The following is a 144,179-nucleotide window of genomic DNA, read 5'->3' as shown; positions in this document are numbered from 1 at the left end:
GGGCTACAAAGATCCATCCAGTAGATATTTTTTTTTCTGTATGGTTTGTTACTCTTACTGACAACTGGAGGTCAGTAAAATTTCACAGTGTTCCTTTTTTTGTTTCAATTAAGAAATTAAAAAAAAAAAAAAACGTATTTAAATGCTAACAGTATCTTTTGTTGGTTGTCATACTATAAAAGGACTTAAAACTTGTTAAGTGAACAATGCAGAAGATAAAGCCCCCCCCAAAAAAATTGTATGTTAAATCGCAATCGCAATATTGGTCGAAAAAAATCGCATTTAGATTATTTTCCAAAATTGTTCAGCCCTAATTAGCATAGTGGATTGAAATTAGCATGGGAAAAATGCGTCACAATTTACTACAAAAAATTTACTTTCTTACCTAAAATCAGTTTTTCTGTATAGAATCTGCATGCACCTGTTTCCAGCCCTGACAGTCACCATGTGTAATCAGTGTTGAAGTGGGTAAATATTGAAATGATCATATGACTCCTGTCTTTTCCCTGGTTGGTGGAATTGGTGTTGTTACAATTCCCCCCATGTTACAGCCATACCTGGTCTCTCCTAATGGATCTGATATGATTTGTGGTATGTGTAGAATATGAATCAATCAGTAATAATGAGATATAAAGGTCATTTAAGCTGCATCAAGATCTGACAGGGTATGTCACAAATTTGTGACAAAAGGCATCAAGGGGTTAACTTTGTCGTCAAGACGATAAAACAAACTAGCTCTATCTAACTAAGCCAGAGGAGTTAGTGGATCTGTAGGGCCCATACAGTGTTAAATCCCCACAGCTGTGCTACAGTGCCTCTGTCTCTCTCCATGTGCAGAAGTTTTTTTGTAAATAGTTGCCAAAGGATGCTAAATCAACATCAGATTGTTGCTGGAAGTTTTAGAAGTTGCTGTTCCACTGGTAATGTGTCTTAGAGCAGTTGGCATCCATTGGAGACACACATATTTCAGTTCAACTAAGGATGCAAAAAGTATTCCTTTGACAGAGACACAATGAGTAGCAAAGCATCAGCTAAAACAAACATAAAAGCCTCTTGCCAAACACCAACTGTTATGAAAGGCAGCGGATAGCGAGCACACTGGCATCCGCGGCAATTAGAGGAGAAGGGTTAGCAAGGACTCCGCCTCCCCCAGTCCTGCACGCCCGCTCCCACACCTGTTTTCTGCTGCTGGTCCAAAGCAGAGAGGGAGAGAGGCTGGTTACTTTGTCACAGTGCCACCTTAGCCCGGCATCCTCTAATGAGATTAGATGGTTCACTAATGAGCTCTACAGTGAGGAGAGTCAACTGTGAAGTGAAGGTCAGAAATTCCATCACCCAAATGTGCTGTTGGATTTCAGGAGTCATTAAGTAATAACAAACAAATGATTTGAAGGAATGGTATTTTTGTTGGCCTCTTGAGACTTTCTTTCCTCTCTCCCCGTTTTAATGAGCTTCTAAAGTACGAAAGTAAAAGAAAAACACTGCTCCACTGAGTTGCTACACTTCATGAATGGAACTGAATTTAGACTTGCTAAACAGTTTACTCCAGGAAAAATTGTATGAAAGAATTTGGGTGAAATCTGTAAGTAGCATGTATGAAATCTTCATATGAAAATTACTCCATAAACTACAGACACTTAGTGTTCTCTTAAACAGCACACTGACAAATCTCTGGTACACAAGGTTGCCATTGTGAAATGACAGGGCTGAAAATAAATTAGGTAAAGAAGATTTAAAAAAATGTGGGTCAAGTTTGGTAGTTCAGAAAAACAATTAACAGATGGCGTTAGCAAAAAATGTACTTCAGCAGCAGAATGGTGCTTTGTTCCATTTATCTAAATTGGTTAGCAAGCTTTCAGCCATGAATAATTGTTAGCTGCCTCAAAATGTCAATATAATATTCCAATGGTTGACCTAAAGAAGAGGTATTGTGCTTTCCAATATTTTAAACCTGGATATGAAATAACTATGCTGGTGCAAATATTCACACTGCTGCATATTCATACATTCATGTTCTCCTAAATCTGTGGGTTTGCTGCTCAAAACGGTCCATTCTGAAAGTTGCAATTGCTGAAATGATGAGGTCATTGCAAAAGGATCTCTTTAATGGATAAAGATATTCACTATATCTTTATCCACTATAGTTTGCCCACAGCTCTGCCCTGAAAGCCCTCGAGAAGGCTGGCCAATCAGAGGGAAGGGGGTTTTGTGGCATGAGGAGCCTTAAAGAGACAGCAGCTACAAGAAAGTGTTTTGGAAAAATGCTGAAATATGGTTTTCTTAAACACCAGTGTGGGAAAACTTTAGATTTTTTAGCGCTATAAACTGTGTAAAGCTACTACAGGGGTACCAGAGGGACAGTGTAAAGCAAGGATGCACTATATATCAGTATCAATGTCAGTATCGGATGATGTCGGTTGTTTTTTTAACATATAGGTATTGGCCAATATGTAAAAGTGTGCCAATATTTACTCATTAGCTGCCAGCCATTTTCAGAGCATCTTGAACCCAAATAATATTGCTTGCTTTGACTATGTTAACACAAAAAACTACCTAAGAAGAGTGGACCCTCTTCTTTCAAATCTTTCTTCCTGTTTTTGATCCAAAAAACAGACAAATCATACTTTTTTAATGGCGTTCATCTCTGGCGCTCCGTCCTTTGATCCTTTGTTTTTCTCACAATCACACCACTCTTTCTCTCCAAACTACCTTGACACATCATCTATGTCGAGATCTATGTTGAGATTGTTTTATATATATATATATAAATATACATATATATATATATATATATATATATATATATATATATATATATATATATATATATATATATATATATATATATATATATATATATTTATTTATTTATTTATATTGGTGAATATCAGTTATTGGCCATAACAGCAATATTAATATTGGATTTCAGTATCGGCCAAAATTTTATCATCGGCGCATCCCTGGTGTAAAGTCTTAACCAAAAATGCACAATACCTCTTCTTTTCTCTAAAAAGTTATTTATTGGGCTTTTCATGCCTTTAATGATAAAGGAGAGGACAGTGGACAGAGTAGGAAAGGGAGAAAGAGTGGAGAGCAACATGTGAGAAACAAGCCACGGGCTAGACTCGAACCCAGGCCACCCGCTCGAGGGTGAACCTCATGGGGCGCAACAGACCATCTGCGCCCCACAGTATGTTGTCTTTACATTCTGGATGACCATGACTGTCTGCAGTAACCAATTGAATATGTGGACACCTTATATAAATCCAACCAATACTTACATTAACAGTTGATATTTGAACCCGGATACCTGTTCCTGCCACTAGAGGTCCCTGCTAACTATAGACATTGATAAAAAGCTGCTTCCGCAAACAACTTTTACATAACTTTAAGAATTGTGTAAGTTGTGAACTCTGCATGGAGATGTTTGAATGACTTTGTCAACTAACAAAGCACAATTTGTGTAATATTTTCAGCAGATTTAGATCTAATCACACAGGTAAGCACCTTGAAGTAATAAAAGCCCTTTGAGGGGATTGCTTCACAAAACTGCTGAGAAGGGCTGCTAGGTTTTTTCAATAACTTGTTCTTTTTCAAACTGAAACCTTTTCTAGACGGCCCAGTGGTGAGGTAAGCATCAGGGCAAGCAGGCACCTTTAATAATGTGCTGACATCAAGTCATACATGTTTAACCAGGTAATAGAAGGCGGTAAAATAATGATCCATATCGGCTTTTAAGACAAGGTATTAATCTCCAGCATCCTTTTTGCCCCTTTTTTTCTGCCTCTTCATTCAGCGAGGGGTTAAAACAGATTGACCTCCCTTCAAATAAAATTAATTGTGTTGGCTATTCATTTTATTTGCAAAGAAAAGCTGCAAAGCTTGTGAAATGTTTACTCATATGTCAGCATTTCCTGTTATTGGCACACAACTAAATGTTTGCTTTTTTTTTTTTTTAATCCGGAAGGATTTCTTATTACGTGTAAATCCCCTGTTAACCAATGATAAATAAATTTCATTTCTGCAATATCGGGAAGATGTAATCAACATGCAATTTGCTTAAGTGCACAAAACTATCATTTTTGTGAGCTCTGCATATTTGCACAAGAAATACTGCATGCCAAAGTGTATTAAGACGAGGAGCACACCATGCATCTTCACATCAGACCTGAGAGATCCTTGTCACCACTATCTCCTGTAATCTGTTTAATACTGTTTATGTCCATCCAAATTGAACCTGTGGTACAGAATGACTAATGTCACACTCATAATTTAGTCATAACACTCTCTGTGTTCCCTATAGAGGCCATCTATGGATGCTCAGTCCATGAGTGCACTGCATGAATAGTGATCTGCTCACCCCTCACCTTTAAAAGCCCTTATGGCGAGGCCCATTCAGCTGCTCGCGCTCTATCAAGACCAAACCATCCTTCAGATAAAACAATAAAGCCCCAATGTGGACATGCGTGCGTGCGTGTGTATGTGTGTGTGTGTGTTCAGTGCAAGTTCCCATGTGAGGATGATCTCACTGACCCACGTGCTGAAGGAGAAAGAAAAAGAGAGCGCTCGAGGTGATGACTTCTCCACTCACTTAGAGAACTTTGACTTATGAGGTGCACTGCATTTAGCCAAGCTAATGCAAGCGAGGGCTGTGCCATTAACCTCGGGAAGAGAGGCAGGCCCAGGCAGTATGATGCATTCAGATTGGCAGAGGACAATATTTCACCATGACAGGCATTACCAATGAATAATTAAGTGTTTAATATAATGATCTTGAGAGAGAGTTCGAGAGAGAAAGGAGAGGAAGACAGAGACAGAGAGAGGAGAAAATGGTAATTCCACAATTCATTGCCCTTAAAACCTATCTGGCATTATTACCCAGCAGCATTGCATGGTGGGGAGGGGGGGCTTTTGTTGAAACAAATAGGTTTTTGATGGCTCCGCCAGAGTAGTAACGGTTATTAGGTTTGAGAACTCTTTCATGATGGAAGTGGTATCCTGCCGAGCGGAGATCATGAAATTTTAAATGGGGAATTTACAGCAGAAAGAACTGTGGGACAGTGAGGCCGTCTGGGCCAAGCCTGGGGACACATGTGTTTTGGTGAAGCACAATCCGCTCTAATGTCACAGCAAATAAATAGTTAACAAGCTGGAGATAGCTGTGCTTGTTGGAACTGCAGCTTGGTTCACTAAAGTATCTCCCTTCCTTTATTTACTGGAAGAATTCAGGTTTGGATAGAAGTGACAAGTCCTTTGGGAGAGATAAAACACATTCACAACAGGGCCAAATCTCTCCTTAACAAAATCATGTCCAGTAGCAGAGCCTGCGAGAAAGCTTTTTCATCAAACCTCAAAAATAAAACTTATAAAAGATGCTGATCCGAAGCAAAAATACTCAGACTTCTCCAGTGTGACTGACATCATGTCAATAAAGAGCAGATATCCTACGCTGCACATTCGTTTAAAGGACAAGCTGCAAAAGTTTTATAGTTTTATATCAATAAAGCATCTAAGAGTGGCTCAGATCAGAAATAATGAACTTTCAATCATTGCTTTTATAACTTATTATATAACTTTATAATGGAGCCTGATTGAAGCAGTGTTTTGAGGTGGTTATTATTATAGAAAAATAAAAATACCCTTATTTGAAAAATAAAAATTCAGCTAAGTTATAGAGTAGCACATGGCTTGGCATGGCTGTCTCGAGGTAACTTGAAAAAAGCCCATGAAGCATATGCTGAAAAAGTTTGTCATGCATAGTTCAGTCCAGGGAGCAGATGCACTGAAGTCACTCCCTGGATTAAACCACAAATTTATTGCTCAGAAATTTATAGTATGTCTTTTAAGCCATGTGCACACTTAGCATGTTTAGCTGTCTAAATGCTAATCAAAACCTATGGAGTTCAGCTTTGTCAGCTTTGGTTTTTCAATACCTCCAAAATTAGTGCAAAAGTATGTTAGCTATTCTCCCTTGGGGTTTAAAGAGTATATTTTCTAGATCCACGGCAGCTGCTAAAGCCAAGATACAATTCCTTTCCATTACAGTCTTTTTTTTTAATAGAAGAAAATATCAAGCTGTGCTGCACAGTGGAGTTTGCATGTTCTACCAATGGGTTCTCTCCAGGTATTCCAGCTTCCTCCCACAGTCCAAAAACATGCTCATCAGGTTAACTATTGATTCTAAAGTCACTGTAGGTATAATTATGGGCACAGCAAGAGGTTGTCTGTCTCTGTGTGTCAGCCCTGTGGCTAGTGACCAGTCCAGGGTGTTCCCTACCTCTCACCTGAAGAAAGCTGGGATAGGCTCCAACCACCTACGACCCTGAACGGGATCAACGGTAGAAGATAAATGAATGAATGGAAATATCAAATATGAAGAGAAATTCAAAACAGACTTAACAGAGACTGTGAGGAGGATCTGTTTTTAACTGGACCGCAGCGCTACCTTTTGGTCTCATGCACACTGCTATGAAGACGAGCTCTTAACAAGGCGCGTTTGTTGATTCAATGGAGATCAGATCTTCTTTTGAGACTGATTTTCTTTGTTCAAGACTACTTTTTACTGAATAAAACGCAATGAGTAAGGTGTTCATCAGTACAGTTACAAAGCACTGTCGTTGGAAATGTGACGACAAGCAAATGGTGTAGCCCAGTGGCAGCCTAGTGCGCCAACGTAACCATGGGCAAACGTGTCAACAAGCAAACTTTGTGAGTTTGTACTTTGTTCTAGTTTACTAGCCATTTAGCTGTGCAGCTGGCAGCCCGGTGCTCTAAGACATGGCTGTAATGTGTAACGTCAGTAAATCCTGGTTGTGTCCTGCCAGTCATCTACCAAGCAGAGCTAACATAACCTCACTCTTCATTTCATTGATAGACTCTCAAGTTTGAACAGACCACTGCAGAATAACTGCTGACTGTGGGTTGGAATGGACATTAGCACAAACAGATTAGCTGGTGTTTAAGCCTTTAGCAGGGGCTGTATCACTTTTGTTTAGTTTTCTTCTGCTCTTCTGTCCTTTTTCTGTCTAATAGTTGGGCTCTTTTGTCTATCATTACTAAAAAATCAATCCAAGAAGCTGTTTTCAAGCAGAAAACAACAGATCTTTCTTTTCACTTCTAAATTTCATAAGTCAGTTGTGTTGTATGGAGACTCAGACGTGCCTTAAATAAATGCAGTCTTGCTTGACCCAATCAGGAAGCTAAGAAGTAGCATTATAAATAAACTATGTTAGCGCTGACAATCTCATTTTAAAGTGTGGATTATTATCAGGCATACATCTCCTCACAGTCTCTTTAATAGTCTCTACTGAAAGATGCCAATTTCAGTGTTGAAAATGAGACCACTGCTGTCATGAAGAAAAACTGCAGTTCCTCGAGTGTTCACTTGAGGCTGGTCCCAAAAGTCATGGAAGACCAGTTAGAGCCCATTTCAAAAAATGATTTTTTGTCAAAACCTTGTTTGTTTTGAAGAATTTATGGCTAAGATTTTCACACAGTAATGCTTATTTAGGTTGAGTTGACTGACAGGCCTAAATTAGCTGCATTTTTTTGTCAGCTTTTCCGATAAGGTGACCGCTATCGAGTAGCTTTTAACCTAGCTGCAGAAATCAGAGGGTGATATCATTGAGACTACTTTAATGTTCAAAACAGTCTAATGCTAGTGGACAACTTTGATAATCCAGTGAAAAAGATCCCCAGTAAGAGCCCCAGACCATATGCCCTTAATTTTATCCAGTCTAAGGGCTGTAAGTGCTATGATGCAGTAATTTCCAGAGTTTTGGGTTGTCTTTTATTGTTTTAACTTTAGTTTAAGAGTTATTCTGAGAAAAAGTTACCCTACCATTTGAGTTTACATGACCAACATTTAACACGTTGCCATTGAGAAAGCCCAGCACTCATCCAGGGTGCTAGTTTCACAGTTAAAAAATAGACTTTCATCATTAAATGGTCAGGTGATTTATCAAAATAGACCCATATGTAAAAAGAACGTTAATCTTTTCCAACTGTAATGGAAAAACAAATTGAAATATGTAACAACTAGATAATACTTCAGCATATACCTCCTCACGCACTTTAATTCTACCTCAGAGGGATATATTACAACAATTCTAACAGCAGATTTGTATGTGGTTCCAGTTTTTATTCTGATTCAAGTCTCTGTTTAAATGTGACAAGTATTTTACAAAGAGAGCTACTTTGTCTCTAAGAAAAGCAAGTAAGATTGAATAAACCTTTGTGCCAAGAAGGCAAACAATGTAAACACACATTGGTGGAGTGATGTATTACCAGTACAACCTTCGCCATTCCCACCAACTGGCTTCAACACTTTCCCTTTACTTCTTGCAAAAACAAATACAACCAAGTGGCCAAACTTCTCAATCAATGTTGTCCTCTAAAAGTGAGCTAAGGACTACATTCACACATTGGCATGATTCGCAGTCCACCCACGCTCTCCAAACAGTCTTACATGTCTCCAAATGCCCAACCGAGAGCTAATTTCGCTACTCACACTGGTGACCTTTGGCATCATATATATGTAGTGCTTGCTGCCTGTATGACAGATTCACATGCATATTCATACCTACATATGGCCCACCAGAATGAAGCCTGTCTACTTGCTGCAAAGCGCAGAGGCAGTTCATTACTGAATGTTCTCAAACAGGTCCAGTTGAACCCTGAGGATTCGCCTGTATGTTTCTGTGAGGGGCTAATGGTGGGATGATTTTTGGTTGTATATGCGTGTGTATGTGGGAGGGAGTCGTGTATATGTGTGTTTGGATGGGGGTTGTGAGGGAGAGTGGGATTGTGTTGAAGAAGAGGAGGGGTGTGGGGTAAGTGTGTTTGTGTGTCTGTGTGTGGTGGAAGTGATGGCTGCAGCGGGAAGCGTGCGTGTAAATGGTGGGGGTGGTACATGTCTGCGTCTGTGCATGCGCCTGTGTCTTTGAGCGCTGTGTGGGAGTGTGTTTGTGTGCGCTGTGGCACACGCTCACAGGCTTCTCTTGTTTGTGAGGTGAGAAGAGAGAAAAGTGGAGTCCCTCAGCATGCCTCCACCTCCTCTTGCTCCATCTGCCCATTTTGCTCAGTTCTCCATAAATTAAAAACGCTCTACATCTGCTTTGGGGTACATTGTTAGTTGTGTGCATTCGGTGGTTCCACTGTTTATGAAAAATTAAACACTTTTTCTTGCATTCGATTATTGCCCAACTCCCAAAAGCCCCTCTGCAGCAAACATGACAAAGGCCTCATGCTTCACCCCAACATGCTGAGGAGATGACTGAGGTCTCCATTATTGGAGTGGGAAACACGTCAAGGAAAGTGAAAAAAATAAATATATAAAAATAAAAGAATTAACATCTGTTCGTGGAAATAATAAACTTGTGTGAAGCCTGAAAACGCTGGCTTGATAATCTGCCTAAACAGCAGTATTTCATCACAGAAAAGGGAACTGCATTTTGAGAAGAAGAAGAAGATAACAAAATGATAAAGCATGCTACATGTGCTGGGGATTTGATTTTATCAGTGGTTTCACTTGTATTTAAAAAAAAAAAAAAACTAAAGAGCAAAATAATGTTTGAATTAAGTCGTTCAGATCAATTAGAAGTCTGTAAAACAACAACTGCAGAATGAAAGAACTTCTGCTGCTTTGTCACTTCAACTGTCAACTTTACGGCTCCTTTGTGGCACAAAACTCCCCAGTGAGCACTTGTTTCCTTCCCTAAATGGATTCAGTGACAAAGGGACTGCCGTGATGAAAGATGCTTTCCTTTAATTCAGAGCATCTGTATGCATGAGGATGTGTAGCGGCAGATGAATAGACATTTTAAGGGACAATGCAGTTAATTGGGACAAAAGGGACCACAGGATGCCCCCTCACAGCAGCCAGCCTGGGGTGGAATAATGAGTGTAATCAGAGGTTGTGGTCACAATGTCGCCCTATACAGAACACCCTGGCCACTGGGGAGGACCTGTGTTTGTCTTTGACATCAACACGCAGGCTGCAGGGCACTCATATTTGGCCATGGTTTGGTAACTGTGAGCCTTGCAGCAGAACAGGTGTAGCAGGCCGACGAGGCCATCAATCTCTCACCGGCCTGTCTCTGTAGGATTCAGGGTTAATTATCGTCAAATAAGCCATTAAGGAGAAAGATGGAGGCATAGAGGATGAGGGGATGCTAACCTTGGCAAGAGAGGGACAGCTGGGTGGAGGAGTTGAGTATACTTGGCTTTGATTGTGTTGCTTGGTTACGGTTCATGTTTGAGATGAATAGAGGAAGTGCAAGAGAGAAATCATGGCAAAAGTTACCACAGCTTGAACAAGACAGAAGATTGACTCTTATTATCACCAGTGTTGCGTTGTATCTGCACATTTATCACACAAGCTGCTTTACGGTCATTTTCCACCACCTCAACCTCTCATATCTCCAAAACTCTACTATCTAGAAAGTAAGACAAACATTCTGCTTTTAACATAACTCATGATTGCATGAGATATTTGTACATCCATGTTGTGTTTTGTTTTTTTGCATGTGAAGTCTATGTGAACTATGGTCATTTTGAGGTAGCAATTTAATTGGGTGATGCAACAAAAATTAAGGAAACATTTTAGTTGTAAAAAAATACATGGTTTATATTAAAAAAAAAACAATTTAAAAAAAAAACATGTTTATTGCAGCCAAATGGTCAAGTACTTAAAAGGAATATTACTTTAAAATTTTCTAGGCTGTGCAGTGAACTGTTAAAGTCATCTATCAGCATCAAATCTGTTTTTTACACAAACATGAATTTTATTTTTGTGTTTTGAGTTGGTTTTGGGAAATCTGTGATTGTGCTAAATCAATTTATTTTTAAAAGGGGGTGTTGTGCTTTCTCATATTTTAAACATAGTTGTAAAGCAATGCTGGATGTCCATATTCAATATGTGCCAGTTTTCAAACCCCCAAATACCCATTTAGTCTGGAAATTCCCAAAATGGTCTGTTGTTAAAAAAATGGCACAAGATTTTCTCGAGATCTTCATCTCCAAAATGATGAGGTCATCACATGAGGAGCTTCTCACTGTTTCATGACACATTGGAGAGATGGGCCTCAAACACCAAGGTCTGCCCAAAGCTCTGCTCTGATTGGCCTCCAAGGGGCTGGCCAATCAGAGAGGAAGGGATTTTTGGATTGAAACAGCAGGTTTTGGACAGAGGCTTAAATAAGGGTTTTCTAAAATACAAGTGCAAAAAACTTGAGACTTTTTTTTTCTTTTTTTTTTTTTTTTGGTATAAATCACAAAAAGCTACTACACAGCACCAGGGGGCAAAACCTTAAGGAAAACACAATATCCCCCTTTTCAGAAGTATGCTGAAGATTCAAAGTTTGTGTAGTAGGATTTTTTTTAAACCAAAGGTTATTATTACATGCTCACATTTAAAAACAAAGCAAAAAAAAAAAGACAAAAAAAAACAACCAAACATGTGTTTCAACCCAGTGTAGCTAGTTGAACATACAAAATGTCATTCTCTATTTTAAAAAGGTCAAATTTTGACTAACACTGGTTTGACTAGGTATTCTAGCCAGCCACTAAATGGTTAACCTTGACAGTTACTGATTGTAAATATTAATCTAACACATATCTCATAAATACTAATGTAAACAATACATTTTATGGTGTAGCTGATCGTGTTACGCTTAAAGTATAAAAGGTGTGACTTATAAGGCCATGTTTTAACTCACAGAAAGCTGCTGATGCCAGCTCCTGGTGAGCCTGCAGTATAAAAAAGGCTTTGATCACTTTGGTCCAGAAGTATTATGATAGACTGTGAAATAATTTGACCATTCTGCTCTGGTTATCAAGAGGGAACACGTTCTCAGGTAAAAAGTAATGAGTAGAAGCTTCAAAGGTTTGAGTCTATGTTAGAATTATATAGATTCATACCTATATAAAACACCCTAATAAAGCGCTCCTTTTTATTACAGTGCCCCCTCTAGTCTTAAAGGTATCCATCTCATCCTGGAATACTTCCTAATGCATAAATGGAAAATGCCATTAGGGTTTCTTTTCATGCTCTTAACATATTAATTGGCATTGCAGGGAATGTCAGACCCTACAGTAAATTGTATCCGGTGAAGTCAGCGACACCTGACCTATTGAAAATTTTACAGTGTGCTTATACCTTCATTTATCTACTCTATGTGCCCATGAATATTTAAGGTTGACAATTAAACCCCAGCTGACCTACAGGATGGAGCCAGACCAGTGCTGTCAAAGTGAGACAGCATAGATGCACCCACGCAATCACGCTCATCCCAAACCCCAAAACGCAGCCCCTGATGTGCTCCCCCATCACATTGATACACAAAAAAATTACGCGTGGGCACACATGCTCTGTCACAATGTCACACGGTCACAGTGACACGGCCTGTGTGTGACAGGCACATCACATATGTGTCATGTTTATGGGGGCATCCACAGCCCTGGTTTGTGTTTGGTGTATGTAAATGTTTGGGCAGGGTCAGAGTTAATGCATGTCAGTATCCTGCTTCACCTTGGTTTGGTGATTCAGAGATGAATGGTGGGGATGGTATGCTGAAAGTGAAAACTGTGATAGCGTGTTGCCTGGAAACAGCACCATATTATGAGTTAAATATTTATTTGCAAAAAACTCCATATATTAAAATGATTTAGTAAAACTTATGTTTTAAAAAAGCAAAAGCTAATGTGGGCAAACAGTCTTTAATGTGACACATGAACGGATAATTTTCTCCATACTATGAAGTTTGCCTTTGCTTCAAGTAGCATTAGAACATTTTTTACTACCTTGATTTTGTTTTGTGTTTTTTTTACACTTGCATCTTTACTGAATGGTTATGTCTTTCAGGTTCCTGTGAATCATTGGTGTGGATCACTTATTGAAAAAAACCTGTTTGACCCAATTATAATGACTTGCTTGGATTAGGATTGCAATATGTGGCAATGCTTATTTTAGACCTCAACTTCAACATTTATTTCTATAAGTATTATGATTAAGCTGTTACTTACAATATTAGATCTGTTTTTAAACATAAATGTGTATTGCATTTTATTGTTTCTATTGTTTGCCTCTATCCACATCTGCCTCTTGCCTCCTCTTGCACTATCCCACTTTCTCAGCCAACTAAGTTTGGACAAATTAATGAGTGGTTTTGTTTGAAGTTTCTGCTGGTTAAAAGGACATTCTTTTGTTTCCTTTGGGTCCCTCTGTGAGGCCCATTCCAAGTTTGAGTATAAGTTTTTGGTTGAGTCTTAACGCTCTTAGCAGGCATCTACGCCAGTATGTTTGTTTTATTTGTTCATTTATTACTCCTCATGAGCTCCAGGTAAATTGCACACTACAGGAAAATTTGTAGGAAGGTCAAAGAAACAAGCTTTAAAACTTAACGTATGTAACATACATAGATCCAAACAACAGACACATTAGTAGGGATGGGTACCTTTCACATTTGAAACAATATGGTACCGATGCCCAGTACCTGGTAATTGGTACCGGTACTGCACAGTACCAATTTCAGTACTTTTTTGTGTTATGTGGTAAAAAAATATAATATTTTTTAAATTATAAAATATACAAATTTTTCAATTTAACAAATTTATTCTTCAATATTTAACCTTGCAATGTTGTGTTCATGTCCAACACGGAAAATCACCTACTCTACCACTCCTTCATAGTCACAAGGATGGTACCTAAACATGGTACCTTTTGATTTTTTCGTAAATTTGTACTTTTGACAGAATTCGGTCTGTACCAATAAAAGTACCTAATTTGGTACCCATCCCTACACATTAGATATGTTATTATATGGGTATTTCCTTCCGGGGTGGGGGAGACCAAAAATGAGCTCAGAGAGAGCTGCATACCAGAGTAAGGCCATGTCCACACAAAGCCAGGTATCTGGGAAACAGCATATATTTTTACACTTTTAGACCTGTCATCCACACTTTACTGCAGTTTATACATCACTAATAACAATGTTTTCTGAAAAATCTGGCCAAAGTGAAGATTTTGGAAACTCTGGTTTCATTTCATGTATGCGCCAGGAAACAGCTTTTGGTTCTCAAACTTCACAGCTGAATCACAGTTCATGCTGATTGGCTGGCACGGGTTTTACGTCTGAAAAACACTGCCACATATGGGTTGGGCATGCTTGCCTGTTACATGTGGACAAAAGAATTCTTAAAAATGGATGGGGGGGGGTATTCTTTTACCAAAATACTCTGCTACATGTGTACAAGGCCTAAAATGTGTCAAAACAAACTAGTTTCTACATGAAGTTTAGGCTTTTCTGCTGCCCAAAAGTGATAAAATAACTACCTTATTGACTGTTGATAATTAAAGTTTTGAATTCTTTAATGTTATAATGAATGTTTGAAGAACATATCAATGTATTAAAATGTAATGGAAAGTGGTGTTTGCAAAACATCAAATTATCAACCCGACTGGTATGCAGTGGAAATTGAAAGTGACACATCCCTACAGTAATAATGTATGGAGTTCAACCAATTCCTTCCTGATGTCAAACTCTCGAGCTATATCTGATGTGATCTCTCACTTACAGCATGCCATATTCCCTGACAGATATCCATATGTACAGCCTAAATGTAATAGCCATCACATTATGCTAGACTGATCAGGCTGATTTAAAGCGCCTCTTCGCAGAGTGCCCGTGCTGTCACCCTATTTTCATCTCCAGCCTTGTATTAGTGCATCTGTCCTCTGAATATGGGTTATACAGTGGTGCTGGTTTCTAATGATGTAAATAATGCAGCATTTCCATTGAAATTAAGCAGTGCTGTACAGATGTCCTTTTCCCTTCTTTCATATCCAGTGTGAGCCGCAGTGTCTATAGGTCAGATTACTTTTTCAAATGATATGAAATATAAATGAACTAAACCTTTTTCTACCCCCCTAATCACTTCTTTATATTTTTATCACAGTGGCCGTGAGGAAAGAGAAGGAATGACTTCCCATTCTAATCATATCGTCATACCCCGAGGTTAGACCTTCCATTTTGCATACCACAAGAAATGGCATTGAAAGAGCGCCTTGATATACCGTTAGTGTTAAATATATGTAAAAATTATTCCATTTATCATGCTTCAGCAGTGCATTATGTCAAACATAAACCCATCAATCAAAAAATAATTCCGGACAAGCCAGATATAAAAAGTTGCTCAAAGTTTTTTCTAGTCCATCAACAAGACGATTTTCAAACTTCCATGGATTGACTGATTCTACCCAGACGTGAACTCTATTACCTCCGAGCATCCCAAGCATCCATGATGCAGCAATTTTGTACAAAAACATTTTTCTCCAAATTGTCTCACACTTTGACATACCCATTCCTGATTCTTTTCAAACCCAAGTTTCCATTTATGAGAAATGTCTGGTTAGGGATCTATCATTATGGCAATCACTCGCTCACTGTTGTATCATTTTGTCTCAAACACGCGTCTCATCTGGAGGCCTGTGGACTGTACCACGACCAGTATTTCCAGATACACTATTATTTTGCACAAACTGTGATCTCCACAGGCAATCTGCATCTAGCTGTGGCATGTGTTTGCTGTGGGAATTGAAATCAGACACCTGTCGGGGTGCGGAGGTTTTTTTCTCCCCCTCTTCAATACAAAAACCAGCGAGGCATTTCAAAGCAGCCGAGTGAAAATGTCTCCTTGTGGAGTAAGAGAAAGTTAGGTTGTAAAATTGGAGAGATGTTGTGGTTGTCAGGCTGTGGGGACTAATATAACACTACTCCTTGTTGCCTCCATCATCACTGACATCTGGGACAGTAATCATAGCTTAAATGGAATTACCAGGATGATGACAGCTTTGTGGGTTTAGCATTTCTCTAAATGCCTTTACAATACATTAAAGAAAAAGTACAAACATGTTTTAAAAAGGCATTGGACTTTTTCTGTGACTCTAGGGTTTTGGTAATACATAGATGTTATTTTAGTCTCTTTTAGAGTCATTATTTTGGCACGCATTTTGTGGCAGGAAATAAAAGAAAGGACAGAAACTGGAAAGAGTGACAGCTGATTGACTCTGTACTTCCTTCTTTCTCTCAATTTATCTTCTCTTTCCCCTTTAAAGTCTGTTAAATGCAGCAGTGTGACATCAAGGGTTGAGTTACCAGCAGTTTGGACCGCTCTGTTGTCTAAATGTGTCCCTGGAGGATGGTTTCAATGTGTGATTCCAAGTCCTGGGGGAAATAACAGCAGTTGTGAATGCTATATTGACGGCTTCTTTGCCCCAGTGTTTTTACTGTGAGCTTTGAATCCACTGTACAGAGCAATATAAAAAAAATTATGTCAAAAGGTCAGGGAATTTAATTCAAGGGAACCCGAAAAACTGGATCTTCTGAAGACAAAGGGGGACAAGCAGCTTTCTGCACTTAACAGCAGGGAACTCAAAACAAAAATAGATATATAAATAAAAACATATTTTCTTCTCTGATGTTAAATTGTTACAGAGACTCTGAAATCCAACAAGGGGCTCCTTTTTAGCCTGTGGTCCCAAGATGTTAGTCCCACGGAAAAGTTCTCATCTTGTGCACACATTTTATCTAGTGCAAAAAGTTCTTTTCTAGCATAAAAAGTGTCTTATCTTTTGCACAAAAACAACATTTATTATCTTATGGGAACAACTATCTTGCCCACAAGTTGGTTATCTTGCATGCATGAGTGAATTATCTTGTGCACACAAAATAGTTCTTGTGCATACAAGTTAAAATCTAACAGCAACAGCTCATCATCTAATACACCCAAGTAAAATGTATTGTGTGCAAGAGTAAATCATCTTGTGCACACGCCATGATCTCATTGGAACACTTTTCATATTGTTTATACAAGTGAAATGTCTTGCGGGAAAGAGTGAATTATCTTGTGCACAAAAACTTTGTAGATAGCTCTCTCACCCATACCAGTCCTTATCATGTCGCAACAGTTTACCATCCTGTGCACAAAAGTGAAATACTTTGTCTGCATAGGATAATCTTGTGTACCATGAGTTCCTATCTTGTGGAGACAATCAATTATCTTGTTCTTGTAAGTGAAATACTATATGTCAAGGGATGATGATCTTGTGTCTTAAACTGAGTTATCTTTAGTGTACAAGCTAAAATGGCAATTTTCTAGTGAGCATATGTTTTTTATCTCATGCACTCAAGATAGAAGTTGTACCCTTTGACATACAAAGGAGCAACTATTTGTATTATGCCCTTCCCTAAAAAATGTTGCCTCTTTTTGCATTATTGACCACAATCATTTTTCTACTTGGCAGACCATTGTTCCTGCAGTAATGCTTGCATTTCCAGATGTTGTTTTTGGAGAGTACTTTATTTTTCCTAGTGGTCTAACATCATGGCTCTTTCTGTCAGCTCCATGTCACTGTGTAGCCATACAGCATGCTATAATTATTTAACCATGCAACAGTTTTTTTGGCACCAAGAAAGATTTAATAGATTTAGCGCACATAATCCTTCCTTTGACAAAAATCTGCTTTTACCCAGAAAGATGTCACATTACTGAAGACAAAGGGGACAACTATCAGTGATGTGGAAAGTCAGTGAAGTGCATTACACTGTGTACAGCCAACAGATAAGACCTTCATTTATTCCACAGCATTTACACAGCCTATATTACATATGATACTACTAATTCTGGTTGAGTGTCTCATGCAAATTCATCCGCTCTTATCTCCAGGACTTCATTAATCTGCAGTTGTGTCCACGCCAGCCTCCTTCTTGATCAGCCTGTAGCTTCATTAGCTCAACCTTTTTCCAGGAAATATTCAATCTCAACCTGAGCCAGGTCAAGCAGGACCACGCGGCCAGGGATTGTGATTCTAATCATGTTGAGGAGGACAACATACACCCATACTTGTTTAATTGGCTCATATAGCCATGTTGAGCAGGTGCTGATAACATCCCACATGTACTGTTTTTCATAAGTGCATGGCTCCTCCACCATCGCCCTCCCTGAGCTCAAGAGAAGCAAAGGGCTCACATAAATGGAGTCAGCTTGAGATATCCTTTGAGTAATTTCATCCTCTACATTTGGGGCTTCGTTTGGAGACCCTCCCTCTCCCCTTCTCCACTCAACAGATACACTATTATATAAAAACATTATTAATATTCACCAGAAATTACTAAGAAGAGCAGTAGAGCATCGCCATATCCAGATGGATGCCCCTTAAATCTGTCTCCAATTAGGCTCCACTAACTTACATCTTCCAGCTGAATTCTGATTAGCTGATCTGGCAATTTACAGAGCCCATCTGGAGAGCACTTGGTCCCCCTTCTGAGTGCAACCTAGCTGCCTTTGAGTATTGTGAACCTTTGATCAGTGCCCCCTTATTACCTGTAAAAGCCAATACCATTAAATTTTGCATCGCCTCATCTCCTTGTACATAATGCTCCCCTCTCTTCTATATCAAAGATCATAGGCTTGTGCGACAGGAAAAAAATACTAAGTGTTATATAAAAGTAAAGCAGATGATAATACCTTTTAGTTAATATCACTCACATCTCCTCAGTGTGATTATGAGCCTGTGGCCGTGTTCTGTCTCAGTAGCTAGCTACTTCCCTCTTGTGGCCAACCAGGACACAGAGAAGCCCAAGATGCTTACTGAGGTCAACATGTTTACTTTCCTCCTTCCTGCATATTTTAAAGCAAGAGGAAAGAAGATTAGAAATGTGTATAACACAAGAAGAGTCTTCTGACATTCATCTTCTGGGCTCTCCCACCCCCCACCCCCTATCATCCCTGCAGGAAGTGGATCACCAGGGGAGCTAAACCCTGGCCATTAACATATAGAGTCTTTATTTAAATCCCATTCACTTTGCCATCCATTTAGAAGAGTAATGCCACCAGGTTACAGCGATGGCATTGCACGAGGCCCTGATTGAGCTCCAATTTGATCATTTTATCTGATTGCGAGGTAAACAGCATCATGATTGATAAGATCTCATTACAATAGGAAAGTGAGAGTTTAATTTCCTGTACATGTTCCATCTTTATTAATGTCAGAGGCAGCGGGTCGTCAATTGCATTACAGGCTGTGGTTCTCTGGCTATAGGCATCCTGTTTGACATAAACAAGGCCAGCGAGCCAGCTTAAAGGGATTACATCTGGCACACGCCTCCAGCCAATTTCGATTTGGTTTTGGCATTAATAGTGAATCTCACAGTGTAAATTCTTTACAACTTTGAGTATAAATCAAGACCGAAATCATTTACTCTTTCCCACTTTGATTAATCTAAGTTATTGTTGTCTGAATGAGTCTCCCCCTGATGTCTTAGAACGGCTGCCAGTGTGGCAAGACACCAGCTGGTTGTAGAAACAGCAGACTTGCTGTCTGTCAAGAAGAAAAACTACAGAAGACACTCTGACACTTCCCGTCCACTGAAGGAACAAGTGAGGAGAAAAAAAAAAAAACTTCAATAATAAACCTGTCAACACTCCAATCTGAATACCCAGGAGCCACAACTGTCTCAACTCTCCTCCCCTGGCGATAGTCATCATCATGGACACTCTCCTGAGAGACAGCATCTCATCTATCAATCAGTCTCTCACACACACATTCACATACATTCCCCTCATCACATCATCTCTATTTGTCCCATTATATCCTTAACACGCTCCAAAATACCTCTGCTTCTTCAGGAAGGCGACTGTGCTGGGTTGTGCTGGGTGTTGTGTGTGCATAAGTGTGTGCCGTCAGTGGCTTCATTACCAGTGCCAGCTATTGCCTGTGTCTGTCGCTAAGACTCTGAGACAGCCTTGTTTGTTTGTTTCCCTGCGCTGTAATCCTCAGCTGAGGTTTGACGTGCAGCATCGAGCCCTCACTGTGTTACCCATGGGCCTCTGGGAGCTGGGGCGACGTGGCATGTACCAGGAAAAAAGAAAGAGAGAGGCACGGGAGACACACACCCTCTGCACCTGATCATTACCATGCTAAATTTATATTGATTGCTGTAGCTTAAGAGCTAAATGTGAGTTATTCCCCCGACACAGGCTTCTGTGTAAGATCCGTAGTGGTGGGCTGCTGGGTAATCCAGAGAAACCACAACATGTGCTCTGTGTTTGGCCATACATATGACAGTAAACACTGAATAGTGCAAGGGAGCAATTATATGAAACTGACCACTTGTTCTGGCAGTGACTTCTGAAGGTGGATTAAGAACAGTGATGCAGAAAAACTTACACAGTTTCAACGCGATCATTTCGTTCACAATGTTGGCCCCTTCAGATATCAAATGTACAACCTCATTTCTTGGTTCATTGGATAAGATTCCTCTTATGGAAAGAAACTACCATTTTTTTTTACATCTGAGGAGTAACTGTTTATGCGTTTCTAGTAAGTCTCAGTTTCACTGTGAATTCCAATTCACACAAAGGCTGCACTCAGATTTTGTAAATGAACGTAAAGTTTAAAAAGGAAAACAGATTTTCTTTTGATTTAATCAAAAGTTGTGAAAATAGCTTTGCACTGCAGACTGAAAGAAATCATAATATATATTTTGATGAGTTTGTGTTGGGGTGGGAGAAAAGATCAAAAAAAAAAAAAACGATATATCAGGATTTTTTTTGTTTGACAATATCAAAATCTGGATTCTTTGTCCATAAATCTTTTTTTTTTTTTTCAAATTCAAAATCTCCCTTTCAATCTTTGTTTATAAACTTGACTGGAAAAAAGATACCATTTCTCTCCAGCAGAGGGTGAAATGTTTTTCTCTGACTCATGCGATGTGCGTTTTAAGGAAAAATATGGTTCCTGAAATAGTCTGTAGACATCATCATCATCATTCAACTTTTTACATGATCTGGTCATAAAAAAGCAAAGAAAAAATCTCAAAAATCGTAAATAACAAAGAATTGCAATTTAAATTGAATTGGCACCCCAAAAATTGTAAAAGAATCAAATCATAAGAATTGCATATCGTCCCAGCCCTAGTTTGTGTGCACAGTTGTCATCACTGTTGCCTCATACCAAAAAGGTTACCAAAGTTTGGAGCTTGCATGCACTCCCTATGCTTGCGTGGGTCTTCTCCAGGTACCCCAGTTTCCTAACCCAGTAGAGCAGCTGGACCTGCCTGATACAGTTTCTGAAATCTTGAGGATCCATCTTGCCAAGCTCCATTGACCAATGAATTCACTTGGTTAAATTCTTACCGGCCCAATAAGGGAAGAGAGGCGGGAGCAGCAGAAGTGACGTCAGCAGACTTCGTACTTGTCAGCGTTCCTTCGGTTCTTAAGTTAACTTTACAAAAAACAGCAGCAGTCGTCTAACACCATTATCACGGCTGTTTCTCGTGTTCCTGTTGTTGTTTGTCTACTGTTTCTCAGCAGGGGCGCACACAAGCTAGGTCATACCGTGGCTTGATGTAGATTGGTCTATGGTGAGTGTGTCAATAGAATGATCGTCCAATCACCACTGCTGATTTTTTTGAAAGTCCCGCCTCTGAAAACAAATCTAAAGAGCTGCTACCCAGATGGACTAGTGGAATATTTCCATGCCGGAAATATGAAACTGTCCGTCCGGTGTGTCAGGTTACCAGTTTTCTCCCACAATCCAAAAACACGCCTATGAAGTTAATTGGTGGTTCCCCCATATGTGTGAGTGTGCGTGTAAGAGGTCGTCTGTATCTGTGTGTCAGCCCTGTGATTGGCTGGCGACCAGTCCAGGGTGCACGCATCTTGCCTAAAGACAGATGGGATTGGCTCTAGCCACCCATAACCCTGGAATGGAAGCTGGAATGAAAACTTCTCAGCTTGCGTGTAAATTGCACCAACTTCATGTGCTTGCCTCTCAACATGTGTGCTTCTCGTCCTTAATTTGTGCACCCAAAATACTAACTCACACTTAACTTCCAATTCATCCCCACTTGTTCAATTTGCTTTTGGTTTCAACACGTTTTTAAGATGAGCTCTTGGATTGCTCCCTGTAAGCAGAGCAGAAAAAGCTCTGGTGTAGCAGCAGCTGGGTAGTTAGTTCTTTAAGATGCTCTCATCCTCTGGTGACTAAAGTTGTGTATTTGCGCTGTCTCTCTGCTCCTGCAGGGCAGCTTTCATCACTCATATGCATATGTGCTTGCCCTTGACATTATCATCAGCAGATTTGTGCGAGGGGCCCCGAGGTAAGGTTGAAATACTGCTGAGGCTTCTGAGAGAGTGGCCTGCTTTGGAGAGAGTGTCCAAGGGCTAAATACGCACCCAGAGACTGAGGCAGGGGAAGGGAAAAAGCTCAGTAACTGAACCTAACAGAGCAGCCCTCAGGGGACAGCAGTAATTAAACAGTGATTAAATTAAGGGGCAATGCGGGCAAAACGCAGACTGATTGACACTCTGCTGGCTCCTCTCTCTCTCTTCATCTCTTTCTCTCTCATTCTCTCTGCGGGTTCAGCTCTGTCGTGGAGCATTGCATTTCATTGACCTCCAATTACTCACCCACTCTGAATTCTTCAAGGTCCAATTTTCGAAAACTATTTTCTTAACTGTGTTAAGAGCATGGATCACTGCACATTTGTTTCTGAGACGGCTGAGCTGCAGGACTGGAACCATAGAAGTCGAGTTAAGTTAAAAAAAAAAAACCCACACACTTAAAACGTATAGCGCCTTTGTGTTTCCAATACGACCAATGTTTACTTCAGATAAATTCACAAACTACAACTGCTCCTGCATTGCACCCAGAGTGTTATCAGTCTTTACTACAGATAGACTCACAAAAGTACAATCACAAGAAGCAGCTAGTGATTTAGGAACCATGCCCTTTTTTTCAAGCCCGTGGCCAGGCGGCTTTAGAAGTGCCTTATCAAATACTCTCCTAGGGGGGAAATACAATAAATTACCTTTGGCGACTCCTTAAACCCAGAGCAAATAGACAGACAGAAGAGCTGAGCAACAGCAATAAAACCAGCTTTAACAAAACAATCAGAAAAACTGAGAAGCTGAAATTGCCTTCCTTGAAATCTATGATTCCCTGCACGTCCCTGGCTTACCCTGCTTGCCACAGTGCACCAGGTCCTCAGGCCCCTTGTATAGATTTTTATAAAGCGGGTCTTGTGCTTATGAAAATACGTACTGAGGGTCCTTAAACAATCTGTTAAGTCTTCTGATAGTGGAGAAGGTCCTCTTAGTGTGTAATACAAATTCAAATAGCTCTATGGAGATGGATTACAGGGCAGACAAAGAACAGAGGCCCACTTTAGAGGATGAGTTCAAGATGACAGGTATTGATTAAGTGCTCAATGAGAGCACGCCTATGAAAAAGCCAGCCACCACACAGCTCATGAAAGAATCATACAGCTCATACACAAGGCGCTCGGCAAACATACAGGCGTGGAGTGGAGGCGGGAGCACATTCAAGCTTGTCATATCGCAGGCCAAACAGTTGACAACCTGCTCGCTTTTCTGCGCTTAAAAGTCATTAAAAAATGATAGCAAACTTTTCTTATGTATTTATAAATGCTATAAGTACCTCCATATGAAAAACTATCCAAGGAAACAGACATCAGCAGCAGGAAGATAAGTGTGCTTATGTGGCTTTGCCCAGAAAGACAGAAATGATTCCTTATGCCAGAATCCATTACTCTTTGGTTTGAGCAGAGCAGTTTGACACCGCACATTGCTTTACTCCTGACACCACTATTGGAGGGGAAAAAAAGAGGAAGGATGTTTTCAAAGATAACATGTGAATTTAATTTCTCGGTGAAACAGCGGAAACTGAAAGACTTAGCCTCCCCGAGCATAAATTGCGCAGGTTGTCAGGAGTTTGTGATGATGCCGCGCGGAGACAGCCATAATCGCAACCACGCTGCCAGCCTGACCCACCTCATCATCCTTGACATTTAGCACAGTGCCGCTTCTTTTCGTTTCTCTTCTTCACAGTAAACAAATATGTTTTCACCCTGATTTGTATCAGTGGAAGCAGAGGACATGTAGTGACACAAAGTGGAGAGAACTTCCAAGAGAGGTCTGGAGGAAGAAGGGGAGAGATATGCAGTGGAGGGGTGGGGGTAGAGTTAATAGTGAGTGTGGGAAAAGATAGAGAGGAGAACCTTATAGGTATCAGGGGGACTAATCTCCAAGGAAAGCTGTCAGGTCTCTGCAGACCATGTTCTGATGGAAACTAAGCAATAAATGCTTCTTTAAGCCATCATAAATATGCAGCTTCCTGCCTCACAGACTTGGGTCCGAGCTCATTATCTTCCGTCTGTACTGGCAGGTTTGCATGCCAAGTTACAGGCAGGATCACTAAAAGCCCCTTAACGCTGGCCTCAGTGGGATATGTGGCTCACTTGTGGGACTAGAAAGCAGCTTCATCAAATCAGGGAGTAGTTTTTTTTTCCTCCTTTTTCTTCAAAAACACAAGATGAGTTGAGAAAAATCCATACTTGACTTCTGAGGTTTGCTTAAATTTCCGAATGCACTCGAACAAGCTGTAATTGTTCAATGAGCTGAAGGACTTTCAGAGTGAAAACCCAAACATTAAGAATGTATGGTTTCTATTTTTTTCCATTATGTATGGAGCTATATGTGGTTTAAAGGTGGATCATATGAATAATCAAACAGAATGGAAACATCTCCATTTAAATCAAACACGTCAGAAAGAAGCACTCCACAAACCCATCACCCAAATATTTTCAATCTACAATTTGAGATCCATGAATAGCATTGACAAAAGGCACATTTGACTTGATTACCTCTTGACATTTCCCTCTGTGAGTGAAGGCAGCAGTAGATAAGGCAATCACAGCGCTGACACAGTGTAAATATATAAATATGCTCATTTATCCCAGTCTGCAGATAAAGACATAAGGGCACATGAACGCATGAATGGACGTCTCTGAACAGCCTCCCTGCTTTCCCTGCCTGTCTGTCTGTACAGGCTGACAGTACAGCAGCGTGCCCTTCATTATCACTGGGTAATGCTCATCACAACGGCCGTGGCTTTTCTCCATAAAAACCCCCAAGTCTCGCTCACAATGAGAAATAGGGGAGATAAGGTGCGGGAGACCATTTCTCTTGACATTCACGACGGCAAACTCATCAGTCATGCTGTCAAAGGCACTGGTCCTGGCTAGTTTGGGATTTATGAGAAATAATGATGGGTCGAAAATAGCCAGTGAGGGCTTTCGCTTTTACCTTTGGTTTGGGAGTGTTGTGTATTGAGGCACGCTCTGCATAAAACCCAATTTCTTTTGTCAGTGACCCTTGCTCTGATTTCACATCCAATCTCTGCATGTTTGGGAGGTTTGGCTCAGCCTTGTTTGAGTTGGCGCTGACATTTCCGCCTCACATGATAAAGGAGAACAGCAGTATTAAGTTTTATTTGAAAGAGAGCACATCACCGTGAGCATTAAGGATGGGAACTGCTGCCTCTCAAGTATTATTCAAGGTAGGGTCAAGCCTCTGTGCCATTAATCGCACTTTAATTCATCTCAAGGAAACCGCACAGCCCTGGCTTTAAAAGAACTCCAGCATGAACCCGTCTTCTCTAAAAAGCATTTCAGAAAATAGGACGACGACAAAACAGTAATAGCATGTGTCAAACACTCACATTCTGCCTTCAAACAAGTGACAGGTAAGGCTGTGATGGATACTCCCAGTGCGGGTCTCTTTGTAAACATTCTGGGCTCACCACCATCATGTCTGAGCAGTTGTTGTGAAATACAACAAGGTCTATAAACTTCGATTACTCATCCCAAAGTCATTTGAAGGTAGATTTTGATATTGCAAGGACAGTTTGGTTGAATCATAAAGCACAACTTTTCAACTATAGATTATAGTTGGAAGGACTTTTAATGGGATCCCTATGGGACCATACTGCAGGGATGTCCTCAAGCACCAAATTATTAGTCAATTTCAGATTATTACGTTTATTAATTACTATCCTTAATATATCTTATTAATGGTGCCAGCAGAGATAGCCTAACTACCTAAAAGCTGCAAATGAAATGCTCAACATACATCTACTTCGAATATATTATTAAAGAACTTGATTGGCTTGGTGTGAAGCTCACCTTCCACTTGAAAGTTCATGAACCAAAAATGAAGGCGCACCTGCCCAAATTGCTCAAAGTGCAACATTGCATATCATCAAAGTGTTGTAAAATTACTGGACAAGAGAGTTTGGGGCAATTTTGATTCAAGTGTGTGAATGAGACCTCTTAAAGCTCGAGGGTGCTTGGATCTGCGTGGAAATTAAGCCATGAGATTGTCGCTGGGGGGATGGGGGATTGACAGTGACATTAGCCCCTCAGCACCTCTGCTATATCACAGCGTGGCTCTGTATAAAAAGATGGACAGGAATAGCAAATTAAATCTTCTTAATAGTAGCAAGGGATGTACAGTCAGGCTGGTTTGAACTGCAGGAGTGCACAAGAGCAGGGCATGAGGGGTGGTGTTTTTAGTGGAATTAAATGAAGTGGCTATGAAGTGTTTTGGCTAATAGGCCTACTCCAACCAACTTCATACTGAAGGCACTGCCACATTTATATCAATTTGAAATGCTGCCCTGTTCTCGAAACAAGTTCAGAGGTCAGGTTCCATTCTCTGACGTTAATCGGGATAGATTTATTTAATTCATTACATGACTACCATGAAGAGACATCAAAGAGTTACTCAGTAGCAAAACAGTGAGAAAACACTCCAAGCTCTTGTACTGAGAGTCAGCTTTTGTTGTGGCTTTGTTGATGGTTTTCTCTCTTGCTGTTTTTTTCCTTTCGAGGTTCAGTGACACCACGGAGTCACAGAGACTAACCTTAATGTAGACAAAGCCAAGTCGGCAAATCTTTGCACAAGCAAGATGCATGAACGCACACACTTTTAACAGTAGGGGGTACAGAGAGGGAGCAAGGCGTTTTTCAATGCATTTAGATGAGACCTTTAACAAAGGTCCCTAATGCAGATATCAATGAACCAAGGGACTGGGCTATCGGTGCGAAATTGGCTGACGGAGGGATGTCACCTCTGTGCATGAAAAATGATGGATCCCATTTGTAAACTTCTTTTCTACCCTCATGCCTCTCCTCTACTGCTCTCCCCTCAGCAAATGGACACACACTTTGCTCCCCTTCACCACCTCCTCCACCATTGGTTATTAAACAAGGAAGCTAACCTATGAGTGTGCTGGCAAATAACAAGTGGTCTGGTAAAATTGGCACTTTACAGACCATTTCATCTGACTGTCAGAGAGCCCACAGAGGACCTGTGAGATTCCAGTGATGACAGGATAGATTAACATCACAGACTTTGTTTTTCATCTTCCTTTCATTTTCCATACTATTCTCCCAGGACATCAGCAAAATGAAACCAATATCCATGGACCTGAAAACACACAAGTAGAGCTTTCACAATATTAGGCTGTGTTTTGTGTTTTGGATTGGACAGATATTCTTTGTGAAAAAATGCAGAAGCAGCTTACTAAAACCAAAATTTAAATTGATGGTAAAGTGACAGCCTTGAGTGGCTGTACGATTTACACCAGGTGGAAAAGAGAAACTCTGGTCATTTCTTTCTTTCTTTTTTTTACGTAATTTACGATTGCAGATAGGGTTGAATGATTGTATCACTCACAAAAATTTCACCCAGTAGTTTTCTGTTTGGGTCCTGTAAAGCTAAAGAAAAATCTGCACTTGACTTTTTAATCTGCAGCTTGACCTTGCATAACTTGACAATGAACAACCTAATATACCCTCTCTTACTGAAGTGTAACTTAATGTTGCATGAACTTAAATAAATGACTTTACAAAGGCTGAGTGACGGCAAGAAATAATACAGGGAGAATGGACTTTGTTTGACTTAACCACACATTACTAAAAGCCGATTTCATGTAGAATGACTTCAGAAAAACAAAAAAATCCTGCACACTGGCCAACTTCAAGAGAGAAAAAACTTTAGAAGGAACTTTTTTTCTCTCTGGAAGTTGGCCAGTGTGTGAGATTTTTTGTTTTCTTCTGTTAAATTTGGACTCTTTCGTCTTCATCAAACACACCTGCCCGAGAAGTAGATGTGAGAAGATCTGAGCTGTTTTTGTAGAAGATCTTTGCATTGTGAAGTTAGACATGACATAGCCTTAATTGGCGTAGAACAATTCAAAGTGGGGAAATTAAACTTAATGAAATTCAATGTGTTATAATTGAATTCAGCATGAATCAGCATGAATCATCATGGAGTGATTAAACATGGCGGAATTTAAAGAAGCATCATTTAAAGTGGCACATCTCAACACAGCGTAACTCAGCAAAGCATAATTAATCATACTGCAATTCATCGTAGCGTTATTCAATGTAGCACAAGTCATTAAAGTGTAATTCACTGTATGCACTTCAGCATAACTCATTTTATTTTGTAGCACAATTTGTTGCAGCAAAATTTGTTGTGTAACTCACCTTAGCACTATTTAATGTAGTGTTATTTAGCCTAACATATTTCAACGGAGCATGGTTCAATCGTCGCAGTATATTTGAACTTAGTGTAATTCGACATAGCATTCAGCATAACTTGACAAAATTTAGCAGAAGTCATACAGCCTTAATTACGTAGCATGATTAAACACAGCGTAATTTCATATAGGGATTTTAAGCTTAACATGTGCTTGTGATTTTAGATAGGATTTGTGCTAAATGCAGTGTGATTTAACACAGCATGTTTCAAAATAACATGATTCAGTGTGGTGTAAATCAAAGTAGCCTTATTCAAAACATATTTCAGCAGAGTGGATGCAATGTGACTCAATGTAGTGTTTCTTGACATTAAATGTGTCATTAATCTAAACAAATAACTCAAGGCTAAATTCTTCAAAATCGTTCATCTGCTTTGCTTGGAAGTCTAAAGTGGTTACACGAGTGGTTATGATGTTATCAAGGGAAGGCAGAATAGTTTTCTGTTTAGTTTTGAAAATGTGTTGTGTCCTTGACACTACCTTAAATGATTTGTCTAACCTGAGAGGCAAAAATGATAAGAGCTGCAATTTTTATACGTTGAAATTAAAAAGATTTATGTTTCATATGTAAACTTTCTGCTCCCTGGAATTGAGGGTCAGAGGTCTGAATGCAAACAACGAGTTAAATGATATAACACAGGTCATACATAATAGATGAGAATGTAAGTATACAGAGCTTGCAGAAATCAAGCATATACAGCATGATAAGCAATATAATATGCATACAGAGCATTTCTATGGAAACAATGATATATTACTAATCATCCCGGAATGAATTACTCCATTTTCATAAGCAGTGTGTTAAGTCAAAGGTGTAGAGGTTAATCCAGGCAAACAGGCATCTCAGTAGGAAAATGAAAACTTCCCCATGGAATGTGATGGTCCGCCTAAATGCTGACATTGTGGTTTCAGTGATGGAGTGACTTTGGGAAGGCTTGTGGTCTGCCACTGTTCAAACCTGTGCCTTGAGGGTAAGGGGTAAATTTGCTAAGTTAATCACATAATGAGGCCAATTAAACATGGGAGAACCCAGGTGAAATGGGAGCTGCCACAGAGCCCTCAACAAATGAGGCTCACTGGACAGAGGCCGGGCAACCCAGATTCAGCGCCAGTAATCCTCCACTAAGTGTTCTCTTTAACATTTATACAGTATATCTTATTAATGTATGTACAGTATATGGGATAACACGTATTTATCGGGTGAATTAATTTAGCAGGAATGTGTACATTAACATCCAGGGGAGTATGGGTAAGGGTCAAAACTAATGATTATTTTCATTATCCGTTAATGTGTAGATTATTTTGCAGGCAACTGAGCAGATGTTTACTCTGGAAAAATGACAGAAAATAGTAAAATGCCAACAGAAATTTTCTACTGCAATATATAGGGTGATTTTTTCAAATTTGTTTGACTTAATTTTTTGTTCTTTTGTGGTACTATTTTTTAATACATTTCTAACCATTTTAAAGTGGTTTTTAACTTTTTATTTTGAAGTGGTCAGTAAACTGTGTTAAGATGTTACATATGTTTCTGTATACCCATCTGGAAATGGCAACTTTTAAACAAGACTTTTTTTTTTTTTTTTAACTAAATTAAACTGAACAAGTTTCATTGAGTCAGCTTTAAAGTTCATAATTAAAATGCATTTTATTGGAGAGTTTAACTCCTGATGCACTCCTGAAAAAGGAATTTAAAGTGATATTCATAATAGCATGATAGTAATGTAGTACTTTTCCTTCTCTAGTCCATATTTAGATTAAAGGGGGTGTTGTATTTCTTTAAGCTAAATAACATCCCTCTGGTACCCCAACAGTAGCTCTACATAATTTACAGCTCAAAAAAATCCCCCCTTTTCTTTCATTCTGGTGGTTTAGAAAACCAGTGTTTCACCTTTGTCTAAAACTCTTCGTTTCACTTCAGTCTCTTTAAGGCTTCCCTCCCCACAACCCCCCTTCCCTCTCATTGGCCACCCCTCTGGAGACCCGTCAGGAGTCAAACTATAAGCAGACCTTGGTGTTTGAGGCCTGCCCTCCAACATGCCATGTACCAGTTAAGAGGTCCTTATAATATGGCTGCATGATTTCATCAAGTCTGGTGAAGACGTCATGCAAACAGATCATTCTGATTAGTTTACAGACAAATTGAAGAATTACAACACTATTTGAAAGTATGTGACATTTCAATCAATCAATCAATCTTTATTTGTATAGCGCCAAATCATAACAAATGTTATTTCAAGACACTTTACAAAAACATTTACAGGTCTAGACCCGTAAATGTTAATAAAATTTTATTAGCAGAAACCCAACATCAAGACAAGATAAGGAGTCTTATCTTATCTTAATCCACCATGAGTACAGGACTTTGCAGCATTTAACAAGTTACAATGGCAAGGAAAAACTCCCCTTTAACGGGCAGAAACCTCGGACAGAACCAGACTCATGTTAGACAGACATCTGTCTCGACATTCAACAGAACCATCCAGCATTGTTATTTTATATCCATCAAAATAGTGCAATAATTAGCACCCCATCTTTAATTCTTTTTGAAACATAAATTTTGGCTTCATTGACTCTAAGCTGAGGTCTGTGGATGAGGGTTATTGTCAAGGTGAGCAGGCCAGGGGGAAGTCTTGACTCTGGGTCCCTTTAAATGTTAATCTACATGGACACAACAGAACGTAATAAGGAACTGCAGCACATTAAAAAAAGAACACACAAGGAGATATTAGGACAGTAATGGAAGAATATTTCATTGCCATCAAGGGTTTATAAAAGGCCCACCACTCTGCCCACCATAATCCGCTAATCTGGATGTAGAGGATTTACACAGAGTAAGATGGACAAGCAAAATTAAGGCAGGCACATTTATACCGGATCATATTGCCATGATTTGTTAATAAAATGCAAAGCGACAGGCTAGATGTGAGACAGCGACTACAGCATGGACGTGATTTAGACTTAATCCGTCATTATCCCGCCTTTGAAGTGACCTCGCTGTGCGTGTTCCCACTGTGACCCAGAAGCACACTCACAGCTTCTTCATTAGCCGGGATGAAATAGAGCCACGGCTAACTCAACTTTGATGTCCCGTCCAAACACACACAAACACACACACGGACACCCACATGTATACACATTCACGCATATCCTTATCACTGACTACACTGAGGCATGAAAAAACATTATGCTTTTTAATCAATTACAGCTCCCACCTTTGGGGCAGCACATTCATTACATATGATAGGAGCAGCTAAGAGACAATATTCCAATTGCATGCTGAGATTGAAATGAAAGAAATTGTATGGTTAGAGGGTAGACAAAGACTGCAATTTCACTGAACATCCCTTGCTGGATTTACATTGGTTCACACAAAAGGCCTATACAGTATGTGATTTCACTGAGAATATTTATGTGTAGCCAGTGATTTATCATCCTTAGACCACTGAGAAGAAATCAGGCACAGATCTCCTAAAGAGGTCCACACATGCAGCCAGTAAATGATAGCTGTTGTAAAAGTTTATCATGGCAATGAAATGGAACGAATCAATCAAAAAGGCACAGGTCGCCGTCGTGTAAAACGGTGCCAAATCAGTATCAGCAGAATGTAAAAAGAAGAGATTGAACACATGCAGAACATGCATGCAGCACCACTGGTCTTTGTTAAAAGCAACTGACTGGTCTTTCAGAAACATTAAACAGGAAGTTTCGTTTGGTAAAACCAAATGTTCAGAAAACATGTCAGATGTGTTGATAATTATAATGTTCTAGCGTTTAAAGATGACATGAAACATCTGTCCAGTGAGCGGCAGACTAAACAAAAGCAAACTAAGTTCATGTTTGAGTACTTCACTAAATCCACATGTGAAGCTTCACAGAAACTTCACAGACACACAGAATCAAGTACGTTTTGGAGATCGGGACACCATTTCCTAGCTTAATGTAGGGTCTGCAAGATTTTTCGTTACTTGTTAGTTAAGAGAAACTCAAACTGGGCTCGTTCTCTTTGGCTCAGTGCCAGCGGCAGCACACACCCACTACCCCTGACTGTGACTAGTGAACACATTCACTTGCCCAGCAACCACCTGCAGCATCACATTTCTGCATGGGAGAGACTTGAGAGCCATGCACCTGACTTGTTAGGTGACGTGACTTGTTAGCACAAGCTAATCACAGTTATTTGACACATACCTGTTCAGTAGAAACCCAACTCCTGTCGCTCTTAGTTCTGAGCAGCTCCACAAGTGCCTGAAAGTGAGTGAAAGTCAAGCAAAGCCTCACCCTCGTTTTGAAAAAAGCTTTATCTGTTTGGCATTTTGTTGTTGTAGTTGTTTTTCTTTCTCTGTGCTACATCCACTATTGTAGCCACTAGGGAGAGCTTCTTCCATTCACTATCATCACTAGCGCACTGTGAGATTGGCTGAGGTAACCACGCTTACTCTCCTCCCAGAAACACAACCAAAACATCAGCATACAGGCTGAGGAGAGGGTTCAAGGCAGACACAGGTACTGAGACACTCGTAAAGTGACGGTTGAGCAGGATTATTCCTGTAAAAATTGACATTTAATTTTTTAGGAAAATTCTGCAGATTGTACCTTTAAATATATTTACTTCCGAGGATTCTTCAGAGAACACATCTCCAAGCATCGATTTCATCCATCCATTACCACCCATTCATCACAGATACAAAAGCATCTTCTACATTTCTTCCTAATGCTCACCCCTCATTATTGCTTCATTTGCTTGGCTTTGTGTGGTGTGGTTTTGGGGGGTTTGCAAATCAGGATCAACTGTTCCACACAGCCGTGTGGGTAGTAAGAGAGCCAGGTGATATCAAATGTAATATCAAATGTTTTAAAACTGTTGCTGTGGAACAGCTGAAAAATATATTGCTGTTTATATGTAATGTAATTTTCCCTGTCTACAGGTAAAGGCACCTGACATGTAATTTCTCAGACTCCACAACAAAAGCTTTGTTTACCCCTAAGTAAAGACCCCAGGGAACTGAAAACCTGGTAAGAATGACCAGCTGAGATTCTGACAGACTGAGCCTTACAAAATATTGAAAGAAATACTTCATTAAGTAGGGGGATTAAGAATAATGACTTATTGCACTTTTGAATCTTAGAATACAATGAAAACTGAATTCATTTGGCTTCAACATGACTAATGAAATTGGACAAAAAACTTCTCTGAGCACATTTTTAAACAATACATAATCTAAATTAGACTGTTTCTCCTGAAATTCCTCTGTTTTATAAAAGATTAGGTATCACTGATGTAGACACTAAAGCAAATCAGGCTTAAAATACGGCGCTTACTCCTTTAAATCTCAGAGGAGCAAATTAAAGTTTTGCGGCTTTGGAAGCAAAGGTATTAGAAGCCTTGCTGTGTATCAGGAAGAGCATACAATATCTCAGTATGCAAATTAATGTATATGTAATGTGCATTAAAGCTCTAATTTATAAGAAAAACTGTGATACTCAAATAAAGAACCCATCTGTGTATTTGGCACACAGTATGCTAGTCTTCTCCCGTACAAAAAAAGGTGTGAGCACCCATGCGGTTAGCTTCACAACACAGCACAGTGTAGCAGTGGAGTCCTTTCCCCAGGCAATGGCCCGTCAGGCCAGACAAGGAGGCCGGGTGTTAAAGTGTGAGCCGGGTACACAGAGTAACAACAGGGCCATCTGCCCTGGGAATGCACACATCCATCTTACTAAGGACAGCCAGTCTGGGAGCAGATAAAGGAGAACAAGAGGGGGTGAAAGAGGGAGAAAGGACAGGAGTGAGGGGGGGAAAGACAGGGAAGCAGGAAAAGAGTGAGTGAAAAACAAATATGTGCACGCACATGCGTGTAGAGTGAGGGCAAGGTGAGAGGAGAGTGACGGGAGCAGTTGGTGGAGCAGTAATCTAGACTGGTGGCACCATCTGCAGATAGCGAAGCCTCGACAAATTACACAAGCACAATATGCAAATTTCCCTTTTTTTCATACAGCTGTGAACATTTCCAGGTACAAAACAAGTCCAAAGTGGACATTAACACCAACAAAAACGGAAATTTCGCTACAAATTCACAACTTTTCCAACAAGGCATTTGTGTGAACCATATGGGGATATGGTAGTTTTATTCAGCCATCACACTTACATAAAGCAATGTATGTTTACAAAACAAACATCCATGTGCCTTTATTTTATCGAGCATGACATCAGGAAGGTCAGTGAAGAGGACAGCAGTAAGCCTCGGCTCCCACAGTCAGCCCTGCTCCATAACCATCTGGATGTGACTCCAAACACTGCCGTCAGCAATCTGGGCGCAGTGATATCATCTCCCTTTCTCCATTTGTTTTTATTTTTAGACCATTTCCTCATCACTGTATAATCAGTATATATGGTCCCACTGATACAGCTCTCTTTCCTCTTCTCTCCCACCCTCTCCCTCTTTCTCTCTGTTACCTTATCACACTGAGAGCTTTTAGTCCTGCTTCCAGCCATTAGCTTCAGACAGCGGGCAGAAAGAGAGGGAGAGAGGGAGGAAAAGTGGCCTCCTGGTGGCTCGGGATGATGTCAGTGGTGGAAAAGGTCTTTTTATAACACCACCTGTCCATCTCGTGTGCAAGGAGGCTCAATATGGGTCTCAAGGCATGTGGAGCCTCTGTATAAAATGACCTTCAGCAATTTTCATTTCACTTACACAACATATGAAAGTTCATCGGCACTCTCTTCAAGTGGAGTGTCCTTTAAAACTTTCAGGCTGCCATGACTTATCTTTGAGGTATTAAACCTAAAATGGGGCAACGAACAAAAGATGCAAATGAGCCTGTAGTATGAGATTGTTGTTTGTAGGATGAATGGATGTAGAAATGCCTATACATAGATTCCTGCACTGCAATTGTATGGCATTACTGTGATCCTTGGTTCAGATGAAAAATCATACTGTCTCTTTCTAAATTTGCCTTTTTTTTTTTGTATTCCCGACTACATATATTTCTCATTAGACAGCTTCCAAACAAGCTGTCTTGTGGCCCTCTGTGCCTCTTGCACCAGTGCTGTGTAAAAACTGATTTATGCTTGACCCGTCTGCGGGGTCCACGCGGCTTCGTGCAGACGAGTGACATCATTTTCGCACCTACGCCCCTTTACGGGGTCAGAGACGCACAGGCAAGATGGTGGCAGTGGTCGAAGTGCAGAAATACAGGCATCTGTACGACTTCACACAGAGATCACTGATAACCAACAGGTAAATAACTCGTAGGGTGAAATTGCGGCCACTCTCAGCAAAGAAGAGGAATTGGTTAAAACACCCTGGAAAAATCTATTTGAAAGATATGGAAATGTGTCGTAAACAAATGCAAACTTCTTCGACTCTCGTTTAGTACTATGATAGACGTACATTTGTACTACACCGCCCCCCGCAGCTTGGGAAGGGACACCAATGGACACTGGGTGGGATGTTGAAAAGCATAAAAGCCTCACGCATTCTCTCATGGGGATCTAACTTGTCTCATTTCCATGCGTCACATTGCTTAAGCAGAACACATTCTTTAATTGTGTATGAGGTTAGGGTGTGAAGTCCCCACTTAAGAATATGTTGGAACTTGTTTGTTTCTAACTTATATATTGAGTATTATGCTTTCCCAACCTTTACAAATGGACAAAAGGTAACAACGCTGGAGCACCAAACTAATGTGTGCAAACTACTACATAATCATATGTTGTTGAAATCCCTGAATTTAGCTGCAAACCATTCTAAGTAGTCCGTACGAAAACAGCAAGGGATCTTTATAAGACTTGCACATAAGAGAGCACAGACCTCCACCAAGCATATTGTGATTGTCACCAACACTTTAGTCCTACTTTAATGTTATACTTCCTTTCAGCATACTGCCTGCCTCAATTTGGTGTTAGTTGCAGGTTTGTATGGTAATTTGTTTCCTGATAGTGTTGAAAATTATGATGACCCAGTACATATTTCATATTCTGGATTTTAGTATCCAGAATATTGGCAGGATCTGGATCGTACTTTTACATCTGTCAGAAATTATGGTGACCTTGTCTTGTGTTGGATTGTAAAGCAATCCAACCATTTATCGTGGAGTTATTTACGCATACAGTGAAAACAGCCCTATCTCACAATAATAAAGAATCCTTTAAAAAAGTCCTGGATCCAGACGGTGATCCAGATCACTTCCAAAATTTAATCACTTCTTCCTTATCTCATTTTGAACATTTCCTGAACATTTCATCAACATCTGTTTGTTACCTTTAGTTTTGTTGTTCACAGACAAAAGAACTCTCCCAAAAACATAACATCCTCTGCAGAGCTAAAAAATCGGTTCATGACAAGAGGAGCAAAGGGGATTTGAGAAACAAGGAGCTTTACAGAGACAGCAGCTAGTACCTACAATAGTATGATACACATATATAGACGCACAATATAAAACAATTGTCTAAATAACAACAGTGAAATCAAAAACTGAAACAAACTGTAACCAGTTAAATGGCACTTTGTATAGTGAAAATGTACAATCAGTCTGTATTTTGAGGGCCTATCTATGTCTAGTGGGCCTATCTGCATACCACATACTCAACATGATACTGTGCTATATATAAACAGAACTTTATTTTTTCCTCTAGAGAGGTTTTTTCAGTTTATTCACCTGGGTACAGGTTAAAAGGGCAACATCTTCTATGGATACACTTTTCATCAACTATTAATTCAAGTGCTGCACTCAACAATATAATCCATCATTTATAATCACTGCAATTGTATCCCAGCATGAGGGCAAAATTATTTTATGACTACGTTTCCAAGACAACTCAATTTAACTGTGACTGAAACCAGTCTGAAACACTTTTGATTGAACATCACATGGAGAACAATTGTTCAGCTGCTTACTGAGGCGTTTGAGCTGGTCAGAGTGCCGGCCGTGTGAGACCCGTGACATGTAATTGACAGATGGCCAGGCTCCTGCCGTCCACGGGAGACTTCTTTACCAAAGAACTACTGGATACATCAAGATGATCCTCGCATCAATAGCAATCAATTATTCACATATTTGTGATGGCTCGGGAAAAGCAGCTTGAGTGCGTTTTCACGAGTGCCAGACCATCATGCATTTTGTAGAAGGCAGCCTGGCTATTACCCTGTGCTTGATCCTGCAGTTGTTGTGAACTTAGCTTCACAGTGACACAGCGCGACATAGAGCTGCAATTAAGTGGGTCAGTGATTCTTATTGTCTGTATTACAGCCATTAGCTTTTATGGAGAACTACATCATGTGAGTCAGTTCTATATTCCAAACAACACGCAGGGAACCCTGTTTTATTCATTTTCAAATTTCTTTTGACTCAAAAGCGAGGTCAAGCCTTAAACTTTTCCTGCATAGTAAGTGCACTCGAACTGAATACATTACTAGAGAAGAATGTTTTTGTGTGGGTGCCTCAGTTACAGTACATGCTGGAGAGGAAGAGGAGCTGTAGCAGCAGAACCAGAGTTTTACAAGCAGTTGTGTCTAGTGGCTTTGGCAGTACTTGAGGGAGATCTAGTTTAATATTCCTTGTTTAGTCAGCCTCTCTAGACTTGTTCCTTGAAGTGCTTCATATGAAGTATAAAGCAAAGCCATTCTACGCTGTGTTTAATACAAGGTGCTGTACGTTACTCATTCTGCCTCCCTCATGTTACCCAGAAATATTAGAGCTGTGCCCCGAGGTCAACAGCAACAGCCCTCATCGTCCCCATCACTGCGCCCTTGTGTTCTTCACAGCCACCACAATGAGAGGCGATGATTCATTCTTTTGATCCACTCCAATATCATTAAGTTATTAGTTGATTTCAGTGGATTTAATCAGCATAGTAATTCCCCTCCATGGGAAGATAAGTCTCCCTCAAGAGCAGTTACGCCGTCCACTACGCCTGCTGATTAGACACAAGCCCCCAAAATAATTCATCAGAAAACTGCAAAAAATAATTTATCAAAAGTGCTTCTCACAAAACCCGCTCAGGACCTTTGCTTCTTAATAATTAAACTCTGCAATTAGGCATTTTACCATGCACTCAGTGTGGGGATCCATGCAATATTCATAACCATACATAATTATGCAATATATTCACTGAAATAAGAGGCCATATATTCACGGTGGGGCTGTCAAGAGGCAAGACATTTTTATTTGCTTTATAACACTGTTTCATCTTATACATGAGCAGCTGGCTGATGGAGGGAGAGGATGTCTGGTCCTCTGCAGCCCGACTCTACAGCTCTGAATCCAGGAGGGACGAGAAAGGAGGATGGGTGAGAAAGAGAGAGATAAGTACTGATGGTTGATGCTGTCATTAAGGGAAACACGACTCTAAAGTCTTTCTGCTGAACACACACAAACACACACCTTCAGTGGATCATATGACCACATGATCACACGTTGGAAAAGAGGGAGAAAGAAGAGACATTAAATTAAAATGGAGAGGAGCCGGGTTGCTGTCTCAAATTGTATTGTATGATAAATTATACATAATGCTCGCCCCAGCGTGGTACAGAACTATAGAAGGAAAATAGTCCCGAAGCCCTTGATGGTGCCTGAAGCAAATAAGCAACAGCAGTGGTCTGCAGTGGACACACTGTAGACAAGGTTGGCTTTCATCTTGAGATGCGGTTCAAAGCTACAGGCTGCACACAGAGCAAACTGGCAATCAAAGCTAATGTGTAACTGGGCAGTGGCGCACTTCACAGAGGCTGTCGTCTCGAGTGCAGTGGAGATCACAGGCAGACGCCTCTCTCACATCACAATGGCTGATTTTCAACACACCAGTCTTTGGAACTTATTATTTTTTACCATGTTAGTACAGAAAAAAAAGACGCTGCTGGGAGCTGCTGCCTTTTGAAGGCCTCTCATGACGTGTATAAGATGAATGAGAAGAAAAATATACATTCTCAAGTAACTTTGCTTTAGTTAACAGAAGGCTCTCATTCTCCCTAAGAGGAGCCATCCCCAAGGATAGCATTCACTCTTTGTCTACGTAAGAAATACACACTGCGTCCTCAGACGTGATGTAGAGGTCTAACATCCATGGAGTATGTGATTACTTTGGTGTTGTAAACATCTTGAAGCTCTTTGTGGGGGGATCTCATAAGCATTTAATATCCACACACAGCATGTGTAGTGCTCACGACTTGTTATAATATAGTACAATAACATGGAACAAGCAGTATCCCCATATGGATGAATACTGCTGGGTTCTGTTTGCAGCTTTACCACACTCTGCGTTATGTTTTATGTATTTAAACTTATGTCAGATCAATGGGATATTTAATGATACTATTTTGGACGTACCTTTTTTTAACGACTGAGGCTGCAACAGAAGACAGGAAAAATGATTATTGTTTTATTATATTCACGTTCAAATATCAAGATTCCTCCTGGGTAATACGAACTCTGAGTGATAAACAAAGCAGCATGTTTTTCTGTCCCTGTCACATGCTGCTCAGCAAAACAATGACCTTTTACGATATGACACAGTTTTACTGTCGGTATAATACAGATATGATTAACATAAATAAGACTTAAAGTCAAATAGGCGTAAAGGTCGTCACTCAGGACTAGTCTCGGGTCTGGGAGGTGATTTACAACAACTTAATTTGACTGTGCGGAGTAATTTATCTTTGACAGAGCACGCAGTGAGACTCTGTGCATGTCCTGCGCACATACAGGCGACAATATGCCATGACTGCACACACCTCATATCTACCCAATCAGTCAAGATGCTTTACAACTTCTGTCAGAGGCCTTAACAGTTCTCATAAATTACAAGGCCATTGTACACGGTGCCAATAACTTTTGAAGGAGAATCCCAGCCGAATTGAATCAAGAAGTATCTCTTCTTTTTATCCAGGGAAGACGAGATGGAATACCTCTGGCGGGGAACAAAGAGGAAGCAGCGCAACAAGAAAAAGGCCTCCAATTGTTTTCAAGCTCACAAACTCCTTCCAGGGTTGAAACTGGCACAGATATCGATACTCGGATGCAAAGCAGAATGCAGACTCCTGTTAGTGATCACTTGCTTTTCCATTCACATCCCACTTTCCTCTACCGCAGATCTGAGTCTCCTGTTAAGCACTGCATCTGTGTCACCCGCAGATGCACTGTGACAGCTCAGGAATATGAAGCATGAATGATGCAGAGCCATTCATAAACAGCGACAACAATATAACATGATAACAACAGAAAAATGAAGATGTGATTCTGGAGTGTGGAAGCAATAATGTGCTGTAATATATAGCAAATGCCCCCTGTAGTGTCCATTGGTATTCTACAGGGAAATCAGAGTCAGGACGAGGGTCTACATCTCCACCTTTGGTGCTATCAATGTGAGAGTAATTGAAAGAGAATGCATGTATATGCTTCAAAATCAAGTGAGAAACATTTACTGTCAGTTAGATAACTGTGCTCATATGTTGCGTGCACATGCATGAGTCTTTGTGTGCTGTAGGATCGTATAGGTGCCCCATGTGCGAGGCAGGGAGCCTGCTGTGAGCTCAGGATGCAGTGATTTTCCCGGTGTCCCACTGACAAGGTGAGGCTCAGATTGAAGGGCAGACAGTGATAACCACAAGCAGAGATTCACATCCTGTTCCATTTAGTCACCTTAGGAATTTTCACAGGGAGCAATTGGAGATGCTGGGAAAGCATTGAATGGGCCTCACAGTGGAAGACTGTGTTTTGTGAGCAATTAGAATGAAATTGCCTGAACCAGCTGAAAGGCACATTCAGCCAACAAAAGAGAATGTCAAGTTTACATCATTGCTTTGGTTTGTGTTCAACACTATATTATCTTCTTCCCCACCATAATCAAATGTATACAGCTTTTGTTTTCTATTTTTTCAACTGTGTACTTCTCTAGATCAATCGAATAAAAGTCAGGCCATGCAGCTCAATTTAGAGTACGATTTCCATAGTAACAAGGGACATATTTCTTTCATTCTGTCTGAGTGCTTCCAAATTACAAACGAGCAGTGAATAATCTCCAGCCCGAGCATGGCACACCTTGATGTGCAGGTGCCTTTAATACAAGAATAAGTCATCTGAGATTGGGGAGGCAAAAAAACCCACTCAACCAGATGGTCTCCATAAAGCACGGCGTAAAGCTCTCCCAGATGTTGAGAGGTGGTTGCGGATCTGGTGACATGCAATGTGAGGGAGGAACTGGTAATGCACAGTGTATTAGCGGTCTCTTTATGGGTGCATTAGGTGCTGTGGAGGGGAACGTAGGGGCCGCCACTGCTGCTGCCAGTGAGCTACTACCGGGCTTTATGCTTTGATGAACCTACCCTTGAAAATGCGGAATATCCATGACCGTGGTGTGCGAAGAATGGGACACAGCTCCTTCTCTTAGCCTCCTGGAAAACATAAATCAGTTTCTCATATCATCATCTAGTCATACTCGATGCATATGCAGCTCTAATCGGTAAATCTGTCAGCTTTCTCCCTTTTTAGTGATATATCAGATTCGTAACACTCTCCCACATATGCAGTAAATCTCTGACAAAGCCTATCTCTTAAAATTCAAAGACAAGGCTGCATGAAGCAGAGAACTTCACTTGAAAACAGAGATGGAGACAGTTCAGTTTGGGACGTCTTTGTACCAAAAGCTTTGGCGCATCCCAAAGTGTCATCCCCCTCTTTACTACTAAACAGCAGCCCAGGCAGGAAGTCAGAATACATTTCTACAGCTCTCTGTCCCTACTGAGAACCAGCAGAACATCTCCGTCTGATTAATAGCTGCACACTGTCTAATGAACAGTAATTGAATGGTATAATGCAGTAGGTCCTTAAAAGCCCAGAGGAGTCGTCTTCTTCTGCCGGCCTCTGTGGAAATGCAAGGCGGTGACATTGTCTCAGGTTGATTATAGTTGACCTTGCATGGGGAGAGGAAGGCCTTTGAAATGGCTAACCTATGCTTGGGGGAATAGACGCAGGGAAAAACAACTGAAAGACAAATGAAATGGACTCGCATTGGAAAAGGAAAGGAATGGGTCGATGTGGCGGTCAATAACGATTTGATTTTTTATCACAAAATTCTTAAGAAGAGGAAGACAATTGATCAAACATCCCTGAACGTATTGGCATTTCTAACAATATTAATTAAGAAAAAATGCTTAGCTGACTGGTTGATAAATCAGCCAATATTGTTAAATCAAAACAAATGATAGTTGTAAACACAATACCACAGCAGAGAGAACAAATCTACCCTTGTCCACATTTCCTCAAAGTGTATGACATCTACAGCACAGACTGTGTCCCCCTCCCTGTACATGAAATCAATCAGCTCCTTAACGGAGAGCACTCTAAAGGAAACGCCAACCTTCACAACGCCCAACAAAAGTCAGTCGAGTGATTATAAGAAATGCTTTGATAAATGTGCATCAGGCTCGAGCCGGCCATCCCACCGCTCTCTTCCACTGAGATAGCCTGCCTTCACTCCCAGCGGACATCTCCACTTGGCAGGGATGCTGAATCTCGTTATTCTTTATTTGGCCCGGACCACACAGGTCAATATTGCACACATGCAACCGCCTCACCGGTGTACTGTCTCTAAATGTATTCACTATTTAAATTCAATACAATAAATCATTTAAAGCTGGGGCTGAAAATGTAATCATGTAATTGAATTTGGTCATCAATATGTACCATATACATGCACGTATACCGAGTATGCCTGGCATTTCACAAGCTCATATGAGTACAGGAGTGGGAGGAAATCAGTCCCAACTCAGCTCAGAGAATGAGTCATAGCAGCGCAGTTATCCCTCATTACTATTCACAGCGCTCTAAATGATGAGGCTGCCGTCGACAACGAGACAGCGACAGTCTGTTTGGCCTCAGAGGGGAAAGAGGAGAGTGTTGGTGAATGATGGGAAGACTTCAAGTTCATCAAGTTTCACCTGCAACATCTTAAAGCAGGAGTAGGTTATCGACTGTAGAAACACTCTTGTATCAGTGTTGTGCTCTCTTTCAGTTTTTTTGTAAAACTTTGACTTTATTCAGAAGAAACACTCAGAAAAAGGTGCAACTTGGCGCGCCACGGCACTATTTCATGACACTTAGCTAACTCGAGTTGTCTCATCTACCAGGTAAATACTGTCGATTAAACTTCATAAAACCAGTTCATTGCAGTACATTCTATTGCATTGTGTTTTAGTACAATGTAAGTCATTACACTTCTTTATATAAAAACGTGTAACAAAACTGGTGTTTTGGGGGACTGGAACTGACTAATAACATTTCAATTCATTTCAATGGGGAAAATTGGTCTGGCACATGAGTAATTTGGGTTATGAGCTCCGTCAAAGAATGAACTAAACCTGTAAGTCAAGGCACCCCTTGACTTACCCCTGGATATGAAATATTATAAATAATGCCATCCAGCCCTTTTTTCTCCACCAGCTCCCATAAGTATAGCCTGTGGCTGTCGACAACGACTGTTAGTGTGTTTGAAGGCGTGGATATAAAATAAAGACAAAATGAAGGTAGTGGGTTTTTTTCTGCTGTGTTATTCCAAAATCTAGCAAACTGACTCACTGACTCATTCTTCAAACATCACACTGTAGCTCCAACCACTCAACTGATGAAAACTAAAAATGTCTTTTTCCCCTTTATTAGACTGGACAATAGACTGTATAAAGAGTGGACAGCATGGCCCCACTATTTACCATTGTATGGTTTTGAAGCCAAAATACCTCCGTCACAGGCGCCGCCATTGAAGGAGTTGTGCAGCCAGAGTCTGTGCAGTAGAGAAGATGAGGGATTCTGGGAGAATCTGAGCAGAACTGGGTGACAAAAGTTATAATATTTTTTTTCTTTTTGAGAGTCTAATCACTTCTTGTCTCTACTTCCAGACATATCTTATAATCCCTGAAAAAAGACACGAAAACGGCAGCTGTCAATCATCGTTAAATGTGATGTAAAGCCTCGTTTTAACCTTGCATAACTAATTAAAACAAAATTTTTCAGAAAAAAAGAGAACTTGAATATAAGGCAGCCAAATGATATCTTCAAATCGCCACAACAATTGGACGTGAGAAACTTTTCTATGAGGTGTATTTATTTTTTGAAGTTTGACCACAGCCCATCTGGAATGACTGGAGATCTGAATTTTTTTACAGGATGACGCCCATTTTTTTTTACAGTCTATGTTTAGGACAGCTGAAGAGTGACGAGAAAGAAAGGTTGGAAGAAGCGAGTTTAGAGAGTGGATTGTTGCTGCAGAGCATGGAGTGTGTGTTTAAACTGACAAGCCAACCTGCGACCCACAAAAAGATAAACTTATAGCAGATAAAATATAGCAGTTCTTCTGTAAACTTGATTTAGCTCTTAAGATATATCCGAACAGGATGTTTGAATCTCCAGAGCTTGATTTAAAAACTCACTTTCTTTTGTCACACCCTTTTTAGCTTAAAAATCAATAATCTGCTCAGCAGGATGGTCATTTCAAAAGGCAGCTGAGTCCATACCAGAAATTATTATTATTATTATTGTTTTTATGAATCATTATCTAATGGTCTGTCCCTGCAATCCATGGCACATCTGAATCAGCAACATTCATGTATGACTAAAAGGGATAAGTAATGAATTAATCTATTGATGAGGTCTTTAGCCAGGGTCATAACTGGCCCCCAGAAGTCAATAATTACTCCGATAAGAATATCTTCATTGCAAAAGTGCATACGGCAGCAAAATCATCACCACACCAAAACATTCCCCTATGGTGTAATTGCCACTGCTTGAAATTATAGTTTTCATTAAAACAAAATGTTCAAGGTTATTGATTGCTTAAATAAGACTCAATATCTTCTCATTTCAAAGCTGCATGAAATTGCTTGGAATAGTAATATCGCCCAACTATTGTGCGCATTCATCACAGTTACGCTGCTCCACATGGGCATCCCTCGGGGATTATCAGGGCAAAATAAGTGTATTTAAATGAGTGTAATTTCTAGAAGCCACAGATCCATGCTAAAACATCTGTAGACACGTCCCAGTCATACTTCATCACTGAGAATACATGCAATAACTAGACTTTATTGCAGTGCAGACATTGGATCAGCCACATGCTGTTATAAGGGCTCTACTCTAATCACAAATACACACTTGGATGTATTTTTTAAAGCTGGATGCTGTGAAATATTCAGTATCTGTGGCTTCAGCTAAGCTCTGTAAAGTCATGGCACATAGAGTTATACCTCAGGCCCAGGTGTCTTTAATCCTCTGTCTGCAGAACCAGTTCTGTGCCCTGTGCCTTTCACTGACTCGCTTGCCTTGAAGAAAAGCTCTGCTGGTAAATACAAAGTACACAAATCACAAAGAGAACCACAGAGACAGAAAACAGGTTACACACACACACAGGATATAAGTATAGTTGCAGGGAGCAGGTCTATTCAACGCTCTTGCAATTACGGAAAATGGTGATTACCATAATTGCTGGTTAGACCATTTTTTATGTGACCTTATCCCAAAGCAAATGAAAAAATTGGACTTAATAATAAAGTAAAAATGAACTAAATGTGAAGTAGTAACTGCATGGAACTCATAATAAGGGTACTTACATCCTTCCTGAAACCTGCAGACAAAGACCTCTGCAGACACAGGGCATCTGAATCATGGAGAGGCCTTGCAGGGACTCGCGCAGCAACTCTCATCCTCCTCGTCGACTGCCTTGGCCTCAACCTGCAGGCGGGGAGAAAACAAGATCCCCCTTGGCTTAGACTGTACTGTACTGCTGTATTGATTTTGCTAAATATTTATATATTTATGTAACTTGTTCTGCTGAGCAGTCATGAGCCTTATTCTGGCAGGGAAAAAAATAATATTAGGAGGAGTGGGAGTTTATTCTCAATTCTTTTTGAAGCTGAAGAACACACAGGGAGCTCAGTGGGAGGAAAAACGGTGAGAGGATGTCATCCTGGCAGACACCTTTTCCCATCTAACCCATACATTTTACATCAAATGCAAACTTTTTGTGGTGTTCATCAACTTTTAGACTCACTTTTTGCTCTTCGCTGACAAAACAGTGCAGTTAAAGACTTGTATTTAAGGTACGGGAATCAGCAGCCAGCCAGCCAGGTGGCTTGTGTTTATATAAGGTGATGTTAATACGGGTGTTTTTAGACTGGAATCAATTTTGTCTTCCTGTCTGATAAACAGCTCCATGCTGTTTAAAGATTGTATACTTAAAACCTCATCCGGCAGCACTGCTTGTGTTTTACCCGATCAATTGGCAGGTCCACCTTACACCGGCACCTCTTCCACTCCCTCTGTCTCACTTCTTATGTTTGGTGTATTGAACACGCTGCCCTCTTCGAAAAAAGTGATTAATCACAATTAACTCATTTGCTGGCAGTCACCGCCTCATTCTCTTGCACACTCATTCTTTCACTCTCTGTCTGTCTCTTTGCCCCTCCATCCCTCACTGCCCTCCTGTCCTCTCCCCTTGCACTGCCCTGTCCAACTTTGCAAAAGATCAATGTTGGTGTCAAGCCATTTATTTATTTAGAGCCATCCCACAGACGAGAGGGCCACAGAGAGCCACAGCTGCCCTGCCACAAATATGGCCAGGCAGCATGAACTTCCAGTCTGAGGTTAGCTTCTGACAGTGACAGGTTGCTCTTGATGCATGTGGGGGGAATAGCTCATCCGGCAGCTCCACACTGTTTTCTCCTTGTAAACAAACTCCTTTTTTGTCCTCTTTTTTTCTTTGGCTGTTTGATGTGATACAGGCTGGAATGTGAATAATTAAACACACAGTTGAGCCTGAACCTACCTCAATAGCTGGAAGAAATGTCATTTGAATATTAGATAACAAAGCACGGTAGATTAATCCATGATAAGACACAGGAACAATGTATAGGAAATGTAAGCAGCTAATAGGTTTAGCTCAAAGAGGCAATTAAACACTTAGAGGTTAATACCTTTTTCAGTCTAGCACTTTTTTTTGGATCTCTTTCTAGATTTGTAATCAGAAGTAACGAAGGAACAAGGTTTCTCTTATCCTGTACCCCTGTGCAAAAAGATACTAAAGCTGCAGATGAGGTTTAGGTGGCGTTGCTCTGTCAATGGTGTCACCATTGTCCCCATTTAGGCTGCACACAAAATTGCTTGCTAAGGTTAGCCCAAGACATGTCAATTTAAACCAGCTAAGGCCCATTTGCCTCCCTTAGTGATCAGGGGAGTGACCTCAGTGAAAATTGTTTTCAAGTGTTTGTAAACATACACTGTATGAAATATGGACAAAGTTTTCGACATGTCATGCGGCTGTTCCTGATACATTAAATTAAAGCCAGTTTTTGGATGTGGCCATATTGGATATGATGCGGCTTTGAGCTTCCTTTTTAAGGGGCCGTTTACACAACAATGGTTTCAGGGTGAAACGCAAAAGTTTTGTTGCATTTCGGCCTTGCGTTTCCGTGTAAATGCGAGGCCGAAAGTAACACAACCTTTTGAAAACAGCCTCCAGAGTGGATTTTTTCTGAAACACTGCCAACACTGTTGCCGTGTAAACAGTAAGCCAGCGTTTTCAGTGGAAACACTGACGTCACTTTTCACTGCGCGCGAGCACATGGACAACAGTACTGTTGTTACGATCATCATGGACTACCGTGTTTTGCTGACTGTCTTTCAATAGAATCTGTTGCTCCACTTCTGCTCTTAGAATTTACCAATACACCAGATGATTGGCCAAACTCTACTTTGGTGGAAATCTACTAAAAACGTCTTCTGGACAAGACAGCTATAGCGCCAACTACAGGCCTGGCATGCTTACTACAACGTTTTCAGTCCCTTTGTGTTTCCGTGTAAATGCAGTTTTTTTCACTGCATTTTAGTGTTTTCGGATGAAACGTTAATGTGTTAACGGGGCCCAGCTAGGCATCCATGATTCACGTGAGCTGAGCTGTGTCTGATCAGACAATCAACCAATCCTAATATCATCTAACTCTTCGCAGAGTTAGAAAAAAAATTCACCACTCATACAATATGTGCTGATAGCGAAATTAGCAGTTTTATTAACCAGGCTGTTAATGTTTTTTTAATGCAGTAAAAGTCATTTTTTGGCAACTTTAAGCACTTCCACATAGGCTTCATTTTCCAAACTGGATGTTGCCCTTTGGTGATAACATGACAACTTTAATATTAATATTATCAGGGCCTCCCTGATTTGGAATCAGTTCCTGGTTGAACTGCCTTTGACTAAATACCCACATTAACCAATGAGAAAAGCAGACTAATAAGCATCTTCAGCTGAATATTACAGCTCGAGTATGACAGCTAACCTTCACTGATCTGTCCCAGAAAACTGAAAAAGAAGATGAGCTTGTGGAATCCTTCATTATTTCCCCCATATCCTTTCTCTCTTTGCGACACATGCCAGGAGAACCATCTGACTACAGTGATTCAGATTCAGATTCAGACAACTTTATCAGTCCCTCATGGGGCAATTGATGTGCAACAGCTCGTACACATAAGAAAGAAACACAAAGACAAGTTGACACACAAGAAAAAAATGACCTAAAGAAGAAGTTGTAAAGTTAAGACCACAAATAAGACCTAATCACTCACTGATCACTCTCCATGTTCGTGTCCCCGCTGAAGTCACGTGAGTTTCTGTGAGATCTCGTGTCTCTGGAAGCATATATAGTCGAGCAGTCTTGTGGAAGTTTTTTTGATGAGTGCAGTCCAAGACTTGCCAAAATAAAATTTATCTTTAAGATCTTTTTGTGTGTGGCAGCTACAGTTTTAGAGGAGTCTCATTGGTTGAGAAATTTAAAGTCTTTAAGCTCCTGTACGCAAGTCCTAACAGGAGCTTTAACACTATTTTAATCAAGACTTTTCTCCAACGTTCAACACATTGATAATTTTGAAGGAAAGGTAGGAGTGAGTGCTGCACTAGGTCAAAACGTGTGATACAAAGGTAAGATTGGGTGCTCTCCAAGGAATTTAAAGATGGGAGAACTTCAGAAAACAGCATGCGATCCGAGGCACTCCAATTAAATAAAATCCTTTATTATAGTGACATGTCTACGCGTTTCGACTGATCCGAGTCTTCATCAGGACATGATAAGCAACTCAAAACAGCTGTTAAAATACCTAGGGAGTGTCATGTGATTGTGTCACGGGACGCTGTCACATGGCATCAGACATTAGAAAAGACAAAAACACGCAAGTAAAAAGTACAACAGGCCTGGCTGCACAGAGAAAAACAGCCTGCACCAAACACTGATAGACACATTGCTCTACAAAAAAGGAGAAAAATCTGTTTCTTCCTGGGAAGGAAGTGGCTTTTAAAGTATGGATCCAAAATGTTTCACGTTGTAACAGACCTTTGAGTCTGTCCCTTCCCCTCAGCCTGCACCACACAGTGAGTGTTTGGTGCAGGCTGAGGGCCCTTCCAGGGCTGGGTCCTTAACACCTGTTTCGTGTTGCTTATCATGTCCTGATGAAGACTCGGATCAGTCGAAATACGTAGACATGTCCCTGATATAATAGATTTTAATTCATCGGAGTGCCTCGGATCACATGCTGTTTTCTACAGTGATGATTTTATTGTCGAAAATTATGAAGAAAGATGTTTTTCAATGACTCGTTTTTCAAGGAAGAAGACAGGACAAGACAAGGTGAAATGGTTTACTAATGACAAAAACTCATAACATATGTTAGCCTGATTAAAGCTTTCACAGCAGGTGCAGGTGCAGTACAGTGTATGTTCTGTGCCTACAGCACTTTAATTTGAAACTAGAGATTAAATTTAGACACAGAGTCACCAGAGAACGTTTTTTCGTACTTAAAAAAAAGAGTAAGAAACACTCTTCTGTAAAACCACTTTTATCCGTGTGTCGTGACTTTTACATACTCTAGGAGATCAGCAGGGACAGCGCAGTGGTTTTATATTGTTAAGAAAGTTTGGGCTAGGTTACTTAATTAAGACATGACATAAGAAAAAGTATTGATACCACAAACTATCTAAACAGCTACATAAAAGAGTTACAAGAGAAAATTCTTAAGAGAAAAAATTTAAATTGATGTAAACTAAATTCTTTTGAGTTTTTGTTAACTGAAACTATGAGGGTAAAAAAAGACTAAAATGTGACCAAAACTGACAGGTATTTTCATCAAAACTAAAGCTAAGACTGAATCTGAAATTGCAGCCAAAATGAACATTGGTTGAATCTGTCCAAACCCAAAGTACGGCACAAGAAGTATCAGAATTCAATGAGTAAATAATGAACATGAACACAGCAATGCAAACGATGGCCTGATGTTCCCCGGTGTTGTCCTTTCTATAGTACAGTGATGACATATTGCTGCTATGTTGATTCACCCTCATATTACATTATATTTGGTATGGGATGAGTTTAGAAGTTTTATTGTGCACAGATGGTCAAACACCACTGGAGCGACTAACGCTGAAAAACTGCATCGAGAAAGCAAACTCTCAATTACTGCGTACCAATGATTAACAGAGTGTCACTTTTAAACAGCGCAACTGCCTCGATGTTCAAACCCATCAATCCACGGCAGCATTTTGTCACTTTTATGTTCTTTTGTGGGCGTCATTTGTGATTAATAACTTATTACCATTTTTACCCACACACAAGGAGCAAATGAGGGCATTTTGTTTTCCCCACACACAGTTAACAAGGCTTTCTGGATACATATTCAACAAAATGGCCTGATTGAATTCATCTATGATTTAAGCCCCGTTGATTTGTGTTTGAAGTCTTGTTCTGTTTAATATTCACTGTTTCTTTCAAAGAGCAGAGGGGGCTGTTTGGACTTGAAAGAACAGGTTGAGGATCCAAAGAAAGCTCCTTCACCTGCCAAATGTTACGTTGGTTTAGAATAACACTGGAGCTCATATATACATACAGGAAAAGGGAGGGAAAGGGAAAATCTGTGCTTCGAGGTCGCAAATATATGTAAGCATACATCTGTCATCAAAAGCCAACAGGTCTGGCATGTTGGAGGAAGTGGAGTTTGAAGAAAGCGCCATGCGGACGGGGGGTGTTACTTAAGTGTTGCTTTAGTCAACGAAAATTATGACTAAATATCAACGTCAACGAACCTTTATCACGTGACAGAAACGGGAGTAGACGGGACGTGAATGGTGGTCATGTGACTAAAACTATAATTAAATATATAATGTAATATTGTTGACGAATAAAAACGGGATTAAATGTGGTTTACAAGATGAAAACTGCTAATGTATGTCTTCATTTTCGTTAACCAAAACGTGATGGGACATAATGTCATTGCGTTATTTAGTATCACTTTTATCTTGTATTATTTCCATTTCCTAGGTCACAGTTCAGCGGCTGTTTCAAATCAGAGCATCTTCCGTGTCTGGAATTGAATGTATTCTTGAGTCTATAAGGTAACAATAATATAATTATAAGATATCCATGTTTGACTTGTGAAATGGATGACTTAGAGAAAATTTTGGTTACATCTACTCCATACTGAGTACTTGTACTAAATTAAGTGGGTTAAAGGATAAGTTCGGTTTATACAGCTTTACATTGTTTATAGAATGAAGTAGAACAAAATACTCACCCAGAAGGCTTTCCTGATCCAAGCAGTGCTTCGGGAGATATTTAGATCCAAAATCGTGCAGCGGACGTCCGTAAAATGGAATCCATCGGGACATAGACAGCGCCGCTCCTAAAACTGCATTAATCGTCCAAAAACTTGTGTTTTTGCTCTCCAGAGAGTACTGGGCATGCGCAGTACTTTGAGGGGCAAACTTTGACAAAGTCTTTGTGAGTTCAGAGGTCAGTACAGCCACACAGCGCTGTCTGGAGTGACACAGACTGCAGCAGAGGACTAACCCGGAGCGGACCATGATGGAATATTGGTGAAAAACACAAGCTTTTGGCATATGTTCGGCGTCCGGAAAAGATAGACTTCTTGCGAATTCTTTCCGTAGTGCCGTACGGCTCCCGCAACCGGACTCGCACTACGCGGGGCTAATGTGAGCCTACAACAGTGATTTTAATGATACAGATTACATGCGGAAGCCGCACCGGACCCGCACCGGATTCAGTGTGAGCCTGGGGTATCTTTTCCGGACGCCGGAGAGGGTCTGCGTCAAGCTGAATGAAATATGACGAGCTATACAGGAAGTGAATTGCCAGGTGGCATGAAGATCTGTTGTTTTTTAAAATAAAATCAGTTAACAAACAAATGTAACTTGACTCTTCTTTGACAGCACAGTCGCGCTAGTAGTAAATGTAAACATTACATCACACCCAGGGACACAAGGTCGCATTTTGACAATAAGGGACGACGAGAGACTCATCCTTGAAGTGGAAAGTCATCCCATTTTATATGACATATTCCATACTTATTATAAGAATAATTCAAGAAAGAACAAAAGTAACGTTATTAAAAATAATAAACATTAGAGGAATAAAGCTCTCGCGAAAGTCCAGACAAGAACGTGAACCCACGTGAGCTCCTCCTCTCGCGAGTGCCCTTTCCGCACCCGGCACCAGAGCCAGCCGCAGCCTCTATCTGGAGCTGATGTGAGTGGCACCTAGCGGAAAATCCGCACCGTATCCAGACTGCAACCGCAACAGAGCCAATGTGAACAAGGCGTAAAAGCTGTATAAACCAAACTTATCCTTTAAGTAGAATTGCATTGCTCAAAAGACATGAGATTAAAGTACAATCTTCATTGACTAAAACTAGACTAAAATGTCATCAGTTTTCATTGACTAAAACTGTACAAAAATAATCATGGATAATTCTGACTACAATAAGACTAAAATGCTCAGTCTTTTAGTCAGCTGAAACTTGACTTGACTTAAAGGAGTATAAATGTGACTAAAACTAATAAAAACTAAAATAATAGTTAGACACAAAGACTAGACTAAAACTAAAATTAAAACAGGTCACCAAAAACAACACTAGTGTTACTATAGAACTGCTCGACTCACCCCCTGACAGGAGAGGGTCTGGGTTCCTGGACACCTGCCTCTGTTGTTCGAGTCTCTCCGGCTTGGCTGCATGTTTCTTCATGTGGCCCCTCGCTGTGTGCGCAAGGTCCTCTCCAAAGCCTGTGTGAGTAAACTACACAAAGAGACAAAAGAGAGCAGAGAACAGGGGGCACAGATTAAGGCACATTTCCTCAGATTTCTCTGTGATTCATCATTGACTTTGTTGCTGTTGTTTTGTAAAGAGGAGGAAGAAACAAAAAAGACAAAACACAGCAGGGCAAAAACTTGTTCCCCCTCTGTTCCCAATGTTTTTTTCTTTATACATTTTCCATTGACCTCAATTTTTCATGAGCTGATATGCTTTGTAGTTCCCCTGCGACTCCTACTGTATTGAATTCATCTGGTTCCAATACATCCCGTGCACAACCTATCAATCACCGGGGAGCGTGGCAAACTAATCATTTATTGATGAAATGGGGCAGCCATGAATTTCTAACTGCATTTGTCTTATTTATCAGGCCAGATCAAACAATGAAAATCCAAACAAGCTTAAAGGGAAAGGGAGGGAGTCACAGGGAATAAGTTATTCTTCAGCCGTAGACAGCAGAAGGTTATTGATGAAGAGGGGAGGAAAAGAGAGGAGGCTGGAGGAGAGCTGCATGTTGGGAGAGGAAGAGAGAAAGGGAGTAGTGGGGAGAGTTCAGAGTGATGTTCAGACAGCAGGGTACACATCTGAATTAATGCTTCCACAAAAGGCAATTTTCTCCTCACAGGCTCCTCATCCCCCTCTGTAGGTAGCGCGGTGAGGTATGTCTCCCTCACAGAGAAACAGAGACACAGACACAGGGAGCGCAAGAGAGGAGACTTCATGTTTCTTCTCAGCTACAGCTCTCCTTGCTGCAGCTGCCTGGCTGGATCCCTGGGCTGGCTTGGGGGATAGTGTTGTGATCTCAGGCTTCCACCAGAATACACTTCTGGCAATGGTGTTTGCAAGCTCACTAACATGGACTCTGGGGAGAAGCTGCGTTGTTTCTTCCCTTGTTTGCTTTCTTTAATGCAGAGGCAAAGTCTGTTGATATTCTTTTGAATTTCTACAGCCCGTTGGTGGGCTGAGGGAGAGGAATAAAACAACAAAAGAGGAGTGAAGTTTGCCTTGTATATTCAGCGAAAAAAGGACGAGTTGAAACGAAGTTCACACTAACGTTGTAGTGTCCACACAACCGCATGAGATCAAAGGGAGAGGAGCAGTGGCACTGTCGCTGCAGTAAGCTGTTAATTCAGCTCCATAACCTCATTCGCGTGTGACTGATGCAAAACAACTTCACGGTAAAGTTCAGAATCAAAATACATCTGGGCAATCAAAAATTGAACAGCTTGTTTGGCATGTTTACAGCCTGCTGGTGAGATGTAAATAGATCTTATTTAAATCAACACACTTAAATCAAGGCTGTCTCACTCAGGGAGGTGAAAGCAGAGGACGAGGGGCGCTCAGAGCCAGGAGAGTACAGTACAAGCAGCAGCAGAACTGGAAACACTGGCGATGGAAAAGCTGAGGTCATCTCAACTCCCGTTCTACATTACATATCTACAGTTCCAGGTCCTGTGGGAGCAGACAACTGTGTGTACCAGGAGGCCCCAGAGAAAGAGAGAGACCAAGAGACAGAGTGTTAGAGTTAGTGTGAAGGGGGCTCAGGGGGACCGAGCAGCAAGTAATCTCTGGCCCTCTCAAGTGGCAGAGAACAGGAGTCAACAAGAGGACACAGAGATATGATAGCCAGGGGGAAAACTGGGGTCCCAACCAATTGGACCAACCAGCCTCCAGCCATGCGGGATGTGGTATCAGCAGGAGCCACTCCCAGGGCCGGGTCCTCAGCGAGCAGACACGCTGGCAGCAGTGAGCGAAGGGGAGGGGGAGAGACGTGTAGTTTTCCACGGGGCATTGCTACTTCCTCTCAGCAGTGACATCATCCAGAAACAGTAGGCGAGAGTGGAGCATCAGCAAGTCATCACTGATGTCAGGGAGAGACAGTTTTAAGGTTTAGTCAGCCTTTCTGGCCTGTTTTTTTTTTTTCCCCCAAAGATGCTCTGTGTTACACGCAGGGGGAGAACTATGCACTAAATTCACACAATGGTCATTTTATTAATGCAGACTAGAACCCTGACAAGATAAGCATGAGAAGTGAAGGGGGTCTTTACTCAACCTAAACTGTTTTTATTTTCAAACAACCAGCTCATTGTACATCATTAAGATTATTATACAAAAACATACTTGATAAATCATGTTTTTTATGAAAAATGTGTTCCTGAATGATTTAAATTGTTGTATTTCTTCTGTTGAGGACAGTCTGTTTCACTCACATTTGGAGTTGTACTATCTTTAATTTTGCATATTTATCAGTTGTAGCACACAGTTTTAGCAGGTTTTTTGTTTGTTTGTTTGTTTGTTTTTTTGTTTTGCAAGGGAAGAGCCTATTTTTGATACCAAATCAATGCAGTATATTTCATCACTCAGCATCCTCACTCCAGCTTTTCTTACATGGCCACACTTTTCAATGTCACTGTTCCATCCTTGACCAATCAAACCCAAGAGGGGGCAGGACTTGTGTTACTAACTTTGTGAACAACCAAGTTAGAAAAGTCCATTCCAGATCTAATGTTGCTACCTTAAGATATCTATCATTAGCTTGGTGTTAACTTTGTAAATGACAGATAAAGCGCTCATTATTTGAAGTTGTGGGCGCTGCTGGAGCAACAACTGACTTCAGTGGACACAGCCCCAAAACTTTCTCTCCTGTTTCGTCTCTTTCTTTGTAAAAAAAAAAAGTGATATTACACAAACTTCTTTCAGTGCATGGCGGTCCCTCAGAGTTTGTGATTAGAGCCACGGTGCTATCATCACTCACAGTCTGAGATCCAATAATAGCTGCTCTGAATATTCACCCTCTGACCAGACTTAACACAGTGAGCTAGAGGGTAAGGTTATGGGTTTTCAATGCTTATCATTAACATTGTTTTTACGTTAAATATGGTCAAGTATTCCTCATGATTTTTTATGACACATTGTGGTTTCACTTGCTGATCTACAAGACGGTTGGAAGTGACAGAGATTTGAGTAATTTCGGTTTTCATTACAAAAAAAACCCAAAATGTAAGAATCCCTCCCTTAAAGGAAAATAGCCACTTAGTGGTAAATCTCACTGCTTATCATCATTAATATGAAAGTACTTTGCTTTGATGCACATCATTATCCCCTTTCTTCCTTTGTCTCTTTGCTTTCCTCTCACCCCTATTAATCATCTCTCTATGCTATGTCTACCTCAAGAGTTTCTTCCTCATTGTGTCCGTGAACACCTAACTCAGCATATAAGCACGCTTTCAATGGGAACACGGTGTGCCAGAGAGTTTCAATATTACACTCAGCAGAGCCGTCAGTTTAGACTGAAGCGGCTGCTCCACACCAGATGTCCCATTCAGCAGCGCAGCAACGCTCCACCGCCGGTGCAGACAGGACAGCACAGGAGAGGACAGACACTGTTTCCCAGGTTGCAAGAGCAAGGTTAGATTTTACACAGCCCAAGTGGGCATCTTTAAAGGATCTTTTTACAGGCGGTTCAAACCAGACTGCTGTTGTTTTGTGAGGTCAAACTGAAATTAATGATGGACGTGACCCTATAAATGTATGTATAATCAGTAAGCTTAACAGCTGACAGATCAAGACAGAGTGGGTGATTTTGGTCGCATGAATCTTCCCCTCAGATAGGTCCTTATTAACTGGTCAAATCATGTTTACAGATTCATGAGGGATCAAGCATAGAGGCAAAGAGAGTGAAATGTGGCAGCATGATGTCCACTGAATGAGTAATACTACAATGAGCTGCTGGATGCAAAACACAGCCATAGCTCTGTCTCTGTCTCCACCTCATGGTAATGTGTGAAATGGCAACAGACATGTTGATTCACATTTTTCCAGTGAATGAATGAAGCCAAATTAACAAAATATTATGAACAGTGTCACTTTTAAATGCTGTTTTTCTGTATATGTGATAAAAAATTGAGAAATTACAGATAAACCACAAACATTTTCTTTATCTTTGAATGTAAAGTTATCAGCAACAGTTACAGCGAGACTTACAGGATTGCAGCATTTTTCTCCATCTGAAAAAATTGACACCTGCCACAGCAATGCCATCTTTCATGGTTAGAAGAATCAGATGTCAGACACATCTCTCACTGGGGGGCCCCGACTCCTCTTCAACCTGCTGAGTGTGCATGTTCTCATCTTCACTGTGTGATTTGGTGTTCAGCTCAGGGCCCACAGCAGCGCAATCCTCATATGGATTCAGCACACTTCACTGTCTACTTAATCACAATACAAATTGTCCCAGTTCTGGTTTGAATAAGAGATTTTTTTTTTTGGTTTTCAGTCAGTGAAGTCCCCCCCTGGTGCATATGATCTGTCTATGAGGCTCACTGCACTTGATCAAGTGGGCCAGCCTGTCTCTGTAGGGATTACCCATCAAAGTGGAAAGCAAAGGTAACTCAATGCCTCCTGCAGACAGTGATGGATGATAGGGCTGTTTCATAACGAATTGCACCCCCTACATCAAGTCTCGCACATGGGAAATGTTAATTGAAATGCTGTGTGTGCAAAGATACGCTGTTCAACTGTGATACTACCAAGGTGTTACAGCAATGAACAAGAGGGAATGTTGCATGTTGCACGGAAGTGAACAACCAGATGGCAAAAAGCACCCAACTCTGAAGCAGTAGTACTCACCACTCTCTGAGTTTATCACGTCTTCCAGATATCAGGCAGTTTGTCTTGGCTGCAGGGGGGAAAAAAAGGAAGCATTTCTTGTAGGTATGTAAACAAAAGATTATGAAACTGATCAAAAATCATGCATTTCATACCATCAGATCTTGTTGATTAAGTCCCTGCTTCAGATGTATTGCTCATATGGGAGTTCTTTAAACCTTTCCACACCTACTGCATCGCATCGTTGATTGATCTGCAGTTCAGTCAGACCAATAACTGGATGATCATCAAAGGCAAAGCCTAAAACACAAAATTAAACGGACAAAAAATATTAGACACTGAATATTTGACACAAAATAAACATAGAAATGTGTACTTATTTGAGTTGCGTCATGCCTTCTAAATCAGAATAACAACAGGTTATATTGCCTGCCCCTGAGGCTGCACATGACTAATTCAAAACTACAAGGTTTCACAGTGTACTTTTGTAAGACATTACCTGTACATAACTTTTCTCTTTCACCATAGTTAAAACATCCAGCTTTTGAGTGTATAGTTTGGGATTCATAGAACTGGAGGAGCCAAAACATCTCCTTAAGTAAAGACTCCATGGACAAATAAGAAAACCTGAGCATGTGATAGTTTGAAGGAAACACGAATAAGACATCTTTCCTTCACCGCATCATACGGCAAAAACTACATTTTGCTGTGATGAACCAGTTGGATCTGAAATTTTCAAAACTAGGGGTCATAAAATGAATATGGAGGAGAGATAAATAATAAATGAGGCTTTTAGTCTGGCTCAAGCACTAATGCTATGTGTGACAGCAGGACTTATGTGTATAATATCAGCGTTTGGTTGAAATGATTATTATTCAGTGCAGTTAAAAGGCAATTTTGTTGCATAATGAGAGTTTACAGCATCAGCCTTTGCCGACACAATTTAATGTTATTGGACATACAGAAATGCAACTCATGAAAATGAAGTTTAAAAATTGCAGAAGTTACCAAAGACACAAAGTGTTTGTAACTTACCATCTGCAGGTTCCTCTGTTTATGTAGCTTATTTCTTGTTATTTCTCAATAGTTAAAAGACATAAGAAAAGTACAAGGATTTGGGTATCTATCAAGCTATTTTAGACTTGTACCCTCTACAACGGAACACTCAGCTTCAAAAAGCGAGTTTCAGAAGTAGGGGTTTTGGTTATGCTAACTCAGTTACATTACAAGAAAACGACCCTTTAAAAGTACCTCACAGACAACGAATTCAATCATTATTTCGGCAGTAAAGCCGTAGAAAACAGTTGAACTACAATGCCCGCCAGACCAGTAGAGGATAGTAAGATAGGGGAGACGTAACGTAACTGTGCCTAGAGTTATGACGCCTGGAATGGATTGTGAAGCTTCTTGCGTTTGGTCTTAACCCTTTACAGTTGTCTTTTTTTGTTTTTAGGCGCCTTTTAAAGAGTGTTTTTACTGACGTTATCAACTTGCACTCGGCCATATTGAAGGCACCGCGGGTATACAGGATTACTGTCGCACAAAACGGTTTACTATTGCCGCGTTTGTTGCTGCAATAATCGGTAACCGCGAAAAAAAAAATAGTTTTGGCTACCAAAATGCTCGCATCGCGCATGTGCAAACAATTTCCCGAAGAACAGTTAATATTGTGGCTAGCTATAACATTCGAGTCTGTTCACACCATTTTATGCCAGATAGGCCATATTTTCTGTCCGAAGTAGCCTAAAGTCACACTTTAATAAAAGTAAATTTACTATGATAGTGTAAAACTTCGATTGAGAGAGGTAATTCACAGAAATAAACAGTACATAAGTAAAACCCAGTGTCTTTCAGATGGCTTTTCTTAAGTGCCGAAAAGTGAGCCTCTGCCTAAAACATCACCAATTCCGTGACCCCCTCTCCCCAGAAGAATACAGTTGGAACATCAATGTTTTCATACCTTTGAGTAGATGACGATAAAGATGCTAACTCCTTCTTTGGGTAGATAATGAGAAAGATGCTACCTCGTATGGGTCTCCTGGTTATTAGGCGTAATTTTTCGAAATAACTTTCTTTTTTTGTTAACTGAGTTTTTCACTGTAGTTACAAAGCGATCCCTGCGTTTTATCCACATTTGTTGGCGTATTTTTACCGCGTACTCCTTTATCCGTCGGTTCACGTTCGTGTGGCTCTGATGTGGCCGCACATCCGGGTAACTACCCAAACCATGACGTCAGTGGAAACGCTCCGAAATGCCACGTTTTTTTGAATCTGTTTTTGAGTAGTTTAACCACAGATGACTACACGTTCCGTTGTCAATTTAGTTGATGCTTACCAGCACAGAGAATATTTCTGATATAAATTCATCTGGGTTTAAACGACCAGGAAGGGGCACATGATCACCTGCTGGAAGATGGGGTGAGTTATTTTTAGTAAAAGACAACATTTTATACATTGGCCAGACAGAAATACAGAAATAATTCCATGGTAAGTACAGAATAGAGAATGTAGGGTATATGTCCCTCATTGTTGTGTTTTGTAGCCATATCTTCCATGTACAGGCGTTTTTGTTTTGTTTCTTTTTCCCTCGCCACTGATTATCTGGCAGTCCACTGTTAGACAGAGCTGTCCAAATTGTTTACCACAAAGGTAACCAGAGACTCCACCAACAATGGCATCTAATTGGTTTATACCAGACAAGTCCTGGTCAATTAAATGCATAATTCATCTCAGCATTAATTATTCATTTCTTAAGGGACTGGTGCTGGGCTTTATTAGGAGAACTGAATCATGCATATTCAAATTACTCCTCTTTAAGGGACTCAAAAGGATATCATCTCAGCTGGGATGCCTATCCAAAACAACACAAAAGCAGTCAGGGCTGTGAAACAACTTCTATTAATCATACAACTAAACCATAGAGGCTTTACAAAAAGGAAAATGCCATATTAACCTAACGTATGTAATGTCTTGTTTTTGCCATTTAGCCAACAATGTGCAGACATTGTTCCTGGAGTAATGCATTTTATTTTTTTAAATTCTCTTGAGTTTAGACTATACAACATTGTTGAATAAATTATGTCACAACAAAGCAGAGTGAATTTAACTCAACAATATTGTGTTTATAAATTAAATTCACTGCAAGAGTTTAAAAGGAACACGTAAAGAGAAAAAAATCTTGAGTCTTGAAATATCTTTTATTTCTGCTTCGCACCATTGAATCCGCCTGCAGAGCTATCTTAAGAAGCAGTAAATGGGTTTCCCTTGTCAATTTCTCACAGATTAACAGTGTCCTGTGCAATTCTTATGCAAACAAAGCAAATGCTTATGTTACTAGAATGCAACACATTGTTGTGCAACATATTGTTGTGCATCATTGTGGTCATATGTAAAGAATGCATCCTCTTCCTCCTACTAAACACTTTCAAAAGAAATTTTATCATATTTTCTTCTCTCTTGTTTTATTGTTTTTCATTCAGAAACCCAACACCAATTCACAATGAGCAAGTAAAAGGCAACAGTGGCAGAGAAGAAATCCCTCTGAACAGGCAGAAACCTGGACCAAATCCAGACCCATCAGTGTACAGCCTCCTTTCTGATACGATAAAAGATCCACAGAGCAGTGAAATACTTGAAATTTAACAGGTAATCTTAAAGTATGAGTATGAGCATCTGGAAATGTTTCTTTTTATTCTTCAGGCCTAGGTGGGGAAACATTTTTACTCTGAGCACAGCATACCCGAATGTTGACAATGTGTATTATATTCTGTGTTAGAGCAAAATAACTCAAAAAGTTCAGATACCAATGACAAAGGGCTAACCATGGGACAGAGCTACTAAACAGTGCTCAGGAGAGCTAAAAAAAACAAACAAAAAAAAAACTTAAGTATGAGAACTACAGTGGCTCAGCAGTTTGGAGGTATACATGCTTGTTTTACCAACAACTCTGACAGCAATTTGCATATAAGCAAGTTTAAATCCTCACACTGCTGAGGTTGACAGATAAACTTTAATTTATGTTAGTATTGCAGTTTTATTCTCCACACATGTTCACATTAACTACCCCATAAAAAATGAAACAGTCAGTTTAGATATAGTTTTATTTCAGTTTGGTTCACAAAGTAAGAAAAGTCTTAAGTTTCCATTTTCATATTAAGGAATAAAGGTGTGAAAAACATTGATACAGCAATATATCACAATATTTCAACTAAAAAAAAATAAAAAAAATCATATTTAAGCTGAGTTGGAAGTAAAATCCCATTTCTACACCTCCACTGTGGTAGATGGCGTCGAAGAGCTAATTGGCTGTATGTTGCCCATGGACTGTTAAATAAAAATAATCTTAAAGTTTTTTCAAAATATTTTAATCAGAAATTCGATGATATGGGTTTTGATGCTGCAGATAATTTTGGTTGAAAATTATTTTCAAGCTTAACTTTTATAGTGTAGTATACTGATAAAATCATATTCATAGTCACTTTTTACACTATATCATATTTTTTTGCCATTTATCAGTTATACCAACCAACCACATCTTTCATCCATATATTTTTTTGCAGCATCAGTTTAATGTCACAGTAGTTTGAGTGACAAATGTCATGCAATTTACGTTTTCAAGTTAAGTGTATGTATGTGGCACCGCATTTCAGTGCTTTCAGTATTACAAAAACAACAAAATACAAAAGTTGTTTTAAATCAAATATTGTGATATCTCAAAATATTTTGATATTGTGACACTGCCAAATCGTGACCCAAGTAGTGTGATGTGTATTGTATCCTGAGGTGCTCACCCCTATGAAGGAACAAAGAATGTTAAATTAATGCTGGTATTGGATTGGATATGGTGTATCTTTTGTCAAATATGGGTGGAGGCTTTTTGACATGATATTTTCTGAAAGGAGCCCTGTGATTGACTGGCGACCAGTCCAGGGTGTACCCCGCCTCTCGCCCAGTGACAACTGGGATAGGCTCCAGCCACCTGCAACATTGAATAGGATAAGCGGTTCAGAAAATGAAATGAAATTTTGCTGAAAGGAAAGTTTAGGTCTATGTAATGCATCCTTTTACATGGTAGGAATGACAAAACAATCTGAAACTCGGCCTCTTTGTTGCACTGTTATAAGAAATTGCATTACTGGCATATGACAGAGACACTTTGAGTTATATAACATCTGTACTTCTCCTTAAAAGACTTCTCAAAATATTCCCATTCACAAAGCCCAATGGGGCATTGACAGGCACTTCCTAGAAGTCCCTGTTACTACGCAGTATACTTTTAACCCACTAGGTGGAGACTGTCACCCTGCTGGGTTTGTTTTAGCTGCTGGTCTTCTCAGGGACAGAAAATTACACTCAGTCACTGCCCCTTTGTTAGTCTCAATTCAACTTTTATTTCACACTTGCATCCGTGAATATTATATCCATCCTTATTATTTAGAAGCACCCAACTGGAAATAAAGTCTTTCTGTCATGCAACATACTAGAGCCCACTAGTTTTATTGCCGGGGGCACAAATCAATCTCTGAGTAGAAGGCAAATGGGGTATTTAAAATCAGAATTATCCTCATAAAAGATCAAAAATTGAATATTTAGTGAGCTAAGACAATAAATAGTTTGAGGAAAATAGTAACAGTCTAAAGTATACAAGTTTGCACAACTTGTTATTCTTTAATCCTCTTTACAGAGAAAAGATTGAGCATAATAAGACCTTTTTGTTATGTTTGTCTATTTCTATGCGGTATCTCTAACACGGGATGAAATCAGATACTGTCCTTATCAAATTCACAGACAAAATACATGGTAGGGCTGCACGATACATCCGTCCACTCCCCTGAAGCCACCATCTCAGCACAGTCTTCATCATCATAAGCGTTGTTTGGCTCTCCTTTCCTCCATCGACTGAAAGTTGTCATGGGAGAGAGATCAGCGTAGGTGAACACGCCTTCACGTTGCTGGTCATGGATGCCGATGTAGACTCTACTCAGGCCCGCCTCTGTTATGTACCCTGCGATAGCTGTGTTGGCTGCCTCATCCTTAGGCATGGCCAGGTGCCCTCCCCTCGACTGACAGTAGAGCTCAGCGTCTGTGTAGCGTTTCTCCTCCTTCACCAACAGATACACCTTACTGTCTGTCTCTTTTATGCCAGCAACAGCTGCAGGGGAGGGCAGGGCTGAAAAATGAGCACTTGTATTTCTATAAACTTCACTTTGGCACATTTAGTATTTGCATTTGTATGAGCACAACAAGGGAAAACAGATACAAGAATGTTTCCAGATAAAATGTCAAAATGTATCATAGAGAACTGCTCTGATCTTACCATTTTTAATAAATTTCAGCTCAGAGGAGAGCTGCCCAACAAGAATGTCCATTTCTCCAATCAGTTTTCTCATTGGTGTGCACTCACACGCAACACCTGATAAGGCAAAAATGTGGAGGATTAACACACATTCCACCAAACATGTCGGTTTAATCCTAAACTAAAAATAATACCTGAATAACCTCATTTAATATCTCACCTGGATCTCCATTAGGGCCTCTTGGACCTGGATCTCCCATGTCTCCCTTCACTCCTGAGGTATTAAATGTAAGTTCTCATTAAACTTTAAACAGTAAATATAACAACTGCACAGGGAGCATGTTTCTGAATCTTCTAATTACCTTTCATTCCACTTGGACCCACTTTTCCATAACGTCCCATAATGCCTTTCTGACCTTTAAGTCCAGGTTGACCTGAAATAAGGATATAACAGGAATGCTTTATTACTATAGAATCTGTCTAATAAGCCCCGCTTCTCTTGTTTTGCCTCTTCTCAAATTAAACTTTGTAAAAGTAATACATAATATTCCCAAATCTCTATTTACTTCTGAAACACACCTAGGTGCATTAAATAAACGCTGACTCTGTGCAGTCTCCACCAAAAAGTATGTCAACAGCCTCTATTCCTCATTAGGTTCTTCAGTAAACACTTGTCCACAGCGGCAGATTCCTCAAACCATTTCTCTCCCAACCTCTCACCCCAATGTAAACACTAAGCCATCTCTGGATGGCCTGCTAGTGATGTAACAGCACATTATCAGCCCAAGAAATGTGATCTTTACCCCAGTTTTTTTTTCCTTTCAGCTTAGTGGTAGTGTAATGTGAGGAGATTCATATACTTGAGAGTGAGAAATGTTTTCCCATGCTCTAGAAAACAAAATTGTTCTGCAGGTGTCTGCCTTTGTTGCAAGCAGGAGAAAAAGTACCAGTCTCTCCTGCAGGTCCAACTCTTCCTGGTCGCCCTGGTAAACCCTTTGGTCCTTTCTCTCCTGGTTCTCCTTTTGCACAATAAGGCAGAAAAAAGTAATGGTATAAAACCTCTCCAAGGAGTTTGTATTTTTCTGTTACATTTTGTGAGAAAGCACAAAGAGCAACTTGCCTTTTAGTCCAGGGACCAGAATCTGAAGAGTGCAGGACTCCTCTGCCAACTGCTGTCCATACGATGTCAGCACAGACATGAGTACCACAGACAGCAACAGATTCTCTCCTACCATCCTTTACATGGGCTGAGTGATGGGCTACACTGGAAAAAGTGATCAAGAAAATACAAAATGTTTTTGTTTGTGTGTTTGTTTGTTTGTTTGTTTTTTATAAAAGTGCTTTAATTTATTTACCTTTATGTTTAGTTTTCAGGATTAGTGACAAACTGCACACTGCAATAAGTGAATTTTGCAATTTGTTAGGAATCTGCAAAATAATATACCTTCGCTAAAATAGGATAAGATAAAATATGACATGTTGTGATACAGTAAGATACAATAATATACCATACTGAATATACAATAAGGTACAATACAGTACACTATAACACTATACAATGCAACATCACACAATTCAATGCATAACGCACAGTGCAGCAGACTAAGAAACTGTATGATTTAACGTTTCATTAAACAAAATGATATGGTACATACAGTACGAAATGGTACCATGCTGTACAATGGGATAAACTTTCTGGTCTGAATGTGGAAATGTGTTTTCTGCATTTGTTTAACCATCTCCACATTGATATAGGTCCTAATATACAAACAAGACTCAGCTTTGGAAGAGTCTAAATTTTTAATACTAAAAACTACTCTGATAGTTGCAACAGCCATCTGCTATACATACATATCTTTTGCATGAGGCAAAATTCATCACAGTTGCCTGAATGCTATACATGATTTTTTTTCTTTATTTATCACTCTAAACTTGGCTTTCTAAACTCTGAAAAAAAAATCTACTCCCACCGAGAATTAAGTTATCATCAACTTAAAGAATCTTGTGAATGAAATGTAGTAATGCCTACCTATAAAGATGTTTCCTGACAGATCCAGAGAAGACTTGCCGATTTCCAAAGATTGCAGAAGCTTTGAACACTGGTGGTCCTAATGAAACATTTCATGTTCCTCTGCAGGCTCCACAGAATGTGTGTGATAGGAAATTTGTAAACAGTTCAAAGATAAAGCAGCTTGGGCCCCTGCAGATAATTGGCTGGGAAAGTAGTCAAGTGATTGACATAGGAGGGGCTGGATTTATAAACTGATTTAAAACTCAGAACACCAGAATGAAAAAAAGATGGCTGTATAGACCATTTAAAAGAATTTCAGATATTTTTTTAGACCACCAATATGAAATATAATTCCAACAGCGCAATATCCAACAGTTTTTTTTTCACCAAAGTTACGAGTTGGTGGAAATGCACAAAACTTCAATGTGCCAGCAAAAAAAGATAATGCATGGCTACTCATGTAGTCGCATAAAAAATACAGGTGGCTCTATTCTTTGCCACAGGATTTAATCAGTCATATATTCATATCCTCCCAGACATGCAGTATATTTGTAAATATCTTAATATACTGTATTGAGGAGTTAGTCTTCACAGATTGTTGTTGAATATATTTCTTTGCTTGCTAAGCATTTCTGCTGCCATCATTTCCCAAGAGATAGTTCCCTCAATTCTCTTGAGCATCCTCTGTCTTATCTCTTGCCCCGTCCTCATGTTAGCAACTTAATTGGTTTGGGATTTGCTCTCAGATAGTCACATCTGTGTGTCCTCTTTGCTGCCACCTGAGGGAGCCATTGTCCATAGAAGTGCTACAGTATGGCGCAACCGACCAACACTAATACCTGACAAGATGAAATAGAAGGATATAATTTGTTTCATCAAATGATAGAAATTTAAATAATTGTGATTAAAAATGCATGATTATAACTTTTAAAGACCTACAAACAGTTTTAGCAGGAGTTTTACATACTCAGTTTTATCATTTATGTTGAACTGAAAAGAAATTGAGAATTAAGAACAATGGTGGACAATTAATATTTCACATCCATACTTCAACAGATGTTTGTTGGGGATGAACAATGCAGTATCCCATGTTTGCATAATGGATTATTTATGATGTTATGCAAATACAAGCATGGAAGTCTAACATGTGAACAAATAATGTCATGTTAATGTTTACATGCTGTCATCTAGAGTCAGTAATGAGATATGGTCCAATACAGTGGTGTCAGATATCCTAATTAGATTTACAAACCCAGTGGCTGCTTTCAATGGGGGATTGGGTGTCTCCTTCAAAAATCCCCCAAAAAGTTTTGGGTTACCTGCTTATCAAATATAAATGACTCTCAAGGCAGCATTTACTGTCTTTAAAGGCTGTTTGCTAAGCACATTTCCTTACTGAGTGTTCGTGATTAAAATAAAGAAAATGTTTTTTTGTATGAATGGTAAAAAGTTGTAAACACTCTTGTCATTGTTAAAAAAAATGATCTAGCGTTTACGAGAAACTGGAGCAAACAGCTTCAAGAACATTCAGGATCAATTTGGTCTTGTTAAAAATAGTCAAGAAGAGTTTTATCATATAATTTAGTAGCTTGGCGATAGGTACAGGTTATTGTAGGATTATATCTGTTTGTGGCCTCAAATACTTTTCTAGAGGGGAAAAAAAGCAAACACGTTAAACTACCTGATACGGGATCTAACGAGCAGCACTTCAACGCACCTTCAATAGAGTACAGTGGCAGTGACGTCACACTGGCTCACCGGAGCGCGAGCACAGACTGTCATCCAGGGAGCTTGACGCATCGTTGGCCTTTCCTGCCCCGGGAACAGAAAGAGTGAGGAAGTTGGACCACGGCGACAACTAAACTTCTGTATGAGGGACTTAAAAGCTGAAACTTTTGCCCTGAAAAGAAAACTGACCTTCTAACGGATACTAGTCGTAAGTACCACCGCTTTGTATCCAACCTTTTTTTTTTATCGAGGGGTCAAGAAAAGCTGGAGGTGTATCATTTTGACAGTAGATACGTTATGACTGCTACCTTGTGGAAACCGAACCTCGCCAGCATTGTGTACCTGTTGCTGCCAGGCTCCTGTACACTAGTCTTACTTGGGTGTTTTAAATGGCTTTGTGACGTTAGAGCAACTTGTGTATAGCAAGCTGATACATTTTAATGCAATTCATGAAGGAAGATATGCAGAACTTGATCTAAAATTCGCAGGTGGAACAATAAATGTAGGTTTACATTGTTTCTATAACTACTGTATGAGGAACTCTCTCCGATACTGTTTTCGTAGCACTCAATATCATCAGAAACTAAGTAATATAAGGCCTCAAATATTATCTCCACATTAATGTCTCTTTTCTGTGCATTGTTTTAAGTGTGACATGTTGCAGCCTCTCAATCAATTCACCCTCTTTTCATTCAAAAATCTCTTCATCCTTTAGCTTGCAGTCAATGTCCAGTGCTTTTTCCATGTTCATTTGCCTGGTAGAGGACAGGAAACCAGAGGCAGGAAATCAGAGGCCTGCTCTTTGTATCCCGCTTTAACTCCTAACCGGCGTCCCTTCATGTGTGTTTGTGTTTGTTTCTTTCTCTTTGTTGTTTAAGTGATTCTGTGTTTCTTGGGATATGTGTCAGGATCCCCTCTGTCTCACAAATGGTCACTGACTTTTATTTGTGAAGCTTAGATTTCACCTCGTGTGCCTCACCTCCCTTTCTGGATTAGGGTCAAACACTAAGAGGATTTAGGCCCTGCAGAGTCAAAGGTACTCATCATGAGAGACAGGTCTGTGTTTGTCTACAGTCACTGATACCTCTGTGTGTTATGGACATTTACATTGAGGAATTCAGCCCAAAGATAATGTTTTTAGATGTCACAGGAGAATACCAAAGCTCCTGGTGCATTTAGCTTTTGCTGACAGTAGATCTACAGGTTGGGTTTTATAAGAAGCTATACTGTTCAGAGTTCATGTGTAACCCTATCAGTAGGTCACTCCTTTCATGTGTAATATCTTCTTCTTCTTCACCCATAAGGCCACACAGAGCAAAGAACAAAGACTCTTTTTGTTGTATTTATATGTGGGCCATGTCACCATAAAGTGAGATAACTAACACCCTTATCTTATATTTACTGTCAGTGGTGATGATGACAACACCAGTGTTAGTTTTTTATTAAACTACTCAGATGCAAAATATTTGTTTGTTCTTGTACACTTTTATTTCTTAGGTCTATGAACATATTCTTCTGGTTGTAGTCAAACGCATGAATGAACCTTTTTTTTCATACTGAGGTAGCCACATTTTTATAAGACCTTTAACTTTTAACTTGTATTTATTTTTTCAGGTGACCCTCTTCACTACCCCATTTGATCTAGTTGGCTCATGTGTATTTTAATGAGTCATCTACTTTTACGTTAGTCATTTCATTCCCAGCGAAAACCTTTCAAGTGGCTTTAAGTTCTGAATCTTCCATGTGACGGGTAATTTACGTTGTCTGGTGAGAAAAGGCAGATAAAGGTTCATCGACCAGTCATGTTCTTTAAGACAGGGCAGTAAAAGTCTAGCTGCTGTCACTTTATGACGGTAAGTGAAAATATAAGAGGGACTTCCTGGTATAGGAAGGAAGAAAGACTTGCAAAGGAGATTTTATGGAGTAACATTTTCAAAAAGACGACGTAATGAAGGAAGATCATCTCAAGACTTTCCATCGTTGTCCTGGGTGATCAAACCTGTGGAGCTTTATCCCTCTTGAAGACTCAATCAACAATCTGCAGACCCGATCCTATCCTTGACCCCAATCCTTGAAGCTAATTGGATACCAAGGCAAAACAATCCGTACACATGTTTTATTAATTTGAATGTTTGTAGGATGAAATACAGAAAACTGTTATCACCTAAAAATCCTGTCTCTCACAATGGAATGAAGATTCTTCTAGATCATCAAAGCAATATCCAGATTGTCAAATTCATCTTTGTTGTACTCCACAGTGGGTTATAAGTGACTGACTGTGTGAGGCCTCTAAACTGTGCCCAGACAGTTAGTGACTTGAAATCCCTAAATCAACTTAAGGCTTTAAAAATTGGCTTATTGGGATTCAGTTGTGTAAGAAAGTTTTGGGTTCATCTGCTTTAGTGAGGACCCCGCAGAGTCTGAACGTAGAGCAGCAGACCTGAGATGTTTTGTCTGGCTGGGCAGTTTATGTAAGGTCACTGCGGGTTGTTTCGTCTCACTAGAGATTGCAAGAATCCCTCAGGAGGCAACTCCAGTCCTGTCCCAGTGGAAAATCCTCTCTCAAAAGATCAGGTGGTGAAGTAACAAGTGAATGGAAAGTAAAGTGGACAGCAGCACGAGCAGCAGGTCAGGTCTCAATCAAATCTGCTAGGCAGCTGAGGGATCACAAATGACATCAATGTGTCGAAACGGTGGCTTTCCTTTTTGTTTTTGTGCCATTTCACAGAATACACTTTGATCATAGCAAGCTGCTTTGATAAAAGTGTCAAAGTCAGGTCAAAAATAATATTCAACAGCAAAATATTATTGTTGTAAGAGACTAAAGAAATAGGCTGAAATGTTTTGATGAGGAAACAGGACAATGCACCCTCGGAAATTATCATCAGTTAATCAGTTATACTGAAAAAGCCAAACAGAAAATTGATTCAACATGTTTTAATCCTGATTCCTATTCATAAACATCTGTACGGGTCTGTATCGAGTGTCTGTGATACCAGAGGATTTAAAATAACACAAACTTTTTGGGGAAAAACTGATGGATGAAATCACACCAGCTTTGACAAATACTACACTCTGAAATAGAAGTGCTCTCATTTATCTCAACCTGGTGTATTTTTGGGGGTAGCTTTTAAATTTTGTTTCAGATTGGGGCAATAACCCGCACACTGGTTGATTCCTCTTCCTAGTCAGCATCAGAGTGTTGTCAGTTGTTTTTCTGTGTACGGCTGTTCCAAAAAGCAAACAGCAGTTAAAAATGCAAAACTGCACTCTCTGTTTTGCATGAAAACCTGTAAACTAATGAGCTCTCTTCCCCTTTCTTGTCTCCAGGTTGTGTGGTTGTGCTGACTGGAGGTAAGCCATGGAGGATGGGAAGCCAGTGTGGGCGCCCCACCCCACCGACGGGTTCCAGCTGGGCATGATCGTTGACATAGGAGCCGACGCGCTCACCATAGAGCCACTGAACCAGAAGGGCAAGGTGGGTCATCACCCACACATACGTACACACACACACACCTACAGGCAAGCACACACCCTGGCTTTCCATTTACAGGCAAAGTGAGCCCAACTGGGGAAAAGGGTGAGGGCCTTGTTCTTGTTTTTCCTTCTGTATGGCTTCTCAAATTCACGAGAGAATGGCACTGAGTGGGCCACATACATGGGATGTTGTTTGTTGTAAATTCCCAAGACGGTCCCTCCATAGAACACAGTTCATACATTCATAAGTTCAGGCACAGGAGATTTCTTGAAAGGTAAAGATAACTTATTTTGATAGGTAATGTGTTGTCTGACTCTGTGCAGTCTGTATTAAGTGTGATTCCGAGTAGAAAGGCGTCAGAATAACAATGTGTAAAATGTGAGAAACATGAGAGACCGCATGTACACAGGCATGAATAAATAAAGAGAGCAGCAGCAGGTGCGCTGATAGTGTTGCCTAGCAGGAGAGCTGCTCATTAGCAGGTAAAAGCCACCTGTTACACCTGAGCCATAATGTGCCCCCAGCAGCAAGCAGGTTGATGTTTACCTCAGAACAGACTGTCTGTGGTCTGCATTCGTTGTGTTTGATGTGTTTCTGCCATGGCTAATGGACAGACCCTTTCTATCTGAGTCATTTGGGCTTGTTACAGTAGAGAGGAAAATGTGGGATGACACCTGAGCTGTTGTGACCTGGTCAGTACAGCGAGCCAGCAGCATGCACTACACCAGGACTCTGAGGCTGGAGCAGGGAAACAGAATTCAGCCTTCTCCTATCTGCTATTTATTGATGCAACTGTTATTATGATATTTATTTGTTTTCCTTTTAAACCAATCAGAATATGTCTTGGATGAACTTTATAACGCACAGTGCCTGGAAAAAGGCCCAACTGAATGAAAAACAGTCAACAACTGCACCAAATTCAAATTCAAAATAATGTTTACTGTGCTGTGCAATACATTTGAATGCTGTGTTTCTGTTTAATTTATTTTGACTTGATTGGGCAGCAAGGCAACAAGTTTTGCCTTTTTAAGACCGTGGGGCTGACACTTGACTGACAGACCAGCACCCTGTAGCTGTCTGCAAAGAAGAAGAAGTCCCGCCTCAATGCCTCATCCTTACTTGAACAAAGCTGGCTAAAGTTCAGCATTTCCAATATGGCTCTGTCAACAATAAGCTTTGAAACTCTTCATTAGGAACAAATAGCTGATGTCACTGACACTATGTTGGTATAGCTCAGCTTTCTAATTGGTTGGTGCCATAGGATTTACTGTACGGACAAAAAACATGATTTATAATGGATTTTAGCATCTTATTCCTCGAAGATTATTATCCTACATTTGTTGAATCTGGATTTTAGATTATTTGCAGTCAGAACAAAACAGTGGGCTGAAAATGATACGGTACCGTTGCGTGGTTCCTGGCAATTAGTATGGGTACTCAGCATTACCAATTTTCAGTACTACCAGTACTTCTGTGTGTGCTTACGTGGTAATCAATATTAATGTCTTTAATAATAAAAATTAGGGGTGCAGCGATCACAATTTTCTGGCCAATCTTTACACAGCCTGACCTGCCAATACCGATTTTCATTTTTTATTATTATATATATTATATATTATTTTATCTGACAGCATATACCTTCAATGTTCCAATCTTATTTTATTGAAAAACATTGAAAAATACCTGTGAAACAATAAAATCTTTATGTTTTAACTTGAACAACAAATAAAGTGTCCTGAGTTTTAGGTCTCAGAGCAAAAAGCAACAAAGGCTGGCTGTCAGACCTTCCTGGAGGTATATAAGATCAGTTTCATATGTAAGGATGGGACGATCACAGATCACCGATCCCCCAAAATTAAGGAAATCGGTGCATGTCTAATAAAATCGTAAAGTTTCTCAATTCAACATATTTATTATTCAATTCATAAACTTGAAATACTGTGTTATGTCCAGCATGGAAAGTCGCCTACACTCTCACTCCCTCATAGTCACAAGGATGCGTTTAGGTACCAAAACATAGTACCGTTTGATTTTACAATTATCGGTACTCGGGACTACAGACACATTTCGGTCGATTGCTTCGAAAGTACCTCATTTGTACCCATTTCTAGTTCTGGGGATGGTTGTTGATAAGACTTTATTGATACCTTTGCTATTATTCAGTCCGGTTATCAATCCAACTCTTTATCAATTCCTTCCGTGAATTTTCTGTGTACACAGGGTGTCTGCGGGGTCTTAAAAAGTATTAAAGGTGGTAAATCAATCGTGGGAAAATTAAGGGCCTTAAAAAGTATTAAAAAGTCTTAATTGTGGATTTATGAGGTATTAAGTTTCATAGGTATTCAAGCTTTGACCCAAAAAATATCCATGAATAGTTATTTTCCTCCTTGCAACTGTCCCCTGATTGGGACGTTAAACGTTCAGCCGATAAAGTTCTAAAAAAGAATAGAATAGAGAAGAATAGAGTTACTTTATTGATCCCAAACTGGAAAATTGTTGTGTTAACAGCAGAAATCGATGGAGTCAGTAGAAAAATACAAAAATGAAAAAGAATAAAGTAAAAAAATACATAAAGACTCTAGTTACAATAAAATACAACAATAAGGATTGTGAGCGGTATAAACACCAGCTATAAATTAACGTCATTTCTAGTTTCATAAAGAGAAATTGAATACAACATTAAAGCAAATCACACAATCTCCAGCACATGTCCTAAATTTTAAAAATGAAATAATTTCTCATTTTCTTCAGCAAGTTGGCCTTGAATAATTACTGTTTCTTGTTGTGAGAGTGTGGATAACCCTGCCTTAAGTTTCATTTGTTCTTTCAAGCTTTATTCCTCCTTAGCTTACATCATTTCTGTAAAAATGTAAACGACAACTGTTAAAAAGTGGATGCCAACAACAACTGAAAGTTGCGTTAAAGTCTTAAAAATTTTTCAAAGGTTTTTGAAAAAGTCTTAAAAAAGTATTGAAATCAACCTCAGGATTTTAGCATATACCCTGGTACAAAAAGCAGGCTTTACATGTTTTCTGTGTCAACAACATTTTATTGAGTCTATAAGTAATTAAAATTTAAAAAAAATAAAAAAATAAAATAAATTAATAAATAAAATTAAAATTAAAAATAAAAATATTTAACCCTGTGTGTCAACAAATATTGTAACATGTTGGTGGTGGTGCCACCCTTGCTTGATATTTTATTGTTACACAAATCACAGTTTTTGTTGTTAGCGTCAGATTTTGAAGCCAGGTTTTCGATCACTTCTATCACATCGCCATTGCTTTGGAAATTCTGCAGCTGACTGACGAGTGCGATTGATGTGTGGCACATCATGTGACCTCGACCTAATATAAAGAATCAACGAGGGAATTGTTAAACATAAAGGCTAACGATGTTGATGGACTTAACCATTTCTAATTGATTCTTAACAGGAACCAGTTACTGATACCAATCCCTAGTGTGTTCTGCATGCATCTGTACTACAGTCACAACCCAAAGCGTTACTGTATTTGTGTGTGTAATCCACTGTAAGGTATTTATTTGAGTTGCAAATAGCAGAGTTCAAGTGCATCAGGAGTCCCCTAAACCTCTTTTTGGACTTGATGTAATTGAGAGGACAGCTTCCTTGTTATAAAAACCAGAATTGTCCATTAGGCTTTGAAGTTTTTACAGTTTAAACTTCATTCTGATCTCAGCATGGTCCCCAGTTGCATAAAAAAACAGCTGAATCAAAGTTGCATTGAAAATGAGCAATTATCTCACCCTGCTGACAAACTTCATAATATCAACACTCTGCTGCACTCTGAATGACTCATGAAGATGAATATTTAAAGATGCACTTGGCTGAGATGGGAGTGATTTGGAATAACTGTGAAATCGAATGATCATGAGCGTTATTAAGAGGCAGAGACTTTGCCTCATTCAGCGCTTGAATGAAAGGCTCATTGAGTGCTTGTTTTTACTGCAGAGTGGAGCTCATTAGTGACTCGGAGCAACACAACTCTCAGCATGGCAGCCTCGTCTTCTTTGTCAATTTTATTGGTTAGTCATTTCTCACATGGTTGTTATTGTGGATGGACATGTCCAGAATGAGTCTAGGCAGAGTAGCTGGCACACAAAGCAGATTCTGTTTATGCTCACAGCCTGTTTGTGGCAATAAAGCATGCATCATAGCACACACTGGGTCACAATCACACATGCATCTTTATTGATGTGGGGAGTGTAATAAATGGTCAAAGGGTTTTCAACATGTCACTAAATCAGCTTTATTAGTGTCGCTTAGTCTGATTGACTTTTATAGAAACACCGTTGTTTTATTCCCTGAGCGTGTTTTAGTATCAGTAGGATTTTGTTAATTTTAATCGTACAAGGAATTTATGGTCTTACAAACTCAGCACAGCCACCCCAATCATCTCTTCTCTGTTGCACCCACCTCATACACTCACAAACTCACTCAGGTGTTTGGATCCGGTTGCTCTCCCACCAAATTATTCATTACCCTGCCATGTCTCCCCTTGTTTCTCTCACAGCCGGCTTGTTCCATTGAATTTATTTCCATTAAGTCAGACTCCTAAGACAAAAGACTGGGAATATCAGTAACTAATTCAGCCTGGGAACATGTTGCACCAATCATCGTTACTGTAATCTTTAAACATGATGAGGGATTTGTGCTTGTGCATGCTCGCCTAGCTTCTTAAGACGTGAGTGTCTCAGTTTTTTTCATGCTAATCAACAGTTGTTTGGTGTCATAAACTTTTCAAATAAGACAATGAATGAATAACCTTGCACATTGAAGTCATATTTGCAAGTAGAGAGTATCACTTGTTATCAGATATTCATGTCCTGGAAATCATACAGCATGAGTGCTACAATAAAGATAACTCTTTGTCTTTCAGACCTTCCTTGCCCCGATGAGCCAAGTCTTTCCAGCTGAGGATGATGTAAACAAACTTGTAGATGACAACTGTAAGTCAACACACCGCTTCATTTTAAAAACTCTGTCTTAAAATTATTTCAGCTAGGTTGTTGCACAGTCTAGAGAAATAACTCCTGTTTGTTTTTTCCTCTGCTTTCAGGTTCACTTATGTACTTGAATGAAGCCACTCTTCTTAACAATGTCAGAGTGCGCTACAACAAAGACCACATCTACGTATGTTTTCCTTCACGATCCTTCTCTGCTTCCTCATTGCAACAAATCCTATGGTCAGGTGCAGTCACTACAGCTTAGAGCCTCGCTGTCTGGTTGCGTAATGATGAGAAGCAGCAACAGGCTGAGAGAGGATCCCTTTCTTTGTGTCCCTCTGGGGAAAGCAGCAGGTGGTAAAGAGGCAGTGCACGCTAGGAAAGGGTTCACAAAGTCAGACAGGCAAACCCAATCCTGATCCCAAGACTCACTCAGGAAATGAGGGACAGCTGGTTGATAGGAAGAGATGAACAGGGTAATGTGTTAAGATGTGTCTCAGTAGCTTTTACCTCCTTTCTCTACCCTACTATTAATGAATTATTTACAACCTTTGTGCCTTTTCCAAACCCTGTACATGATGTGGCTAAACATGTCTGTGTGTGTGTGTTTTTCAGACTTATGTGGCCAATATCTTGATAGCTGTGAATCCTTACAAGGACATCCCCAAACTGTATGGCCCTGAATCCCTCAAGTCTTACAGAGGGAAGTCACTGGGAACTCTGCCGCCTCATGTATATGCTATAGGTGAGAGCCCATTCCTTACTTCTGTCCTTTTAGTCTCACAAGCTGCAGTTCATAAAGGGGTTCACTCGTCCCACAGTCAACAGCAAAGTCATCAAGCTGTCAGAACCACTCATCATTTTGTTTGGTTGAATTTTTGGCCATTTGAAGCCAGCTGATCCAAACAACAGATCTATGCACACAAGGTGGAAGAAGACGTCTGTATTCATTCTGCAAATAGTTGAAAAGTGAATGGGCTTTCTTTAGGGATGGGTACCGAATAAGGTACATTTTTAGGTACCAACCGAATTATGTCCAGGTAAAAGTACCAGGTATCGATTCCTGTAGAGTCAAAAGGTACCATGTTTAGGTACCTAAATGCATCCTTGTGACTGTGAGTGGAAGAGTAGGCGTTTTTCCATGCTGGACATGAACACAGCATTTCAAGGTTATAGATTGAAGAATAAATATGTTAAATTGTAAAAAATATATATTTTATTGTTAAACAAATAAATATATTTTACCACATAACCACAAAAAAGTACCGAAAATTGGTACCGTTGAGTACCGGTACCGATTGCTAGGTACCGGGCATCGGTACCGTATTGTTTCAAATGTGTAAGGTACCCATCCCTAACTTTCTTTTGGCAAAGTCAAATTCCTCAGTAGAGCATACACTGATACTGAGATGAGTGTTTGGGTCAGAGTCTCTCAAATTTTGCTAAACTATGAGGCAAACTTGGCTTCATCTTGCATGAAACTGTAGCCTCGTCAGCATGGTGTTTCTCCTGGTACACTGCAGAAACTTAGACCCAAGCAAGTGTTTATGTCTTATTATTTTTGTCTCATGAGACTTAATGTAAGCTGCTGGGCCTAACAAGTCCAGATTAATGTCTTGTTTTAGGCATTAAAAGACTAAAAGGATGCCTGAATTGCTCGTAAGGAGTAATAAAGTCTGCCAACTGGGTAAAAAAATGCTTTCCAATTTTCTTGTATGGAGAAAAATGTATCAATCCAAGAAACTAAACAGTTACATTTTTGTACTCTTATTTTTACTCTAAGATATTTGGTTGTCATTTTTGACTTTTAATAATTTGTTATAGCACATTTCTCTCAACTTGTCAGTGGATGAGGCTTATACTAAGATTTTTTTTCCCAAAACAAGACACAAAGACTTGTTGACTTTTTAGTTTTTGCAGTGTGGTTTCTTATAAAAGAGGCAGAGCTGACTTTCAAACCATCCCTTTCATTCATAGAAGGGAAAAGTGCTTTTGTTTTGAGGGCTGATTAATTGAAGTAGATACAATTTTAGAGAAGAAGTAGAAACAAGTTTGATTTAGAAACATACAGTAATGTTTACCATTTCCTTACACAAGAAAACTTTACTATGCTTCTACAAAATTGTATCGTACTGTACATAGTTTGATCTTTCTTTTTGTTTTTTAGCCGACAAAGCCTACAGGGACATGAAGGTTCTCAAGATGAGCCAGTCCATCATTGTGTCTGGTGAATCTGGTGCTGGGAAGACCGAGAACACCAAGTTTGTTTTAAGGTATGAATCCTTCTGATTGATGCGCAATCTTATCTTCTCCTGCTAAGTTACTCTGTTATAACATGATCAAAAGTACAACTTAAAAGTCAGTCCTCTCTTTCCTAAAATGCATTGGAGTAAGATATTTATGATTGCTGATGTCCTCATAGTGCTCTCCCTGCCCTGCAGGTATCTCACCACAACATATGGAAGTGGCCAAGATATTGATGAGAGGATTGTTGAAGGTAACTCTCTAAAAGAAAACAACTTTCAACTGCTACCATCATAAAATAGATGAACTCTATGTATGCACTTTCATCCTGACCGTGTCCGTCTCTTCTTAGCCAATCCTCTTCTTGAGGCCTTTGGAAATGCAAAGACGGTTCGCAATAATAACAGCAGTCGCTTTGGGAAGTTTGTGGAAATCCACTTTAACGAGAAGGTAATCGTCTTCTTGGTTGGCTCCTGTGTCCTGACAGTGATTTTGAGAATCTGACACTCTTCTCTTGTCACCAGAATGCAGTTGTGGGTGGTTTCGTCTCCCATTACCTGCTGGAGAAGTCGAGGATTTGCATGCAAAGCAACGACGAAAGGAACTATCACATCTTCTACAGGCTGTGTGCCGGGGCGTCCGATGACATAAAGAAGAGACTGCACCTGGACTCTCCAGACAGCTTCAGGGTCAGTAGACTTAGACAGAGACCAGGGCGTGAAGTGTCAATATTTCTCATAAAAATGGACTGAAGCTGCCTCCAAAGAGAGGTTAAAATGAAGGATTTACCCACAGAGTGACATTTGTGTTGAGTTATGGTAATTTTCAGGGGGGTAGATTTCAGTACCTGAAGTTCATCTCTCAAGGGTTTTAAAACGTTGGAGCATTCATTTAACAGTGGCTCTATGAAAGCCCAGTAGACGTCACATTAGTTTATTTCAGTGGTGCCCTGAGGTTCTCCCATGTGAGTCTGAGAGACAAAATATTTCACAATTGAATTCTTTGCCTTTCAAATACAATTTTCAGCTCAACAAGGGTGAAGACACAGAGCTTAAAGGTGTTTACCTCAGCCCTTATTTTCCTCTGCACGGTCTACTAAACAAGTGTTAACGGAACAACGAGCTGCTCAAGCTGTTCCTTCAGATGTTTATCATGGTGTCATCACATCAGGTCCCTGAGGTGACACCCACATCAACAGAGGCAATTACTTCATGTCATTCACCGCTAGTCTGCTGTGGAACAATATCAGAAGACAGCAAAATAAATCTTTTAGAGGATCAAAATCAATACAAATATCCTTGGTGGGTATCATACCAGGGGTGAATTGTGTTTGTGCTGTGCCTGGATTTAATCTATTAAAGTACTAATTAAGTTTGAGGGTTTGTAAGCTGAGTTTTCTTCTGTTACAGTACCTGAACCGGGGATGCACCAGGTACTTTGCCAGTAAGGAGTCTGATAAACAAATCATGCAGAACCGCAAGAGCCCTGAGGTAAAGTCACACTGCGTCCTCACTAACCCAGCACAATGTTGTTTCAGAATAAATGTGCAACAGTTTTATGGAGAACAAAGGCAAAAAAATTTATATTTAATCTTCTGAGGAAACATCTGTGTGTTGGTTTTGGTGCCTCCTGTGGGCAAAGGTTTACGTCTCACAGCTTTTTCCTGAGGTATTTTTAGCAAATGTATCATTTTGTATTAGTATTTTGAATTTAAAATGTAAAGAAAAGCATCTTGATGCTGATGATGTGCTTCTGTGGGTCATTAAGATGAATCAGCACCACTTATTGATTGTTATAAATAATATGTTTCTATTTCCATCAAAATGACACAAACAAATCCAACATTATTCTCTAAGTTTTATATTCTTATGATTGTTTTTAAACATTAAAGATAAAGCATGTACTATATACGGTACAATGACAAAGTAACATTGCAGGAAGATACAGAAGGAAAATAACAGATTGATCAGTGCGCTCTGACATGACTTTTCCAGTGCCCTCCGAACAGTGCCTGAATCCAACCTAAGAGGAGAAACCAAAAATCAGACAAGGTTTTACAAAAAGCAGCTCAGATGTTTGTTTAGTACATAAATGATGGTTGTGTGAAGTTCATGAAAAGCCTTTTTTCTTAAAAGATAGTGAACAACATTGCACCCTCCAGTTTCAGGTCTCACTCTTTAATACCAGTAATTTCAAAGATTATAGCTCACCTTTGTTTTTTTTTCTTCTAGTGTCTAGAAATGGCATAACCCATTTTACCACTTCTAGTGATAGCTTTACATTTGACAACTCCCACATCAAGATTACACACAGTAAAACCAACAAAAATCAGGCCACCTGAGCATTTCAAGAGGGAGACCACATTAGCAGAAATGCACTGATTAAATCTTTTATCATGTATTTCTTTTCTAAACGACGACAATCAATGTTTGGTGTTTAGTGTCAGGAGTGTTCAAACAATAACTTTGTCAAATGTGAGCAGTTCAAAACTGACAGAGTTTTTCTCACACTGAAGCAGTTGATTTTTTTTGCCCTAAAATGGTGAAAACAGGGACCTAAAAGAATAGCTGACTTGTTTTTTTTCTCTGAATCAACTAGTTTGATTTGAATCTGAACTTAAAGAATAACTCACACAGTACTTTTACTGAACTAAAGATCTGGGATGCATAGTTGAGTTACCCTGAAAAACCTGGAATTAATTTATCATTTATACCATAAAAGAGGGACCAATCAAAACATGTATTTGACTTTATGGTTTCTAAGATCAATATATTCTTATGTTTGTCAATTTACTAAAACAAGTTCATTTATCATGGAATAATAAAAATGACACAACCCTTGTTTTTTAACTTAACCCTTCTTTAAAACAAAAAAAAACCTTTGATCTGTGTTTTCCTTTAAAAATATTGTATCCCAGTCAGGATCAAATTCATGTAGAGTAAGAATGTGGCATTAGAATGAAAAAGCCTGGTCCAGTCTTGCATGATAAAGTAGAGGCTTAGACTTTCTATCACCGTGTGTTCACTGAATCAGTAACAGTACCTAAGTAGACTGAGTGCTGTAAGTTTAAGCTGTTTGCCTGTAAGTGCATTACGTGGTTATGTGTTGCTAATCAAATTATTGTACGTCTGTCTGTCCTGCCATGTGTCCGTTATGTAGGACAACAAGGTGAAGCTCCCTTTCTTATCAGGGCTTTGTGCTGGCTGCTCTTTATCCTCTTTATTTCCTGACGTAAACACTGACACTCTCAGGCTTTACATGCTGCTGTGTGCTGTCCAAACAGGAAATAAGAGTGCATGCTTCCTTTTTCTCTGCATGTGTTTTGGGTTGGGTGGAGGCTGAGTGATCTTTGAATAGAAATCTGGGCCTGTTTGTTTTAAAAGTCATGGGATGCAGGACGGCATGATAATGTATATTCTCCACATTAGTTTATAGTGGTGTGTTTGCTGTGTGAGGCTGGCGGAGGCTCTTAAAATAAGTGCATGTCCATTTAAGTTAGACGGGAATGGGTCCATGGTTAAGTATCTCACTTACTCACTCTTAGACTTCTGTTCATGGTTTGCAGCATCTAAAAGTGGGTGCTCTGAAGGACCCTCTTCTGGACGACCAAGGGGACTTCAACAGGATGTGTGGAGCCATGAAGAAGATCGGTCTCGACGACACTGAGAAGCTCGACCTTTTCAGGGTGGTTGCTGGTGTTCTGCATCTCGGTAACATCGACTTTGAAGAAACGGGGAGCTCATCAGGTCAGTAGGGTGCTGTTGTTACGAGTCTTTGCAACTTGTTTGGTTTGTTCTGTGAAATTCTCAGGGTTTCAGTCGTGGGGGTGGCCTTTTTTACAAGAGTCCTTCTGTTTACTTTCTTAAGATTGTTGAGGATTGTATTTGAGAGTAAAAATAAATGCAAAGAAAAAAGTCAACAAGTGATAGGAAAGTATCAGTCATTTTGTTGTTTTTCTTTTTTTTATTTATTTTTTTTTATTTTTTTTTGTGCTTGTATTTAGAGAGAACTGCTAGGCCTCACACAGTTTCAGAGATGTATGTTACTAAATTGTATCAATATAACATATTGAATCACACACTTTTGCGCTTTATTGTCATAATTTCCTCTCAAATAGAAATAAGAAGAATGTCTGTAACCAAATTACCACTTTCTCCCTGCTCCTGACTTTCTATGTTTCTTTCCTCTCTTTAAATTAGCTTTTCAAATGAAATAAGTATGCTGATACTGAGAGAAACAAATTCTGTTCCATGACTTAACATCAGCAGGATGCTTTTTTATGACTCATGTTTCTCACTCTTTGTTTCAGGCGGTTGTGTCCTGAAGAATCAGTCAGGGCAGACTCTGGAGTACTGCGCTGATCTGCTGGGTCTGGACCAGGATGATTTGCGTGTCAGCCTCACGACCAGAGTCATGCTCACCACAGCAGGGGGCGCCAAAGGAACAGTTATCAAGTGAGAACAGCACCAAGCTGTGCAGATGTCTGACTTTCTGCAACCTCTTTTGAAATGTTGTAGCGTAAAACGTGATCCTCCCTGTTACTAAGACATTGTTTTATGAAACTGAGCTCTTTGCCTGAGGTTTAAGAGTTTCTGACAGCTCTAGAAATAGCCTTTAAACTTTGGCAGAGAATATTGAAACAGAACGGTCAGAGATAAGGCTGTATTTATTTGAAATGTCTTGTAAAGAAGTAAGAAGTCTCTGTTGTGTCAAACTGTGACGCTGCCTACTCTTTTATTCTGAAAGTATGTGACCGTGTTTTCCACAGCTTGTCGACTTAGTTATTTCTTATAACGCTGCACTACAGAATGAAATGTGGTGCAGTATTGGCACTGTCCCTATGTATTTTGGTAGTGATGTGGTGTTTGACTGATGGGGCCAGGTTTGATAGATTAATATTTAAGGAGGGCCAGATGCCGGCCTGGCCTGGAAGTGTTTTCTCCACATAAATAATGCAGCCTGTATCTTAGGAGGCAGGCGAGCATGGCTGCAGTACAGTAAAGGCTTGGTGTCTGGGGAGCAGGTGGAGTAAAGAGGAGGGGGGTTAGGCTTTGTCATTAAACCCCAGACAGATCCACCCCGACCCCTGGGAGGCAGAGGGTTACAGAGGGGTGGTGGCACTGATAGCATTGGGGAGACTGAGTCCTGATCGAGTTTAAATATGAAGCATCTCATGCATATATTGTAAGAGTTTTATGTGTTTTTCAAGACCTATGGTCCTATTTAACTTGGATCATAGATAAAAAAGAGAAATCAAAGCCAACTCACTGGCTGAATGATGCATCTCAGCTTTGGCATCAATGGTTTTATCCTTTTTGTATTGGATGAGCACCTCTTTCTTCTTCGAAGGGCTGGATGTTTTGAATATCAAGAGGAAAAAGGTCGATAACAATCTGTCATAGTACAACAGTAGACCTTTTTATTTTATATTCACCTTCTTCCCTGCTGGGACAGCTGAGTTGAACTCTGGGTCACCATGGAGCTGCACTTTGTCCTTCCTCTCAACCCCTTTGAATAATAATAAAAAAGGTGTGTTAAAGCGCCATCAGGGAATCCAGTAGAGTTCAAGGTTCATATTTTAGTTTTAATACTTCATCTTTAGTTCAGAAACCCTCATTTAAAAACGATCACCCACCTCACAAAAGAGGTCAGAGAGGGAATGGCTCTATGCGGCAAAAAAGTGTCACATCAACACAGCTTAAGTTTTGCTCCCGCATCAGAAATGGGTTGATTAGAGTAAAAATAAAGAGAGGGAGGTTTGACGAGGCTGGCTTGTCCCAGTTTCGGACCATCTTTCACTGCTCCACTTTGTGTTTCCCTCCAGGGTGCCTCTAAAGGTGGAACAAGCAAACAATGCCCGCGATGCCCTGGCCAAGGCTGTGTACAGTCGCCTCTTTGATCATGTGGTGAAAAGGGTCAACCAGTGTTTTCCTTTCAAGACCTCCTCCAACTTCATCGGGGTGTTGGACATTGCTGGTTTTGGTACTGAAATAAAGTTTACTGGAATAAAACATAGATTTTTAAGTTACACTTAATTAAACAGGCAGAGCTGAGGGCATAAAATATGAAAATTTGATGCATCTGTTTGTTTACAAGTTTGTCTAATGATGAGACACTTGTATGTGCAGCTTATTGCTTAGTTTAAGTACCCAGATGCATACGCACACTTCATTACCAGAGCTCTTACTCTAGAATTAATTTCCCCTGACTGTCGTATAATTAAGCAAAAGCTTCGCAAAAAAATCATTTTAGAAAATTAATTGAAATATGTTATTTTTCTTCTTCCTCCTCGTAGAGTATTTTGAACACAACAGCTTTGAGCAGTTCTGTATCAATTACTGCAACGAGAAGCTGCAGCAGTTCTTCAATGAGCGCATCCTGAAGGAGGTGGGTGATGAAAATAATTTGATGTGATTTATTTTTTTATTCGAGGAAACCTGTCGTGTCATGCAACTCAGAGTGCAAACTGAGCTTAGTGTTTCACGAGACAGATCACTGAGCCACTCTGTTTTTCTCACTAATATATCCCCTCTGTCTCTCCTGCTCTCTCTCATTAGAATGGTAATTTCTCAAGGGACATGATGAGGCTTGTTTCCCTCCTGTGATCTCTTAACTCTTCTCTCTTCCAAGGTCCAATTAATGTGCCACAACTCTGGTTTAAGCCTCTGTCTAATGATCTGAATCTTTGTTTTTTGTAGTTTGAAGTTTATATTTGTTTTGGTTCATTTTTCTATCACCATTTAGAAAAAAAAGTATGTTTTGATTTTGTAACTGGAAAATCCCTACTATATTTGAGGACTGATTTTCAACATTTGCCTGTCTGTGCAGGAGCAAGAGCTGTACCAAAAAGAAGGTCTTGGGGTGAATGAAGTGCATTATGTTGACAACCAAGATTGTATCGGTAAGTTTCAGTCTATGTCAGCTTGTTAAACCTCTAAATCTGCAGTTTCTTAAAAGTTTACTCCTTTCAAAAGTTTTCCTGAAGACTCAAATAAAACGAATTTCAGCGTTTCTGTCCACAGAATAAAGTAAGGGGACAAAATGTCTGACGTTTTGTCTCCTGCTAAAGCTAATTAGAAGTCTGAGTTGTTTCCACTGAGCAGAATCAAAGGTAGACGTGTGGAGGAGTTTGTGTACATGTATCTGTATCTTGGCTTGACCTTTCATCGAGTGCCACTCGGGAACATCATTAAGATGAAGTGCTGCCTTTGAGGGGGGTGTGCTCTAAACACAAAATAACTGACAGAGTGAGTCCTTCTGTGGAGCCCACACACACCAAATGGACTAAATTTGGTTCAAATGTAACATCAGCTCACCCACATTCATTTGGGCTGATCCCTGTGCTCCGGTCTGCACGTCAGAGCAACGAAAACACACCTGTCAGGGGGACCAAAATACGAACTTCTCATTATCCAAGATGCTGGCATATCCATGTGTCTGGAGAGAGTATAATGAATATTTGGGGGTTTTATGGCTCTTTTTCTGTGCAAAGAGAAGCCAGTGGAACAATGCCTCCTCACTGGAGTTGTCTCTGTCCTCGAACGAATCCTCACATGATGGGATGAAGTAGTCAGAGTATCAAGGTGAAGCAGTTTGATTTGTATTTCAAAGGCTGCAATTATTCAGGTGTGAGGTTAACTGACAGTCATGAATAACATTTATGACTTGCAAATGACCGTTTGGGTTGGCCATTAATTCACTCATCAATCTTCAGGATTTATGCACAGGTGCTTGTTCATGCAAATTCTTTCAGGGGTCCTTGGCTATTACATTGTATCCCAAACACAGGATGCCAAATGAATAATTCAGATGTATGGCTAAATGAGCATCCTGATGAACTTGTTTTTGTGCTCTGAATATTCAAAAGCAGACAGAGAGTAAACAGAGGAGATTTCTAATAAATGTCATTCAGAAGCTGTTTATCTTTTTGGAGGCTGCTTTTGAAACTTTCTGCCTCTGTGGTTCCCTCCTTACTCTTCACGGAAAAGCTTTGAAGAGATTTGAGGATTTGTTGTTTACATTAAACATGTCTGCAGTTTAAGATGCACATTGTAAATAGTAGGGATGCACGGACAGGAAAATTTTGGAAAATATTGTTGTTATGGCCGATAACCGATATTTACTGATATCGATTTTGGTTAAAAAAAAAAAAAAATCTGTGATGACGTGTCAAGGTAGTTCAGAGAAAAAGACTGGTGCAATCATGAGAAAAGACGACCATGGAGAGGATCAAAGGATGGAGCGCCGAGATGAACGTGATCAAAAAAGTATGTTTTGTCTGTTTTTTGTATCAAAAACAGGAAGAGAGACATTAAAGAATACGGTCCACTCTTTTTAGGTAGTTTTGGTGTTTACATTGTCAAAGAAAACAGTATTATTTGGATCTTGAAAGATTGTTCAAGATGCTCTGAAAATGCAGGCAGCTAATGAGAAAATATCTGCCTATACCGATATGTTGAAGGAAATGACCAACATCGGCTGGTACCGATATTGATACCAATATATTGTGCATCTTTAAGAAATAGAGGGGCTATAGATTTTCAAAATTACTCACACTGCAAAAGCTGAAATCTAAGCAAGTGTTTAAGTCTTGTTTTAAGTAAAATTAAAAAAATGTCTTATAAGAACTAATATGAGTCACATCCACCTAGCAAGTCCAGAAAAACACACCTACAAACTTTCTTGAAATAAGAATAATGGCTTTATTTAAGAAACTAAAAAGTACATTCTATTACCCCGTTGGCGGTTTGTCTGACTCTTTACAAGCAATTCAGACATCATTCTTGTCTTATGACGTTTTAAAATCAGACACCTTTCCACCCTTGTTAGGTGAATCTGGCTCGTTATGTCTCATAAGTTTGTTTGTTTGTTTCAACAGACAGCTGAATCTGTATCTAGTATTTCATTAATCACGTTATTGCTCCTAATACTTGTTTTGTCTCTTTTCAGACCTGGTGGAAGCAAAGCTGGTGGGAGTCCTTGATATTTTGGATGAAGAGAATCGTCTTCCTCAGCCCAGCGACCAACACTTTACTCTGGCTGTTCACAACAAGCATAAAGAGCACTTCAGACTGACGGTCAGATCCCTCAAGCTGTGCTCCCCCTCTCCCTCCTCTTTCTCCTCTTTCTCCTTTCACAATGTATCTAATTTTCCAACCAATTCAAAAGCTTTATTGGCATCTCTCTGTTTCTGTCTTTGTGTTCTCTCCAGTGTTCTGCTATTATTCTCTTTCTTTGTGTACTTTTTGGAGAGACCAGGCATCAATGCATTTCACGTTTTCTTTTCCATTTACTGTGTGTGTGTGTGTGTGTGTGTGTGTGTGTGTGTGTGTGTGTGTGTGTGTGTGTGTGTGTGTGTGTGTGTGTGTGTGACAGTAGTGCGGTGAATGATGCAGGGTCCCTCCCTCTGTCTCTGCCATTGTCGCTATTGTTCGTCTCCCTGCCTGTGTCTCTGCAAGCATGAAATCCTTTTAGAAGTGCAGCCTTGACACCAATTCAAGTTTGAGATTAGAGGTGGCTGATTGCAGCCACACTTTGGTGTAGAGAAAGTTAAAGCTCAAATAAAGGCTCTGCCGTACAGTTATTAAAGTGAAAGCTATAAATCCTAATCAACGGTGCTTAAATATGCTGTGAATTCACATTTGTCTTTACACTAGAAATGATTTATGTTTTTTTTTTAATCTGATCAAAACTGTTGAAGGATCTACAGTATCCTGTCAGAGATAGGCACAGTTCACTTTTTGCCTGTCCAAGTGAATATTGAGTCTTTGGTCATGAGGCCATGTCAAGTCCAAGTGGCAACCTCAGGTCTAGGAGTATGAGACAATGCAGAAGTGCTAAAATCTGATGTCCCTTGAGTGTCTGCTTCAGCCCAGCTCCAGAAGTACCAAGCCAAAAAAAAGCCGTTTTCAACATTCTGGTCTTTACATTCTGGTCCAAAAAAAGTTACTATCGGCACACACTGTATGGGGGAGTGAATTTTCCTTTAACTCAGTGGTTTAGAGGATATTAAGATCCCGAGCTGGCCCAATCACAGGTACAGCTCAGGTCATGTGACTAAGAGACCTATAGCTGTACGCGAAGCCCTTGCAACTTCCAATATGGCCACGATCCCTCACATATGTTTGAGTGGTCTGCCCTGTGACAAAACCATAACATCAAAGCCTGAGTCTGAGATCGGTGTCAAGTCTTTAAAGTGATTCTCCGGGATGGAACAAGTTGGGTCCTATCACAAGGTTTAGGGCAGAAATTACCCCTACATCAGTGTTTTTGTGCAGCAGAAGCCCAGAGCACTCGCACCAAAGACCCCCTCCCTGCTCCTCTGCCGGTTTCCTCTGCACTCAGACGGTGTCATATTTTACTTGACCAAAAACACAAATAAACGGACTTCCACCGAAAAAAGTCTGATATCGGTCGGCATTCACGCTTTATTTAGAGAATTTTCAGCACATTACTTTCACACAAAAACACCGCTAAATAAGGCTCTAGTTCTCATCGTGTCCCTTCGTCCTGGCAGACTACCTGCATTTGTTTATATTTGGCACACCGCGCGCGCGGACTGATGCAGCGGCGAGTGCCTCGTAGCCAGCTGTGGCTCTGCAGCGGAGGTAGCGCCGTTTTAAGACACGATGAGAACTAGAGCCTTATTTAGCGGTGTTCTTGTGTGAAAGTAATGCGCTAAAAATTCTCTGAATAAAGGGTCAATGCAGACCGAGATCAGATTTTTTTCGGTGGGAGTCCGTTTATTTGTGTTTTGGTCAAGTAAAAAATGGCCCTGTCTGAGTGCAGAGGAAACCAGCAGAGGAGCAGGGAGGGGGTGTTTGGTGCGTGCGCTCTGGGCTTCTGCTGCACAAAAGCACTGCTGTAGGGGTAATTTCTGCCCTAAACATTGTGATAGGACCCAACTTGTTCCACCCCGGTGTATCACTTTGAGGGGCGAGCCGAATTTAAGTTCCAAGTCACATCAGTGTATGACTTTAGTGTGGCTCGAGACCATAGACTAGAGTGGACAGCGTGGCTCTGCCATTTAGCTCTTTAGATTCTTGAAGTCAAAATTCCCCTGTCACAGGCACTGCATTAGTAGCCATTGTGCAGCCAGAGTCTGCTCAGTAGAGACCGGAGGGACTATGGGTGAATCTGAGTGGAGCGGGGTGACAAAAATGATATATATTTTTTTTCTTTCAAGAGTCTAATCACTTCTTAGCTCTCGCTTCTAACATATTTTACAATCCCCGAAAATAATACACAAGAGAGGCAGCTGTCAATCATCGTGTATATGTGGTATTTCAAAATAACACCTTCACCCTGTGCTCACCAAATGCCTGTGTCCATGCAGGTAAATACTTTTAATAACCATGAACCACTGATTCACAAACTCTGAGATTTTGCCTCTATTAGTTGCCTTCTTTGAAGCTTTTTTGCTGGATCTCTTTGCATTTCATTGATCAGAAGTTTCATTCTGCAGACCAGCCTCCCTCATCAATAGTTGTGTGGATAAACAAGATTCTTGCTGTAGAGGTGGTGATGGATTGGATGGGAGGGAAATCAATACATATGTGTTTTAGCGCTGTCATTAAATTTGATTTGCTTTCTTCCTCCTCCACTTAGGTTCCCAGGAAGTCGAAGTTGACCATTCACAGGAATCTGCGGGATGACGAGGGCTTTATCATCAGGCACTTTGCTGGAGCAGTGTGCTATGAAACAGTATGTCAAAGCATAGATGTTATGATAGGTCTATTAGAGCTGGGTGGTATTCTCAGAATATAGGGTTTTTTATTTTCACCAAAAACTTCTTTCAATGACATCTTTAACACTGTTTGCAGTTATACACAAGACAGTGGAATTACTAGTAATGTTAAGCCAGTTAAAAGTCAATCAGTTAAACTGTGAGAAACAACACATCACAACAACACATCTGTTATAGTTAAATGTGCTTTCCTAATGTGTGCCAGACTCAACAGGGAAACTGACACTCTTGATTTGTGTTTGCACTCTCCTTTATCTGTAAAATTGCATAACCATATTGATGGATGTGATTACCTGTGTGTATCCATAGACTCGGTTTGTGGAGAAGAATAATGACGCCCTGCACATGTCCTTGGAGAGTTTAGTTTGTGAATCGAAAGACAAATTTGTTCGAGAATTGTTTGAAAACTCCAACACCACCAAGGACTCCAAACAGAAAGCAGGAAAACTTAGTTTCATCAGTGTCGGCAACAAGTTCAAGGTAAGAGTTGATATTAAGGTGTTTTTTTGTTGTGAAAAAGAATCTCTGAGCAGAACAAAATGTGGTACCATTTTATTAGGTCAAACGCAGTCACGCCAAAGTACACTTGTAATGTAAAAGTAATTCATGAGTTAATAAGCAGTTGGGGAAAAAATGGTGAAAAGTTAAGGGGGAAAATGTATCTAAGACAGATTGAATATAATTAATATCTAGAAAAGCAGACCTCCACCAAGCACATTTTGATTGTCACCAACACTTTTGTCCTACTTTAATGTTACACTCCTTTTCAGCAGACTGTCTGCTACAATTTGGTGTTAGTTGCAGGTTTGTACCATAATTTGTTACCTGACAGTGTTGAAACTTTGATGACCCAGTACATATTTCATATTCCAGATCTTAGTATCCAGAATATTGCTAGGATCTGGATTGTACTTTTACATCTGTCAGAAATGATGGTGACCTTGTTTTGTATTGTTTTGCAAAGCAATCCGACTATTTATCGTGGAGTTATGTACATATATGGTGAAATAGCCCTATCTCACAATGATAAAGAACACTTTAAAATAATCCTGGATCCAGACGGTGACGCATCACCACAAAAATTGAATCAGTTCTTCCTTATCCCATTTTGAACATTTCATGAAAATTTCATCAAGATCTATTTGTTACTTTTTGAGTTATGTTGACAAACAAACACTCTCAAAAACATGACCTCCTTGGTGGAGCTAAATATGAGAAGATGAAGAAAAAAGGCAAAAGTACCACTGCACAAACTATTTATCAGTGGGTTCTTGTTGTTCTTATGTTTCTGAGTACAAAAAATGGATTTGGGGTTCCTCAAGGCAGTGACTTTGGGCCTCCTTAATTTAATATCCCCACCCTTTTTTGAGTGTTTGTGTGTGTTTGAAGACACATTAAAACACTTTGTTTCATCCTATTTCACTCTTCACTTATATATGCAACAGCTACCCTGTCTAATGGTACATTTTATTTATGCAGTGCTTTTTAAATACTTGACATCAATTTATAGATTGTAGAAACATTTTTAAAAAGTCACAGTAAAGACAAAACACTATAACGTTTTTGAAAATCAGGAGTTGAAAGCAGTTCTGAAAAGATGTGTTTTGAGCAGGGACTTAAACATGTGAAGGTCAGTGCTGTCACAGATGTGTTTAGGTGATGAGCTCCAGAGGGAGGGAGCAGCGATGGTGAATGCTCTTTCCCCTCAGGTCCAGTGTTATCTGTCTGGGGTATCCTCTTTACAAACATTCACAACAAATCATCTTTTTTTTGGTTTGCACACACAGACTCAGCTGAACCTGCTGCTGGAAAAGCTCAGAAGCACTGTGAGTAATTTTTGTTTTCATGTCAGCTTCATTGTATATGTTATTATTACTTCTCTGTCTTCTCTGCTTACAATCAATATGACATTAAAACTCCCCGTTGTTCACATGACGCTCTGGGTATACATGTGTTTTTTTACTGCTGAACTATCACAAACCTGTTTTAATCAATACAATGATGACAAAAAAAGGCTGTGAGGCACTGTGCTGAAACCACTCTATTTTTTCTGATACCATTTGTGTTTGTAGGGCTCAAGTTTCATTCGCTGTGTAAAACCCAACCTGAAGATGATCAGCCATCAGTTTGAGGGAGCTTTGATTCTCTCCCAGCTGCAGTGCTCAGGTGAGACTCAGTTTTAATAACAGTAAAAAGGCATTAAAACAAATTGTTCTTTAAAAAGTGACAATGGCATGGCATTTTGTGGATTAATAGTTTTTATATTGTGTTAAGGTTTAATCTAATATGATTCCATATGAATTGTTTTCAGTCACTGCACACTGCTTAATGAAGCTGAAGTAAGAATGTTGCAGTAGCGGCTGAGGTTACATAAAAGCAACATTTTTGTGTCATAAAGACCACTTGTTTTCATCCACGGGGATTTATTTTTATTGCTCACTTACACGCAGATACACATTTTTCACCTTGTGTATGTTCACACTCAAGTTACTTTGATGTACTGTCAGTTATTTACATTTTACCATGTGCTTTAACACCTAAACCAGTCCTGTTTCTCTTTGAAAATGCATTACATCCAAAACAAAGATTTCTTTGTCTGTTTTCACGTGTCCAGGAATGGTGTCTGTGCTGGATCTGATGCAGGGGGGGTTTCCTTCCAGAGCGCCTTTCCATGAGCTTTATAACATGTATAAACAGTACATGCCTGACAAGCTCACACGCCTGAATCCTCGGCTTTTCTGCAAGGTGGTGTTACATAAGTTTCATCGTTTTTTTCCTTCTCTAGATTAATAGGGAATCCATCAAACCTTTAAGATAATTTTGTCAAAACAAGACTTATTAGTTGTGTAAAAAAGCTTTTGGTAGATTGATAAGAAGTTGAGCGCCCTGCATTTCTATCAAATCTACAATGTAGCGGTGTCGCTAATGAGAATTTCCTCCTCTGCAGGCTTTGTTCAAAGCACTGGGACTTAACGACATGGACTTTAAGTTTGGACTCACCAGGGTGTTCTTTCGTCCTGGAAAGGTATGAAGAAGTCAGACGAGTTGATAACTCCTGGATGTTATTAGAGCTCCAGAGAGCACAAACACCCTTTTAAAATCAAGGATTGATGTTTGATTTGTGTTTTTGTCTTTGTTCAAAATTCAGTTTGCTGAGTTTGACCAGATCATGAAGTCTGATCCGGACCATTTGGCTGAGCTGTTGAAGAAAGTCAACACATGGTTGGTGTGCAGCCGCTGGAAGAAGGTCCAGTGGTGCAGCCTGTCTGTCATCAAACGTAGGTTAAACACAGTGAAGCACGGCTCTGGATGAAGAACTGAAACTGTCTCAGTCTTTCAATTTGTTTTAGTTATTTGTTTTACATTTATTTAATCAACCATGAAAACCTAATAAATAATGTACTTTACAGGAGTGTGCTGGATAAGTCTGGCAGCAGCACATTCAAACAAAGTTACAAACTAAACACAAGTCAACATGTCCTGAACCACATAACACAAAGTCAGCAGTCAAAGCATCTCCAATCTGATTCATCTTCTTCAGCCCCTCCAGTCGACTTTCAAAATCATTTTGAGAGACCAGCTCACAAGTTCTCCGATAGCAAATTAAAGGCTGCTGGAACAGAGTCTGTTTTAAGACAGACTCCACAGGCAGAGAGCAAAAGCCAGGTTTGTGACAGTGTCACAGAGCTGCCAGCATTTTCCAATAAGTTTAATTGCACAAATAAGAAGGAAGAAAGTAAAGAATTGCCATGTAAATAGGGACATGCCCGCGATTTGATCTGGTTCAGCCAACTTTACCTACCAATAAATCACCTCTAGTATTATGCCTCAAAGTTTTTTTTTTATTGTAGGACTTTATATCAGTTGTATTTTAACTTAATTGCATTTCAGGATCAGCTTACTCCACTTAGAGGCTCCCATGTAACAGGACTTTGTTGCAGCAGCCTTGGTTTGGCTCCAGCCACAATATGCTCCTTCAGTGACATTAAATCTACAGTCGCAGCCACAAGTTTAGAGAATGGCACAAATTTTGACCTTTTAACAAAGGTCATTTTTTATAGAAGGGAATGACTTAGCAGTTAATTATTATTCATCTGATCACTCTTCGCAGTCTAATGTTACAAAAAAATGCTACTGTAAGAACTAAGGCAGCAAACTTTGTGAAAACCAACATTTGTGCCACTCTCAAAACTTTTGGCCACAACTGTAAATTTTAAAGAGGAGTAGCACAACAGATTTTTTTCAGTGAAGTTATTTCCCTTTCCAGAGGTTGACTTTGTCTTCCTTGTCAGTTTATTATTCAGCCGTGATAGCTTTACTCAATCATATTTCACATTTTTCCATTACTTCTGAATATTGAAAGCAGCAGCAGCAGCAGCAGCCTCGGGCAGTATGGAGTAGTACTCTAAAAGCAGTTCCTTGAACCATTACATTCTTCACCAAGCTATTGATTCTCACCATAAAACAAAGTGCAGGCTACAGCTTATTTGTGTAAAAGCATGACATGAAGTTACATTAGAGTTATAACGTTGCTGCCTCTGCTCTATTCCTTTAATAAGCTCATATCCTCAGTCGTGGTCTTTCATTCACTTCAACACTTCACCTTTTTATGACACTTCAATTAGCAGGTCTGTGTGTGTATGAGAGGGAGAGCATGCAAGTGTTACCACTTCCTAAGCAGTAAATAATTTAAGAGTTGCGGTGATTTTAAAGCTATAATCTGTGCAGATTCAATGTGTTTTGGACTTTTTCGGGACACAAAGTTGAGATAGAGAATGCCGACAGTACAGGTCCCAGAGCACACTAAAAGAGGGGACTCTCCAGCTCATGATCAGGGCCTGAACCCCCTCTGAGACAGCTCAAAGTATTCAACACCTCCCTGACTGACTCATCTTTTCTTACAGTTCGGAACAAGATGAGGTACAGAGCCTTGGCTTGCATTAAGATTCAGAAGACCGTCCGCATGTGGTTGTGTAAGAAGAAGCACAAGCCACGGTGAGTCCTGTCCTCTTTTATGTCCTTAACAACACACCATCACAAGCAAACACACACCTGTGTAATTTTTCACCATCTTCTTTTCTTGCTCTGCTCTTTGTTCTCTTAGTCTTCGATCTTACCCTGTCTCTTTGGGCACTTCTTATTTAAAATGGTTCACGCTTGGTTGGTTTTGATGGCTTTCCCACATTGTGAATTTAAGGGTTCAAATCCATCTCCAAAGTCATCTGTGGAGAAATGATGTCTCACTGTACTGCTTTTGAAAATACAGCGTGTCCTTCTGTATTGGAAACTTGGAAAAATGGCTCTTGTGGAAGCAGCCATCCAGATGATGAGTTTCTAGATAGTTTTTTTGTATCACGTTGTCTCTGTGAGTGACAGAATGTGTGGGGAAGGAAGAGAAAACTTTGGATACCAGCAGACAAAGTTAATAACCTGATGTAGCTCAATGTGAAGAATATATATTTGTCAAGCATGTGATTGAAATATGCAAAGCTTTTTGTCCTGAGTAACAGTGAAATGTTTTACTTGGAGTGCAGATGGCTTAGCAGTCTTGGTTGAGGTTTCCCCTCGGGTGGCCTGGTTCTAGTCTGGCCTGTGGCCTCTTTCCAGCATGTCACTCTCCACTTTTTCCCTGTTTCCTGCTCTATTCACTATCCTCCCCTCTCTGATTAAAGGAATAAAAGCCCCAAAAAATAACTTTTATTACAAAGAATTGTGCAGAAACTAACACAATTTTATTTACATAAACACCTCTCCTAGTTATGAAAAGGGTTTGGGGTTGGTGTAGGGATGGGCACCTTTCACATTTGAAACGATAAGGTACCAATGTCCGGTACTGGCAATCGGTACCGGTGCTCACCGGTACCAATATTTGGTACTATTTGGTGTTTATGTAGTAAAAAATATTAATTTGTTTCATAATATATATTTTTTTTCAATTCAACATATTTGTTCTAAAATATACAACCTTGCAATGCTGTGTTCGTGTCCAGCATGGAAAATCACCCACTCTTCCTCTTCCTCTCTGTCACAAAGATGCATATAGGTGCTTAAACAGGGTGTCCGCGGGGTCTTAAAACGTTGATAAATCAGTTGTGGGAAAATTAAGGCCCTTAAAAAGTATTAAAAAGTCTTATCCTAATGTTATGAGGTATCAAATTTTATTGGTATTCAAGCTTTGACTCCAAACATATCCATGAATATTTATTTCCCTCCTTGCATCTGTTACAAACTAACCTGACACCCCAGACAGACAGTTTCATACATCCTCCACAGAAATAGTCCCTCTAGTTCGAAAATGTTTTCAGGGTCTGAACCTTCAAAAATAACCACACCTGGTGATTGGACGATCATTCTGCTCATCACACTCATCACAGACCAGCGTGAGGATCTAGAAAAAGCTTTAGCATCTCAAAATATTTCACTCTAGATCATGAGTTTCTCAAGCCTCCTGAAAATTTCTCAGACTTTTGATGACCTGGGATCTTGGATCCTTACAATTTAGAGAAAGCTTCCCCTGATCTCAGTTGTTTTGGAACAAATTTTCTTTGTTCAAATCACCTTTTTACTGGATACTACGGAATGTTCCACTTACCACTGTCACAGCTTCCACATGCCATCCCTTACCTCTCTTTTTTTTGCAGATGAGCACAACACCCAACAAGTACCGCCACATTGACCTGAATAATAGACAGTGATTTTTTTTTCTCAAAGTAAATCTGACAGAAGTTCAGCTGTTTTATATTCAGGCTCAGACCTTTAAATGAAGAGTTACTCTACATTTTAACAATTTATCTTATCTCAGGTGCATCCCTTTTGAGGAGCCTTCATCCACAACTGCAGTGCCTGAGGGATGAAGGATGAAGTGACTGTTTTTTTCTGTATACAGTTTATTTTAGATCTGTGACTTTACGTTTTCCTTTCTTCACAGCATCGATGGTATGGTAAAGGTTCGAAACCTGAAGAAGCACATGGAACGTTTCAACAAGGTTGTAAACGGGTTGAAGGAGGGTAAGCAGGAGATGGCCAAAAAGGTTCAAGAGCTGGCAGCCGCCATAGATGCTCTGTCAGCAAAGATTAAGGTGAGTCATCAGGTCTATACTTACCTCTGTCATACCATAAAGCTTAAGCGTTATATCTCTATTGACTTGAAAGTTGCTCATGCCATCACTTTTGCAGGTGCTCAGAGTTTGCACAGTGTAGGCAAAAGACTTTGTATGAACTTTCTCTCTGTTCAGCTTGTAGGTATCTGAACAAAATTGTCAGTGTTTTGCACATTTTTTAAAACACATCAGTATCAGAATCGTGTTTCTCCTCCATGTTGACACATGTAGCACTCTGCTCTTGTCATTCGCTGTGCTCTATCTTAAGCAACTATGCCCTTTTCTCCTCCATCCTTTCAGAATCAATACTTTCAATCACCTTGGGATAAAGAGAAGAGCTAGGTGAAGAAAAATAATTCTGTCCTTGTCTATCAAATAAATTAATTTAGTGTTGGCTGTTGTGCAAAGGTGCTCTGTGAAAACTCAGCTCTCCCTGGGCAATAAGCACTTGTTTTATTGGATCCTTAAGGTACAGAAATTCACTGCCAACACCTCTACAACAGACATCAGGTCATCAACTCTACCACTGTCTGCTCTTTTTTACTGGCATGCTGCATGCTGTCATTGCCTGTATCCAATCAACAGGTATGCAGAAAGTCGCCTCCAGGTATCCAGGGTGACCATGATGCACCTGTGACTTCTGACCCTGCCAATCAGCCGCTATCTCCTTTTTGTCTCCCTGTTAGCTTTTTGCATCCCAACTGTCGACACTCATGGTGTTTTGAGTGCTGAGAAATTGGCCCTGGTGTGGCGTCTTCTCTTAAATAATGCATGAGATGCCAATGGCTGTCATTCAGACCTCTGTACATTAGGGAGCAGACCTTGTCATCTCACCTCCCTGTGTCACTGTTAGAGGCTCACACTAATGAATCTTCACAATCTGGTGACCTCTTCTCTCTGTGTTGATTGTATGACAAGTGAAATGGGGAATTGAGCTTCGTGGCTGCTGTAGTGGCCGGCACTGCGTCAGTCAGCCTTTTGCTGGATTACCTCATGGGAAAGTGTGCCATGGTAACTGGAGTCTGTGATATGTCGGTAGCTGTGTTCAAACATACAAAAAAGCACTAGAAAACTTCTCAGAATTTAGAGACTGAGCTGCATGTGTTTGTCTGGCAACAACCTGATTTTTCACCCAAACTTAATGAAGGAGTGAATAGTTTCAACAAAAGAGTGCAAAAGATATTTGCACGTTTACCATTTACCCCAAGTATCTTCACATTAGCTTTTCTTGTTTTACAACTCAAAGAAAACCTCTCTATGTCTTACACCTTTGTTTTTAAAAATATTTATTTCAGCATTGCAAGTTTCATTTTAGCTGCTATCTGTTCATGGCTCCGCACTCCACAAACCCTCTTCCCTCTGACTGACCAGGCCTCTGGAGACCTGTCAAGGCCAGAACCATAGGAAACCTTAGTGTTTGAGGCCCGCCCCTCGAAGATCCTTATGCAATAACATCATTTTAAGAAGTAATGTTAGGGTTTTGTTCTTGTTGAGATATCGTGCTATCTCTTAAGTGCAGTTCACAGACAGATTCAAGGATTTCTACTACATACACTGCAAAAAATGAAATCTAATCGTGAGTTTTTGTCTTACTTTAAGTAAAAACTGTCAATTCTACTTGATATGAGCCACATTCAACTTACCGGTACAGTAAAATGTCTTGTTTCAAGTTATTTAAAGACAAAAATGAGGTCTTAATTGCTTGTAACAAGTAAAAAGAATCTGCCAATGAAACAAGAAATATTAAATGGAAAATTTGCTTGAAACTATAAAAATGTCTTAATACAAGAAACTTTGTCTCTTGTTTCTTTGGCAATTTTTTTTTACTTGTTACAAGCAATTCAGATCTAATTTTTGTCTTTAAATAACTTGAAATAAGATGTTTTTCTGGTGTAGTCAGGTAAATGTGGCTCATATTTAGTCTAGTCAAACACTTCATAAGGTTCCATTTTTTGCAGTGTATGAATTGGGGTTGCAAAATTCCAGGAATTTTCAAAGTTGGAAACTTTTCACTGGTATTTTTGGAAATTAACAGGCATTAATGAGAATTAACAGGAATTTGTTTTAACTGCTTTTAATTGGTCATTTACTTTAATAGGAAACATTTGTGTTTGTTATAAGCAGACATGCATGCAAATATGTCTGCATGTTGACAGCAACAAAAGGAAACTGTCCTGAAACTTACCTGAAATTTTACTTTTACTTTACATTACCCTTTTATACTATAAATGAAGAACAACAAATTGAATATTTTGAGAAAGCACCAGCGTGTGTGATTGCCTGACCCTTACCTGCTTTCTGGTGTTTGTCTCCCAGAAAACAGTGATGACCTGGAAAGAGATCGACGCCGAGTACCAGGGGCTGGTGAAACGCTCGGAGCAGCTGCTCTCCTCGATGCAGAAGAAGAAGCAGGAGCAGGAAGAAAGCGAAAGGCTGAAACGCATCGAGGAGGAGATGGAGAAAGAGAGGAAGAGGAGAGACAAAGAAGAGCAGCGTCGTAAACAGGAGGAGGAGGAGAGAAAACTGTGAGTAATGGGGACAAAGGAAGGTCATTTGTAGAAACTTAACCTGGAGGCCCATCCAAAGTTTGTAATCATCAGTATTTTTTATTTTTTTTTATTTTTTAAACATTTCAGGAAAGCAGAGATGGAGCTGAAGAGGAAGCAGGATGAGGAGGATAGAAAAAAGAGGGAGAAGGAAGAGAAAGTTATACAGGTATAAACACACTTTAAATGTTACCATATTCAAAAAAATGTGCTGCCAGGTAAGAATTAAAGAATGCCTCAAGCAAAAGGATGAAAACCTTTCCATTTTTTTTAGAATCTAAAGATTAATAAACTGTTAATTTTTATTTCTAAAAGTTCCACTAAAGTTGCAAACATTACTCAGCACATGGCCACCTACTGTATCCTCATGGACGCCCAGCGAGGTTACTGTCTCACAAACCCCTGCTGTGACACAGATCTTATACCCTGCTATTTTAATTACATTTAAGCAGGATGGCTTTCTTAATCCTAATCCTACACTCAGCAGGACCCTCATTGGGTAATTTTCTAGGTTTCAGTGCTCTGTATTGTTTCTGGGTCAATTAAGTTACAGAAAACCGTTTGGTAACGGCTGATTGGTTAATAATCATTTTAGTAACAAAAAACATTCGGTTGTTCTAGTTTCTGGTGTCATAGCCGTTTGTCAGACCTTTGTCATGAGAGTGTGCCTAAAACATGAGAATGTAATTACACATGCCAGTTGTCTGGCAACAGCATCAGATGTAAAATCAGCATCCCCAAATGTTATGTTTCTTGGGGTCATTTTTGTACAGCTGCAGACCAACGTTAAAAAGAGATCCAATATGTTGGATCAAGTATGCACATTTTGTTGTCAGTGAACAGAAAGAAAAATCCCCCTCTGGAAGTTTATTTCCTCTCTGCAGCAGACCCTGCTGCCTGTGACTTATGTGTAAAACAGCTGTTAACTCTTTAATCACTAACCTCAACATTTCAGTAGAGATAAACCATTATGGACTTTTTTGGGGCCGATACCAATACTGATTATTAGTAGGTAAGGAGGCCGATAACCGATATTTGAAGCCGATATTTATTTGCAGTCAAAGTGAAAATATTGGCGTAAAAAAATTTGAACAATACAGACTCTAACACTTAACTGCAATCAACTGCCTTCAGGCGTATGTTTATGCTATGTTCCCCACGCTTACACTGCAAAAAACTGAAATCTTATCAAGTGTTTTTTTTTTTGTTTTTTGAAAAGGAATTTTCTACTGAAAATAAGACAAAAACACTTGATAAGATTTTATTTTTTGCAGTGTAGCAGCATGTTTTATAAAGTTAAACGAAAACTTAATGAAAGAAAACTTACAATAAATAGCTAAAGTTTTCTACACTTAAAAAAGTTTTCCAAAGTTTCTATGTAACTGCAATAAAACTGGATTATTTTTCACTGGAAATTAAGTTTTTGCTGCCTTTTACAGGCATGTAATGCAGTTGAATTAATTTCTGTTTGGTTTTACATGACTGATTTCTCTCGTTCTCTCTTTTAATCTGCTTTTATTTCTTATCATAATTATTTTTATCTGGAAAGCACTTTGGTCACCTTGAGTGTTGTAAAGTGCTCTATAAATAAATTTTGATTGATTGATTGATTGATTTTAAATTATCTCTAGGGCTTCCATCGTGTAGACAGGGAGAAATTCTGTGCAAAGAAGCATCAGAGCCAAACAACACAGTTTTGTGGGTTTCAGAATGGGTTTCATATCGGCCATCGGATTAAAAAAAAGGCCGATATGCTCCAAAATGCCAAATATTGGCCCCGATAATAGGCCCGCCCGATAATCTGTCTATCCCTACACCTCAGTCATGAGGCTGATTGGATCTACACAGGGTCGCCATTAAGATGTCACTTGACTGATGATTCCACTTCCCACCGAGTTTCTCCCTCTTAACTTATTTATCCTTAAGTGCACTACCCTGTGTTTTGATATCACCTTCTTTGCCCTCATCTCCAGTTTGTCACTTTTATTCCTCCGTCTGTTTCACTCACTCATATTTATGTCGTATCTTTTCTAAGCTCCCATTTATTGGTTTGTAACACGAACATCCCACCGCCTGTACATCACCAGCCGTTTTTTCTCACCAGTGGATAGTGGGATATTTGCAGTTTTTTTGAAGTAGCCAGACAGTTGACACCAGGCGGTCATAGGCCACATGTCTCAGGAGGCTCTTTGCAGAGTTTGTTTATCTGTGGAGTGTTGTCTGAAAGCTGCAGCTGAAGACTTTCTGAGGGTGTCTGATGTGTGCGAATGCATTTTGTGCTGTGTTCTTTGCTATTCCAGCTGAGCTGAAGGTCAGTCTAACACTCCTGTAACCCTTTCAGCCTCACTTTGTCTGTCCTACAACATCTCGTCCTTGTCTCTGCTGTCTGAATTTTTAGGAGGGGAAGTGCCACTTGGTAAGAGATTTCCATGAAATCAGTCAATCAGTCCTCTTACCCTCGTGTTTCTGAATGTGAATAACTCTTGGAGTTTGTTTCCATGTCTTGTATCCCGCATTAACTCGAGGCGAGGGGCTCCAAACATTTGTGTTTGCTCGGTCTAAGTCTGTAAACCTGTGTAATCGTGCTATTTTAACCAAATAAACATGAGTCTTTAAAACTTGCTACAACACAAAGCAGCTTAGCATCCACACTGACGTCATCACTATTTGGAGTGTTAGTTCTCGTACTTAACCCCAGACACGTTTCACAACTGCTGATTGGGCAATCCAAGAGTATGAATAATGGATTCTTAACTGGAGGCCATTCATATTTAAGGCTCCTCTGAGAGAAGTACCCTTTGTGGACTTCATTAGAGGCTTTCAATAAAGGGATAGGAAATGGTGTACTGTGTATAACGATAGTTTCTAATCAGTCTATTTTTTACATGTCTTCTGGTTGTGTCAGAACTATATATTCCTGTTTTATAATGAAAGAATTAAAAACAGGGGGTTTAAATTAGGGTTTAACCTTAAAAAAAGTGTCCCTCCTGGTCATTAAATAGTTGTCAATTTCCCTGTTGTCTCCAGACTGGTTTAAACTCCAGGAAAGCTTACAGAGCAGCCCTTTCACTTTGTTTGATAGGTCTAAGAAGGCTTGGCCACACAGAGGAGCTCTTATCGCCATAAAAGATTTTGGCACGCAGAGCAGCATTGTTATTTGGACAGGATGCATTGTTTTCGTTGGTGTTGTTACAGCACGTTAAAAGAAGAAGTGTTTCATTGTGTTAACAGGCAGAGCTGGAGGTCCAGCTGGCTCTGGAGCGTGAGGAGCAGGTCCAGCGCTCTGCCATCCTGGAGCAGGAGAGACGAGACAGAGAGTTGGCCATGAGGATCGCGCAGAGCGAGGCGGAGCTCATCACAGAGGAGGGGCAGATGGACGCCAGCCTGCGCAGGTAATGAACACAGGATGGTAACACATGTTTAATACTTCTTCACAGTTAAAAAGCGGTATGAACTATCACTGATGACAGTTTGGCCTCGTCGTACATTTGTAACCCCATTTCTACCTGTTGCTGTTTTTTCTCCCAGAAATGACTCTCTTTCAGATCTTCCTATCTCTGCATCCTCAGCAAGACGCATGTAAGATATCAGCGCAGGTTTCTTTAACCGCCCATGTCCAAGTGAACCTGATAACAATCACACCCTCCATCACTCCCTCCCTTTCTTGCAATCTGTTCTAATCTCTATCGTAGACCTAAATGTCTGAGCTCCTTTGATTAAACTCAGGATTAAACCAGCAATGCAAAGCCGGCAGAAAACCCTTCAGTTTAAATCGATCCACGATGAAATCTTAATGCATGATTTTCTTGTGTTTATGAATCACACAGTAAGCCAATTAAGGGATAGATTTGAGTGATCAGTGGAAAATTAGTTGGCAAACATGAATGAATGTTGATCAGAATGTGCAGGATGTGATCTTCTGTTTCTGCGGCTAACGTCTGTATTCTTTGCAGTGCTGGTGCAGCAAAATCTAAGTGAGTCCTCTCTGTCTCATATATGGAGTTATCACCTGACCTGTTCATGTCCTGTGGATAGAGGCACACCTTATAGCTGTTTCATTAGTGTATGATGATGATGACAGTTTGTGCTTGTCTTAACTCCCTCAGTCTTCTGTGCCACCTAGCTCAAGAATCCCATTAATGATATCAGTGCCTCTAGTTCAAATTTACTTTTTTTCTAGAAACTATGAAATTGTTTTGAATTTTCTCACCATCATAGAAAACAAGTATTTTTTCCACTCTGTTATTCAGCTTTGAATTAACGTTTTTGTCTCAGGACAGTTGAGAGAAAATGACCCACTCCTCCCCTCTACCTCCCCTTTTCTTCTCCAGTGTCTTCTTCTGGTTTTCAAGTGTTAAAAAACCAAAAAGAAAGCCAGTTGGTAACTTATCTGCAGATCAATTAAGCTCTAAATTACATCTCATCCACTATCCTATTATCCTGTCAGTGTTGGCTCAAGCATCCTGCAGCCACGTTGCATGTCTCCTGCAACCCCTGTGGGTCAGGTGATTGCTGGAAACCAAAAGGAGATCTGTTGCAAGAGAGAAAGTCTTAAGCCCTCGTGTAAGACATGTGCACGCCACAGAGCCACAGAGCCACAGAGCCCCAAGCACATGGATGCACGAGCGCCTTATCGGCAAACACTCTGACTGACACTGCTGGCTATAAGACCACCTCCATCATTCATCTACAATCCATTTCCTGTTCACATCCTGCTGTAAACTCTTGAATAAAGCTACACCTCCACTCCTTTTTCCCCTCCTGCAGCATCCTGTCCTGGTTCACGACCAGCAGCCACTGGCTCTGCAGGAATGAGAATAATCCCAAATCAGTTCCATCTTTCCAGCCTGTATGAATTATAAATTCTAATCTGGCTAATGATTCGTATATCAGTAATCCTCTGCTCTGAAACATTAGCAGCTACGCCGACTGTAAATAGAGGAGCTAAGTCCTGCGAATTATAGCATTAGCAGCCCAGACTTAGCAGGAAGCCAGAGACACGCCTGACATGAGCTCAGCAGACATTTAAGTAACTGAAATTGTACTATCAGTTTGATTTATGAGCTGAAGCACCGCATGGATTCGCCTTGATTTTAAAACACGCCTTGAGATAACACTTAGTGGATGTGTGCTAGCACCTGGAGGGTTGCAGCGTCAGAAGATCTTTACATTTTTATGGCTCTAAAACACTTTGAAGGCAGCAAGAAAACAAAGGAGCTTCTGATTTGAATCATCAGCTGAAAAAGAAGTAAAGATTCTCTTTTTTATGTTTCTGAGGACAGACATTTTTAAACCCAAGATGTTTTTTATATTTATGGATTGTCACTGAAGTTTCACAGCATATCTACCCAGAAATCCCAGCTCCAGCAGAGTTACACTCAGCCACACCTGTCCACTCCTCTGTTCTGTCTCTGACGATCATCTGCTCCTTGCTGCAGGGGTCCTCAGGTGCAGGCAACCAAAGCTGCTGCTGGTGGCAAAAAGTACGACCTCAGCAAGTGGAAGTATGCTGAGCTGCGAGATGTCATCAACACTTCCTGTGGTGAGATAACACACCCATGTTCAGCATGACACCTCCTTTATCAAGCTCACAGAGTGTGTGTGTGTGTATACTGACCAAGTGTTTGCAAACGTATCAGATAGTCAAGGTTTTACTGAAATTCTTGCAAAAGATTTCCAAAGTATGAATACGCTAAGTCTTTTATACGCCCAGGAACCACGTCCCACCCTCATTGTAGAGGCAAGTTTTTTATCCGAAGGCTGAAGCTGAAGTTAAAAAGCCCAATCTGCAGCTGTACTGAGTGTGGACACAGAACTTTTTTTCCCAGAAAGTGAAAAGACCAGTCAGAGGATGTTCCTCCAGCTGCTCCAGCTCATCAATATGCATTATGATGGTGGGAAGGGGAAATTATCACCATTTTAAAGAGTGCCAGACTTCTGCCCTTCCTAGTTATTCCAGGCCAACCCTCTCCTCAGTCGGCATGAGAAGCAGATGCATTTCTGCTCTTCTATAATTGCCACTGAGTACAAAACTCTGATGAGTGAGAGGGACTCTGATGTTCCCAGTGGGAATCCAGAGACATCTGGTTAATTTGTGGAATCCAGGCGTTTGGGCTGGACTGGCAGAGACGCCAAACGAATGAGTGTAACTGATGCTAACCGAGTGTTCACCAGGAGCTCTGTATGTTTGGATCATAGACTGTATAATAGATGTAGTCTCTGTGACGTCACATGTCAGTTTCTGAAACAGAGTTTGAAGCTAAACAGCCAGTGCAGCCATATTGAAACTGGGCAGGCTTGGAGTCTTCACACTCGCAGCTATAGGGTGCCTGTCAGTCATGTGAGCTGAGCTGTGCCTCTGATTGGGTGACATCTTCTTAACTGCAGGGTTAGAAAAAAATCACCCCACGTACAGCGCGCTCAGTCAGCAGACAGGAGACATTTTTTGTACCAGGCTGTTAACATGTTTATTTCTGCTGTAAAAACTGCTTTTTTGGCGTGGTGTGTATGTGACTTTCAGTACTTCTGGAGCCAGCCTCAGTGAGACACTTGGTGAAATACAGATTTTAGCGCTTCTGCATTGTCTCAAATTTTCAGACTAGACATAGCTGTTTGGTTTGGATGTTTTCCCCCTTAAATTTATTATAAATAGGGATGTCCCGATCACCTTTTTTTGCTCCCGATCCAATTCCGATTTTTTTTATTTTGAGTGTCTGCCGATACCCATATTTCCCGATATTTCCCGATCCAATCTTTCAGCAATACATTAGGAAAAAAGAAAAGATAAAAAAATTCCTACAAGTTGTCCTTTGAGTTTTTTTTATTTTATTTAAATGAAGGTATCATTCTAGCCAACATGGATATAGCTTTTTTCTCCACTTAGTGCAGCATTGGATCAACAAAATAAAAATAAAACTTCTCAGTGGTGCACCACAAGATAACCTTGTATGTGTGTGACAATAAGGTTGCAATTTCTTGTTTGCAATATCATTGTACTTGTTATAATGACAAATTAAGTTATATTCTAAAATGAATGATGATGTTCTATTATACACATTTTAATTAAAAACAAGAACTAAGGCCCCAGGCTTTTTCCGATGTCTCCCCCGATCTCCGATCGTCAAAAAAATGCCCCGATCCTAATCAAATCCCAATCACGTGATCGGATCGGGACATCCCTTATTATAAAGTGTAAACATAAGCTGTTTTTGAAGCATACTTTAAATACTCTTGACCGACACCTACCCCTGTCAAGGGATTCAGACAAAAAAAGTCACAAACAAAAAAAAAAATTGAGAAGTACTGTTGATGTGGAAGTTCTTACAAGCTTTTGTAGCTTTTGGATGGTTATAAATTCAGTCTATTTTGCAACCAGCTGAAATCACCTCACAGGAGCTTTAAATACAAATGAAGGAAACCATGTTTTCTGATGTTTTCTGGTGTTTTCTTTTTATTGCCAGACATTGAGCTGCTGGCAGCCTGCAGAGAGGAGTTCCACCGTCGCCTTAAGGTTTATCACGCATGGAAGTCCAAGAACAAGAAACGTGTTGATGATGGAAGTGATCAGAGGGCTCCTAAATCCGTCACTGACTATGGTGAGAAGAGAAATACTCTCCCTGAATGATCCCCTTGCTCCAAATAACTTTTCTAATCACTATATTTACCAGAGTGCACAATTCCCCCCAGGAGCACCACGGTACAGGTGGAAAAGTTTACTTCCCTCACTTATTCTTACGCTGTCATGAGCAGGAATTAATAACCTGCCCTTGTTCCCGAACATGCCATTTCCTCCACAAAACACCAAGGCTCTAAAAATGTAACCCCCCCAGCCCTCCAGGCTGCCCTCAGATATTTATTCCAATTAACCAATAACTGCCAGGTATGCTTTGTCAGATTATAAAAGCTGTTTGTGTAACAGCTCCCCGCTTTAGTAATTGCACAACCCAACCAAGCATGCTCTGTGCCACCAACACACACACGCAAACACAGGCACACACATCAGTGCTATTTTCCTGCTTGAAAGCAAACCAGAGCTCCTCATTTCCCCTCTTTTTCATCTTGAAAACAAATATCCAACATGATGGGAAAAGGGAACAGTGGCTCCTCTGTTGCCTGTACTTTCTCTGTATTTACCTCGTTCTCGTTTGATATGATAGCTTCTGAAAGGCGCACCGCCTCTCTTATATTTGGATCCTGTTCTTGGCCTCTGCTGATGCAGCTGGGGTCTTAGCCAGGCCATTTCATAAAAAGCTGAAAGCTGCATTGTCTGTATTTTCCATGTGATATTTACTTGTGTATTTTCTTTCATCTTGCACGTTTGGGAAGCTCATTGTAAAAAAACAAACATTAAACAAGGGGGATTTAAGGTGACATTATTTCAGATGTTTTTTTCTATGGTGATATGTTAATTTTGTTTATGTTTAACACAAACACATATTCAGTCGTTACACTTTCTCTGGCTGCAGCTGAGCAGAACCCAGCTCCTCCAGTCCCCACCCAGCAGCAGGAAGTGGCCATGAACCGCCAGCAGCGATATTTCCGGATCCCTTTCATCCGGCCTGCTGACCAGTACAAAGACCCACAGAACAAGAAGAAAGGATGGTGGTACGCCCACTTTGATGGGCCGTGGATAGCCAGACAGATGGAGCTTCACCCAGACAAACGGCCTATTGTGTTGGTTGCAGGTGAGTCAGCAGATTTCGCTTTTGGTTTCAGTGTAGCACATAGAGCTTCTCCAGGAAATACAATGATTTGCAGTGCTCACGTCAAATATACAAGCTTTTTAAGAATTGTTTACAGGTACATCTCAATGAATTAGAAAATCATGGAAAAGTTAGTTTATTTCAGTAGTTCAGTCCTAAAAGTAAAATTCATAAATGAAGACGCTCCAACAAAAACTGTGTGAAAACTGTATTTCTTTATTTCAACTGTGATGATATTTTGACAAATAAAAAAGGATTTCTAATACAGAAATGTTGACCTTCTGAAAATGTATAATGTGCATACAGTCAGTACGTGGCTGGAGCTGCTTTTCCATGAATTACTGCATCAGCATGGCATGGAGGCGCTCAGCCTGTGGCTGTACTGAGGTGTAATGGAAGCTTAGGGCCTGTATGCACGTCCAGTCATCACACAAACAGGACCATTAGTCATATCATACAGTTATGGAAACGGTCCATTTGGCTGTAGCGTTAGCAGCATGCACGTCTGCCAAAAATTGGCCAATTAACTAACTGCACCTTGGAAGCGAGGCAGGTGCAGAACAGTCTATGTCCTGGAAAACCCTTATCCAATGAACTCAAATTGTATGTGTTCTCTGCATAAACAGCGATAAAAAAAAAATGCTGTCTCCTAAATTGAAATTTTACTTTTACTTTTTGAAAGGATTAATTTAACCCTTAATGTCCACTGTATATTTTGTTTTAAACAATAACCCATGGGCACAATGTCCACCATCTTTAAAACAGCCCAGTGCTGGGGTCTAACGCCATTTAATTAGACATTCTGTGGGCACGTTAACCTGGCTCATGCATACCCCAATTTTTTTTTTTTTTTCACCAGTAGTCCAAACAGCCTGTTGTTGTTGCTAATTGCTGGATGTGCTCACGGGCCCAGGTTGCTTCGATAGCAGCCTTCACCTCATCTGCATCCTGGGTCGGGGTTTTGCTTACCCTCCTCTTGGCAAAACCTGAAAGATTGTCTTAGGGGTTCAGGTCTGGCATGTTTGAAGATCAAGCACAGATACATCGTTTAATCAGTTTTTGGTACTTTTGGCAGTGTGGGCAGGTGCCAAGTGCTGCTGGAAATGAAATCACCATCCATAAAGCTGGTCATCAGAAGGAAGAATAAAGTGCCTTTCAATTTTTGAGTAATTTATAAGATACTGAATTTTAGTCTCATCAACTGTAAGCCATTATCACCAATTAAAAAAAAGAAATTAACGTGAAGTAGTTCATTTAAATTGGTGTGAACTGAACTTTGAGCTAGCTTACTTTGCGTGTTAGCTTGCACAACACTGGTTGTAGTAGCTGGCTAGATGTAGCACTATCGGCAGCCCAGTGTCCCAATCTGTAGGCTAACGTGACAACAAGTAAACACTGTCAGTTTGTAAGTAGTTAAGCAGCTGTTTATATTCAGCACGGCTGGCAGCCCAGTGCTCTAAGACATGTCTGTAATGTGTGAAGTTAGTAAATCCTGGTTAGTTATGTCTATGACTTAACCTCTCTCTTCATTTTATTGATAGGCTCTCAAGTTTGAACAGACCACTGCAGAATAACTGCTGACTGTGGGTTGGAATGAACATTAGCACAAACAGTTTAACCCCTGTGTTATAGAGTGATACAGCCCAAGCTAATGGCTAATTAGCCTTTAGCTCAGGTCAGGCTCCAGTGTTCATCATCACCACAAAATTAATCACAAAAATGGTTTTTAGCAGAGAAAAACACAGATGCCTCTTCTCACTGCTAAACTTTGTCTGTTGGCATTGTGTTGTCATGGAGACCTAGATGTGCCATAAATCAATCGAGTCCTGCTCGACCTGATCGGGAAACAACAAAGTAGCATTTGAAAATGTAAACTGTAATATTGGTGCTGATAATCTAATTTTAGAGTGTAGATTATGATCAGACATATATCTAGAAGAGAGAGTTTTGTAAATCACTTAAAATCTCCTCACAGCCCCTTTAACGGAAATTTAGAAGTGATTAATATAGAAATAATTATGGTATTATGGCAGAACAAGGTTATACTGCAGTTGTGTGTAAACAAGATACTTTTGCCCAGTTGCATATCCTTCCACTAAATGTTTCTATATTGGTCCAACGTTTAGGTAAAGATGACATGGAGATGTGCGAGCTGAGTCTGGAGGAGACGGGTCTGACTAGGAAGAGAGGGGCTGAGATCCTGCCCAGACAGTTTGAAGAAATTTGGGAGCGCTGTGATGGGATCCAGTACCTCAAGAGGGCCATCGAGAACAAGCAGGCCCGGCCCACGCACGCCACCGCCATGCTTCAGAGTCTCCTCAAGTGACCCAGAGCAGAGGGATGAGCCTGAAACATGACACTGATACGCAGACTCACAAACATGCATGTTCAGAGGCTGCGGCGTGTACCTGCAGTTTGAGGGATGGAGAGAAAGATGCTCCCTGTGCGGTCTTACTGTAGCTCCTCAGTGCTTCACTGAGGCCTCTCTATTTTACATTCCTATATTTTGTTTATTTGAACTTTTTATATTCTGATTTTGGAGTGAGACACCTTGTTGGTGTAGTGATAGCATCTGTGTTCAGTGTTTCTTCAGTTTTTGCTTGAATGTAAGATTTCACCGTGAGGCCTTACACTGCAACAAAACCACAGAGCACCACACAAGTCTTAACTGTTGCCTAGCCTTTCTAGATCTCAACTTTAAACCTTAATGATCTTTAAAAGGGACAATGAATTAGACTTTCAAAGAAAATATGAAGGGATACTTTATGAAGTGATCATGTCTTTAAGTTATTAAGCTGTCTTTACAATTATTTATCATTCAACCAATACAAACTTGGCCTAGTCTAAAAAAGAAAGATATTTTTGTTTGATGAAATATTATATGGAAATTACAGAAAATCTTTATCTAGGGTCAAAATGTTATGATGGCTAAATGTTATTGATTTTCTTATGTCTGAACATAAAGAATACAAGAGAAATTCAGTTACCAGATGTTCTTTTTAATGTGCATTAATTAAAAAGATAGCTCCATCCTATTTTTTTTTTCTACAAATCTGTTTTTTTCTTACACCTCTTTCTTCTGTTGAAACATTGAAAAATTGAAGTTAATTTTTTTATGGTTATGCAAGAAGGATATGTAGAGTCCTGGTTTGCAGTCGTGTGGGTTTGGAATTGTTTTACAGACAGTAGTGTAATTTGTGTGTGTTTTGAGTTCATGTCATATTTTAACGGGCAGATCCCTCGACTCATCTCTTTCAGCAATAATGCAGCACTTCTATGTATGCTCAATGATTCACTAAACCAGCAAACTGACCACTTTCAAATGTATCCTCTTAAATCAGATTGTACGCTTGCCTTCACACTGGAATACAGAAGAAATAAACCTATGCCCAAATGTTTTTGATTGTTTTGTTTGTTTTTTTATGGATAACTGACACGTGACATTGAAAAAACAGTAAGAGCCACTTGGGGACACTGCTCTGTAAATGGATCTCATGTTTGAAAGGTATAAGAAGCTAACAGGATTTGATTTTAGATTAATTAATTAAACAATAAAAGTTAAAGTACTGCTGATGTCATCATTGATCTGAGGGATGTCCGCATTAAGTGATCACCAGGATTAAAGGATCTCTTTTGTTTCTTTGCTTTAAAGTGACAGATACAAGGATCTACCAATAGCTACATATAAAAAAAGAAAAAAAAATACATTCTTTTTACTTTTCACTCATCTCTACCAGACAATCAACCATACTGCTCAAAAAAACCATACTAGTCAAAAAACAAACCAAACTTCATGTTTTTGATGCAAAAAAAACACAATTTTATTCTTTGCCTGTAAATGCAAAATGTGTAAAAAATAAATGTGAAGTGATTGGCGGGACGAGGTGTTTTGAATCGGGCGTACTGATGGAAGCACAGCTCAGCAGCCAGCAACATGTCATGACCCACCAGCTCATACATTCATTCTCTTTTTGGGACACAACAGTGGTGCAGAATAGCATTAAAATAAACAACATTTTAAAGTCTAAGCTCCAGATACCACCATGTGTATCTGTTTGTAAATAATAAATACCTCATTGTGAGGAAAGAACAACCTTTGCCAGCCCTATACAGGAAATGTTCCTATCATTCAATATATAGAATAAAAATAGGTTCCACTTTAAGTCAACCTAAATCCACCTTAAAGGGACAGTAACATTTTTAAAGTGAGGCCGTGTGAGCTTCTTATTAGTAGCTGGTTTATGACACATAGGTGATGACAGTCAGTGCAGTCCTGTTCAGAGAAGAATATATACAAAGGAGAACATTTCAGACTCAACCAAATGTTTTTCTTGATTTCGTCTGCAGCAGTACAAAGCTTAACTCTCACGTAGAGACTTCAGCTTGCTTCTCCAAACTGCGACTAAACTGGCTGTTCTCTGCAGTATGTCACACTCCCACTATCAATAAGTGCCCCACGCAACCCTACTTCAAAAAACTGAACTATTCCTTTAAAATCCATAGCTTTCTGTCTAACGAGACTCTGTCATCTCTATAAACATGTAATCTCAACACTTTTATCACCATTTAACTGCTCTACTGTTCCACGCCTCCACATACAGTTAAACAGTAACATCAGTCTTTGTTTGGTGCTGTGTCACCGTGTCCACCGCTTCAAGGTGTCGTCAAACATCTGTGACTTCGCAAAAATCGCTATCGGCTGCCCTTAAAAACCAGCAAGTCCTGTATTCATTTGGCGGATGACAAGCCTAGAGAAGAAAGAAAGAGAAAGAAAAACTTCAGATACATACTATTACCACACACACCATGTATGTGTGCCCATGTAAGAAATATTAAGGCACACTTAAAATGGGGTTATTTCTCTCAGGGGGAGCAAAGAGAAGCTATGATCAATGTTCAGAAATCAGATATTGTAATCATTACAAAGTTAATACAGGCTCATGCAAAATGTCATGTTCAATCGCTCAGAAGTCGACATTGATTTAGTCTGTCATTTGAAAAGATCAGCAAGCGCCACAAGCGTATTTTACCTCTATACACACCGTAGCCATAGATCTGTAAAATATTTAATGTGTGTTGTAAATGTGAGCGACACCCTGCCACACCATTTTACACATTCATTTAAACAGCATCTTGTGTGTTGTCTTTACCTCTGTGTGTGGTATACAGTGATGGAAGTCCACCATTTCTGAGACTAACTTTTCTGATCTTGTTGTGTAGAGTTGTCTGGGGATCTGTGGAGACAGAGAGGAGACTCTGTTTACTTTATGCTTCATTAATATATTATAGAACCAGAGGCACTTGAACCAGATGCGCAGATGCAATGTGAGTACAAGCAGGCAATATAGCAAAACAAGGGTCTGCCAGAAAGAAAGATCTATTACAGAGCATTATGCTTACAGCTGCTCATATAGAATTGATTGTTAAAACTATGCATCCTTGTTAGAGTTGAGACAAAACTTTCTTAAAGTTATGCATCCTGTGTTTCTGAGAAATGACTACCAGAGGATGCTGTTCTACAGTAGTTACCATAACAACTACAATGAACACTGTTTGAGCATCACTAAACGATACGTTAGACATTTGTTAGACAAAGATTTAAAGTGTGGAGGATGGAGTAAGACAAACTTTGCTGCAAAGAAAACTGGAAGATCATTTGCAGAGAGTTTGTTGAGACGTATTAGTTATGACTGTGAATAAAGGTTGTGGTTAGTGGTTAAGTCATGGTCCTATGCAGCACTCTGTACCTCAATACTCAGATGTATATTTTCAATAGTGGCAAAATGTTCCTGCTCAGACTGTTGGGATTGGGAAGAAGCAGAACTTGAAGAACATGGATATGTGGAAACTTGGCTTAAGGCACCATCATCATTCTCAAATACTGGGTTCACCCTCATAGTATTCTCAAAGGCATAAGGTGAAAGGGTGTTCCTACAACGTAAAGGAGATGAGGTGGTAAATGAAGATGCTTAGAATACAAATCATCAAAAAATCACTAAAACAAAGAAAAAACACCTTGTAAGAAAGAAATGCTTCCAAAGTGTAGAGAAAGAAACCGCTCGTACTTACACCAAGGTTAAAGTCTTTTTGGGCTTTAAACATTTCTTGTTAATGAATATCAAAAGGCAAATGATGGAACAAACAAGGCAGAGACTTCCCACGAGGCAGGTTACAATAAGCGAAGGGTCTACTGGCATTGACACCATCTCACTGCAGCGTTCTCCATGGTAGTGCCAGTATGTACCTACAGGACATCTAAAAAACATAGACAGAAAATCAGAGCTTAGTTCATGAAAAGGCTCCTGGTGTATGCTAGAGAGATGGATACAAGGCACAGCAGAAAGGTGGAGAAGAGAATGAAGCGATTACCTTTACCTTCTTAGAAGTCACAGAAACACAGTAAGATAAACACATCAAACTACAGGGGCATTCACAAATTTTGATATTTGAGGGTGTGGTAAGAGTCAAAAATAATTAAACAAACTGAAAGAGGCACAGCATTTCTCTAACTACTTTTAGCTTGATAACAATTATTACAAACTTTGAAGCAATCAGCTCTTAAATCCTACGTGTCCCTGAATGCATCACCAAAGGAAAATTTTCAATCCAAACCCTGCTTGTGCACGCATCTGCATTAAGGCACTGCAAAAATAGGATATGTGTAAAATTCTGCATGTTTTGATTCTAAAAAGTGTGTTTCTGACAGTAACAGTGGTTTAAATAGGTGCACCTTCACTTTAAATGAAAGCCTCGACAAAGGCTGAGTCATCGTTTGGGTCTTTCCTCATTCGTCAGCTTTTGTGTACCTGCAGGTGGCTCCGTGCCCAGGGATTATTTCACACTGGCCTCCATTCAGACAGTAGTCTGGCTGCAGAGTGCAGGTGCTCTGACAGGGCAGGCCGTCCACGGTGCTGTACCCGGGATCACACAGACACTCTGCCTCTTCGGTCCAACTGTTCACCACGCAGCGTGAAAACTCATTGCAAGCCAGGAACTTACAGGGGTCTGCTTGGTCAGCTAAAACCAAGACAGAGGAGAGGGGATAGGAGAAAAGAGGGGTGGGAACAAATAGAGACCAGGGAGAGGATAGCTAATTAACATTTATGCAGCGTCAACCTGTCTTTCACTCTCTGCATATTCAGAAGAGAAATTAAAGGCCATTTTGATTGATGTGAACCCAGGTGTCTGCTTTCAATAAGCTATGTATAATGAGGTCAAACAAAGTCCAGAACTCCCCCAAGCAATAAGATGCATCAATCCTGCACCACCAGAGTGAGGATACATGATGTGGACAGGAGCTCTGACCTTGCATAAATGAGCATGACACTGCAAGAAAACTTAATGGATTTTGTTCTGCATGACGAGTCAGCACTCTCAGGATCGGGAAAAATAATTCAGTTTAACAATAAAAAATCCAAACACAACATTGTTTCTGTACAGCAAGGACATTTCACCTGGCTCGATTTCCAGGGAGCGACTGTCAATCTCGATGTCGAGGCGTTTGGATGCCGCACTGCAGAAGTCTTCGAGCACACAGTGAACAGCCTCTGTGACGTTGTAAGGGACAGGTTTGTCCAGTTTCATCCGACTGTTTACCACAACACTCCCATTTCGGAAGTTGAGGATTTCTAGATGCTTAAATCCAGTCAAGTTGGACTGTAGGTACGGCAGAAGCTGTGAGGGAGAGGAACAAGAAGAATTAATATTTGTTTTCTGTTGTTTTTCTGCAGTTCAACATTTTCCTCTCATTAAAAAAAGATTAGATTCATTCAGTGAGGGATCGAGAGAGAACAGTACTGTTTTGTTGCAGGAGCATGGGATATGCTGCGCCCTGGAAAACAACCTGAGCAAGATCAATTCAATTTAACAGGCCAAAAGGGGATCATTTCCGAGCCAAGAACAACAAAGATTTACTCTCAGATATTCAGGGTTGATTAAGTGATGTTAGTGTCAGCTGTCAACAAAATCTGTGTCCTCCTGGGAGGAGAACCAGGGCAGCAGAGATCATTTACCTGAGGTTTTGCTTTCACAATGACAGGACTGAGGTTGTTGGAGCGTGGCTCATTTTGAATTATTCAGGTCAAATTTCACACAGTGAAAGCTATGAAGAGCTCATAATTAAATTTTGACTCAAGCATGAAATCGTGCCATTACTGCAGTTCAGTGTGTAATTACAGCCGGAGCAAAGGATGAGGTTCAAAAGTGTTAGTAGAAAAACACAGCGCTATTTCTCATCACTGAGAGCCTGAGAATGAGTAATGGAATAATCATGCATTTATAAAAAAGATGTGGCAGACATCAAAGCTCTGAAGTCTGAAAGAAACGTGTCTATATCCTGTTCAGGGAGGGTTTGAATGGTATCTGCCTTGAAGTAGCAGTTTAACTGTTTGGTCATGTGACAAGGTCGTTACATTTTTAGGTAGATTAGATAGTTTTTTTTAAAGATATAAAGTCTTCCACTACATGTTAGATGTGTCAACCAGTAAACATGGTAATTTCTGAGGGATAGCAGGTCAAATATAACAGGAGAGATACTTAAACTGCAATGTAGCTTGCTAGGTAGCCCAAGGTCTAACAAATTTGCTCACTTCGTAAATGTTTAAAGCAAGTATATTTTTTGTATTACACACCATGTAAGTAACTCAGTTTGTTAATCTGAATACAGCTCAGCAAATTTATAGTAAGAAGCTTCAGGTTTATGTCCCTAGGTTTATGAAACGCTTGAGATATCTCTGCTGAGAGACGGCTAGGTTGCTAGCACAGGCATTAGCTGCTTCGTAGCCGAGAGCCACAAAGCGCAGATTACAGCCGCACTTTTGCTAGTGTGAGTGCTCTAAGTTTGTGAGGAATTGGTTTATTCTTTATTTGAAATAAATAAATAAATAATAACACACCTACAGGTAATACAATAGGGGTAAAACAAAAATAAAAAATTCTCGAATGCAGCCTCATCTGAGTCAAGGCTAGATTAGCTAGCCTTGGCACAACTACTTTACATACTTAACTGAAAAAAATAAATACATAATCAAACAACAACAAAAAACTTTCGATTTTCAAAAAAGGAAAAAAATAAAATCTAATCAGTTGAGTTTGTGTGTCTTTTTTTTTGTTTTTTTTAAGAAAACACAATTTGGTCAACTCTGCTAAATGATAACTAGCATAGCTTAAAGGACCCTTTGTTGCTGCAGCCAGTGAAATGACATAAAGTGGCTAGATATATTCAACTAACAAGACATTTATTTGTTTGGTTTAAGATTTTTTGTTCAGAACTTAGCAAGGTTGCCAACCTGAGAGCAGCCTGAGATGGCAGATGTTTTTCAAGGTTATAAATGATGATGGTGAAAATTTTAGGCATTGAAGAGCTAAAATTAAGATTTCTAAAGTTCTATACCTTTCTCTGCTTCAGTTGAATGCTCTATGCATTTGTAAGCATTAGCCATACCTAATAGAGTAAACATTTGTGCAACATGGACTATAGTAACACTTCACTCTTTCGATCTAGTTGTTCACATTGCTGCAGTCAAACTATATTTTAACAGGCCCTAACTTTCCAGGCAGGCAGGCAGGCAGACTGAGGACCCAATCTATTAAGACTATGGACGTGGACTGATGATGGTGGGAGATATTTAGACTGGAAGGAAGTCAACCAGCTCAAGTAATGGACCTGCATCAATGTTCATCGATCCCCTCTCCTTCCAGCCACTTCACGTTGACTGCAGACGAGCCAAACATCGAACAGCCGCAGAGTGAGAGGGAGAGATTACGCTGCTTTAGCTGGCCTGACTGTCGAGCGGGAGATAAGAGGCCTAAGAAGCTCTGCTCTGATCTGGTTACCTCACTTATCACCGGCAGACAGTTTAAAGGGCACTAGTTCCCTGTAGCTAATAGTTTCTGAGAAAAGAGGAGAAAACGATTGGCTCCAATATCCCCAACAAATGGACAACAGCCTGCAGTACAACTCGACACTTCGCTTGGTGGTTGGTTCATTTGTCTTAATGCAGAACGTCAAGTATTAGGTGTACACTGCGGATAGATACCAGTCTGTGCCCCTATTGCCCTCCACAAAGTCAAACCCAGATTCTTTTCCAACAATCCTCAGTGCAGACTGTATTGTGAAGAAACAAGCCCGGTAAAGTTCATAGCTGCCTGTGAACATTTGACTTTTGTAAAGAAATAAAGACAGCACAACACAAACACAACATCATTTCAGTCTCTGACACAATCACATTGGCTACTCTGAGGTTACACATGTATCTACTGGTTCTTGTTTTAGAGAGACCTGATAAAACATCCCTTCACTAACATCAAAAAAAAAAAAAAGTCACAAAGAGTACGCTGCAATGAAAACATTTTTTATGATTAACAAAGTAACACATGAAATCACTACAACCTCCATGTCCAATTTTATTGGTTGCTTCTCAAACCAGTAGGTACAGGAGTAATGGAGGCATGTAGCAAAAGGCAAACAGAGGTGACTGCAAGCCACTGGAGGCTAAGAGGCCATATATATGTTTACATATATATGAGGGACGGCAAATGTAGCCTAAAGAAGCACAAATGGGTCCCATATCCAGCAAATCATCACATGGTGTTCGTTTAAATGGGCCGCAGAGGATTTATGTTTTATTTTTTTATTCTGTTTGAACCAGTTCTATAAATTTATCAAATTGTCTTCTCTCTGCATTAAAGGCCCATTTAAAGGATAATACGTTGACTATTCCTGATGGAATAGTAACAACAAATATTATATTGTAAATACTTACCAGTTCAAACGTCTGACCACATTAGTTTTGCCAGGCAGCTAAACACTTGGATTAATGCGGAGCACTGCAGAAACCATGGTTTGAGCAACCATTAAAGATTGGAGATGGAGTGAAGTTATGCCTTATATTTCATCTGTAATAAATGTTTTAAAAGTGTGTCTATGTAGCCCTTCTACTGTACTTTGTAAATGCTGATGCAGTGCAGACATTGGCCATTTTAATACATGCCATGGACAACATGCTAAACTTAAATGAGGGAATTTGCTTAAGGACACAAAAAGAGAATTAATCACAACATGATTAATGAAACCTAAACTTTTCTTCATTTATTTGTTTTTTTTCCACACCCACAAGGGCTATCATTCCTCTGAAAGAAACACAAGGCCACCCTCTCAGGTAGCTTACTTTCCCCCCTGCGTCTTGGCATGGGGACAAACTGTTCAATTTGTATTGAATGTAGCCCTCATATAACACAGAGTGCAGAGCACCTCTGAGCAAGCCAGAAAGAAGTAACCCTTAGATTAAGTCTTAAACTAAGTGGGATGTCCAGAGATGCTTCTTCCTGTAATGTACTCTAAATGTTTAAAGAGACACTGTCCATACCTACTTTGTGCCCTTTTAAAAATTTCTTCTTTTTTTGAGAACAGGAGTGCAGTAACATGCTTTCCATTACAAATGTACCATAGCATAAACTACAAGCCTGTGCACACAAACAAATTCCACAACCCACAACAAAATGACCTCATCTGAACCGTATATTTTTTAATTCATTGTCTCAAAGAGTATGATATACAAATAAGTATGTCTACAAATCCAGAAAACCAAAGTAGTAACATTGCTGACACATGAATTCAGGTCTTGACCCAGCTCTAACTGATGTCCCAATAAGCAGATTGGAACCATAACAGTTCAACGCCTGTCGCCCTGGAACTGACAAGAATTACTTAAAGCTTCTTACCACATTTCACAAATCTCTGAGTCATACAATGACTAAGGCAGACGCAGGTCTCACGAAGCAGACTACCCCAGGCTAGTTTGCTTTCTATCATGTACAAACACCTTTTAGCAACTCAAGACACATTAAGGTTTAAATGGTCTATTCTCGCCAACGTTAGCCTGATAACTAAATCACACACTGAAAGCTTTTCTTTAAGGCTTTGAATATGTACAAACACATGGTTGATTCTGAAACACACATATGAGCATATACAACTTAGCTTAGATTAGCAAAAAGACTGGAAACAGAGAAACAGAGCAACAGTCAACCTGTCTGACACTTCTGCTTTCCCAGAGCTCTAAAACTAGTTCAATCAATATATAAAACTTAAAGCGTCAAAATTGTGATTTAGCGTGTTATTTACTGAGCTGTTTCTTTGCGGATTTTGTCACAGCTAAGCTAGCTGTTTGACCCTGTTTCCAGTCTTAAAGGGATAGTTCCGTTTTTCTGAAGTGGTTGTATGAGATACTTAACCACAGGGGGTCCTGAAGTAAGCTTAGCAGCTGTGTTGGGAAATTGGCCAGAGAACTGACAGGGAAGCTAGTCCATCATCTGCTGCAGAGGGGGTCATATCCACCATAAAATTTAGCTGATTTTAACAAACTCCAACCCAAACACTTGTGTCGGTCATGAGTTGGATTGGAATTTCTTAAAACAATTTAAATTAAGTGGTGGAGCTGACCATGTCTTTAGCAACTTAAATCCTAGCTTTCATGAAAGTTCTGTGGACAGTTTCCAAGCTGTCAAGGATCCCCTGTGGCTAACACAGTTACTACTGGCAAGTACGTCATACAAACACACTTAAAAAAAAATAAATAAAAAACTATCTCTTTAATGCTAAGCTAACCAAAACTTGCTGCAAGTTGCAGCTACATTAGTTGGTGGAAACTACCACTATAGAACCAATATTAACATCAAAATTAGCGCCAAATGCTAAATGAACTTAGTGTGCGTGATTGTATGCAAGGTCCATGGAGAGACACAGTTTGGCACAAAGAGACATTATTCACCAGAGGTTGAGGACCTTCAATAAAACTACAAATATTTAAACTTTGCTTTCATCTAATGCAGAAATGTACAGAAAAAAAGACTAACTCTTAAGTACCAATAGAGTTTTTGAGATCAGACACAAGTTGAGAGAACAGGCACAACATGGTCAGTTGCTACTTTTAAGCTAATTTACAGCTGCATCATTGGCTGTTTGTGGTTTTTATTTAGTGCGAACACTTGCAAAACTTGAGAGTATTTTCTATTGGAACATTTTTACATCTATCTAAAAATGCCACAAAATCTAAAATTTAAGGCAAAAAGAAAATAGCAAACAATAAACAACAAAAAGACTGACAGGTAAAACCATTAGAAAACAAGAGGACAAAAGGATGAAAGTCTAATGTTAGGACAGACTCTAAGATGAGAAGTGATACTGAATCATTTAGAGATGTTAGATGCTTTTCCATTGTTAGATACTGCATTTGAGAAAGGTTGGTTAAGAAATGGAAATGTTATGCTCTCTCTGAGGCATTGGAGATGTAGTTCCAATATGGAAAAAAAAAATACCGGTATGGAGGCTAAAGTCGTCTGTCTCCCAAACCCAGATTTACTGGAAGCTCCAGGGTTTGATGGTTTTCTGGGCCCAGAGTGCTGTGTCTAAGTGAAACAAAATTATTGGACCATCTTTTTTGTCTTCACACAAAAGCTCCTACCAAATTAAAGCTTTAGTATAGTGCAATTTTTAGAATTTGGCCATTTCTTAAAACATCATCAAATAGAATTAAAAAACTCATATATTAAAGAAAAATATAAAATAATTGATATTCACTGTTAATTTGGGTGTTTAAAAGTTGTAGTGAGGGTAAAGGCGTATTGCAAAGATCATCCTCACTTTAACAGGACAAGACTTTGATGAAGCACCAACTTGGAGCTAGACTAAAATGTATCTGTTCTTGCTAAATTAGCCTTTTTATTTAAAATGCACTGGCGTATATTGGACCTATGTACTCTCATCAAACATTTCCATTTGGACTTCAAAAACAATATGAGAACGAAGCATGCAACATTAAGATATCTAATATAAAAGCTTGGGTACCTACCAGCTCAAGAAAGGTATTCTCCAGTGATTTATACTCTGGGGAACTCTTGTTGAACAGGTCCTCAGAAAACATCATGTTAGTCACCCTCAAACTAAAGAACACCACTAACTCTTTGTTCTTCTCCAGCGTGGTCACCAGAGGGGTGCTGGCCAGTCTCATGGCAGGTGTAGCTGTGGATCCATATGGGCGTTCGTCAGACTCTGAGGGGTATCCACTCCCGCTGTCTTCTTCTGAAGGCTTCAAGTCTGCCTCAGTCCCGTTTGGACTTGTCAAAGCATCCTCTTGATTGTAAGAGTTCTCAGAAGGGAGGTCTATTGAGACGTGGGTTGCTTCACTGTGCCACATGATCTGTTGTGTGAAAGAGTCATCCGAAGGCAGGTCTATGGAGAGAGGAGTCACTCCACTGGCCCTTATCTCCTCTTGACTGTTTGAGCTCGGAGGAAGTTCTATCGAGGCTGGAGTCACCCCGCTGGTCCAGAGATCCTCTTGACCACCTGAGCTCTGAGGGGGAGGTTCCATTGGGACAGGGGTCAGTCCACTATGCCCTCCACTGGACTCATCTTTCTCCTCAGAGACTTCACCACTTTCTGCAGGGGGGTGCACAGGCACCGGCTCTGAATCTGGTTCAATGCCTTGAATAACGCGTTCATCATATAATGGTGTAGAAACTGCTCCTTCTGTGAGCGGTGTCTCAGTCACTGTAGGATCTGTAAACTCTGGCAGATCATTTGTAAGCTCAGCTGGATCTTCTTCAGAGGCCCCTTCATCTAGCTCTGGTACTTCTAAAATCAAATTGTAAAAAGGAGGTTATCACCAAAAGCTGTATGACAAAGGTGCCCAGCTCTGTAACTGTGACTTATAGAGCTAACATTTAGAAGTAAAGGTTCTCACTGGGATCTAATACCTCATGGATGCACACAGTCATTTTGAGAACCCTTTGTTTAAGCACTCAAGAAGAATTAAGAAGAATTTGAATTACTGTACCTTGGACAGTTTCCTCAGGAAGTGATGTCGTTGAGAAAGGGACTGCTGTTTCAATTACAGATATTTCAGTAGCTGTGGGGTTTGTAGCGTCTGTCAGTTCAGTGGATACCTCAGCAGAATGGTCCTCAGCATTGTCTTCAACTAGCTCAGGTGTTTCTGAAAAAATAAATGTCCAATATTCAGAAACATGAAGGAAAAGGGATTTTCACCATGAAGAGAGTGTGTTGTACATTAAAGACTTTTAACTGAACATCAACCACTGCATCCAGCAGGCTCTTCCTGTATTAGCATCTTTTAAGAAAGATGGAAAGTAGATCTTCTCAGGTCAAACCATTGCATGAGGTATTACAATATTTTTTGTTATGGACACATTATTGTATATAATGTGTTTTTAGATCAGATCTAACAATTTTAAAGGGTCTTATGTTCAAAGTTTTCATATTAGAAATTCAAAAACTGACCCAATTCTTCATAGCCTACACATTTCTAAAAAACCATTTGTTTTGTTTTTGAAAGAGTTTTAAATGCCTTGGACAGCTTCCTCTGGAGATGAGGTGGTGGGGACTGGGACTGCTGCTTCAGTGACATGTGTCTCAGTAACCGTGGGATCCGTGGAGTCCGGTAATTCGTTGGAATCCTTGGCAGCTTCAGTGAGCTCAGTGACTTCTAAAAAAGAAAAAGAAAAAAGCAAAAGCAACTTTAAAAGATAAAAATAGGAAAAACTAGGAATAGCGCTAGCGTCCGTAATTTATGCTAACTACTTGAAACAGTTCTCTCCTTTTTTTCTGAAGCTTTTGTTTATTTCAGGAATGTCGATTTAGGTTGTGTCACCACATTTGTTAAGTTTAGAGTATAGAGCATAGAACAATGCCTTAGCAAGCACAACCCATCAGCAGTTACTTCATTCTCTGTGAATGAGTTTGACAGGAAACTACTGTTTACTTTAGTTACACCAAAAATGGCACCGAATGGAGTTTTATTTCTATTGAGACCAACAGGTAATGTCATTGAGTTCTAGAGGTGACTGCAGGTGGTTGATTCAATACTGTATGCACTACCCTTTGACCATCAATAAGATGGTTATGTGCTTACCTAATTCTTAGAAAGCCAGGGAGAAAGTATTTCCTGTAATGTCAAACACGTTCCTTCTCTAATTGGATATCAAACTATCTTACTGTATAATTTGCTTTGTATAAGTTGTCAAACCCTTACGGTAAGGATTCATGATTTTCACTATGAGTGAATGCTTAGATTGTATCATCGTCTCCTGCTGCAGCAGTTCACTGAATTAAAAACTGCTCAGAGGTAAGTATTTCCGAGCAGAGCCATTATGTACGATTTCTCAGAAATCTCAAATTCTGAGAAGCTTGACGCAGTTTGTATTTTTAGAATCTCTGGTAAAAAAAAAAACTTGCCTTGAACAGCCGACTCATGAGGTGATGTAGTGAAGACTGGGACTGTTGCTTCTGGGACAGACATCTCAGTCACTGGGGGGTTCGTAAACTCTGGCAGGTTATTGGAAACTTCAGGAGATTGTTCCTCATCCACTGCAACATCCAGGCTGGCTACAGCTGAAAGAAAAGCACACCAGGAAAGGGATTTTATGAACATTGCTTTTTAGAAAAATAACCACAGAGACTTGCGTTGAGGTTCAGTTTCGGTGCCTCAACTCCAGCCTTGATGCTGTCCCCACAACCTTCCTATTTTTGGAAACTCTGGAGATGGTACTTGCTCTCACTCTAAACAATGCCGCAACTTGGTTTGTCATTGGCCTGAAGTCTTAGAGCAGACTCTGACTGACCACTGAAGAATGACACATGCTCACCAGGAACTTAAAACAAGAGTCAATAGCAACCGCAAAACAGGCTGTTAGGTAGTGGTAGAATAGATTTGGCAGATTTTTTCAATGAGTGCAACCCACATGCTCAGCTCTGCTGCTCATCTCTCAAATACATGTTCCTAAAACAATGTTGCACCATTTAAAATGAAAATAAACTGGCCTTCTAACAGTGTAGGATTTATTGCCGTGAACCCACCAAACATGAATTGCTTTTACTTTTTGTGCTAAGTTTATATTCTTTTTTAACCATTAAAGGAAAGTGGTAGTTAGAGCAGTTGAGGAGCTAAAGGCAGAAGGAAAAAAAGCTCAGTGAAGGACTTGCAAACAAGAAACCCGACTTCAGATTAACCAAAAACACTCCAAGCTCAAATATTTATTTATTTTTTTTTCTTTTGTTTAATTTATGCACTAATAAAAAAATAAGAAGGAAATACGTGGGGTTTTTTTTGTTTAATTTTGACTTTTTTTTTTTTGCAGTCTCATCAAGGCTGCAAGACCACCACAGCTAATTCTATAGAAGATGACTTACCTTATTCTTCCTGTGTCACAGTAGGTAATTCAATGTTTTAATTTAACTTTTGCAAAGAAAGAGATCAGGTATTCCCTGTAATGTAAAATTGTCTGTTTAAGTACCTTGGAGGCTCTTATTGTAATCTGATCCCTCGCTGTCTGATGATCAGATGGTATGACTTGTTACCTCTGATGTTCACAGCCTTTGTGAAAGTACGTCTTTAAACACACTTCTGCAGAACTCCTCCTGACAGGCCCTACACATCTGCAAACTTTGAAAGCCCCACAAGAATTTATAAAAGAAACGCTGCAGGATTGAAGAAAGTTTGGCTGCACAGCATGAGTCTGAAATGACTCAACCAAGAGCAGGACTCTTGCTTGTTAATGGGGTTTAATAAGATGTATTGCCTCGGCGGGGAGCATCTCCATGTCCAAACCCAACCACCAGGTCTGAGCATTGCATTTTTTATTTGATTTGAGAGGGCAGCATTCTGTGCAGGTGAATAAATGAAAATATGTGAAGGAAAAGATGAAATAGGTCACTCTGTATGTAGAGTGTAGTGAAGAAACGTACCACCAGGTACTTTCAAAGAAATTAGACTCTGGATTTATTTGTTAAAATCGCTCTCAGAGTTTAGGCAGTGTCAATCAACAGACCAGTGTTAGATAAAATACTGAATCAGACTTGTTGACAAGGCTTCATCCAATCATGTTTGAAAAATACTTATTCTCCCTGTTCCTCACTTTTCTGTCTGAACTTTTGTTCATCCCCTTTTAAAATATCTCTTTTAGGTTATTTTGTATCATCTTGATTGGATCTATTTACCCTTAGAGAATTAGTAATCTCTTCTTTTGTTTGGCATAATCTTATCAAGCAACCCTTTAATATACTTTCCCAGATTCAAATGATTTCTCCTTACTGTAAATACCTCTACCAGCTGTTCCTGTATTCTACAATGAGCTCATCCTCCTGCTGATTTCCCACCATTGATCGTCAGGACCACAAAACCACAGCCTGATGGCAAAGTGTGGGCGAAGTTGCCGGTTAGAATGAAACTACACCACAGTCTATCGTTCGATCTGACAAACTTCGCTCCTTTCATTGATATAAAAACAAGATTTCACTCTGAGAAGCCCTACCGTCCGTTGTCTGTTCGGACTCAGCCTCGACCCCATCATCTGGTCTGGTGTCTGTTGTCGAGGTGCCGCTCGGCTCCTCAGCGCTGTCTTCTGTGGATTCTTCGGCAGATGCCATGAGAGGAGACTCGTCTGCAGCTGTGGGGGTAGTTTCGGGGATGATGTTTGGGATGTAAGGCACAAAAGTGTGTGTTTCTGGCTCACTTGTGAAAGCATCCATATAGTTTTCTGGTATTGCCACAGTGGGGAGGAAACGCTGAGTGGGAGTTGTTTCATCTGTTGGTGCTGCTGTGGTGTAGTCCCCTGATACAACACCTTCAACTGGGTTAATGCCCAGCTCCGCAACTGGATAAACAGTAGTCACTGGAAAGAACAGTATAAAAAACTTATACAGATTTATCTGTGGGGGTTTTTTTCATTGATCTAGTTAAATGTGAGTATGTGATGCTTACCAGCCTCAAAGCTGATTGTCCTTATGTCCAGTGGGAGTGATGGTTCCCCTTTTAAGGCCCTGACTATGATGTGCTTCAATTTAGGCGCATTAACGTCCTCGTGTTTGTCTGGCTCCTCCAGAAACTCAGTGTCATCCCCCAACTCAGTGTCTCCATTAAAGACCACACGCACAGACACATCCTCGGAGCTGGACCAACAAAACAAATCATGTGACAAACAAACAGACATTGCAGGAAATGGATGTCTGGGAAGGGAGAGACATGAGTCACTTCCCAAATTAGCAAATTTAGGAAAATGAGACAGCTTCCATTATGATCGTAGCAAGAAATGGCTCAAATAAAAGTCACTTAAAAAGAGGAAAGAATGAGAAATTCATGTTTTGAGTTTCTAATCCTATTTACAGCAGTGTTTTGTCAGAATAAATCATCATCACTGAGGGTTATTAACATTTAAGGAACTTAATGCAACCCACCGAAATCCCAGAACCTGAATCTCTTTGAATCCTGGAACTTGTTCGAATACTTGAAGCATCTGTACAGAAAAAGAGGAGAGGTTTTGAAGAAAATATGAGCACATTTCTCCACATTGTCTCTTCAAATCCTTTTTTCCCCCTCACTTTTTACTACAGAGAAATCAACGCTTTTTAATGGCTACAAAAAACATAATCATTTCCACATTATTTTAACAAAAACTGTCACAATACCTAATATCTAAAGAATTAACTTTCACATATTTGTGTACATAATGTCATTTCAGTGGCTTTGGCATAAACTGCATTTAATATGGAGGGATTATCAGTCTACGTCATCAGAAACATGCGTACGCATCCCGACCGCAGAAGCAGCGCTTCGCTCCATTCATTCAGACGAGATGGCGTTTTTAAAACATTGAGTTCAACCTGTTATCAGCATAAAATTGTACGGTTGTTCTGTGGTCAGTTTTTTAGAAACGATACTTTACAACAGAGGCAACGTCTATCAAGTTCTGACCGTCACAGAGCAACCGGTGTTTTGGAGTTAATAGCGACCATGCTAACTGTTGACTCTCAGCCGACAGTATCAGCGATTAACGGCCGAGAGTCACCAGTTGACAGGGTCACACTTTACACTGAAACACCAGCGACGTTTGCGGGTAAATAATTAACTCGGGAATCAGTTTTCTGGTTCTTTTATTATGAACTGGGTCTCAGACTCAGCAGTCTGTTTGCCATTTTTGGTTTGGGAGGGTTTCTGATTTATTGACTCACGTTTACGTCCTGGTCTGTCAGAGTCTGGTAAGTGTCCACGAATAAAGCAGTCACAGGCATCGAGTGACTGTGTTTAAATTGCTGTCTCGGTACACGCCGGATTACTCCGCTAAAAACGTGTGTCCACCTAATATCTGTCCACTTGCTGATCTCTTCTGTCCACTCACTGCTATTTCACAAAGCTGGGAGCCGTTTACCATCTGTAAAGGTGATGATATTTAGTTTAAAACTGCCTTTTTTGAAGGCTAACTCCTCCACGTCAGTTGGCAAACCGCAGTGCCTCTGCACAGTTGCGCGCGCATCCGGCGCTGTTGATAACTAATAATCTCTCTATAGGTCAAACTTAAAAAAATGAAAATACAGAAATAGGGGTTAATTTTCTGATAAATTCAGTTTTAACAAAGAGTGTTTAATGTCAAATATATGACTGATTCACAGCTCTGTCACAAATGTGTACACCTGCAGAGTTGTCACTGAATTAGCAGAATAGCGAAGAAAAGGTTACAATATTTGTTAATTCATTGTTGAGTTAAATTTGTGTTTGAGTCAGCATAAAGGGTATTACATCAGTCCTGCTGCTAGATTGCTTCTAAGTATGCCTCGGCCACTTGATATAAAGCCAATGGGCCTGTGATTATTACCGATGGCTTTTTCCTGATAGCCGCATAAACATACTTCACCCTCACATTTCCTCTTCCTGTTTTAAAAGCAAGTGAGATATTAAAACACATTAAGTCACTGCTAATTACCTGATAATTGACCGTCTGATTATTGTTATAATATCAAGAGGCAGTGTTCTACTGAGCTGTGGTTGATGTTTGCATCTGCTTTGCCTCATTTAGTTCTAATGAGTTCTTCATGTGAAACAACAGCTGTGTTGCATTTCATATACAGATATTACTAAATCTTGTCTTTCTGTGTAAATAAGAAATACGTAAAATTCAGATAAGGAGGAACATGGTTTCTAAGTGTACTCTTTAAAGTAATGACAGTCACAGCCACTTGCACTTTCCTTTCTGTTGATCTAGCTGTATTTTACTGTGACCAACTGAGTAGAGTGTAATTTTGTTGTTGTTAATGTTGTTGTTTTTGCAGCAGCAACAGCATTGAATGATTCAACAGAAAAAAGGTTAAATTCATGGAGCAGGAGTCATTGTTAAGAGCTGTGGTCAGGGTCTTAGTGAATGCCTGCTTAGGCAGAGATTATCTATATGATTAGGTCTTACTATTTCAGGCTTGTGGTCATTAACTTAAGTCCCTTTGCTGACAACCTAAAGCTGTTAAAGCAATCAGGGTGAGCTATTACACCTAACATCACAACCCTATAGAAGTTGGCAACTTGTGTTCTCTTTAGGGCATCTTACATAATGACAAACTACAAAGGGTGGACTCCAGCAGAGATAGAGGAGGGTGTTTTGTTTGTGCCAAGGTTTCAGATCTGGAACAAAACTGCAGTTAAAAAAAGTTTGGAATAATCTTCATCTTTGCTTCAGCGATTGAAAACTGATGCATTTTGGGTTTGACCTGGAAATGATGCCTGAGCATGGGCATCAGAGGCCGAGTATACATGCCTATGGATGACTACTGATGGCCTTGGCTTTTGAGTGTTGACCGCAGGAGTCTATGTTTAGTAGCAGATTTGTGCAGGCAGTTGATCTGTTTTAACCAGGGTGTTCATTGTTGTCTGGTGGTTTTGAGCTCCATGATAACAAAACATGAGGAAAAACTTGAGCGTATGATCATGGAGCTCAATTCATGAAGAGCTAATAGAGGCAGCACAGCCATCTCTTTGTGTGTATGCTAACCCCCAAAAGCTAATCATAGATACAGTCTTGACAGATTGTCCTGACAGTAAAATGAGCATCTAGTGGTTCATTTCACTTCATTTTGAGTGTTGCTATTGTCTAATGAGACTTCACTTTTACAACTTCCAAAACTTCAAATTGAAACACCCAGAGTTGACCCTTACCTTGTCTGTGAGCTCTCGTGTGATGTCACTGGTGTGAAGGGCTTCAGGGTCACTTAGAACGTCGTTGTATGCTGGGTCCACAACAGTTACGCTGAAATCGACAATATACTCAAAATTCTCTGTTTTCAAGTCTTCTTGAATCTGCCAAGGACAAAAAAAAAATAAAATAAATGGACCCTGTAAGTAAAACAAATAATCCAGAACGGTAAAGCATGATTTGAACTCTTATAAAGTCATTGTACCACTTCAGTCTCGGTTGGCAGAAGAAGCAGATGAGGAGTCCAGGTGCCTGTGACAAAACAGAGAGTTAATAGTTTGTTAGTGTTTGTACAAATAGTGTTTATTGATATTTGTTAAACTGAAGTTAATGAACAGTATTGAGGTGTTAGTATCAAACTCACACTCCCTGTCTGGGTCTGGAGTTCCGGTTTCAACTCTGAGAATCAGAGATCACATTTGATCAGGGTAAAAGTCAACAATAAATAAGTGTTCACTGTTTTAAAGAGTCTTCTTAAATTGCTATCAAAATGTTGTGGCACAGGCTAAGTTTGTTAAAATATCTTAAACACATTTTGAAAAGAGGATTTGCAACCTCTTTAAATTTGTTCATTAGATATTTTTTAATATCTTCTTTCTTGACACAGTGTTTTCTTGGATATTGTAGTTTCAAGTGTGTTTTACAATAATTCCTGCATGCAATTCATATTAAACATAAATGAAACACAAAATTCAAAATGAACAGTTTCACATACCCTTCAATTTCAGCTGCCATTGCGACTCTCTGGAAATAAGGCACAAAATATCAGTTTTATCAAATGGACCAGACAACAGACATACAGTTTGTAGCAGAGTTTTCTGGTTGTTTTGGTGCTGGACTCACTCTGGCCACCATATCCAGATGCTCCTGAGCGCTGCTGAAGTTCCTCGCCAGGTCGTCCATGCAGAGGTTTTCATGCTGGCAGGTGTAGACCCAGGATCTGTACTCCTCTGAGTCAGGGACTCGGTCAAAGAAGATCCGAAAAGCTTCCCAAATGGCCTCCTGACAAACTGAAGATGTGTTGCGTTATTCAGTGGTTGTTTTACAAAGAAAATCATTTTAATCACAGAACAAAAAAATCAGCCTTGACCTTAGCATCTCAGTTTGCAGTAAGTAAACAGTTACATTTTCCCCACAGACAAACTTTTATAGCAGTGTTAGTATATAAACACAGCATGAAGAGGTTTAAAAATTCACAGTTTAACTTTAATTCATAAAACTTATCGAACAGGACCTGAGCGGAATGAGGCTGTATAATCAGAATCAGTAAATGTCACACTATACATGAGAGCTGCTGCATGTCTGTGACATTTTTGAGGATATTAAAACCAGGAGCAAAAGAGAACCCCTGAAGCTACAGAACACTTTATCGGCCTCAGTGGTGGAAACAAGCCTTACATTGTCCAATATCATGATGCCTGTGGGAAATTTATTCTCTGACAAACTCATTTCTGGAGCGATGCGATTACTTCCAACACCCCAAATTAATCTGCTTCCTTTTAAAATCATACACCACAGCAGCTGTTGTGGAACAATTTGAATTACTGAGCTATTATATGAACCAGGGTGGAAATCTTTCCACCTAAATTCATCGGCAATCCATCTTGCTTGGACAAAGGATATTTGCATACCACTTCATTACATGAAGGGTCCCTAAAGCCTAGGAAACAGCTCCAGTGTATCATTGAGAAGCATGGTGTCAACAAAAACAGGCTCTATACAATTAAGACAACAACCCACATCCATATGAAGGAGCATGTATGAGCCTGAACCCTAATACATCCAATTTAGAGAATAATAGAGGTTGAAGAGGGTTTAATTAATGTCTTTCAACTGTATGCAAAGTTGAGTTTTGCAGAAAAACTTCTACGAAGAAACTAACTGCAAAGAAATCTTGATTGGAAGTTTTGAAATGTATCCTTTTAGGCTCACACTTAATGTTTTCGGAAAGCTTATAATCATTTGAAATACGTGTCAAACTCAAGGCCGGACACACTAATTTATGTGGCCCTGGTGAGCTTAAAAGGTAAGTCAAAAGGGTGCATTGACCATAGACTACGTTTCTCATAATACTGACTAATTATGTTACCAGAGAAGTGGCAGCATCCCACCACTAGACAACAGTGTTTTCACATCAGTGCCATTTTCCAAACTAGTAGAATTGAGAAACACAACAACGATCCCAAAATGTCCAGGAAGAGAAAAGTTGATGCAAATGAAGGCTGTTTCAAGAAAGATGGGAAGGCCGATATATGTTTGGGCTTCAAGGAGAAAAAAAACTGTATGTCTTTTATGTTATGAAGCCACCGCAGTTGTCGAAGAGTACGATCTACGTTAGCATTTTGACACCAGACACAGTTTAAGTACACAAAAGTGAGCCTTAGAAAAAAACAACAACTGCTATCGCAGCAGAATGTGTTCAAGAAAGCCACAACCAAAAACAATGCTGCAGAGAACGCTAGCTTGATTGCTGCAAAGTTTTTTTGAGAGGGTGCATTTTTGAAGCAGTAGTTACATTTATTTTACATAACATTTAGTTACATTTAGCGACATTTTATACTGTCTTACAGTTACGTCTGGCCCTTTGAGGGCCACCATTATGCTGATGTGGCCCTCAGTGAACATTAATTTGACGCCCTTGATCGCTAAGAACTATTGATAATCATGCAGTAGGTACAAGTTCAGGAAGTGTATCTACAAAACAAGTTAACACTTCAGTCGAACGTACCTCTGAGTTTGTAGTAGGTTCGATGGCTGCCGATCACTTCTGTCATTGTCTCATGAGGACACACTTTGACCCCCGTGTGGAAGATCGCCGACCTTTTTGTCCGATGCCTGCCCCCGTCTGCCCGGACATTCCCTGCATGTCTGATTGGTCTGGGGGCTTCCAGAAAGTGCCGGTACTTCACATCCTTGAGTCCAGAGATGCCGTTGTCATAAGGGTCTAACAAACAACACAAAGCAGTGAAATTTTACATCTGATTAATGGAATTGTGTATAAGTTTGCAACTGTTTGAACAGCTTTGCAGTTAAGTTTCTTGTAAATATGACTTGTACTTCTCTACACATTTGCTTTCAATAAAATAGAAATCTGTAAAGAACATCTTATCGAAACCACTCCTGCAAATTCTGCAACACTCTTTAGGTGCTCCTTAAAAACCTTATTTGGGCAGCGTTATGGTAAGATGTGGAGAGGCTATGACTCAGTGGTAAAGTCGTTGCTTCTGCTGTTGTTCAGCAGCAGTTGTTCAGTGGCATCCACAGACATGTTAAAGGGGAGGAGCAAAAAGTTCTACAGTTCTACAGTTTCCTTTGGCAGATGCTTTTGTCCAAAGTGACGTACAACACAAGCAAGAGTTTTGACAGAAGGAAAACCTTGTTAATGCGACAAAATGCTTAACATTAATTGGCTGCAAGTGCTGCCATTAAGTGCAGAACTATTATTTTTTTAATAATGTAGAATAATGTAGCCAACAAACCACAGTCAATAGTGTAACAATATACTTCAACCTTCAACGACATACAGTAATTAGTGCTGAAAAATCATACACAGCTTCTACCCCTGAGGACAAAGAGGAGAAGGGTCAGATTAAGGGCTTAAGTGTTCTCTGAACAGATGAGTCTTGAGACATCTCTTAAAAGTAGAAAGGGACTCTGTGGATCGTATAGAGTTCATTCCACCATTTGGGCACAACAGAGGAGAAGAGTCTGGCTAGAGATTCAGAGCCACGCTAGGCTGAGAGCACCAGATGTCTTTCATAAGCAGAGCATAGTGGGTGAGGAGTGCAGACCTGGATGAGGGACCCCAGATAGGCAGGGGCCACTCTTGTCAAGAGCTTTGAATTTGATTGGAGCTGCCACTGGAAGCCAGTGAGGAAAGATAATCAGCTGGGTGACGTGTCGTTTTGGGCTGGATAAAGACCAAATGAGCTGCTGCATTCTAGGTGATCTGTAGAGGTTTAAATGTACACACGGCGCCTGCTAGGAGGGAGTTGCAGTAGTCGATGTCTGAAAACACAAGGGCCTGTGCCAGACGCTGCGTGGCCTGTTGTGTCAGGTAAGGTCTGATCCTCCTGATGTTATAGAGGGCATATCGACAAGATCGAGCAATCCAGGCCACGTGAGCCTTAAAGGTCAGCTGGTCATCAATCATGGGACCCAGATTTCTAGCAGAGTTTGTGGGCAAAAGACCAAAAAAGAAGAAATTCAGCATGTTCTTACCACTGAACAGGGCACTGCATCTTTTCAAGGGCATTTGAGCATCTCAAGAAGGCAGTTTATCATGGTTTAGCCAGTCAGGGGCAGTGTAGAATGTTCCTTTCCATCCAAGAGAGCACTTTGGTATGTTTTGCCGACCAGGGAGGCACTTTAGCGCACATTTTGGCTTGCAAGTGGGCACTTTGGCTCACACTTTGGCTTCCAAGAGGGCAATTTAGTGTGTTTTTCAACAACTGGGCCACGAGGGGGGAGAACCACCTCTCCTGCCCCCACCTAGCCACTAGGGGTTCATAACCTGTTCTCTCAGCGTTCTCATTAGTGTTGGTCCCAAGCCCAGATAAACGGAGAGGTGTCTGGAAGAGCATCCAACGTAAAACTGTGCCAAATCACCATGCTGAACACCTATCTGTTATGAGTAACCCGCTGTGGCAACCCCAAAAAAGGGAGAGTTGAAACAAAGAAGAAGAATGAGTGGGCTAAAATCTTGTTTTCAGGGCTTTGACTGATTTCGTTTCTTACTGATGGTTCACTTTTGGTAACACTGACCATGACCATGTAATAGCAGCAAGTCTTGAAATGGGAATCCAGGAATGAGATAGTCATGATCAGGCTACATGAATGATGTTACCCAGCATCACTTTAAGATATTCATCAAACTCACATTACGCCATCCCCCTAAGGAATGCTGTCTGATTGGTAAAAAGGATTTTCCACTACAGGAAGTTACTCAAAAAATGCCTGACAATTGGAAAGTGCACCAGCTGATCCCAGGTAGTTTTTCTAATCACATCATAGAAAGAAATCCTGAGCGGAGAAGCACCTTGTCTCTGATGAAGGAGCAGAACAATGGAGTTCAAACATCTTGGACTGAACATTTCTATTCTAAGCTGGAGTTAACAGTATTTTAATTTATGTATGTTTAGACAAGAATGGTGTTCGTGGACAGGTGTAAACAACTCTAGCAATATCACACGAGCACACCTGCACACTAGCTAATGGAAGCTAACTAACGACTGTAGGTGACAAACTGGTTTAAGGGGAAGGTTTACGTGTAGTGTTGAGGTTTGCCAGTGACCCTTTGGAAGTGAGAGACCGCTTTAGCTGACTAGCCATGTCGACCCATTTAGTGTTATGGTTACCTCCGCAAAGGAGGTTGTGTTTTTGGGAGAGTCTGTTTGTTTGTCTGTGAACAACATAACTCAAAAAGTAGGAAACAGATCTTGATGAAATTTTCAGGAAATGTTCAAAATAGGACAAGAAAGAAGTGAATAAATTTTGGAGGTGATTTGGATCACTGTCTGTCTTTACCATTGTGAGATAAGGCCGTTTTCACCATATGTGTATATAACTCCACGATAAATGGTCGAATTGCTTTGCAAAACAATACAAGACAAGGTCCCCATAATTTCTGACAGATGTAAAAGTATGATCCAGATCCTGGCAATATTCTGGATACTAAGATCTGGAATATGAAATATGTACTGGGTCATCATAATTTTTAACAATGTCAGGTAACAAATTATTGTACAAACCTGCAACTAACACCAGATTGTAGCAGACAGTCTGCTGAAAGGGAGTATAACATTAAAGTAGGACTAAAGTGTTGGTGACAATCACAATATGCTTTGTGGAGGTCTATCCTCTCTGACAGCTTTTCTAGTTAGAACTGTTATCCTGTTATCAGAGGATTGTCAAAAACTTTTGTCTTTGGTTCTCATGATAACAGGGGGCAACAACTTTTTTTTTTTTTTTTTAAATGAAGCCTTTGGGCAAGTGCTAAAAGTTGCAGTTCTTCAAGATTTTTTCTAACTTAGCAATATAGATGATATTAAGATCAGGAGTTTGTCCAATCAGAGGCACCGATCACATCTTGCGTCGTACAGCTGTTGGTGTAGAGGCTCAATGCCTGCTTCATTTCCTATATGGACCCCACCCACCGACGTTTGAGTTTACTATGAATATGTGTGAGGCTTAAAGCTCGAGATGCTAATCTGTGAAGGTTAATATAAGCTGTTTTCACACGTGCACTAAACTAAACTAGAAGGTGTTCTGTGTCATACTTAGAAGGCTGCATGTGAGAACACAAAGGGTTGGAGTTTTCACCCCTTACCTGGACTTTTACATCCCAGCCCCGTAGTGTAATTTAAGCAAACCCAGAAGCCCAGGAATGAAGGCAACAAGTGATATACAACAATTTTGGAAAATTTTAGGGGAATGCTGCCCCGAAATTCTTGTTTTCTGGAAATTTGAAAAAGACTGCTAAAATACGGTTAACATGTGTTAAGGGAGTAAATAAGTAACAGTCCCTTCTCTGTTAAGAAGAGTTTTTTGGGACACCCTTGGGTGACTAGCATCACTGAAGCTGCTTAGTGGCAAACAGTGTAAGGATATATTTGCACTATGGAGTGACCAGATGAGACAGTGGCAGCAATGCAGGCACATGGACTTCAGCTGTAAAGGGATGTGCGTGCACAGCAAACCTTGAGAGGATTGTACCCAGGTACAGCTGACAAAACCAGTCCAGTCAAACGTAACCACTCCAGCAGAAACAAGGACACACGCTAATTTCAAGAAACTCTATAACTGAGAGGCTGCACAGATTCTGAGTGAAACCACTTTAATATTCTTAACGCCGTAGTAAAGAAAACAACCTCAGCTGCCCTCGTGAGGCTTTACTGGAAGGTAATTCCACACCATTGCCCAAGCCAGTTTGCCCATTAACTCTCTTCTGTATAAAGCTGTTTAAGAACAAAGGCACTGATTGTGATGCCAGGTGGCAAACCTCAGAGGACTTTATAAGACAATAAGCCCAATAAGGATTCAGGAGCCTCATAATACAGACTTAAGGTCGTTGAACCTAAATAACAAATAGTGCCTCCACTGGATAAGGAAATACAATGAAGGTTAGAGATTAGGTAAAGGAAAAGTGAGTGTAGGTTATATAAACTCTGACACATTGCCATCTGATGCAGAGCTCCTAAAGGGAGATGCTGTGAAAATCACCTGAACAAAATAGATGCTGTTATGTCTTTCTCAAACTATTCCCAAATATGATCATTGCTATTGACAGTTTCTACAGAACAGAGCAGAATGGGCGCTGGCAATCTGGATTTAAGCATTAGAGATGCTTTAAGTCTTTCATTTTAAATGCATTTGTTGTCTAGTAGTGGAAAGTATTGATATATCAGCAGGTTTTTCAAGGGTTTAATCTTCTCTATGGAGAGCAAAAGCAGGCAGAATACACAGTGGCTAATTCATCTCTTTAGACATTTCTAAGCAAGAGCAGCTAACAACCTATCCTTGATCAAAAATATCAACTTCAGAAACTCATTTTCGCTGCCCAGTGCCACAAAAGCCACCAGCAGCTGGATTCACTGACCACATAGAGACAACCAAGAAACAACCATGTTAAGTTTCCTTACTTCTCCTTTTGTGAAAAAATGGACAACATTTGCATTTTTACATTCTTTAAATTTTCACAATAGCATTGTTATCTTACAACCATCAGACCAGTACATGGTAAATAAGCAAGAGAAATAGAGGTTTTCTATCTGAGCTCATACCACTGGAGTTTTGTTATGATTTTCTGTCTCCTGATGAAGTGAGACCTGTTTAAAACAGGTGGTGCTACTCTAGGAGACACAAGTCTCGGCTAAAGTCATTAATTGATAGCGACTGGCTACACAGGAAATGCAGGAAAGTTGGCAACCTTTCCCAGAGGCATATACTGAATAGTTTTTCCAGGAGATAATAGACAGTGATTGCAGATGGATTCTTAAGTAATGGAATTAAAATATAGGAGTTCAGAGAGTATGTATTTGCAGTTTTAATGGTTGGGTAAAACATCTCAAACAACTGAGTGAGTAATCAACCAGCCAATAGAAAATGTGGATGTAAAACAACACTTAAACTGAAGAAATAAATTGTTTTAAAATACCCCTTACAGGAGTAAATCACTCATATTTGATTACAATAAATTACTACAGTAGCTGTAATAATCACTGATGTTGGGTTTCAGCCACTAAGCCCAGGAGCCAACCCTGCTTTATTTGATCCCTGTCAAATTCAAGCCTTGATTCTGCTTTTTATATTTTAATGTGTTTTAGGTGTATAAACTGTAGTAACAGTGGGATAACTCCGCTGGAAGTACAACCTTAACTACAATCAGTATTTACTGCAGAAATAATGGAAAATGTGCAGCAACAGCCCAAAGATTTACAATAGCAGAAAAGTACAGACAATGCCAAAACACATTTGGGAACCCAAGATGAATACAACAACTGAAAGAGGTTGGCGTACTCCTGAAAGCAGTATCAAATGTAATGCATGATGCAGTAAAAGATTCAGGTCTTACACACAAGCCCTGAAAAAGTAATGGAAAGTGTCATGTAAAAGATACTTGACATAAGAGATTTAGCTTGCCAGGAGGTTTTAAGACCTGCAGGCAACCGAGGCAGGCTCAGGTCAACAAAAAACCTCTAAAGCAGGGGAGTTAAGGGCAGTGAAAATGGTAGTGGAGTGGGGGTGGGGAGGTTCTTTTCAGGTTTTGCTCCTGGCACTTTGGGGATGATTAAGGTGAAGCCCTGCAGAGGTACGCTTAGCACTGACTAAAAACATCCTCTCACGTCTCTCCTGTTTAGCAGTGGTGTATGAGTCCTTCCGCCGCTGTTAATCTCCAGTATAGTTAAGTACTGTTGTAATGATGTCACCCCTGCCATCTCTCTGCCATCCATCCCCACTGACCCCCTTTCTATCCTGATGAAAATAAAGGGCACTACTTTTCATAGTGTTTGTATTTCTGTACCATGCTTTTCTATTATTAGCAGCAAGTCTGTTTTGAATTTAGTGTTTTTTTTAGAGTTGTATAGTTTATGAGGTTTGGTTCATTGTGGCCATGGTGGTGCCTTGTCAGCAATCAATAATGGGTTGAAGTGGAACAACTCTTAAGAAAAACAGCAGGGCCAAAATTCAAATCATCCAGAATAGGCCACAACAAGTCATTAACACTGATGCGGTAACATCCAAAATCCTGAAAACAGTTGTTAAGATGGTTCACTGACACTGACCACTGAGTCTCTGCCTCAGGATGACACAGAAAAGGAAGCAACAAGTGACTAGAGCTGAAACGATTCCTCGAATGGTTCGAGGTACTCGATTACAGAAATTACTCGAGTAATTTTCTCCGCCTCGAGGAATCGTTTAATTTTAAAAAAGATCAAAGAGTGGTATTTCAAATAGAGCTGAGGCCATATTAAGAGAGTTTTCAGACCCCTCAAGCTACCTCTTATATAGTTGCTTATCTTAATAGCAACTAGCAACAAATCTAGCTTCTTTTCTGGAGTTTGGAGACTAATTGGTCATTCTACGAAACGGGTGCCATTTGGATCCGCATTATTTGATGAGCTGAACAAGGCCCAAAAAATGTGTCAAAGTGTGTTTACAGATTTTGGAGCTACGAAAACAAGTGCCCTTATTGACATGCTGTATCAGAAAATTCTATTTCTTAAAGAGAAAAATTTTCATTTGAAAAATAACTGCTCTTTAACTAAACATAAATGTATTTTATCCGATTACTCGATTAATCGATGGATTATTAGTAAAATACTGGAATACTAAAATATTCAATAGCTGCAGCCCTACAAGTGACCATCTCTCCCTGCATTCAGATTAGTACAACTCTGCATTACTGCAGACATTTGACATTCACCCAGCAGCTTTTATCCCCCCGTTAAAAGGTTGCTGTATGTACTGGCAGCAAAGTGCCAGTAATTTACTGCAATAATATTTGCAGTATCAATACTATATCTTCATTTACAGTCAGTTACTGCAAATTACGGTATAATTCTGTTGGTATTGCAAAACATGGTTACAGTGAACTTTTGAGGGAATTTAATCTGCAAATACAATTTTCCCAGTTCTTACACCAAATATATTGGCCCAAATTTTCAGTTTTCAGCTTTAAGCACAGACTCAGTTGGGAAACCCACTAGCCTGCCAAGCTGCATCAAGAGATACTTGCATCTACTTTTCTGCAACAGCATTTCAATGGATAACCCTGAAATGTAATAGAAATGTAGAAAAATAATTTAGAGTTCTGTCCTTGTATTTGTTGTGTTGAATACAATACATTGCATGCTAGCTACTGAGCCATTATCAATGCTGCAATTAAATATACTGTGTTATTCAAACATTGAATAGTAAAGCTATTGTTGTAAGTTTCAGTTATAAATTGTAATCAGGACTCAACATATTATAAAAGCCTCTGTTGTATGAAGGTCCTTGGCAGCTAATAGCCAAACAGAGTGTTGTTCTGGAGTTTTTATCACTTTACTGTTTATAGTGATGGAGTAGACAGTGCTGAATGACATATCATTTTCATGGGTCATGATTTGTGGTGGTTGCATTTGATTTGCTGATGACTTAGTGTGTAAAGTAGAGCAGTGTAAGATATGTGTATGCCTGTTAGGCTTCATTAATTGTGTTGGAATTTAACTTCCAGCAACAAAAACGTTGAAAACAAAGGCCTCTTCAGTATAAGGCAAAAACAGAAGAGAGTCAGCTGTGTTAATCAGTCTATTACACATTGATAATTACCTCCACAATGCACCATATTGTTTTCCTCAATCCAAATTTGGCTGAACACCAAAAACATGCAAGGAATGTGCAGGCATTGATATTTTAGCCAGTAGATTGTCGGGCAATTTTAGCCCCGGTTCAGTGCCAGTCAGGTTCCTTTCTTTCACTTTCCTGTGTTTCAACAGGTAAGAAAGAAATGTAGCCACATCATGTGTGCTTCCATTCACAGACACACCTTCCCTGCAAACATTTGAATGGGCTTTAGAGGAACCGTATGCTTTGAGCCTGACTTGCACATGGAAAGACACGAGGATCTGGATGTGGGGAGGGAGCGTTTGCGCGGGCCCTTAATGCCCAACGCGGGTGCAAAAAGGCCTCACAGCAGAATTACAAGCCAGAAAAGATTAGCGTCCAGCAACACTGGGAACAGAATGGCTTTTGTTTCCTTCAGGATAATGAGCTCACCCGGGCACATCGCTCTGAACGAGACAACCCGTGCGGATGCAAATGTTATCGCTGATGAAATGATGCCATCTTTCTCAGTCACTGTGGATTCAATGTGTCTGCCTGGTTAATTGATAGTGAATATTCATGACCAAGTGGCTCACTGGCTGCATGGCATTTCCCGAAAAAACAAAGATGGGTTTGAACAAGGGTTCGGTAGGTAGCAGAGAGTTCGTTAACTAGATGAGGCACATAGACCTCTGCCTTTGAAACCCTTTGCCCTTGAACAGGATCACCATCTCTTTAAGTCTAATGCCATTCAGTAAACAACTCATTGATAGAAAACCTGCAGAGAGATTATCAACTAAACTAAGTGATGTGGACACTCACTGTCCCTCCCACACTTTACAAATTTAGGTTTTACTTGAGACAAGTTTTGAGACCAGAAGGAAATACATCTGTACTTGTAAAAAAACAAAAACAAAAACAAGGGCTCTCTGATATATAAGTTTGTTGGAATGAGGTGACCTTGGTCATTTATGAAACTGATGAATCGTGCAGTACGGACACAAAAATCAAGTCTCTCACCAACAAAGGCAGAAATTAAGAGAAAGAGCTCGTACTTTTTCACAAGAAGCAGTCGACTCTACAGGATTCTTACCTTTGATTTCACTCGCTTGGAGGGTAAACAGACACAAAGAGAGGAAAAGTCCTGACTTCAAAAGCATGGTGGGCTAATGTACGTGGTGTCCAAGCCCCAAAGTTGTCATTTGTAAACAACTCCTCCAGTTAACAAAAGTAAAATCCAGGTCCTCAGCGTCTGGAGTCCATTAGCAGAGTATGCAAAAGTCTCCTCATTGGTGCTGACTTTAGCTTGTTAGCATGCACAAAGGAGGGAGTCCAGTCCACTCCTGTCTGTGCTCTGTTCTTCAGCAGCAGTTAGTTCCTGGATGCTGTTGAAGCTGCATGGATGGATGAGCAGTGGGAGTGATGGAGGGGAGGAGAAGGTTAGGTAGCAGAGACGATGCACCCGCTGCAAATTCTGGCTCAGGAGATTCCCTCTGTGCTGTCAGTGTGACAGGAGTGACGAGGTTAAAAAAGCAGGCTCTGTGCTGAATCTAATCCCTTTACCTTCTTCTTGCTGCTTGTAATCCCCGCGTGGCCACGTGGCCATCAGGCCTCATCCTGTTAGCCACCTTCTGGACCCTCATCTGTCGGTCAAACAAACTTGGGGATCTGCCAACCAGCCAAGACTAGATCACTGCTCCCTGCAGTTTCCCCCTCAACTTGATCAGTGACACCAAGCCTCTTTAGGCGTCTGCTGCAAACAAGCCAGAGTACAACAAGCTCACTTGTTGTGTTTTCTCTGGCAGGTCAGGTTTCCTCTTCATGGGTGGCCACAGAAAATCCCTGCTGCTCAGGCTGGTACTTTTGGGTGTCAAGTGAGGTCAGGATTGTAGTTCTGTTCTGTAACATGCACGCAACTTCCAGTTAAACAAAGCACCTCATTCTTGTTGCATGGCCAAGTTCATGCCTCACGCCTGACTGTTTCCAGCCCTCTCTCTCTGTTGTCTTCAAAGTTTCCTACAAAATAAACAACAAATGAAATCCTTTTCCTGTTGAATCTTTTTGATGCACTTGTTCTGAGTCCTCTATGGAAAATGCTCCACTCCTGACCCATGCAAGGATGGTTTGACACTTACACTACGCTGAGCAGCACAGGACTCGGCATGTCCTCTTCTCAACCTTTTGCCGTGGGGGCTGAAGGTGATGGTTGGATGGCTGCAGGAAAACAAGTGAATTAAGACACTGGAGGCTTGTTTGGGTCGCTCTTGTTTTGGTGTATCAGGGTGGGATGGCTCCCTGTTGCAAGTCTCCACCCTCGCAGCCTCCTGT

At 40.0% G+C, this 144,179-nt stretch overlaps 3 protein-coding genes and 2 long non-coding RNA genes across 6 annotated transcripts; 2 read left to right on the top strand and 3 right to left on the bottom strand.

The window, feature by feature from the left end:
* Positions 1-45,591: 45,591 nt before the first annotated feature.
* LOC141806766 (uncharacterized) lies at positions 45,592-60,463 on the bottom strand. 2 transcript variants are annotated; one of them, XR_012599785.1, is made up of 6 exons: positions 60,165-60,463; positions 58,360-58,504; positions 58,226-58,274; positions 53,449-53,581; positions 46,066-46,186; positions 45,592-45,794 (listed from the first exon to the last, which is right to left on the bottom strand). It is a non-coding gene; the product is annotated as an uncharacterized LOC141806766 (long non-coding RNA). The 2 variants fall into 2 exon arrangements; XR_012599786.1 differs by having other exon boundaries at positions 45,592-45,791.
* Positions 60,464-60,466: 3 nt separating this feature from the next.
* LOC141806767 (uncharacterized) lies at positions 60,467-64,067 on the top strand. Its single transcript, XR_012599787.1, has 3 exons — positions 60,467-60,622; positions 61,684-61,849; positions 63,992-64,067. It is a non-coding gene; the product is annotated as an uncharacterized LOC141806767 (long non-coding RNA).
* On the bottom strand, positions 63,964-65,734 carry colec11 (collectin sub-family member 11). The gene is made up of 6 exons (XM_074692435.1): positions 65,620-65,734; positions 65,447-65,518; positions 64,862-64,933; positions 64,720-64,773; positions 64,521-64,616; positions 63,964-64,355 (listed from the first exon to the last, which is right to left on the bottom strand). Exons 1-6 carry the CDS (start codon positions 65,732-65,734, stop codon positions 63,964-63,966), a joined length of 801 nt encoding a protein of 266 aa, XP_074548536.1.
* A 2,531-nt stretch (positions 65,735-68,265) lies between these two features.
* myo6b (myosin VIb) lies at positions 68,266-112,406 on the top strand. The gene is made up of 32 exons (XM_074692508.1): positions 68,266-68,446; positions 71,569-71,716; positions 76,615-76,684; positions 76,795-76,868; positions 77,297-77,426; positions 78,849-78,954; positions 79,123-79,178; positions 79,278-79,375; positions 79,450-79,614; positions 80,335-80,415; positions 82,491-82,671; positions 83,235-83,379; positions 84,750-84,907; positions 85,221-85,312; positions 85,754-85,826; positions 87,875-88,002; positions 90,533-90,628; positions 90,981-91,151; positions 92,459-92,497; positions 92,744-92,837; positions 93,286-93,416; positions 93,619-93,696; positions 93,820-93,949; positions 95,576-95,666; positions 97,600-97,750; positions 100,088-100,296; positions 100,408-100,486; positions 103,549-103,709; positions 105,756-105,859; positions 107,778-107,912; positions 108,783-109,001; positions 111,146-112,406. Exons 2-32 carry the CDS (start codon positions 71,600-71,602, stop codon positions 111,343-111,345), a joined length of 3,762 nt encoding a protein of 1,253 aa, XP_074548609.1. The 5' UTR covers positions 68,266-68,446; positions 71,569-71,599; the 3' UTR covers positions 111,346-112,406.
* A 570-nt stretch (positions 112,407-112,976) lies between these two features.
* On the bottom strand, positions 112,977-143,205 carry impg1b (interphotoreceptor matrix proteoglycan 1b). Its single transcript, XM_074692269.1, has 21 exons — positions 142,945-143,205; positions 133,774-133,989; positions 131,889-132,055; positions 131,761-131,789; positions 131,410-131,444; positions 131,251-131,297; positions 131,009-131,149; positions 128,266-128,324; positions 127,793-127,980; positions 127,344-127,703; positions 125,269-125,424; positions 124,382-124,519; positions 123,854-124,009; positions 122,870-123,651; positions 122,337-122,426; positions 116,474-116,693; positions 115,826-116,036; positions 115,089-115,274; positions 114,767-114,950; positions 114,170-114,253; positions 112,977-113,767 (listed from the first exon to the last, which is right to left on the bottom strand). Exons 1-21 carry the CDS (start codon positions 143,009-143,011, stop codon positions 113,684-113,686), a joined length of 3,600 nt encoding a protein of 1,199 aa, XP_074548370.1. The 5' UTR covers positions 143,012-143,205; the 3' UTR covers positions 112,977-113,683.
* Positions 143,206-144,179: the final 974 nt, after the last annotated feature.

The sequence above is a fragment of the Halichoeres trimaculatus genome, unplaced genomic scaffold, assembly GCF_033239565.1.
Source record: "Halichoeres trimaculatus isolate MK-OKI-2021-1 unplaced genomic scaffold, fHalTri1.1 fHalTri1_scaffold_17, whole genome shotgun sequence".
In the NCBI taxonomy this organism is placed as follows: Eukaryota; Metazoa; Chordata; class Actinopteri; order Labriformes; family Labridae; genus Halichoeres; species Halichoeres trimaculatus.
This window is presented reverse-complemented; position numbering and strand designations above follow the sequence as displayed.

What these genes read in the sequence shown, in the direction of transcription:
- colec11 (XM_074692435.1), bottom strand. Translation starts at nt 65,734, where the DNA reads ATGGTAGGAGAGAATCTGTTGCTGTCTGTGGTACTCATGTCTGTGCTG. An exon ending in TGGACCTGCAGGAGAGACTG is followed by an intron (nt 64,934 to 65,446) that starts GTACTTTTTCTC and finishes TCCTTATTTCAG; the next exon opens with GTCAACCTGGACTTAAAGGT. An exon ending in GCTGAAATTTATTAAAAATG is followed by an intron (nt 64,356 to 64,520) that starts GTAAGATCAGAG and finishes CCTCCCCTGCAG; the next exon opens with CTGTTGCTGGCATAAAAGAG.
- myo6b (XM_074692508.1), top strand. Translation starts at nt 71,600, where the DNA reads ATGGAGGATGGGAAGCCAGTGTGGGCGCCCCACCCCACCGACGGGTTC. An exon ending in GCCTCATGTATATGCTATAG is followed by an intron (nt 77,427 to 78,848) that starts GTGAGAGCCCAT and finishes TTTGTTTTTTAG; the next exon opens with CCGACAAAGCCTACAGGGAC. An exon ending in AAATCCACTTTAACGAGAAG is followed by an intron (nt 79,376 to 79,449) that starts GTAATCGTCTTC and finishes TCTTGTCACCAG; the next exon opens with AATGCAGTTGTGGGTGGTTT.
- impg1b (XM_074692269.1), bottom strand. Translation starts at nt 143,011, where the DNA reads ATGCTTTTGAAGTCAGGACTTTTCCTCTCTTTGTGTCTGTTTACCCTC. An exon ending in TCCAGACCCAGACAGGGAGT is followed by an intron (nt 131,298 to 131,409) that starts GTGAGTTTGATA and finishes GTTTTGTCACAG; the next exon opens with GCACCTGGACTCCTCATCTG. An exon ending in GTCCGAACAGACAACGGACG is followed by an intron (nt 125,425 to 127,343) that starts GTAGGGCTTCTC and finishes CTTTTCTTTCAG; the next exon opens with CTGTAGCCAGCCTGGATGTT.